Here is a 144,179-nt window from a genome sequence, read left to right as displayed (position 1 = left end):
ATGGGAACAGAAATAGAGAGAAATAAAGAGAATGAAAGAGAGACTCTCCTTCATATAAAGCATAGATATTATTACCAACTTTCTTTTATTTTTGGTGTTTCCCAGAAAGCCATGTTATCATCTATAAAAAAAATATTTTTACTTAAATATAGTCAAGAATAAGGATGTTATCAGCTCTGGAATTTGCTTTGTTTAGTGGTCATGTGCAAAGTACAGGATATGAAAGATAGTTTAGTTCAGTTTAGTAACTGCTAAAACCAGAATAACTTTAATATGAGTTATGCAGAGTTAATCGCATTAAGGGAACTTCTCATAGTACCTGACTTAGGGAAGAATTGAATGGTTATGTGTGCAGTGTTGCTTTGTCTGATATTTGTTTGGACCGTAAGCATTAATTATAAATGAAATTACAGATGTTATATACTATGTTTCAATGGTCAGTCTATGTTTAGCAGAAACAATATTTATAAGAATTGGGTCATTCTTTAATGTGTTGGTTATACCCATGTAAAATTGTGATTCAGAATTTTTATATCATTGTTGTTACCACAAGGAAGAAACATCAATTAATTAAAGAAAAGCATAGAGATAATCACAAAACCACACCCCTTTGCCTTCAGAAAGTAAAAAAAAAAAAAAAAAAAAAAAAAAAAAAAAAAAAAAAAAAAAAAAATCCTGGACTAATTTTATATGGCATTTATAGACAGTATACATTTCATTGATATTTGTAATTTCAGAAATATAGTTCTCATACTTCACCAGTGAACAAAAGAGCGTCTTCTCTTCCTCTTCTGTCTGAGTATTTAGGTAAATTCATGCTTTGAATATGTAAAATTAGAAATTTTCATAGTCTTTCTTGTCATTTCAGTGCTAGATATAAAAATATTAAGAAGAGTTAGCTGTATTTTTAGTTTAACTGCTCTTTGTTTTAATATTTGTAAAATCTCTTTTTCCTTCATACACTTCAAAAAATGCGTAACATATGAATATAAGCTTATGTAAATTTTCTCTGTGCTTTGTTTGGTTTTGTTGGTAGGAAGTGCGGTATCAGCAGAAATGTAGCTCTTTATCCTTTTATGTTTTGTTTCTTTAAATGAACATTTTCTGTAGCCAAGACCTCAGCAGGCTTCTGAGACCATGTTGGTTGAGACTGTTAACTAACACTAGTTAGTTAACTTGAACAGTTAGTCCAGGGTACCTCCACTCAAATTCTGGATCTGTTGCTCTTCCTCTCTGTAACCTTTTGGAAACTGCTTAACTACTCTATACCTTATTTTACTCATTGATAAAATAAAGATCATAATATTATTCCCACTTCATAATGTCATTGTGAGTATTGACTGAGTTAATGTATGTGGAGTGCTTAGGATACATCTTGTAATATAGAAGCATTGCACAAAATGCTAGCTGCTATTACTATTGTCACTTTCCTCCATCTGAGGGGAGAGAAATATGTGGACCTTGTGTCCTACTTCTGTCTTTGAGACCTTGAGTATTGCAAAGACAAGCATAGGAATGAAATTATTGGAATATCAGAGAAGTTGTGAAGATTACATTGGAAAGTACTTAGAAGAGTAACTAAAATATAGAACACATTAAATAAGTGAAATTACCTAACTATATCTTTTTCTTAGTTCTAGAATTTATAGATTGTTTTTGATTCATTTACTTTTTAACAAAAGAGTACAGTGCTGAAAGGGGAATGAGTGGCCAAGACATTTGAGTTTTACTATTGCAGAAAGGAATCTCAGCTTTTATTGAACTAAAACCTTTTAATATATTAAGTGTTTCTATCCAGTCACATCTGAGATGAATGCTACCTCTGCTATTAGTCATGTGATATTAAGAAAGTTACAAAAGCTCTGTGAATTTCAGTTTTTTTATTTGCAAAGTGGAGTCATAATGGCTATCTAAAAAATATTTATTGTGAAGATTTAAAAGACAGATTTAGAAAACTTAGCTTCACGTACACAGCACAGAGTAGTACTAAATAAATGGTATTAAATTCTTTCTAATTTTTTCCTGTCTAAATTTTAATTTACTGTTTGGTTGACCTCAGTTTTTCACTGCTCTTGTGTGGTCATTCCTATTGCCTACCAAGTTAAATGGGGCAACAGGCAAATGAAAATGTTGTTGATGCAGAATACACTATACTCATGTTATAATTTTATAATGAATATTAATAACTTTTCTGCTATGGATTATCAATATTTGATCTCAGACCATCTGTTTTCTTTTAAATGTTCTCTCACTCTCCCTTCTCTTTTGTGATTTCAGCTATCATCTTTCCAGGCCCTTGGGCATGAAATTTCAGTCTTCCCCATCTCCTCCTTCTTTTACTCTTTTCATAATCAGACTGTTGCAAAACATTCCTGTGTATTTCTTTGAGAGAAAATTGATTTCATTTGCCCCCTCTTATTTATCCTATTAGAAGAATTCCTGGTGAAAGTGTTAGTCACATTACAATGTTTTGGCTTTGTTTCTCACATCATGCTCATTTGTCCTTTTATTAAAAATTCTCCACTTAACCTGCATATTCTCTTATACTTGAAATTTGAAATTCATTGCTGAAGACCTGGATGTTCTCAGATTTTTCCTTATCTGTATGACTTTTCTCTTTCTCTCTACTTCAGCATATACCCCTCTTTTTTCTTCAATTTCCTTTTATAAATTGAATAATTTTAAAATTCATCAGGATTATTGATCATTTTGAACAGTAACAAATACTATAATTTTAATTTACATTGAATTAATAATATTGTTTTGAAATAAGGCAATATAATGATCAACAATTTTTTATTTGTTCAAATCTAATAAAGTTCTAATTTAAGAGATATAATAATTATGACATTTAAAATATGTCTTAGAAACTTATCTACTATAATGGTACATAGATATATTTATAGTGATGTAATAACCATAGTTTTAAGCAAACTGATTCACATTTTAATACACATAAAATGCCACATATGCCAAAGGAAAGACATTTTCTAGCTATATATGTACTTATTTAACTTGATGGACGAACAGTGGCTGGGAAAGTGCAGTTTACTCTGTGATTCCTTTAAAGTTGGGATGAATCCAATTTCTTGATGAAACAAGAATGGAGGGTGGAGAAAAAGGAAAGGTTTAAAAAATGTTATTCCACTTGCATTTGTCTTCTTTGCTAATCTCAATTTTTACTATAACAGATCCATAAACTTATGACATTCTGGGTTGGATTGAATTCGGCTGTTTAGAAAAAAGCAATTACAACTATTGTTCCCAAGCCAAGGTAACAACACACCGATTATGACTAGCCAAGAAGCCTGGAATTCACAAACTGCCTTATATTTATTTATTTCTTCGTGTTGGCTGTTTATCAGGAAGTGACTTCAGTAAAAAGGAGCTGTAATTCATTTATTAAGTAAGCTCTCAAAACTCTAAGAAGAATGGTTCATATGCTATATTAAAAAATGACTGAATAATTTTAATGCAAATATTATTGCAGTTGATTTGACTAGCACTTTTTCTAAACCATTTGGGAAAGTAAGGTCATGATGACATGGGTGAATTGGTTTTTAATGTCTTTGCTTTTGTTTCTGAAACGTCTTATTGATCTATGTGCAGTCTCTATGAGCAAAGGAGAGATATGTGTGTGTATGTATTTACACACACATATGTGTAAAGCGTATATATATATATATATATATATATATATATATATATATAATTATCCTCAATAGTAAATCCGATACAAATTACAGTTTTAGGCATCCTAAAATTAGGTTTCAATGTAAAGTTTATATGAATACACAGAAGGCCAGTCTTGGCTGAGATGATTTTGTTAGGTGTAGATTTAAAACTAACTTTCCCAAAAGCTTTTTGTAGCAAATGCTATTACAGAACATTTAAATTATAGATAAATACTCTTTAAATTATACCCTTATCTGTATTTCAAATATTAAACAAAACACTTAGCAACGTTTTAGAGAGTCAATTTTTTAATAAACTTTTATTTTAAAATTCTTTTTGTTTTTAATTTTGGGCTTCAAAAGTACTCTTAATTATTACCTTGGAATTATGGCCTTTCTGATCTCATTGATTGTCTCTCTCCCACCTCCTGCTTTTTAGGACCTTAAACTTTGGGGTGATTATGGGTCCCTTTGGGAATCTGATGAACGTTATTTACTTTCTTCTCATTAAAAAAAAAAAAATTGTGTTTTTAATCCTAGCATTTGGGAAGCTGAGGTGGGTGGATTACTTGAGCTCAGGACTTCGAGACCAGCCTGGGCAACATGGTGAAATTCCATCTCTACAAAAACTATGAAAATTAGTCAGGTATGGTGGTGCACTCCTACATTCCCAGCCACTCGGGAAGCTGATGGGGGAGGATTGCATAAGCCTGGGAGGTTGAGGCTGCAGTGAGCAGTGATGGAGCCACTGCACTCCAGCCTGGGTGACAGTCAGACCCTGTCTCAAAAAAAAAAATAAAATAAAATGTGAATCCTATAGTCTCTCCATAGTACCCACATAAAGAACACTTTTGAACAAATATTCTTCTTTTCTCACCTTTCTACCTAAATACATATTTAGAGTCAAAATAAATCAACCATAGAAACCACAGGATGAAGGGGCGTGATGATCATGTTCATTATAATAGACTTGAAAATTATACTTTTGGTTAACTATTTCTATATTATAGTTCTGGGTGGTATATTTCATATATACTCACATTGTAAGAGAACACATCATTTGGGGGCAAAAAAATTAAGTAAAAGAAATTCCTTTTATTTATACATTTCAAATAAAAGTTTATTGAATTTGTGAAATTTGCCCTTTCTTCCAGATAGACAGTTTCATAGTGGAGTTGCATAAATAATATTTTCCAAATCTCCTCCTATGTACTCTTTAGACATTTTATACTACATTTATTTATTAGCTATTTTACCTACTGAATTCCCTACTTTATTTATTTTTCATGACACTCAGCGTACTGATTTCTTTTTTCATTTAAAACTTACTACCAAAAATCTTTTATGATGTGTTTTTAGTAACACAATGCCTTGAAATTCTGTTGGCCAATAGGAACCTGATGTGAGGGGCAGGTGCAGTGGCTCACACCTGTAATCCCAGCACTTTGGGAAGCTGAGGCGGGCAGATCACCCAAGGTCAGGGGTTTGAGACCAACCTGGCCAACATGGTGAAACCTTGTCTATACTAAAAATACAAAAATTAGCTGGGCTAATTTTGTATTTTGATTACAGCTGGGTGCCTGTAATCCCAGCGACTTGGGAGGCTGAGGCAGGAGAATCGCTTGAGTCTGGGTAGCAGTGGTTACAGTGAGCCAAGATTGTGCCATTGCACTCTAGCCTGGGCGACAGAGTAAGACTCCATCAGAAAGAAAAGAAAGAAAGAATGAAAGAAAGAAAGAGAGAGAGAGAGATAGCGAGAGAGAGAAATAGAGAGAGAGAGAAATAGAAAGAAAGAGAATGAAGGAAGGAAGGCAGGAAGGAAGGAAGGAAGGAAGGAAGGAAGGAAGGAAGGAAGGAAGGAATGAAGGAAGGAAGGAAGGATAAGAGAGAGAAAGCCATAAGAGAGAGATAACTAAAGAATAAAGAATGTAAGGCCTGACGGCATGCAGTAAGGCAGGAATGAAAAATTCCTTAAGTAAATGAACAGGCATAATGCAGTACGACGGCCGATGACGAATGTACACTGGTGTAATGATTGTCTCCTTCTTTGATTGAGGGGGAGGAGGGAGAGAGGGAGGGAGGGAGGGAAGAAACCTGATGTGAGAAGTCTGTAACTGCTGCGATGAGAGGTGCGCCGTGGCCTTTAATCACTGTGAATTACATCTCTTTCAGGACCTTCACAGTATAGATATTGAAAGAGTTTACTCCATTAGCTCAATGAATCAATGAATGAATTAAAGAAAACATGATTACCCAAACCAGGACAAATTTTGCAATTGCTAGAATAGAAGCTGACTATGGTTGTTCGTAGTACACTGGGGTGGAAATTGGAAAGAAAGTAGAGGAGATATTTGAAATGCCCATAATATCCTCAGAAAACTCCATTACTAAAGTCGGATTTTACTAACAGAGGGCAATAGATTCTTCCTTGAGGAATATTTACTTTTTATAACATAATTATCACATACCTTTAATCTTCAAGTCAAATCATATTTAAATATTTAAAAAATACATGGATAGGCCTGTAATTTGTAGACATAGAAATAAAAAGAGAAATCATAACTAATGGCCTACTATGAAGGCCTGCAGCACTTATCTCAAGAAGATCTAGAGTAAGAGATGAAATTTGATTTGATAAACCTTAGCACACTCATGCAAATTATATGATTATTTTTAAAAATAAGTTATTTAAATAAATAATTTATCTTAATTAAAATTACATAGGATTTGCCAGCATTTTGAAATAGTGTAAATCATTATTACATTGATCTCTATAATTTTAAAATGAAAGAAGATATACAATGATTTAAAATTGATTTTTTAATAAAATTCTGACATGTAACATTCATTTATGCTTGTATAAATTCAAATTATTGTGCATTTATTATATTTGGGATGGAGGGGTAGATAAATAAAACAGTACAGTGTAGAAGATTGATATCAAAATCAATTATTATTATCACATGTAACCACTGCTGTAATCACTGTGTGAGTAGGAGTCCTTTGGGAGAAGAAAACAGAACAATTAATTGTCCTAGGGAGTGAGGAAAGGCCATGGATGAGGTACTTTTGAACTGCTGCTGAATAATGAACAATGGTTTCCTTTTTTTTTTTTTTCTTTTTTTTTTTTAATACTTTAAGTTCTAGGGTACATGTGCATAACGTGCAGGTTTGTTACATATGTATACTTGTGCCATGTTGGTGTGCTGCACCCATCAACTCATCAGCACCCATCAACTCGTCATTTACATCAGGTATAACTCCCAATGCAATCCCTCCACCCTCCCCCCAGCCTGTGATAGGCCCCGGTGTGTGATGTTCCCCTTCCCGAGTCCAAGTGATGTCATGGTTCAGTTCCCACCTATGAGTGAGAACATGTGGTGTTTGGTTTTCTGTTCTTGCGATAGTTTGCTGAGAGTGATGGTTTCCAGCTGCATCCATATCCCTACAAAGGACTCAAATTCATCCTTTTTAATGGCTGCATAGTATTCCATGGTGTATATGTGCCACATTTTCTTAATCCAGTCTGTCACTGATGGACATTTGGGTTGATTCCAAGTCTTTGCTATTGTGAATAGTGCCGCAATAAACATACGTGTGCATGTGTCTTTACAGCAGCATGATTTGTAATCCTTTGGGTATATACCCAGTAGTGGGATGGCTGGGTCATATGGTACTTCTAGTTCTAGATCCTTGAGGAAGCGCCATACTGTTTTCCATAATGGTTGAACTAGTTTACAATCCCACCAACAGTGTAAAAGTGTCCCTATTTCTCCACATCCTCTCCAGCACCTGTTGTTTCCTGACTTTTTAATGATTGCCATTCTAACTGGTGTGAGATGGTATCTCATTGTGGTTTTGATTTGCATTTCTCTGATGGCCAGTGATGCTGAGCATGTTTTCATGTGTCTGTTGGCTGTATGAATGTCTTCTTTTGAGAAATGTCTATTCATATCCTTTGCCCACTTTTTGATGGGGTTGTTTGTTTTTTTCTTGTAAATTTGTTTGAGTTCTTTGTAGGTTCTGGATATCAGCCCTTTGTCAGATGAGTAGATTGCAAAAATTTTCTCCCATTCTGTAGGCTGCCTGTTCACTCTGATGGTAGTTTCTTTTGCTGTGCAGAAGCTCTTTAGTTTAATTAGATCCCATTTGTCAATTTTGGCTTTTGTTGCCATTGCTTTTGGTGTTTTAGACATGAAGTCCTTGCCCATGCCTATGTCCTGAATGGTATTCCCTAGGTTTTATTCTAGGGTTTTTATGGTATTAGGTCGAACATTTAAGTCTCTAATCCGTCTTGAATTAATTTTCGTATAAGGAGTAAGGAAAGGATCCAGTTTCAGCTTTCTACTCATGGCTAGCCAATTTTCCCAGCACCATTTATTAAATAGGGAATCCTTTCCCCATTTCCTGTTTTTCTCAGGTTTATCAAAGATCAGATGGCTGTAGATGTGTGGTATTATTTCTGAGGACTCTGTTCTGTTCCATTGGTCTATATCTCTGTTTTGGTACCAGTACCATGCTGTTTTGGTTACTGTAGCCTTGTAGTATAGTTTGAAGTCAGGTAGCGTGATGCCTCCAGCTTTGACTTAGGATTGTCTTGGCAATGCGGGCTCTTTTTTGGTTCCATATGAGCTTTAAAGCAGTTTTTTCTAATTCTGTGAAGAAACTCATTGGTAGCTTGATAGGGATGGTATTGAATCTATAAATTACCTTGGACAGTATGGCCATTTTCACAATATTGATTCTTCCTAACCATGAGCATGGGATGTTCTTCCATTTGTTTGTGTCCTCTTTGATTTCACTGAGCAGTGGTTTGTAGTTCTCCTTGAAGAGGTCCTTGACATCCCTTGTAAGTTGGATTCCTAGGTATTTTATTCTCTTTGAAGGAATTGTGAATGGAAGTTCATTCCTGATTTGGCTCTCTGTTTATCTGTTACTGGTGTATAAGAATGCTTGTGATTTTTGCACATTAATTTTGTATCCTGAGACTTTGCTGAAGTTTCTTACCAGCTTAAGGAGATTTTGGGCTGAGACAATGGGGTTTTCTAAATATACAATCATGTCATCTGCAAACAGGGACAACTTGACTTCTTCTTTTCCTAACTGAATACCCTTGATTTCTTTCTCTTGCCTGATTGCCCTAGCCAGAACTTCCAACACTATGTTGAATAGGAGTGGTGAGAGAGGGCATCCCTGTCTTGTGCCAGTTTTCAAAGGGAATTTTTCCATTTTTTGACCATTCAGTATGATATTGGCTGTGGGTTTGTCATAAATAGCTCTTATTATTTTGAGATACGTTCCATCAATACCGAATTTATTGAGCGTTTTTAGCATGAAGGGCTGTTGAATTTTGTCAAAAGCCTTTTCTGCATCTATTGAGATAATCATGTGGTTTTTGTCTTTGGTTCTGTTCATATGCTGGATTACATTTATTGATTTGCGTATATTGAACCAGCCTTGCATCCCAGGGATGAAGCCCACTTGATCATGGTGGATAAGCTTTTTGATGTGCTGCTGGATCCGGTTTGCCAGTATTTTATTGAGGATTTTTGCATCGATGTTCATCGGGGATTTTGGTCTAAAATTCTCTTTTTTTGTTGTATCTCTGCCAGGCTTTGGTATCAGGATGAAGTTGGCCTCATAAAATGAGTTAGGGAGGATTCCCTCTTTTTCTATTGATTGGAATAGTTTCAGAAGCAATGGTACCAGCTCCTGCTTGTACCTCTGGTAGAATTCAGCTGTGAATCCATCTGGTCCTGGACTTTTTTTGGTTGGTTTTCTATTAATTATTGCCTCAATTTCAGGGCCTGCTCTTGGTCTATTCAGGGATTCAGCTTCTTCCTGGTATAGTCTTAGGAGTGTGTAAGTGTCCAGGAAAGTATCCATTTCTTCTGGATTTTCTAGCTTATTTGTGTAGAGGTGTTTATAGTATTCTCTGATGGTAGTTTGTATTTCTGTGGGGTCGGTGGTGATATCCCCTTTATCATTTTTTATTGCGTCTATTTGATTCTTCTCTCTTTTCTTCTTTATTAGTCTTGCTAGCGGTCAATCAATTTTGTTGATCTTTTCAAAAAACCAACTCCTGGATTCATTGATTTTTTGGAGGGTTTTCTGTGTCTCTATCTACTTCAGTTCTGCTCTGATCCTAGTTATTTCTTGCCTTCTGCTAGCTTTTGAATGTGTTTGCTCTTGCTTCTCTAGTTCTTTTAATTGTGATGTTAGAGTGTCAATTTTAGATCTTTCCTGCTTTCTCTTGTGCGCATTTAGTGCTATAAATTTCCCTCTACACACTGCTTTAAATGTGTCCCAGAGATTCTAGTGTGTTGTATCTTTGTTCTCAGTGGTTTCAAAGAACATCTTTATTTCTGCCTTCATTTTGTTATATACCCAGTAGTCATTCAGAAGCAGGTTATTCAGTTTCCATGTAGTTGAGTGGTTTTGATTGAGTTTCTTAGTCCTGAGTTCTAGTTTGATCGCACTGTGGTCTGAGAGACAGTTTGTTATAATTTCTGTTTTTGTACATTTGCTGAGGAGTGCTTTACTTCCAATTATGTGGTCAATTTTGGAATAAGTGTGATGTGGTGCTGAGAAGAATGTATATTCTTTTGATTTGGGGTGGAGAGTTCTGTAGATGTCTATTAGGTCTGCTTGCTACAGAGATGAGTTCAATTCCTGGATATCCTTGTTAACTTTCTGTCTCGTTGATCTGTCTAATGTTGACAGTGGGGTGTTGATGTCTCCCATTGTTATTGTATGGGAGTCTAAGTCCCTTTGTAAGTCTCTAACGACTTGCTTTATGAATCTGGGTGCTCCTGTATTGGGTCCATATATATTTAGGATAGTTAGCTCTTCCTGTTGAATTGATCCCTTTACCATTATGTAATGGCCTTCTTTGTCTCTTTTGATCTTTGATGGTTTAAAGTCTGTTTTATCAGAGATTAGGACTGCAACCCCTGCTTTTTTTTGTTCTCCATTTGCTTGGTAGATCTTCCTCTATCCCTTTATTTTGAGCCTATGTATGTCTCTGCATGTGAGATGGGTCTCCTGAATAGAGCAGACTGATGGGTCTTGACTGTTGATCCAATTTGCCAGTCTGTGTCTTTTAATTGGAGCATTTAGTCCATTTACATTTAAGGTTAATATTGTTATGTGTGAACTTGATCCTGCCATTATGATATTAACTGGTTATTTTGCTCGTTAGTTGATGCAGTTTCTTCCTAGCCTCGATGGTCTTTACAATTTGGCATGTTTTTGCAATGGCCGGTACCGGTTGTTCCTTTCCATGTTTAGTGCTTCCTTCAGGGTCTCTTGTAAGGCAGGCCTGGTGGTGACAAAATCTCTAAGCATTTGCTTATCTGTAAAGGATTTTATTTCTCCTTCACTTATGAAACTTAGTTTGGCTGGATATGAAATTCTGGGTTGAAAATTCTTTTCTTTAAGAATGTTGAATATTGGCCCCCACTCTCTTCTGGCTTGGAGAGTTTCTGCCGAGAGATCTGCTATTAGTCTGATGGGCTTCCCTTTGTGGGTAACCCGACCTTTCTCTCTGGCTGCCCTTAAGATTTTTTCCTTCATTTCAACTTTGATGAATCTGGCAATTATGTGTCTTGGAGTTGCTCTTCTGGAGGAGTATCTTTGTGGCGCTCTCTGTATTTCCTGAATTTGAATGTTGGCCTGCCCTACTCGATTGGGGAAGTTCTCCTGGATGATATCCTGAAGAGTGTTTTCCGACTTGGTTCCATTTTCCCCCTCACTTTCAGGCACCCCAATCAGAGGTAGATTTGGTCTTTTTACATAATCCCATACTTCTTGCAGGCTTTGTTCATTTCTTTTCCTTCTTTTTTCTTTAGGTTTCTCTTCTCGCTTCATTTCATTCATTTGATCCTCAATCGCTGATACTCTTTCTTCCAGTTGATCGAGTCGGTTACTGAAGGTTGTGCATTTGTCGCGTATTTCTCGTGTCGTGGTTTTCATCTCTGTCAGTTCGTTTATGACCTTCTCTGCATTGATTATTCTGGTTATCAATTCTTCCACTCTTTTTTCAAGATTTTTAGTTTCTTTGCACTGGGTACGTAATTCCTCCTTTAGCTCTGAGAAGTTTGATGGACTGAAGCCTTCTTCCCTCATCTCGTCAAAGTCATTCTCCGTCCAGCTTTGATCCGTTGCTGGCGATAAGCTGCGTTCCTTTGCAGGGGGAGATGCGCTCTTTATTCTTTGAATTTCCAGCTTTTCTGCCCTGCTTTTTCCCCATCTTTGTGGTTTTATCTGCCTCTGGTCGTTGATGATGGTGACGTCCTGATGGGGTTTTGGTGTGGGTGTCCTTCCTGTTTGTTAGTTTTCCTTCTAACAGTCAGGACCCTCAGCTGTAGGTCTGTTGGAGATTGCTTGGGGTCCACTCCAGACCCTGTTTGCCTGGGTGTCAGCAGCAGAGGCTGCAGAAGATAGAATACTGCTGAACAGCGAGTGTACCTGTCTGATTCTTGCTTTGGAAGATTCCTCTCATGGGTGTACTCCACCCTGTGAGGTGTGGGGTGTCAGACTGCCTGTAGTGGGGGATGTCTCCCAGTTAGGCTACTCAGGGGTCAGGGACCCACTTGAGCAGGCAGTCTGTCCGTTCTCAGATCTCAACCTCCTTGTTGGGAGATCCACTGCTGTCTTCAAAGCTGTCAGACAGAGTCGTTTGGGTCTGCAGAGGTTTCTGCTGCTTTTGTTGTTGTGTTGTTGTTGTTGTTGTTATTGTTTAGCTGTGCCTTGTCCCCAGAGGTGGAGTCTACAGAGACAGGCAGGCCTCCTTGAGCTGCTGTGAGCTCCACCCAGTTCGGTCTTCCCAGGGAGACTGGAGACTGGAGCTGTTCCTATTCGGCCATCTTGCTCCGCCCTCCGCCTGAACAATGGTTTCTTAAGAGGAGGAGGTAGATTCCAGGATATCCAAGAGCGGGATATTCTAGGCACTGTATTCTGAAAGGGAGTGGTATGTTCAGAGAACGGCGCAAACGGAGCATTCAGTGTGCTTGGCACAAAATTCTAAAGGGAGAAATGGTGACTAAAGAAGTAAGTCGTGACCAGGTTGCAAAAGACCTAACATTCCAGGCTAAAGATTTCAAGCTTTACACTACAGGTGATGGTGAAGCAGAGAGGTCTTAGGTAGACAAGTGAAATGATCTGGGTAAAGAATATTACATTTAGGGGCAGGCAGCATGTGAGTATCTATATAGGGAGAGGAAACCTCAGCCAGAGGAGTTCAGATAGGAGGGAGAAATAATGCTCTAAGTGAAAGATTTTAAGGAACTGAACTAAGGCAGTTGAAAGGAAGACAGAACAGACATTAGTGAGAACAAATTAATAGTTATAGAGATTAATTGAATATAGATACTCTGGAAAAGGGAGGAATGTAAAAGGATTTCTAAAATTTGGGCTTAAGCAAATACAGAAAACAGTAACACCCATTAAATATCCAAGATCAGTAGAAAAAGTATATAGTTCCATTTTAAACATATTGATAGGGATGATATTGGGATATTAGGTTGGTTTTTCCAACAGCTAATCCTGCTTTTCTTTCTTTTTCTTTCTTACCTTCTTCCCTCTCTCTCCTTCTTCAATATAAGTATGATATTTGATGCCATGACACTGATTTGGATCACGCAGAGAGAGTGACTATAATTGGAGGAGGGGAGCAAGGGAATCCAATAAATAACCTGCATTTAAGAGATGTGTAAAAGAGGAACAGTCGGTAAAGGTGACAGTGATGAAATGATCACAAAAGTAGATGGGGAAACAAAAATTCAGTGATGTCTTAGTAGTTAAAGAGGAGAGTTTCATGAAGTCAGGTCACCAGATTTAGTAAATTCTTCAAAGACCAAAAAGCAAGAAAATATTGGCAACCTTGGCAAAAGCAGTAGAGTGAAAGAGTTGAATTCATCCATTCATTTATTTATTCAATAATCATTTGTGAAAGGTCTTCTATGTACTTGGGCTTGAGACACAAATTTCTGTAATACTTATCATCATGTACATTGCATTGAAATAAGGGTATGTCTATTCTATCAACAGTTTTACTCGCAGAGCAGTTCATTATGGGTAGATGATCTTGGTTACATTCAGGCTTTACACTGCATTCTTCTTTTAAGAAAGATGTTTCTATCAAATATTTGTTTCATTATATGGCACCTATTATTTTCTGGTCTATAACCTCTTAATGAATCAAAGACATGAACCAAATGAGGATCTCTATCAAAGTGATTACTTAATCTTTAGAAACTTGAAATAAAATTTCTACAGAAAATTCTCCCATTCATCTTCACCCCTGTTCCCTCTTGCCCCACCACACACATACCCATTATCAGCAGCCACACATTATCACCTAAAATTCTCAGATAAAATGGAAATTGTACAATTGAACTTTTAAATTTAACAATTAGAAACACAAATGTTTCATTCATATTTTAACTAATAATACTTAAATGATGTATTCAGTCATAATTAATACAAAATTCTGGCCTTAGATAAAATCTCTCACATTCTCACTTATGGCTATATGACTTTTAGACAAATGACTTAAGTTCTCTTAACTCCCACCTAAGTAAACTGGGAATTACAATACATGCTTTGCAAAGTTGTGCATTAACAGGAAATAAACTAATATTTAAGAAATAGCTAAGAAAGAGCTTGGCACATAAAATATTAATAAATGGTGATTATTCATATAACAAAGTGCTTAGTAAAATATATAATACACAGTAGCTGTTTAACAAATCTAATCCTAAAACTATGTTCTTTGAAATGTCCTTCATTACGTAATATCCCACTGATATATATATAAATATATATCTTTATAAATATCTTAACTGATTTAATTCATACAAAATTTATTAAAATGGTTATTTTTTCCTCCTTGCTGAATAACAAAAGAAATGAAACCAGCAAGTTAAGCAACTTGACTAAGTTGGGGGAATGACAGAACTATGATTTGCTTGCTGGCCTTTCTAACTCAAAATCCTGTGTGACCCGGCCTGCTTCTCTTTTAAAACTCCTCACTTTCATTTCTTCCTCTACTTTCTGATTCATTCCATTTTCTTGTAGTTGTTACTTCTCATAAATTGTTACCAGGGATCCAGAAAAGCAGCTAGTTTTCTAAAACTCCTTTAGTGTATGCTTGCTCCACAGTTCAGTTACTTGGGAAACAGCTTACAGTTTGACTATAAGTGATACTGTACTGTAAAATCTTTCCAGGGGTATCAGTAATTTCTATTAGATTTGTTAAGATTTGAAGCCAGGCATGGTGGCTCACACTGGTAATCCCAGCAGTTTGGGAGGCCAAGGGGGAGGATTGCTTGCATCCAGGAGTTGGACACCAACCTAGTCAACATAGTAAGACCTTGTCCCTACCAAAATAAATAAATAAATAATTAAATAAATAATTTAAAAAATAAAAAACCATGAAAATTAGCAGGGCATTAGGGTGTACACCTGTAGTTCCAGCTCCTCCATGGGCCGAGGTGGCAAGATTGCTGAATGCCAGGATGTCGAGGCTATAGTGATCCATGATCTTACCAACCTGCACGACAGAGTGAGATGCTATCCCCAAAAAAATTGATATGTCTAACAGTTTCAGATATTTCCGCCAAGATAAAGATTTTCTTTTCCTTTCCTAACAGATACGCTGACTAATCTTTTGGTGTAACTGAAAGCAATCACTTTAAAAAGTGTTTCCCATGGACAGAAAAATTATAATTAAAGCAAAAGTTAGTAATATAAATTTCAGAGCTATATTTTTTTCTTTTCATGTCATGTGAAAGAGAAAAATATCAAATTAATCAAGTGTTTGGCTATTATAATTTACTACTTAGTATCTGTTCATCCTCCCTTGTACTTGAAAAGGTTAGAAATGACAAAGGTTCTATTAATTCTTTCCACGTGCTTTTTCTCTGAACTAGAATAAATCTTGGAATGTCTTGAAGATCTTGGATGCTGATGAAAGCTTGTATTTATTTTTTAGAAAGGAAACTAAGAAATCACTTTCTTTTATAGTTTAACATCTTTATTTCAGTCATTCTCCCTGCTGCTTCGTCAGTTAAAAAAAAAAAAAAAAAAAAAAAAAGTTTAAAGATGAAATATTCCAGACCTTATCTTTTGAAAAATCAAAGTGGCTTTTTACTCAGTTTGTCAATTCGAAAAGCCTGCTGTCAAATTTGGTAAGATTTACTTACATTTACTAAACCTAGTTGATAGCTGCTTTTCACTTATATTTAGCAACCTAACTCCATTCTGATGTCTGGCAGCTTCCTATCATCCGGGGAAAATTGTTTGAGTATCCAAATGTCCTTTGCTTAAACATGCATTATTAATACCGGGTCCTTGTATTTTTTTTCACTTTTGTGCTATCTATGTTTAGTTCAAATATTATCTTGTCTTTTAATATGTAAGCCAAACATAAATGGAACAGCTGATAGGCAAATAACATGTATACACTGGGTATAGAAAAATGGAATGATGTTAGAATTCTGAGCTGGACGTCAATTTGTAGAATGTAATTGTGTAAAGAAACCATGTATATTGATTCATAGGTACCCTAATTTTTCAAATTTGTGCATGTCTCTTCCTTTTTTTTTTTAGAAAGAGTCATGAATGTATAATCTAATCCATTAACACAAGTATAACTCAGGGGGAATGTGAATTAAAAATCTGTAGTCAAAAGGAAATGAGAGTTTATGACCATAGAACTTCATAAAAATACTTTTGCCTGAGAAGAAATAGACATGCTCAAGAAGAAATGAAAGACCCAGAAGCAGCTAATCTAATTTGGAGCAAGACTAACTGAATTATAAATGCAAAATCAAGCTTTAGAATTTAAATCAATTATAGATGTAAAGATCCTTTCACTATTCAGCAGTTCACATCAAGATCTATGCAATTGAATTTAAAATTTTTCTATCTTTAATAGTTTTCTGAAAAGTATCCTGGGTGGGAATCAGGGAAATAGAATAAGTTATCTATCATTACAATGAATCACTCAGCACTCAAAATGGAGAATTCATGTGCATGGTACACTTAGAGACACTGGTTTTTGAAGCAGGTACACTTAAAAATATCAAAAGACAGATTTCTTCTGTGTTAATTTCTTGAATATAGATAGCATCCTGACTACTTGCAGATTTTTTCTCCTTGATCAATGTAAAAATGAGTTCATTCTTAATAAAGATGCTAGTGTTTTCCATTGATCTGTATTGCTATCATTATGATAGGAGACAAGATTTTAAAGATATAAATCTTCTTACAGTGAACTTGCTACCCTCTGAAAGCAAAAAATAATTTGAGCATTTTTTTAAATGTATATGATCTCCAAGTTCTTTTGAACTATTACTCCCCACCATTCCTTTAATATTTTTTAAACAATTCTAGGCTTTGATTTTAACAGCTGCTATTCTTTCTTTTGAGCAATACTGCTGCAGTCATTTTCAAAGTGTTGACCCTGGACCAGGTGCATCAGCATCAGCATCACCTGGGAACTTGTTTGAAATGCAAGTACTCAGGTTCCCCAGACTAGCTGAATGAGAAACTATGGGGTGGACTCATAACTAGTGTTTTAATAAGATCTCCAGGAGATTCTGGAGCTGCACATTCTCAAAGTTGCATGCTCAAATTTTAGAATCACTGCACTTCTGAACTGAGCTCTTCACTATGTTGTGTATACTGAATCTCTTTGGTAGTAGGGTAAAGCTCACGGATATTTTCTCAGAATAGTGTTTTTAAAAATCCAAAATGAAATACATGGATAACTAAGGAAATAGGCTATACAGAAATTCAGTTATCCAAATATTAAAAAGAAATCTGTTATACAATAATACATGTCCTTCTTTATAAACACATTTAGCTAACAAGGTCTGTGCAGGTCTAATTACTATCATAGCTTTGAAATATTGATGATCAATAAAATTGTTTTTAGATTACTGCAACAATCACAAAGTGATATGACTATATATATGATTTATACTGGTGATATATTCACAGATATTACAATTAATATTGTGGTTTATGGCCACATTTATAATGAAAAGAAAACATAAATTTCAGCCAGCAGTTAATAAAAATAAAGATTTTCTTTTGCATTCAAGTTTATGGTTCCCTTGAATTTTGTCCATAAACTCCTAGGGGAAAAGGACCCTTGCAAGACAGGTCATTCACAATTCATCTGGAAAAAAAAAAATGCTTATCTTGTAACCTGATAAATATGGTACATTGTAAAACATAGGAGACAGGATATGAATCAAATGTGTTCTGGAAACCATAGAATAAATTGTTCTACCCCAGGACACCTCATAACCTAACACCTGTGACAATTAAAGCGGAGCTGATCTAATAGTTTACTGGAAATTACTCACAATGCTCCACATTTTCCTGACTCATCATATATTTGATTCATTATACTTTTAAATTTCTTTCCACATGCTTTGCAACTGTCTACTTGTCATTTTATGTATTAATTGATAACTTTTGATTCTTTAGAACCATTTAGAAACAGTTTTCAGGTCCTCTCTTCATGTTGTTATGCCAACTCCATTTGAGGAAACGGATATTCAAAGATCACAAAAACAAACCAAGGTCATGGAGCACAGTTCAGTGTCATGACTCCCACTCAGTTCCATATTTCTGGTTCTGTCTCCTGGACTTACTGGCCATAGCTGCAAAGAGGCAGGGAGCCAATGAGACCTGACCACCATTTGAGATAGCTGACTGGCAAATCAACTGAATGAAAAGAATTTTTTATAGAAGGATTCCATTTCAATTACTGCAGACAGACTATTCAAACAGGAAGCAGAGTATAAAAGCATGGACTACTTTCATTACGGGACAGAAGAGACAATAGACTTTCAGAAAAGGAAGAGATATATATTTTGTAGATTAGGCTTTGTATAATAGGATTTGTTTTTTTGCCAATTCCTTCTTTCAGAAGCCATTATTTTTAAACCATGTTTTCATCTTGAAGCTTGTTTCATTTGCCAGATTCTTTCCCCAGACCTCGGTTATCAAGGGGCAGTAGGAGGTTCTTTGAAGAGCTTTATTATAATGATTTTACTATGTTGTCTCTTGCTGGGATGTGCAGCCTGATAATCTGATATGAACACTGATTTTCCTAGTCCTAACTTTATAATTTGGTAACAGTGTGACATCGACATAAATTTTCAAATTATCTATTTCATTATTTATGAACTGAGGATTATATTTGCCTTATTTATTCAAATAGAGGGAAGAGAAACAAATATTTATTTACCACCTACTGTGTGTCAAGCTCTCATAATATAGAAGAAGCAAGCAGTGTAAAACAGCAAAGAAAGTAACACAACTAATTCAGCAAACAGAGGTGGAAGAAAGGAGAGTGAACCTCTGTAAATGTTACAGCTATGAGGGGCCAGATTTCAACAGTGAGGAGGTACAGAAACAAAAACACTACGGTACAAGAAGAACCCATGATTGTTTTGTTGGGGTGTAAGTATTTGCAAAATATCAGTGGTAGCAAGAATGAACCACAGTATTTTTGTTATGCAGAGTGCTGAGTTTTCTTCTCTAGCTTTTTCTAGGGCTGTAGAAATGTCTGCAGACAGCTGCCGATGGAAAATGTAAGAAAGATGGAAGGCAAGGAAAATCTGTCTAATGTGGAATAGAACACTCCTTTTTTATGGGACAAAGAGGAGGGAAAGCCACATTTACTGTCAGTTTCTATATTTCATGCATACTATCTACATTTGGAAGACCAGACAAAAGCAGAAAGGAGAATTTCCCAGTTTCTATGTGAAAGGGAGTGGGAGGACCCTTTGAGTGAAGAAACTCTTCGTGAGAACCACTGTCTCCAGAGAAAGAAAAACTGATCCACACACTCTGATGTTTAATTCAATGCTTAGGAATACAGCAGATATTTATTTTTATTTTTATGCCAGGAAATAAAGAATTTGAAATGACCTGTAGAACAACAGTGAAGCCAGACTCAAAGATGTATCTATTAAAGAAGGTTATTATGACTTCTGGAGGAAATTTTTTGCAATTTCACTTAGCAAGTCAAAGATAAAGACTGTTAGTTACTTTCAAGAGTGGACCATGCTTCACAGGACCATGCAGTATAATATTTGGGCTATAATTATTAGAATAACAGGGTAAAATTAGCTATTTTTATGGTTATTACTAAGAATTATTAAGTTGTGTCTTGTTAAAATAGCAGGTAAATGTGAGATTTAGTATGCATAAGAAAAGCATGAAATAGCTCTATGGCAAAAAAAAGAAAAAAGAAAAAAAGGCTTAACTATTTAATATGCAGTTTTCAACTGGGGACAGGAAGGAGTAGCCGAAGTGAATATGGGAACATCTAATTCATTATCCAAACCTGGATACTTTTTTTTCTCTCTTTTTTCTTTTTCTTTCTTTTTCTTTTTTTTTTTTTTTTTTTTTTTTTTTTTTTTTTTTTTTTTTTTATTTGAGATGGAGTCTCACTCTGTCACCCAGATTGGAGTGCAGTGGTGCAATCTCAGCTCACTGCAACCTCCACCTCCTGAGTTCAAGCAGTACTCCTGCCTCAGCCTCCCTAGTAGCTGGGACTGCAGGCATACACTACCACGCCCAGCTAATTTTTGTATTTTTAGTAGAGACGGGGTTTCACCATGTTGGCCAGGATGGTCTCGATCTCTTGACCTTGTTATCTGCCTGCCTCGGCCTCCCAAAGTGCTGGATTACAGGCGTGAGCCACTGTGCCCAGCCGAAACCTGGATACTTTTATTTGGTACAAATGTTCAGGCTCCTCCTTAGTATCTTTGGGGACTGAGGCAAGAGTACAAATGGAAGCTCATATATTTGACGTTTTTCATTCAAGTATATAAAAGAAGTCACATAATCATTAAATAGCTTTCTATTTCTATCTTTACTAATAATTATTCCTAAAACCCAAGAAAATTCACATCAAATTTAGAGTTCCAAGAATCCTCAGAATCCTTGGAGTTTTGTGCAAGAACATGCTGGTGTAGGGTGAGCTGCCCTCTGATCTCTTACCCCTGGCCCCTTACTGTTCAACCCCAGCTCCTTCTTGCACTGGTGAGGCCCCTTGTGTGTATATGAGTCTACACTTCAGCCTGCATATCTAAGTTGTGTGCACTTCTTTGTGTAAACAGCCATCTTATAGCCAATCCTTGAAACTAGGGGTGGATATAGAAGAGGGATCATTCATCATCAGAAAGGGGAATCCAGACAAAACATACATGCACTTTCTGAATATAACATAAGCCATTTGGGTTTTAAGCTCTGGGGTCCCAGGTGCCAAGGATATGGTTATAAGGGTTATAAAGCTTTAGGTGGACAGATTTCCTTAGTTTGAATAGCTTATCCATGGAGTGAGGGCCAGCTAGAGGAAAATCAAGGTGGGATCTCTAAAGTGCACAGACAAAGGCAGGGGTCCTTTCTTCAGGAATCTGAGGCTAGTTACTGCAAATGCTAACCTGGAATTGATGCCAGAACAAGCAACAAACCTAGGCTCTTGGGAAACTGGGATGCACGGTCACCCTAAATTTATGGTGCCCATGCACTATAAACTGCAGTTTGGGTGAGCTTTCTGGACGCAAAATCAGAAGGACAAAAATGAAGCTGACTGCACTTGTTACGTGAACATGAAGAAATACGATTTTAAAGTGCCAAAATGAACTTTAAAGAGAGAGTTTCCAAATTTGTGGAGATAGCTTTGGCTATCTATTTGGGCTCTCTTTTTGTTCCATATGAATTTTAGGATTTTTTTCTAAATCTATGAATAATGACATTGGCATTTTGATAAAGATTGCACTGAATCTGTAGATCTCTTTGAGCAGTATCATCATTTTAATAATTCTTCTAATCCATGAGGCCAGGATGTTTTTCCATTTGTTTATGTCATCTACAATTTCTTTCATCAGCGTTCTTCAGTTTTCCTTGTATTGGATGTCTATGAAGAAAAAGAAAACAGTCATAAACAATTATCCAGAACAGACTTAAGCAAGATGACAACTTTTCCAGAACACTTATTTTGGGAAAGAAAATACTATTTGATTTAGAGGGAGAATGTAAAGTTTGATTGTTCATTATTTTGTTTCATTATGAGGTAATGGGTACACAGAAAATTTCTAATAAAATGATGGAGTGTTATGGATTGAATGTGTACATGCCATCATAATTTATGTGTTGAAGCCTGTCTTAGTTTGTTAGTGCTACTGCAACAAAATATGTGAGACTGGGTAATTTATAAAGAACATAAATTTATATCTCACAGTCGAGAGGCTGAGAAATCTAAGTTCAAGACACTGGCAGGTTCAGTGTTTTGTGAGGGTCAGTCTCTGCTTCTCAGATGCCTTTTTGCCTTGTTGCTATGTCCTCACATGACAGAAAGCAGAAGGCAAAGGGGACTAGCTAGTTCCCTCCAGCCCTTTTTTAAAGTCACTAATACCATTCATGAGAGTTCCATCCTCTGTGTGTGTTTTTTTTTTTTTTTTTTTTTAACACAGGATCTTGCCATATCACCCAGACTGGAGTGCAGTGGTGCAATCACAGCTCAGTGAAGCCTTGGCATCCTGGGCTCAAGGGATCCTCCCTTTTCAACCTTTGTAGCTAAGACTACAGGCAGCATCATCATGATTTAATCACTTCATAAAGGCCCCATATCTTAATAATATTATATTGGATATTAAATTTCAACATGATTTTTGGAGGGGGAAACAAACATTCAAACCATAGCAAAACCCTGACCCCATTGTGGCTTATTTACAGATGAAGTAGATGATGTCTCAAAGGAACTGATTAAGATTTTCTGCTGGAATTTGAGTCTAGTTATAGGTTCAGAAACAGAGAGGATGGTAGGGGTGGTTCCTGAAGAGATGCAGCACTGTCTTACATGTCAGCTGCCACAGGGGATGCCATTACAATTTCCTCAGGGAATGCAGGATTTATTCCCTGCAGGAACTAGAAAAACCAATATTACTTTGGATGGTGAGGCCTTTTAGCTGGGGTAAGAAAGCCACTTTCAGTAAGGGTGGGGAGGCTTCTTCCACTGGCAAAGAATACTTAACAGAATTTAGAGGCTGAATGTCCCCAGCTTCATCAGAGTCTTCTCACAGGTCTCCATCTCTTCTTACAAGATTCCATTCTATCCCAAGAAATGTTGTCACTTTAACAGTAGACATTCTGCAAAACTGGCAGTTTAACTTTTATTGTAATTCGCCCAATTATAGGATGAGGTTCTGTATTTGATTTTCAGCAATTTCAGCCATGTGGCTACAGGAGATAAGACTTTCCCCCAGGATACACATAAAAGCTCTCAGTTCATTTATGCAGCATAGACTGGGAATTTGACTCTCTAAGCTCATTCTTTTCTTTTACTACTTTGTCATAAAATGTAAGGAGCAGCCAACCAATGTTTTTTTTTTTTTTTTTTAGTTTTCCAAAAATGCTTGAAAGTATCATAAAGTCACTTAGTTCCATGCTTCTTATAACTGGTTGATTAGGAATACCCAATGCAGTCATTTTATATATCGCTATAAACATTTCAAGCCATAGACTATCAGTAGTCTCTTCCTTACTGGAAATAGAGTCATAATCTTTAAGAAACTAAAATGTTTTTAAAATGTGTTACCAGGTACTTTATTTTAAAATATGTACTGTTTCTTTGATTAAATAGGTAAACAAATATTGTTTCTCAGGCTCCCATAATAATATCTTAAATGTCCACATTTCCTTTGATATCTTTTTAAAATTTTTGCCTTTCTAAAAATCTGATTTTATGTGTGTATATATATATAGAGAGAGAGAGAGAGAGCAAAATAAAATCTCAAGACATATTTTACACTTAAAACTAGTATTGACATTTGCCAGAGTGCCCTGAAAATTGCAAAATTATATTCTTTCACCTGATAAAAAAGATACAAGAGGCCGGGTACAGTGGTTCATGCCTGTAATCCCAGCAATTTGGGAGGCCGAGGCGGGCAGATCACACGAGGTCAGGGGTTCGAGACTAGCCTGGCCAACATGGCAAAACCCCGTCTCTACTAAAAATACAAAACTTAGCTGGGTGTGGCGGTGCGTGCCTGTAATCCCAGCTACTCAGGAGGCTGAGGCAGGAGAATCACTTGAACCCGGGCGGTGGAGGTTGCAGTGAGCCAAGATTGCGCCACTGCACTCCAACCTAATTGTTTGCTTTATGGCAAGTCCTTAGAAGTTTATCAGTGCACTCCATTTCTGTAATACATTTTAATCGTGGAGGAAACACTGATAAAAAAATTTACCAAGTTTTCGTATAGTTATTACTGTTCTGGCAGTGCTTTGCCTGATGAGATTAGACAACAGTAAAATATTGTCAGTCATAATTTCAGTTATTATTTAAAACATTGCTTGGCTACAGTCTTACTTCTTTAATTTGAATCTAGTGTCACACCAGTGGTCCCCAACCTTTTTGGCACCAGGGATCAGTTTTGTAGAAGACAATTTTTTCAGGGATGGGGCGGGGGATGGTTTCTGGATGAAGGGATGAAACTATTCTACCTTAGATCATCAAGTATTAGTTAGATTCTCATAAGGAACTGACAGCCTAGATCTCTCACATGTGCAGTTCACAATAGGGTTTGAGCTTCTATGAGAATCTAATGTTAGCCGTCTGCTGTCACAGGATCTTTTATTGCTTTTCCAATTGGAAACCTCTGTGGCCAGTGGTACCTTTGCCTGAATTATGCTCATGCCCACTGGGCTTTTTCCGCCCACTCGGCCTGGCAGCTGCGCTTGGTTTGTGCTACCAGCCCAGATCTCACACCTGTCAAGGGCAAGCCAGGTGCAGAGCAGCTCGGGGTATGTGGGTGAGTGAGCACGCAGTCCAGCCACTGCACACAGCCAAGCACACCAGCTGCTGTGGCAGGGCAGGCAACTCTTAAGTGCAGGCATAGATGTCAGCTCCGTGTGAAGCTGTGGCTGGACCAGATGTCCACATGCAGCTTCCGCTGCAGGCACCCACGTCTGGACAAGCGGAACACAATGGAACCCAGAAGCTTGGAGATACCAGAAACTGCAGAGCTCCAAACACGGTTTGACAGCCCTGACTCAGAGAGCCCCTAAGTCTGGGCTTCCCAAAGGGCTACAACTCTTCTCTCCTTCTTGTCAGCCACATCATGGCAAGCAGGGAGGAGGTGGGAGGAGGTGGGAGCGGGGGCAGGCGGCGGCGTGTTTCAGCCCTGTTTGTGTTGCAGCTCTTTCAGTCCTGACATTTGGTGGTTCCTGAGTCCTTGTTCCATATCCAGGAGGAATGAGGTAGGCAGACAACCAGCGGGTGAGCAAGGCAGAGAGGAGCTTCATTGAGCAAAGGAAAAGCTCTCAGGAGAACCAAAGCGGGTAGCTCCTTTCTGCGGGCAGGTGGTCCAGACAAGGATCCAGCTCTCAGCAAAGAGGAGACCTGAAGTGGGTAGCTCCTTTCCACGGGCAGGTCATCCTGATGAGTCCAGGAGACCGGAAGTGGGTAGCTCCTTCCCACAGCTGGTAGTCCTGATGTCTGTCCAAGTCTGGCTGAGTCTGGGGTTTTTCTGAGCTCAGAAGGGAGGAAGGGCATGCCCACTGGTCCGTGGGCAGCCATGGGAGGGTTCGGAAAAAGCACCCTAATTTCTCACTCTGGGCTGTGGACTCCACCCGGAACTGGCAGCCTGGCCCCCAGGCTTTTGAAGGTGGGGTTTCTCCAGGGATGGATACAACCCTTTCTGCCCAGGAGACTGCTTCCTGCCGCCAACAACATGCTGTCCACAGCACCCAGGCTATTCCTACCAAGGGACACCTGGAGGCCCATGTCCAGCCACCCTCAGCCCCACCTCTGCCTCCCTCCCATGCTTGTTGGCACCCAAAATCCAGAGGGGGCAGAGGTGGCAGGCGGCTGGTGTGTCAGCTTTGCTCTGAGTGCATGTACACCCTGCCAGATTGTGACAGCACCCAGGCTTGGCCACAACTCTGCTCCAACTTGGAGTTGGCACTGGCAGTGGGGACAGGCCAGGGAGCGGGAGCAGGCACTTCCAAGCCTGTTGGGGAAGGGGACTTCCCAGGCGCTTGAGAGTTCTGGAGCTGTGGCTGGGCAGCTGCAGCTGTGCCCAGGGGCACAAGAATCCTGCCCTGCATACTCAGTACGGGGCAGGTTTCCTGCCTGTTCCTGGCTGCCATCGCCTTCAAGGATCCTGCAGCCCCAGCTGCAGCCAGCATCTTAGTAGAGGCTACCTAGACAGGCTGCCACTGCCATCACTACTGTGCAGCCAGGGTTCCTAACAGGACATAGACCCGGTTCTAGACCAGTGGTTCTCAACTGAGACAGACTTAGTCATGAAGGTTTAGAAAACTAAAGATAATACTTAGGTCTTATGCCAAACTTACTGCATCACTTTGCTTAATGTTCTTTGTATAAAAATACATCTCAAGATTATTATGTTGTAGCTCAATGTGTATTTCATTGTCTATTTTTTTAAAAATGGATTTGTTGTTTTTCTTCCTACTGGAACAACTACATTTTCTTCTCAGTTGCATTATTATTCTTATTATGATCCTGCATTACAACTTTTACTTTTGAAAATTTTCGCTTATATATTAACCATAGACATTGTGATTTCTGTCATATCTCGTCATTTTATTTTACACTGATGCTTTCCCTGATGCTCTGCTGTAAGTTATAGACGAGAGTTCTGTCTTTAATACTGAAGGATAAACACACAAGCCCTTGGGGAAAAAAAATTTACAAGGCACTTCAAACTGTTGGCTTGTGAAAAAAACAGATGCATGAGTACACACTTGCACTTTCCGTGTAAGTGGAGTGAACCAGGATTTTGAGATAATTTTTTCTCTGGTATCTGGCTTTTTTGGTTGCACAGGAGATGGCTTCATGAGATTGCTAATCTGAGATCCAGCTGAACAGTAATTAATTTCATAAGACTGAAACAATTGACGAGGGCAATTTTATTGTGTTACTTGTGTGAAATGTTGATTTTGTTTTCATATTCTACTTACTGGATATATAGCTCAAACTCTTCTGTCTCAAGATCTCTAACACACAATAATTTTATAAATATTGCTTTTAAAGTGAAATAATACATTTAGAAATAATAGTAGATTCTAACTTAGCCTCAGAATGTTAGGGGAAAAACATATTAAATATTCTTACTTTTCATGATAATATAGTTAATTGCATAAGTCCAGTAAGAATGTACCTTCCTTTCTACCACTATATAATGGGAAAAATGGATTATACACTAAAGGACTTACGTGGAGTGTCATGTATCAGAATAACGGTCATCAAATTAAGCTCATATTGGGGAACAAAGTTTGGCTATTCTATGGAGCCAATGCCTACAATGCTGTCCCAGAAAAACTGGCCTGGTATCTAAATCTCCTGGTAACTGGCTCCATGTTCTAGCTTTATAGGTGAATTATAGGTGAAGGAAGGTCAATTTCAGAAATGCTAGAGATTACAATAAATTTTAGGGACTTTGAGAAAGAGAAATATATTCGAATTTATAGACATGGCAGATGAAGTCTGACTTTTTGTGCATAGTTTATTAATGTCATAGATAGCAAATAATATAGGCTTTCAAAAATCCAATTAAATATTCCATTTTAAAACTTCGAGGCAGAAGTTAAATTTGAAACCATAGTGGTTGCTCAGTACTTTATAGTTAACAAATTAGATAAATTAGATGAAATGGACAAATTTCCAGAAGAAAACAAACTACTGAGACTGGCTCAAGAAGAAATAGACAATCTAAATAGACCTTTATTAAGTAAAGATTAAATGAGTAACTAGAAAACTACCTACATCTGGCTAGGGCCTAGATAGCTTCACCACTGAATTTATTAAAGAAGAATTAATACCAGTTATTCACAAATTCTTGCAAAACTATAAGAGGAGGAGCTACTTTCCAACTTTCTAAGAAGTCAGTATTACTCTAATATCAAAACAGCACAAATCTCAGCACTTTTGGGGGGCAAGGCTGATGGATCAATTGAGGCCAGCAGTTCAAGACCAGCCTTGGCCAACATGGTGAAATCCTGTCTCTACTAAGTATATATTTATATATTTATAAAAATATGTATTTATATTATATATAAATATATAATATATATACTAAGTATATAAAGATATATAATATATATTTATATATACTAAATATATAATGTGTATATTATATATAACAAATATATAATATATATTTATATAAATACTAAATGTATAATTTATATATTATATATACCAAATATGTTATATATTTGTATTATATATTCATATTTATAGTATATATACTATAGTATGTATTTAGTATATTCTACAAGAGATCCAAAATAGCAAAAACAATTGTGAAAAAGAAGAATAAAATAGAAGAATTCATACTTTCGGATTTCAAACTCACTACAAAGCAAAGGTAATAACAACAGTGTGGTTTGAGCACAAGGATAGACATATATATATAAATGAAATAGAATTTTAAAAGAAACCCATATTTTGATCAGATTTGGATAAAATCTATTGATCAATTTGATGATAACTGACATTTTAACAATATTGAGACTTCCAATTCATAAACACAGTATGTTGCTACATATATTTAAGTATTTCTCTAGGGATTTTTGCATATATTTTCCAATGTATGGGTCTTACACGTATGCTTCTATATTTATCCCTAAGTATGTTGTATTTTTAGACACTTTTAACATGGTAATTAAAAAATTTCATCTTTCATTTGTTCATTGTTGTTATATAAAAATAAACTATTTTGATTTGGAAAAAAAAAAAAAAAGAAACCCATGAATCTATGGCTGATTGTTTTTTGATAAGGATACCAAGACCTTTCAATGGGGAAAATGGTCTTTGCAACAAATGATCCTAGAACAAATAGCCACATGCAAAAATATATGAAGCTAGACCCTTACCTCACACCACATACAAAAATTAACTCAAAATGAGTCAATGACCTAAATATATAAGCAAATCTATAAATTCCTTATAAGATTGTATAGGAGTAAATCTTCTTGATTTTGAATTTGGCTAAGGATTCTTAGATGTGACACTAAAAGCATGAGTGACACAGAAAAAAATGTACTTAATAATTGTTACCTTTTATGCATCAAAGGACACAATTGAGAAAGGGACAAGACAATTCACAGAATGGGAGAAAGTATTTGCAAATTATCTGAAAAGAGACCTATAGTGTGTGAGTATATATATAAAAATAAGAAGACAACCAAATTAATAATGGACCAAGAATCTGAATAGATATTCCTCCAAAGAAGGTTACACATGGCCAATAAACATATGAAAAGGTGTTTGACATCTTTAACCATCAGAGAAATGCAAATTTAACTACAAGATACCATTTCACATCCATTAGGATGTCTAAAATAAAAATAACAGGTAATAACAAGTGTTGAGAGAAATAGAGAATTCAGAACCCTTCATACACTGCTGGTGGGAATGTAAAATGATCTGGCTGTTTTGCAAAATTTCTGAAAAGAAATGAAAACTGTGTACAAACAAAAACTTGCCAACAAATGTTTATAGGTATATTATTTATAATAACCAAAAGGTAAAAGCAAAACAAACATCCATCAACAGACAAATTAATAAATAAAATGTGGTATGTTCACCCAATAGAATAAAAGGAAACATTGATACATGCCAAAACATGAAGGAATTTTAAAAACATTATAAGTGAAATCATTTAGTCACAAAAGGTCACATACTATATGATTACATTTATATGAAGGTCTAGGGAAATCTTTTGAGACATAATGTAAATTAGTTGTGTTTATAGCTAGAATGAAAGTGGGGATAGAGGGATAGAGAAGTGATGGCTAAAGGATACACTGTTTCTTCTCAAGGTCATAAAAACATAATGAAATTGACTGGTGATGGTAGCATGTCTCTATGGATGTATTAAAATATACTCTACTAATATACTAAAAACTTCTTTGAATATGAAATATTATATGATATGTGAAGTATATCTCAGTGAAGCTGTTAAAACGTGCAGTATGGTTCTAGATTTGTAAAACCAACTTGAGGAGGTCTATATTGTAATTAACACTCTCATGTACCTGTCTCAACAATAGGCCAAACCTTATGAAACTAGCAATATTTTTAATCAAGAATATTCTTTCTTGCAGATTAGTATAATCACAAGGAGAAGAGATTGTAAGAAAAAAATGTTTTGCCGTGTAATTGACAGTAAATAAAATAATGTGTTCTTAAAAAAGAAAAAAAAGAAAAAAGAAAAAAATGCAAGTGTTTTAAATGGGAGTTTTTTCTGGAAAACAGATAATGATGTACATTATTCTTGACATAAAAATAAAAATTAATTATTGGCCTAAGGATAGAGTGGTTTTGCACTTACTTATAAATTTATTTCAGCATTTTTAATATTCTCATATAAGTGTGATATTTTGAATTCTCCTTTAAATTGTTGTAACATCTTACTTGTTCCTTCATTAATTAATGAGTTAAACAAAATCTTTTTGAAACATTTTTCATTTTATATTTGTGTGAGAGCCATGAATATCCCCTCTTTAAAAATTACCTTTAAATACTTATTTTTCTTTCTAATATTTAAACAAAACTACAAAATGAAATATAGTAGATAAAGGAGATGAATTTCTGAACATCTTCTTATTTTGAGACATCCTTTTTCTTCTTTCAGCATAAGAAGGAGTTTGCATCCATTGTAGTATATTTGGACTTTTCTAGTTTGGAAAACAAATCATGACTTTTTCTTAATTGGTTTATTGAATTCATTTACTGGTTTACTGAAGACTTTAAAGAGGGCAAAAGAGATATTTTGTTAAGAGATTTGTTAATTTTGAGAAGTATCCCATTGATTAATGTAAGAATTATGTTTATAAATTAGATTATTTGGCACTCTAGTAAATATCAATGGAAATAAACTTTAACTCATAACTTTAATATTTTCATACAATCAAAAATAGAGATATACTCTAAGTAGGCATAACATAAATTGTTACAATTAATCCGAATATCTTGAATATATTTTTACAGATAACTAGTGGTTTCTACTAGCAGATTAAAACCAAGAGAAAATTAAAAGTAAGTTCACATTTTAAAAAATTTGTAAGCAATAAATACAGCACTACAGCCACCACTAATTCTATGTACATTGGATTACATTTAAACAAACACTGCATTCAAGAGTGAATATTTTATGAATAAATGCATTGGAAATTAACTTTAGGAAAGAAAATGACAAATTAGAATTTAGAAAATTAAAATATGACTTTCACAAGTAATCACAGTAAAATGACAAATCTACATTTTAGAAGCTAGAAATTCCCCAAATTTATTTTTTGACAGCAAGGAAGTTTGCTTTAAAAAAGTGTCAGATTTACTTTGCTTTATGAGTATGATACAAAGATATTAAGTAGCATTCAGCTTTTGAGGAATCTAACATTTAAAATTATTCTAAAAATATATGGGTACAAAACTAACAGTGATTAAACATGAATGACTGCTACTCCTCAAGACTTTACAACAGATAAACCCTGGCTATAAAATAAATCTGATCTAGAATTAATATTATGAAAGCACAACAAAAATACTTGAAAATTACATGTTCATTTTAATATAATCTCTGATAATTCAACATTTTTTAATGTCTACTGTCAAGATGGTTGACTTGACAGTTTGTCTAGAAGAAGGCTGATATATGTCAACATGGTCAGCAAAGGATTTAATATGGGTCTTTGAATAATAAATAGCTAATAATTGAGTTTATTGAAATGAATTTTTGTATAATGTAGGCAGTTGAAGGTCCAGAACAGCCTGCGTTCCTTTCTATGGCAGCTTGCTATGAAATTCATGTTTGAAACAAAACAATACTTTTTCATGCATAAATTATTAATGTACTGACCAGACCATTCTATATGTTAATTATTACTCATTTAGATAATTTTTCTTAGCAATTTCAAATGAGTTCTGAACTCACCATCTATTGACAGCTTAAGAAACAACTTGTGATGAGTAATTCATTAGTTTCATCCATTTTAAGCAGATTGACACACTTAAAATACAGATACACATGATTTTCCCAAAATTGACTTTTACTAATTGAAGTCATTCTTGTTCTTCAGAGATTTCAGTGGAAAATAACATTAGAGAAACTGAATCCCATATAAATTTCACTTTAGTTCATTAGCAAGGTTTTCTTCTATCTTTATTTAATAAGGTCTGACAATAATTCAATAAGATCTGACAATCATTTTTTCTCAATGATATATTCAAGTATTTTCCTGATTTGTATTATATACAGTAGCTCTATTAAAATATTAAAGCATTGTATATGATATATATTGTGTCCCTCTATTTTTTTATATTTCTTGAATAACCTGGGACATTTCCAAAGCTATGTATCTTCATATAGTGAAAGTCAGTAAAGTAATATTTTAATGGGGTAAAATCTATACAAGTAGCAGATTGGTATTTATCACAGTAGTTGTTTAAAATTTCTGCATTAGAATGTGAGTTCATTGTCAAAATGAAAAAAGAATTATGCCAAACACACCTATTATTAAGGTATGAGTCATCAAAACAAATATATTCAATGAAATAGTGACCTTGTGTTTTTAAAATAAATATATCTTATGATAGATGTTTCTGTTCTCTTAGTTCTCAGACTTCTGATGCTGGCATCTGGTTGTCTTTAAAATAGTTACCAAATATAGAATTCCAGACTCTATTTTATTTAAAAAATCAGCCCAGATACAGTATCAGATATTAAAATGCACACATTGTTGCATTATATATTTGCTTTAAAAATTATCTAGGTTGTATGTATTTGATTTGAGACTGTAAAATAAAATAATGGAGTATTTACACGCTCATTTTCCACAATTTCTTTTTACAAAATTCCAAGAAAATAAGAAATCCTTCATTGATTTTCCTTATATAAAATGATTGCTAATTTGTTTCTACAGTAGAAATGGAAGGGACAAAATGTATATTTACAGGTACGAATTCCCTCCCACAGTGTGGTAAAACAGGAAGAAGTTGACAACGTGTTCTGTAGCATCAACTAAGATGTTTTCTTAATGATATAGAAGTAGGATTACATATTATACATCCTGTTCATCAAATTTCGACAATGGATATGCCACAAGATATAACTGATGTGTCAGCAAATGAGTAGATCATAACAATTGTACTCAGTTGCTTTTCATAGAGAAAAGAAAGCCAGCAGGGATAATTCACTTCTGGTATTGTCCATTTGAGAGGGTCATTACAAAAAGACTACAGCACTCTCTGGGCAAAAAAAAAAAAAAAAAAAAAAAAAAAACATCAACTGCCCCAATCAAGATGGGATAAAGCGTTTTAAAACTAAAAGCTAATTTTCCCTTCATGTCTATAGGCCTTAGCTAGGTCTCTTGGGGCAATAAGGGTAGAATCATGCCCAACATGTATATTTACTTTTACAGTCATTTGTTTGTGAATTCATGCAATGGTGTGCTGGAGCTGGCTTACACCAGCTCAGAAAAGTTGATTGTGCTTTTCTCCAATTCCACACTTGGTGATGTCACCTCAGATATAGTGGGTTAGTAGTGTCACATCAGGCATAGTGGGAGTATTTACTAGCAAACATTACAAACCAGGATTTCTTTTTTCCCACTTACAGCTGGATGCTACACTCTTATCAACACACTACCAATTTCATGGGAGGCTTTTCTTTATGATATTCAAAAAGCCATTTAATATTGAAGTCTTCTGGCTTTAGAGTCATGGATCCAAGTCCTTGAGTTAGGAGAGGCACAAAACAGTCAGACAACCATCCTTCTATTTTCAATTATATAAATTTTCTGGTTTTAAGACAACATTTTCAATATCATGGATGCTTTTCCCATTTAAGTGTTCACTAGGACAGTCATGACTATAACCTGGACCGTCACTGATTGTTGACACTGTGTAAGACGCACTACGAAGAGCTTCTGAGTTGGAAAAGCTGTTTCCAAATTGAATTTTGTATTGATTCCAGTTTCTTCTCAGAATTGCTTGAACCTATCAATCAAAAAGAAACAGAAAGAACAAGAGCAACCCATTAATTGAAATGAAGACACTGTTTTTGAAGCACAATTAAATAGGTCTTGAAGAAGAGCTTTTTTAAAACAAGTTGTGTTAATTAGTGAATAATATAGCTTCATTTTATTTTCTTACTTAATTTAAAAAATTAAGTGTACCATCTTTACATTAGGAAATGTATTACAATTACATCATACTTTATATTCCATTGATATTTTTCATGCCATGTTTTGTCTTCAAAGCTTTTATAATGCGTATGTATTCATTGTTGCCAAACAAATAGGTAATCTGGACCCCCATTTACAAGATTTCATGTACAACATCAAGTTTTATATTAATGTCTTTATTAATAGAATGAGAAGACAATTCGTGACAGGATTAGAGAAAGATATACAAAAGAAAAGAAGTTCGGATACGGAGAATACAAATCATCAGCAGCAGCAGCAGGGCAGTAGCAGCAATGTTTGTTTTTGAGTGATTCCCATATGCCAGAAATTGGGCTACATTCTAAAAAAGGGAGCATGATATTTGTCCTCATGGAGCTTACTACATAGAGGAAAGAAAAGTGTTGAACAAATAATTATAAATCTGGTGAATATTGTGAAAAATAAATGTAACCACTCCACTTTTACATATTTGAATCCTCTTCTGCTGAATGAATTTGCAGTTTAATGACTTCCTTCCCCTCTGTTTGAAGCTAGAGATCAGGGGTAGGTGGGTCCTATACAGTAAAATACTGGTCATAATCGAATGTAAGGCGCGAGAGTGAATTTTCTTCACTGTCAGTCAATGGGCACAAATGAGAATATTTAAAACCATCTCTAGCTCAAGTACCTGGACTTTTTCAGGTCTGATGAGTGGGCACACTGGCTTGGAGCAGCCTGCTTCTAGGTTATGAATGTGTTTGCCAAATCCCTGTGACCCAATCTATATCTGCCCAGAGTGGGTTTGCTTTGAATGGTCTTCCCCAAGCTCTCTATTGTTCTTTGGCTCTTTCAGTGCTTTTCCAAAGGGAACCTGAGCATCTCACAGCAATTTTCTGGTAATTCATTTTCTATGTACTCATGTATAATTGTTTAACTTCCTACTACTTATATAGAATTCCTCAACTTTCTCTTCACTGTATCCATGTACACAAATCAATATTAAATCTTTAGAAAGGCTTTACTTCTTTCTTGTTATTTCCTAGTCTAATGGGTTAAAACACACACACACACACACACACACACACACACACACACACACACACACACAAAACCTCAATTCCTGCAATTACAAACATTCTATAGAAAATAGGTGTTCCAGGATGTCTGCAGCTTTACAGGATACTTCAGAGTTCCTGTTAAAGTATCTTATATTCTGTCACTTAAACCCAAAGTTTATTGTCTCGTTTCGTGTAGAAAAAAAGAAGGAGCAAACATAAAGCCAACAATGTATTTAGGTAAAATTAAACGAGGTATTAAAATTACCAGTTAGTTTCGCTCTACGGTATAGTTCAAAAATTATATAATTAAAATGAAATTACTTCGTACTAAAAGTTACATTATGATGAAGTTCAGTAACTTCAGGACTTTCAAGTTCAATTAAAAAATATATGGTAAACATATCTGAAGAAAATAATTTATATTCATGTAAATGTGCTTTGAAAATAAAAGCATTTATAAGGCAACAAATTTATTTATCTTGCAAAAATTAAACTTTCCTCTCAATTTAGTAATGTAATTCTAAATCCTCCAAATAAAATATCTAAATTAAGATAATTTAAAAGTAACATCTGCTATGTAACCACCTCAAAATCATGAGCAAACTAAAAATTGAATGGCTTCAGACTGTGAATTTTAAATACATATTCAGAGATTCAAAATAAAAATGACCATTGACCAATTATCTATATACATCTGATAATAAATATTTTTTATCCTTATTTTTTGTTTCATAAATTTCTTCTCATTTTGTTACTAAATGCTGAATTGGTTGAGTACATAAACAATATAGTTTCTGGTTGAGGGGAAGTGGCATATAGCTTTGTATAAAAAATTCTGTATAATGGTTGAGAAAAAGCTGACAGAAAATAATATCTTAGCTGTGAGTCTAGTACTTATAGTCTTAAAAAGGAAAGCTTAAATTCAATTTGGAAGGAAAATGGCTATTGAAATATATGACTGTTTGCTCTTAAAATATCTACTTTGATTAAGGTCATCACTCTATTTCTTCCTTGCAACTAAATCATCAGAAAAACCATAGAAAGCCAATTTCCTGAACTGTGGGGTCTTACTATAGTTAAAAATAAACCTAATTAAAGATCCACAGGCCTTGTAGACTTGTTTGTTTATGTTATTTGCTCTAAGGATGTTACATTTTTCTTCTGCTTCCTCTAATACAATATCATACCTGTTAAATACGACATTAAAGCAGTTACTCTTAATTAACTTTTAATGAGAAAAAAATCAATGGGGAAGAGTAACAAGCAAATTTCCATTGTAAGGGAAGATAGCTGGGTGTTGTTAAAGATATGAATGTTTTTATTGTTTATGCATGACCATGATATAAGTAGTAAGGCAAATGTTTAGAATGTGACACTACAACTTTACCTATTAACCCCAATAAGGAACCAACTTTATACTCCTTAATGTGAATCAATACGAAGCTTTTATAAAACGTCTGCCTAGTTCTCATTAAAGGATTTGGGTTTAATTGTTCTCAACAAATCTTTTTTGAACATCTGATGGAATATCTACCCTCAGGTGTTGTTAAATATAACCTTCTGATGACTAGAGTCCTTAGTTTATGATCACAGTGCACATTTTTGTCTGAGGGCACTAGGGATAAAATGAAAGTAATCCAAGCACTTGTTAAGCCACATTTATTTAACTAGTGAGAAATGCTAATAGCAAGATATTGGCTAAAAAGTACATAAAAGGTGGGAGAGAAAAAAACACAAATATTAAACTAAAGGCAGGCATTTGACCTAATATGGAAAACAAGAAGGAAACTAAGCTTGAGCAAATGATTTTAAGAAGTGCATGACATAGTTGGAACAAAATGAATTTGGCAGTTGTTTCTTCATGTTATGAGAGTGGGAAAAAGTAAGAGGCATTGAGACAAAAAGGGAGGGATCATAGTATTTCTTAAGTTGAGAAATGAATCATACTCAAGCAGGGATTTTATCTCCAGAGATGAAGAAAAGGAACAGATATTAGAAATGTTGTGAGGAACCAAAAGATTTGGCAAGAGCCTAGCTCAAAGATTTTGTATTATTGTAATTTTCCAATGTCAAAATTTTCTCAATTTTAGGACATGGCAGAAGATCAAGGTTCTGTGTCCCTTTTGTTTACACAGATCGAGTGTAACAGGAGTGTTAGGCATTACTTTAGATATTCCCTAGGGACTCTTTCTAAATAAAATGGCCAATTTGGGATTTTGATCCAAAATGATTAATGTTCCTGTTTGCACATGTATTTTTGAAAATAAGTGATTTGACAAATCAAATAATGAGTATGCTGAGTAGCTAATGAAGTGGGGCATGGTGCTAAAAACTTCATCTTTATTAGCCTGTATTTATTTTTCTGAGACCTGTGTAGAGAACTTGCTTTAATTTCCCTTTAAGAAAGATAGACACAGGCTCCTGAAGTTTGCCAGCATTTGCCAAAGTATCACAGCCAAGATGAAAAGTAGCATCTTTAGTGTCTAAATGCATTGCTGTGTTTATTCTACACTGCTTCCTATTACAAAATATTTTACTAGTGAGTGTGTTTTGAATATTTAAAAATTACTTTATAGAATTAATATCTGTTTCTGTAGATACAGAGGTCTACCTTTCCTATTTCATGCATGTTCTTTACCATGTTGTCCATATCACTCTCATCTATATTTAATTATTACATCCTATAAAAGTAGCATTTAGGATTGTTTAATTCAGTGTATATAACATTAAATTTATATAGGTATATAATAAAATCTATTAGAATTTTACTATCAAATGATTTATCTATTTTTTGTAACTGCATTCTCTGTCTATGCTTCTCATTGATTTCAGAAAAAGTTGCTCTTGTCTTCTGTATAGCAGAAGAATTATGGAAGTACCACTTAAAGGTGTGAAATATAGTCTACAATGTGTGACAATTCTATACCTTATTACAAATAAATAAATATAGATAAATAAAATAAATAATAATAATATAAATAAATACCCATGTGTTGAACTTGAAATATATTTTAATTAAAAACTAAACATTGAATTTTATTATATGCCAAGATGAGGAAGTAAAAATATTACTTAAGTAAGAGCAAATAACATGTTATAGTTTTTCAATGATGTGTGCATGATTTTCAATGTTCATTTGTTTTATAGGAATGGTTGTCACAGGTTATACCAACTGGTCTCATGTGTTCCCCATCTGAAGCTTTAAGATAAGCTTCACAGTTATCAAGTGTCTGTGTCTCACTCAGCTGCTGTCTGGATTTCTAAACTTTGTTCAATTTTTCCAAAATCCTCCTACAGGTTAAACTGTGTTGAGCAGATTAAAAACATATAAAGAGCTAAGTCATCAGAGCTCAAATTACTGAGCTATAACACATTTGTATGCATAAGAAATATGTTACCAGTTTTCAAAATGCCTGAAACTTCCCAAGTAGGAAACACATGGATAAAAATCTAGAAGTATTGAAGAGTACATGGTCATGTTATGAATTAGAGCATTCTCTTCTCAATTTCCTAACCCACTGAATTTCTTCCCTGTATAACCGAGAGTTTAATTTTTAAAATCCTTTTGTATTGGCCATAAAGTTGTTTCCACAGGCTACATTGTAAGACAGGCAAAAAAGAGATGATCCTATTTCTTATTTCTTATTTCCTATTACAGTGTATGTTCTGTGAGATTTGGGATTTCCTAGCACTGTATCTGGGGAAAAGCTCAGACTTACTGGGATTCAAAAGGTGTCTCAAAAGACTAGATGAATACCTTTTAAAATATTTTTAAGTGAGGTTGACTTTTCCCTAGCTTTGAACTCCAGTATGACCTGAGCATTTGAGAACTAGAGTTAAACTTATGGTAAGAGATTCTATGGTTCTTTCCCTGATGGAAATAGAATTTAATATAGTTGTTCCTGGGGAATTTATAATTTTATCTCATTTAAATACATGGATAGATAGACAGATAGTAAATATAAAATAATAAAAGGAATAAAATCAATTACCATACCTCTCCATTAAAGAAGCAGAAAATGGTAGAGACCAAAAGACCCTGTAAAAGAAAAATAGAATGATCTGAATCCAAATGGAAAGATACATGTATTTGTAACCAAATAGCTGTACAAGTAGGAGTAAAACCAAAGCTATATGTATATTTAATACGAAACTTCTCAAGCTGCCTTCTTAACAAGAATGCCATACCTGGAAGTGCATAAGGATGTGCATGATGTAGTCATATACCTCCTCTGCAATCTTTCCTTCAGGTCGCCATGGAATCAGCACAAATTCAATGCCAAGCAAGGGCACCAAGATAAGAGTAGCTCTCACAGCTTTCATGTAGAGATTGGATTCCGCTTGGTGTGTAACTTTTAACTTGGTGATGAGAACACGTACAATATTTAACAAGAAAAAAAGATTCACCTAAAAACAAAATAAAATGGCATCTGAAAAACATTTCATATTTAATATTAAGAAGCATTATTCAAGTATCTCCAATTATATAAATCTGAAAATATTTTTAATGTACAAGAATATTTTAAAGGGTATTATTGCCTAAGATATTAATTTATATATTTGGAATTGTGATTTATCAATTTAACAAGTATATCAGTTTTATTAAACAAGTTTATAAAAAGTAAAATTAAATTATGGTATAATTACTGTGGAACATATTCAGTTGAGGAATATTTCAGTGTTTTTCTCAGCCCATTTTCACATGCAATTAAAAAAATTCTGTGGTCTAAAATCTAAAGCTTTTGATCATTTTCAAATCAAAGATAATGATTGTTTATAGAAAAATGCTAATTTTTAAAGAATCCCCTCTTTATAATGTCCATATGACATACTTTCTAACTGTATATTATACCATAATAACCATTTCATCTTTCAAACCAAAAACTTTCCTGTTTCTTCTTGTAACAATAATCTTTAAAACACCTCTCCAAAGTGGCACTGTAATCCTCTTTTACTTAGGAGGGAACTTTGAACCAGCGGATATTCAACCCCGGTCATTCTAGAGCTAAAACAATTGACATTCTATAAGGCCTCCTGCAATGACATAATATTCACTATTCTTGTGCCTTAACAACTTTCTCGAAGAGACAGTAGTTTCTTTGGATGGGAGACATAAACCTTTGACACTCTAATGTGACTTAGCAAACAGGGTCCTACTGAAACATATTTATTTCTCTTTCTCTTGCATAATACAAGTTTATCTTTTTCTTATTTTCACCCAAGTTAGAGTTTATCTCTTTCTTATTTTCACCCAAGTTAATATCTTTTACTTTGGTCCATTTTCTCTATGCCCATTCCTTATGCCTTCCATAGAATCATGAATATTAATTTCAGAAGAGCTCCATAGGGGCTAATTGTGATTCACTTTTCTTTTTCCCCACCTTTAGTTTCTGGCATCTGCCCTTTGTTTAATAATCTTAAATTTTCAAACTATTAACCAAATATAATTTATATTCACACAGTTTAAAAATTGCAAAAACTAGTATTTTCCCATTTATTATAGAAAACAAATAACAAAGAACATGCATTTGCTAAATTGACACATGTCTCATAAAAGTAACTGGGCATAAAAATATTCTTCCACTATTTTTAGAAAATGTAATGGAACATATGCTTCAAAAATATACAGTTCACTATAATCCTAATGGAAACACATCTATGAAAAGCAATGTTTGCAGACACAGAAAAGCGATAAAGACAAAAGCAGATTAAGCCATTTCAACAGGTGTGAGAATGAAACATGACAAATGAACACGTCAGCTGTTATTCCATTCATCCTAATATATTCCCTTCCTAAGCATCCATTGCTCTGTAAAAAAAGATAACAATAATCTTTTATCTGCTTAATATAGAATATTTTATAATCTTAATACATTAAATCATAAATTATAAAACAGCAGAAACATTGCAATTTAGATCCCAATTATATGAAAAATTTTAAATGCAAAGTGCTTCTCCAAATGGCAAGTCTGATTTAAAATGTGAGACTAGAAACTAGAGTTGACAATAGAGTTAATTATTCTATTAACTATTTTATAAATAATTATCTTAGAATGAATTCGATGCTATTTTTCCACAAAACATAGTTTTGAGAATTATAATCCCCTCATCTTACTTTATTTTCTGTAAATATTTCCATTTACTTTAAACAAAAATAAAAGAAGAATTTTAAATTTTAGAAGAACTATGTCTGAATTTCTCCCACCCTCAAGCAAAGCTAGTTCAGTAGAAAAGAAGAAACCTTTAACTGCCATACTCATAAAGTTAACATATCTAGTAGGCACATCAGGCTATTTTCGTAACACAATACCACACTTGGGTCATGACAGGAAGCAGGGTAAATCTATACAGTGGCTGTAGGAGAGTTTCTGGAAGTCATTTCGAATCACTTAACTATGCACTGAAGTCACCTAAATATCTGTCACTGAACCCAAATTAAATGTATCATCTCTCAACTTCCCCTCAACAGGATCTCAAAAATGCTGTAGTCACTCCAGTACCACCCTGCTCATGTGGAAATGTGATGGAGGAAATCTGAGTGGAATGACTTGTGATTAAAATATCTTATTTATAAAAGTTGTCCAAAACTATATGATAACCATGAGAGAAATTACTAGGGCTTCTCCCAGGAACTTGGAATTGGCCAGGACCAAAGAGGAGCTCTGGAGCTTAAACAGGACAGAATTATTTATCTGGATAGAAAAATAGGTTCCTAATGTTTTAGGCCAACAAAATGGAAAGTTTTAGGCAAATAATGTGGATTTTCACTTCTTTTCTTATAGCTTGATGGGCTATATTCCTGTATTTCATCCTCACTCTTCTTCCTCAAAGTTTATATGAATAGATGTTTCCAAGGGTTGTGTAGATGATGTTACACTTTGCATTTGCTAGGTGCTTTCACTTCCTGAACCTTACTGATTTAGAAGTCTGAATCATGTATCCCTCTGTGCAGCCAGATCTTTTGTAATAAAATATTGTCTTGCATTTGTTCTGGAATCTCCTGAGTAGCCCAATAATACATTATAATTTATTTGAGCTCTCCTCAAAGTGGAAGCATGGCATCATGCAGAAACTACAAAACTTTGAAGGCATTTTTTCAAGAATTTATAATATTCTATGCACTAACTGTGCCAAATCACTTAACAGAAAATATCTCATTTAATCCTTTTAATACCCTGTGAGGTATATATTCTTATTATTCCATCATTACAAATGAGAAAACAAAGACACAGAGAGGTTAAAAACAAAATAAAACAGAAAACTTGGTCTGAGATGATACACAGGCAGCTGTGATAGAGCCAGGATTCAGTGCTGACTCTTTTGTGCACAGAATGCAAAGCCAGGCAGTCTCGGGGTACAACTTAAACACAGTATGTCACTCATGCCCTTAGAATGTAGGAGAAGGAAGGGAAGCAAGTGCCTCTGCCTTTGAAATTTTCACTATAATCTACATTAAGATATATGAAAAAATTTTATGGAAAGTCATAATAAATTCTACAAGAATGGCTTAACAATGATACATTTTGAGAATGGTTTGAACAGTGATCCAACACAACCACATACTAAACTGCAGCTAGCAAATATAGTTAAATAATAGAATATCTGTATTTTAAAAGATTCTGAAAATAAGAATGAGGAAGCTTTGAATTTTACATGAAAAATATCACATACACCCACAAGCACACATATAGATAACTTAATTGCAGTTGTAAATAAAGGCTATTTGAATAGGAGGGGAGGAAGTCAAATTGTCTTTGTTTGCAGATGACATAACTATATATTTAGAAAACCCCATCGACTCAGCCAAAAAACTCCTTAAGCTGATAAGCAACTTTAGCAAAGTCTCAGGATATGAAATCAATGTGCAAAAATCACAAGCATTCCTATACAACAGTAATAGACAAACAGAGAGCTAAATCATGAGTGAACTCTCATTCACAAATGCTACAAAGAGAATAAAATATCTAGGAATACAACTTATAAGGGAAGTGAAGTACCTCTTCAAGGAGAACTACAAACCACTGCTCAATGAAATAGGAGAGGACACAAACAAATGAAAAAACATTCCATGCTCACGCATAGAATCAATATCGTGAAAATGACCATACTGCCCAAAATAATTTATAGATTCAATGCTATCCCCATCAAGCTACTATTGACTTTCTTCACAGAATTAGAAAAAAACTACTTCATGTTTCATACGGAACCAAAAAAAAAAAGCCTGTATAGCCAAGAATAAGCAATCCTAAACAAAAAGAACAAAGCTGGAGACATCACGCTACCTGACTTCAAACCATACTACAAGGCTACAGTAACCAAAACAGCATGGTACTGGTACCAAAACAGGTATATAAACCAATGCAACAGAACAGAGGCCTCAGAAATAACACCACACTTCTACAACCATCTGATCTTTGACAAACCTGACAAAAACCAGCAATGGGGAAAGGATTCCCTATTAAATAAATGGTGTTGGGAAAACTGGTTAGCCATATGCAGAAAACTGAAACTGGACCCCTTCCTTACACCTTATTCAAAAATTAACTCAAGATGCATGAAAGACATAAAAGTAAGACCTAAAACCATAAAAACCCTAGAAGAAAAATGAGGCAATACCATTCAGGACATAGGCATGGGCAAAGACTTCACAACTAAAACACTAAAAGCAATGGCAACAAAAGCCAAAATTGACAAACGGGATCTATTTAAACTAAAGAACTTCTGCACAGTAAAACGAACTATAACCAGAGTGAACATGCTACCTACAGAACGGGAGAAATTTTTTGCAATCTATCCATCTGACAAAGAGCTAGTATCCAGAATCTACAAAAAACTTAAATTTACAAGAAATAAACAACACCATCAAAAAGTGGGCGAATGATGTGAACAGGAACTTCTCAAAAGAAGACATTTATGCAGCCAACAAACACATGAAAAAAAGCTCATCATCACTGGTCATTAGAGAAATGCCAATCAAAACCACAATGAGATACCATCTCACACCAGTTAGAATGGTGATCATTAAAATGTCAGGAAGCAACAGATGCTGGAGAGGATGTGGAGAAATAGGAACACTTTTACAATGTTTGTGGGAGTGTAAATTAGTTTAACCATTGTGGAAGACAGTTTGGTGATTCCTCAAGGATTTAGAACCAGAAATACCATTTGCCCCAGCAATCCCATTACGGGGTATATACCCAAAGGATTATAAATCATTCTACTATAAAGATACACGTACACATATGTTTTCTTGCAGCACTATTCACAATAACAAAGACTTGGAACCAAACCAAATGCTCATCAATGATAGACTGGATAAAGAAAATGTGGCATATATACACCATGGAATACCATGCAGCCATAAAAAGAATGAATTCATGTCCTATGCAAGGACATGGATGAAGCTAGAAACCATCATTCTCAGCAAACTAACACAGGAAGAGAAAACCAATCATTGCATGTTCTCACTCATAAGTGGGAGTTGAACAATGAGAAAACATGAACACAGGGAGGGGAACATCATACACTGGGGCCTGTCGGGGGATCAGGAGTAAGAAGAGGGATAGGATTAGGAGAAATAAGCATATGGGGCTTAAAACCCAGATGACAGGTTGATGAGTGCAGCAAACCACCGTGGCACATGGATATCTATGTAACAAACCTGCATGTTCTGCACATGTATCCCAGAACTTAAAGTATAACAACAACAAAAAAAATGAATAGCAGCTGTAACTAAAATACCACTCTGAAGGACTGTAATTGCATTATGATCTCTAATACTCTCTGAGACAAAGCATGCTAGATTGCTAGTTTGTATTAATTTACTTTCTCATTCAAATAATGTAATACACTTGTAATCCCAGCAGTTGTGAAGGCCAAGACAGAAGGATCCCTGGAGCCCAAGAGTTTGAGACCAGCCTGGGGAACATAGTGAGATCCCGTCTCTATAAAAATGTTTAAAAAATTTATCCAAGTATAGTAGTGTATACCTATAGTCTTAGCTTCTCAGGAGCCTGAGGTGGGAGGATCCCTTAAACCCAGGAGTTGGGGGCTGCAGTGAGCTATGATCATTCCACTGCACTCTAGTCTGGGCAACAGAGCAAGACCTTTTTTCAATTAAAATAATAAAAAATAATAATAGTGTAATAAAAGCATCAAATGTGACTTCTGTTTTTCTGCAATCACACTAAAATGTCTAATTGGTGCACTGACATTAAATGATAATAATTATAATGTAAAATTTACATAGGTATTTTGTTTTATCTTGTTTGTCACCTCTCACCCCCCTGCTAATTCATCCTCTATTCCTCTCTGTGCCACAGGAGACTGATGTCTGCGAACAGCTTCATCCAGACTTCCTTGCCCTGAGACATTTGCTGCATCTGGCTAATGGGGGGGAAAAAAGATAAGAGTATGGGAATAAAGATAAATTCGAGTCTTTGTTTCTGCTGCTTCTATTCTGCCAGGCTGTGGTTTTGGCAGTGGTTGTTTTTCTCCAATCAAAATCAGATCTCTTACTGGGTGACTCTTCCCAGTGCTCATTTCAGTACACTAACACTTCTCTCTTCAGGTCTACCTGTGATAACAGCATTCCACTGTTGATCCCCAATGGCTCACCATCCCTTACTAATTAGTTCCTTTGCCTTTCCTGCCTATACATCAAATATGATACCTTCACTAAACCCTACTCATTTAAGCACTGTGAACATGCATGTCCATCTGTGTCCACTGGGACTCTGAAGGATATCATAGACCAGATGGTTCAGAAATAAAGTTGAAATGTGAGCAATGATAAGGAAAGGAGAATTTGTTACATACCAGTAAAGCAGCACAAATTGGGCCATGGATAATATAGAGGAGATGGGTATCAGAACTGATCCAGCAACTAGAGAAAACATAAAAACATTATGTTGAAATTTTTTATTTTACGTTGTTCCAGTAGAAATAATAAAAAGAGATTTTCTTACTTGTCATTGTAATATAAGCTTCTAGCAATGGCATGTATACAAGCAGGAATCAGTGGAAATCCTGTAATACCAAAGAAAAAGAAAATAAATAGGATTTTTTTCTACAGATGGTATTTCAAAAATATGTAATTAAATACAAAAATTCGAAGATACTCTAGAAGCAAAAAAAGTAGCCACTGTATATTTGTTGAATAAACATTTGTATAGTCAACAATACACATTATAAAGTATTAGATATTTACATTTTTGTGTTTGTGTGTATATGTGTGTATGTTTTCTTCTACTATAATTCATAGGTCATTTTGAATCAGTGGACTTCACAACTTAACTCTTAACATGTGTTTCCTAAGCCACAAGGATTAGAAGAAATTCAGCATTCATGTACTTTTTGTGAGATGGAATTGGCCAATATTTGGTACATTATCAGATGTGGAAAAAGGTTGAGAATCACAAGAACTTCCACTATGAGAGAGATTACTACTAGTAAGCCATTATTTGAAGAAGAGGAGAATAAAAGAGATTAATTTATGTACCAAAAATCTGTCAGGCTTTGAACATTCTAAATCAGCTCTTCCAAATATAAAATTAAGCAATGCTTTATAAAGTTAATCAGAATACACTAAAATTGTGTATTCTGAGAGAGAGAGAAAGAGAGAGAGAGATAGATTAGATAGATAGATGATAGATAGATAGATAGATAGATAGATAGATAGATAGATAGATAGATAGATAGAGAGATAGTTAGGGTAGATATATGATAATAGATAAGTACAACTTCAGTTTTGTTTCTGGAAACTAGTCCTGTTAAATTCATTTCTGCACTTTATATTTTGTATTATTCTAGTTATTTTTAATATGTCAGAAGTGTATCACTGTTTTCTTTGTGAATAATACCACATCAGGAGATTGTGTGGAAAAAAATAAATCTGTTGCATGCCTTTATTCAATCACTAATCCCTCTACTCTTGTCATAAAATGACAACATTTTAAACAAATATTTTTAGAATGGAACTTAAAAGATGTTTAAATCCAATGCTCTCATTTTACACGTGGCAAAAATGAATATTCAGAATAGTAAAAAGACTAAATCTTTAATTTATCATTCTACTTCTATTGTTTTAGTCACTACATAGTCAAGATACCCTATTCATTGGCATATTCAATATAAAAAAAGACACTATTATATATTGACTTGTGACTACTGAAAACAATGGATGAGTCAGTGATTCTTTGCTTAAAATGTTGCAATTTGCAATAATAGGCAAAAGTTAATCACCTGATATTCTTTAAAAATGATTACCCATTGGTATATTCATATTACAGAGGAACCTGGCATCCTCCAAAGGCTTCTTTAATCCATTGAATCAACAAGTATGTATAATGACACTTACCCCAGCCAAGAAAATAATACCACATTAAGTGTTGCTTCTCTGCAAACACAGCCACCACGATAAGTGTGTGTAGGTAAATGCCTTCACAGAGCATCCAAAAGTAATTACAGCCCATCAGGTAAAGATGAATGAACTGGGACACTTTGCAACTAACCTGTGAGAAGAAAAAAACAATATTTACTTGTTTATGAATTGACATGTAAAGCAATAGTTTTAGCTCAGGAAACATGGAACTTTCTCCCCTCCACACAAAATCCTATACATTAATGATTAGGATTTGTGGAATGCCAGTCTTCGTAGTCATCTAATGATGCCTTTGAAGTTTTTAGCCACAGACTCCAAAGATTTATAATGGTATATCTTCCAGAAAAAAAGCCTAAATTCTAAATCTACTTTATTTAGTGAATGTGTATTTTCTGAATGTATTTTTGTTATTATGTAATTATAAGTATAAAAGTGTCACACGTAAATAACTTTACACTTATTTACATCATCATGAATCCCTTGACTGTTGCATTCTGCTGAAAATAATAGTAGTTTTACAACCAATTCATTAAAAGTGCCCAGATACTTGAAAAGTTTTGCATATTACATGCTCCTCATGCAAATGCTTATTAAATAATAATCTAATATATCCATAGGTTATCCTATCCAAATACGGGGTTTGAGGGCTTTGTGTAAGTAAAAAGAGGACCGGATTATTGTTTCCCTTCTGTTTTTCCTGAGGTCTCCATTTTTGCTTCTCTACTTTAAAAGAGGCAAGGAAGAGAGACATTCAAATTACAGCAAAGAAAACACAAAAGAGTAAGAGTGACAGTTTACTCCCTTAAAGAGGAGAATACAATTAAAGCTTTCCCAAAAATACATGACCTGTTACTCCTATTGGCTCCAGTTTCTAGTCTGAAAATCAATAAATGTTTAGTGGCAATTATCATTATTTTTGAAATAGTTTTTTTAACCAAAAATAAAATTGAAAAGAAAATGCACTGGATTGTTAATATTGGGTTATCACAGAATAGTAATAATGGCATTTGCCCGGGAGTTAGCCTAAAATACTTTTACAAATATTGTTTTATTTAATTCTTACAGTAGTCCTATGAGGTGTACATTATCATTAGGCATATATTTTATACATAAAAAAGCTTAGTACCAGAGAAGTTAAATGATTTGCTAATATTTATACATCAATCAAATCTACAACCTGAACATTCCAATTTTGTTTTCATTATATACAATGCCTCCTAACTAAAGGATATTTGTAAAACCTATTTATTCATTAAATGTATCTGCAGAATACATAACATTAAATTTTAAATAATGTACCTTTATTTAAAACACAGCATTATATTAAAGTTCACTCAAAGGTGAAAATGAGATAGTCTACTATATGGAAAGAAATTACAAATTTCAGCTTCAACTTTTTATCTAAAGAGTTTTTAAATATTTATATTTAATCGGGCTTCTAATTCTTGATTTCATTCAAAAAGTTAATCGATAAACCATTACAATAAAAAAGAATTAAGAACATACTGCAGAAAAATATTTCTATGCAGGGCATTAGTAATATAAAACAAAATATATGACAATTTATAATGTGTTTATTAAACACATCTTTGTGTACAAATACAAGATTTAGAATCTCATGCTCTGCAGCTTCAAGACAAAACTCTGAATCTCCTTGTCTTACAGAAATTCACTCTAAAATGGCAGGACATTAGCCAGATTTTTATGTTGCTAATTATACCCCAGTGTGTTTTCTAATCCAATGACTTTAGAGTGGAGCATATACAAGATTAAGCAATCCGGATGCACATGTGCAAACAATGCAGGGAATTATGGAATTTTGAAAGTTACTCTAAAAACACACATAAAACACACACGAGACTATTTATTGACCCACTTGTTAACAATTCTTTCCCTTCCTGATTTCAGTCACTAATTTTTTTCTTTTAAAAAACACTTTATATAGACACATACACATATACAAAATATAGTAAATATTCCATAAACATTATAAAAGCAGATAATTTTTACAATTTGAATGTATGTTTATGTATGCAGATATTTTAATTTAAACATTTAACGTATGCATATAGCTTACACAAAATGTATACATTTAGATAAGTAAATTTTAAACTATGTTTTAAAAATATGGCCTGTAAGGCAGCAATTTATAAATGTTTATTGAGATCGAACACTGTAGTTCCTTTTAAAACGTTATGCTATGAAGTTTAATCTCAAGTAGGATATGTACGGTTCATTCTTTTCCTGGTTTTATTGACTTTTTAAAGTCAACCCGATACAAAAAATATAATTTATTTAAGTTTTCCATGTGCAGGTACTATTTTTTCGAACTATGCAGAGTTCATTGCTTTGAGTTTTTCATTTGGATTGAATAAATATTATGTAGTGATAAACTATTATGTCTCATAGCAGGAGGACTCTACAGCTATAAAATGAAGTGAAGATATGTGTATATGTATAAATAGCTGAAGCAAATAAATATATTACACTTTTTGATGTTCACTCATATCTTGGGGAATATTGAGAATACTCTGGGGGAATACTCTGTAGAGTAGATGTAGCTCTATTCTAATGTAGAAAGGTAAATATTTCTCAATATTCCCCAAGATATAAAGACTTGAAAATGTACATATATGTCAGACTTGAAAATATACATATATGTGTACTTAATTATACACATTATCCATATATCAGCCATGTTCCCCCTTTCCCATTAGGCCCTTGAACCAAGGGCACAATCTTGGTTTACTTACAGGATTTGTGGCTACTAAGGCCTGGTTGTTGGCCACTGCAGTGAGGTGAATGATTGTTACAACAGAGTTACAAACAAATGAGAAGAACAGATTTTTGTGTAAGGTAATCCTTTGGCAACTTAGGCTCCTAAAAAGCAAGAAAAACAAGTGTGTTCACATCATGAAATGTTTATTTATTAATCATTATTCAAATAAGATACATTCCCAATTCATAGCAGCTGTTCCACTTTTGAAAGAATTATTTTTTCTCCCTAAAATCCACTCATTATAAAATCTTAATTAGGGAAAACCTGTAAGTGCTTAAAACCTAGAGACAAATGAGTTGCTCCAGTAGAGGTAAATATACATAGGGCTAGAAAATTTGCCTGTACAAGGCCTCTACATGACTTTCTCTATTAATTTCTGAACATAATTAATAGTTTAACTCATTTTGCAAACATTGGGATTCAGTAAAGTTAGATAATTGATCAAAACTTATGCAACTAATTAATTTGAACACTTTGTATTTGCTGTCAGATTCTCATGTGGATAACTCTTTTTTCATTATACCATATATATTGTTCTGTTTAAATATAACTGTGTGTTTTGTTGTGATGATGGTCATTACACAGACCAATCTGGAAAAAATAACAAAGTATTCAGAATAGATGAATTGATAAAAATGTAAACGTAGCAACCAATGAGATTTGCTCAGCTTTACTGAATTTTTCTAATTGGTGCAGCCATATGTAAGGTAAAAGTAATACCGCCTTTTACTAGAGTTCCTCTTGTATATAACAAAAGAGAGTTCACTGTGTGGAGTTCACATAGAAGCAGATTTCAACAAAAAGTGCCACTAATGATAAGTGATGTCACTCTTAGATTGAATCCACCTCCTCTCTAAGAAGATTATGCACATATGACTGCCTGCCTATGTTCAAGCACTACCTCCTTTATAATGCATTTACTCAAAGGCTCATTATGATTAAAGTTTCAAAATAATAGCATGGGATCCACTTGTACCTGAATACTTAATGTCAAGTGTGAACTCATATGAAGACCTGAGGAATTATTTCACTAGAGGCATACAATTTCATGATGTGTGTGTGTGTGTGTGCGTGTGTGTGTGTTTTAAATGCCATCAATATGATCAACCTATATAATCCACCATATATAATTCAAGCCAAAGGCTTCTATTTTGGAAACTTTAAGGAGACCTTTACCTAATTTTATCACTACATCTCTTTATCTTAAATAGACTGTGTGCCCAGGATATTAGAATTAGGATGGGATGCCAAGGTTTTCTATATTTAAAAATGCAGTTTACAGTATATTGCCTCTGAAATTGCCTTTCTTCCAGCTACAGGTCTGTGATTCCATATATAGCTCTAGTAATTAAAGAGTCTGGAGGAATATTTGATGCAAATCAATATTTATAAATTGTCAATATATGCCTTCTACAAGACTTCTATGAAAGGATTCATGGGCAAGATGGCTCTTGGAATGACTGCTGAGTGTGTGTAAGACATTCATATGCCAACAAATATGTGAAATCCAGCTGGAATCCATCAAAATAGAAACAGCTGGAACCAGCTAGTATTTTCATATTAAAGAGTGGTTTACTTTGGCCTGACTTTGTAGTGTATAGGAGTAGTGACGCAGGCAGTAATCAGGCCTTATCTACAGATTATTGATTATATTCTATAGAAAAAAAGAATCTTTGAAAGTTTTGAACAGAAGAGTGGCATGATTCCTGCTATTACTTAGGAAAATTCAACACTGAGAGGAAGACAATCCTATTTTTGATAAAATGCCCCAGCAGTGACATAATTACTTTCTGTTCATTGAGCATGAAGAGAGTTAATGAATATCAGAAAAAGTCTAGTAAATAATGTTCTTTTCAAATCAGTTATATTATGTGTGGTTTATTTCTGTAATTCATCAGTGTTCAATGATGAAAGTTATAGACATACAACATTTGTTCATATGGTCTTATTTTAAAATGCCTGCTTTGAGCTTAGCTATGTCTATTGAGTGCCAAGTATTGTTTAGAAAGGAACTGCTTATCTATGCAAATATACATGGTTTTAGTAATACAATATAAGTAACTCAGCTACCATCAAGGGAAAAAAGTAAAGCATTTTTCTTAACTGGGTGATTTTGTCATTTTTCTGCTGAGCACACATATATCTAAGTCCATTGGCTAAGACATACCTATAAATAACAAAATTTCATAGTTTTCAAACTATAACAAAAAGATTGAGAAGGTTTGCTTAAATGGCAAATAAGATATATTCGTAAGAAGTAAGTTGAAATAAAGGAAAGCAAACATTAAAGGAGACTTTCAAAAACAGAACTATTCTACCATAAAAAAAAAAAAATGGACTTCTCTCATTCACTGTGTTACGGATGGAACTGGAGGACAGTACATTAAATGAAATAAGCCAGGAACAGAAAGAAAGCCTGCATGCTCTCACTCATTTGTGGAAGCTTTAAAAAAGTTGGTTGCATAGAAGAAAAAAGTAGAACTAGAGGCTGGAAAGGGTAGGGAGAAGGTGGAGATAGGGAGAGATTTGTTAAAGGATACAAAATTACAACTAGATAAGAGGAATAAATTCTAGTGTTCTGTATCACTGTAGGATGACTATAGTTAACATGTAGTTTTAAATAGCTAGAAGGATTATGTGGTCATATTGCATGATAGTAAAAATTAGAAAAATAATTAAAGATAACTAGAAGAAGGATATTGAATTTTCCCGATACAAAGAAATTATAAATATTTGGGATGATGGATATGCTAATTATCCTGATCTAATCCCTATATATTATAGATTTCTAAACATCACTGTGTACCCCATAAATATGTACAATTATTATATGTCAATTAAAAAGTGAAATAAAATAAATAAGACATGATAGAAGAGCTGAAAGATAGGAGCTAGGAACATAATAAATACATTTATATTTTAACTGTTTATATTAATAATATTCACATGTGAAAAGATTGGAAGGGAGTAAAATAAAATGCTAACTGTAGTTAGTTGACGAAAAAATTTAATCCTCTTGTATACAGTTAAAGTTTAATACTATTTGTATAAAGTTAAACATCCTCTGTGATGTTCTGTATTTCTGTTCCTGTCAGAATTCCCTTTTTTTTTTTTTTTTTTTTGAACCTGCTCCTGCCTAAATTTGTCTTGAAAGGTAAGTACTTAAAAATGAGCTGCCGGTATATATTCTCTTCCAAAAATGTCATTATTGTGAGTCAAACACACACACACACACACACACACACACACGCAAATGACTTCTTATTCTCTTAGTATGGGATAAAAGGATATACCATATTTCCCTTTTTAAGACCCAAACAATATCATTATGGGTAAAGTTTTGAAATAATAGAATGAAATTCCCTTGAAATTTATTGAATATTTAATATCAAGACAAAACAAGTTCTTAAGAAGATGCATTAAATAATTTCATTACAAAGACATTAAAGTTTATTCAGAGTGTTTTACACAATTACCCAAATAACGTGGTCAGACTAGATAATCCACCCTATATAACTCAAACCAAAGACTTCTGCTTTGGAAACTCTGATATCCAGTTTAGCTGCCCAAATTATAGTAAACTGGACCATTGCCACATCATTTCATTTAGTGTTGTGTAAATATGTCCTACTGTCTAAAATACTAACCTTTTGCTTCAGTTTCTTCCATTTCTACCTCCAGGCACTGTGCAACTTGAACAAATGCAGATGCTAAGTAACATATGGTTTCAATGTCTAGTATAAAAATGGCTCAGATTTTTCTGACGATGTATATTGTTTGTTTCTAAACATATTCCTTAACACATGTAAGTAGATTGGTACAAATAGAATCAACTTGTAAGTGAAAACCAAAAACATGTCATTGGTAAACACATGATTTGTTCAAATGAAGCCCTAAAATATTTGTATATTTTTTCAAATATACTAACCTGTAACAAATTTTACTTAACTTAAATTCTTAAATATTTTTATTTTATTCAAAATAGCAAAAGCAATTATCTTAGAGGCTTAGAGAACGTTTACAAAAATCCTTCGCTTTCTTTAAATTTTATCATCTCCCTTTCTATCCCAGCATAACCACGGAACAGAAAATGTGGTTTGTGGGTCCCGATTGTTTCTATTTCGTATTTTTTACATATAATTATTTTAAAATGCTACTTCAATATGCAATTTTGGCAAGCAGAGTTACAGAGGCAGTTGATATTATTGTGTCAACAAAATCATTATACTTTATATGTAATGAAACTGTGTCTTTCAATTCACTTTTGGAACAATTTTAGAAGCAAGTAGCGTCAAGTCAGTATGTGTAGTTCAGACAGTGAATCTGAACTCTGCCATCTATTGACGGCATGACTTTGGGTAAATTATTTAAGATCTTGAATTTTTAATTTTCTGATCTGTAATTTAGGGATAAAAATTGTACTTCATAGGATTGACTTGAAAGTTAGAGGAAGTAAATCACTTAAACTCTTAGCGTAACCATCTAACCCATGATAAACACTCGATGTTAAGTTAGCTGTTGTTTTTTAACATAATTATCATATTGCTGATTTTAATCAAATGCTCTAATGGGTTTTAGGTACAAATAATAAAATAGCATGCAGGTTTACCTCAGTAATGTAAAACTTCCTTTATATTAAAATATGTATATTTTAAGTAACTCAATCAAACAGAAAAATAGTCATTTTTTTCTTACCAAACAGGAATTAGCATTAGACAGAATTTCCATATGATAAAGGGCAATACATAAAGCAATCTAAATTATCTTCCCAAGAAATCTCATTCTTTCTATAGTTGTTGCCAAATTGCCAGGTTCACTATCATGCAGATCCCAAACATTATAGTACTCCATCTTCAAAGTTCTGCCAGTATATGGACAATAACCTTGCCTCTGTTTTCCATTTGCTTTTGACATGAGCTAAAAACTTCCAAACTACTTTTCTCAATACTAATTATGAGCAAAATGAATCATGAAAGGGGAAAGTACAAGCAATATAAGAATAGCACAGTCTGCAAAGTATTTGCTTTCTTATTCTACCTTATCTAATTTAATTTCCAATTTCTCAGATCTTTCCCCCCAAAAAACACTAACAATGTATCCAAAAGGAAACCGTCAATCTGAACACTGCCACAAACAATAGGCAGAAAACAACAAATACATTAAAAGAATCAGTAGTGTGACTATCTTTTGTCTATTCAATGGAACTCTCAAGTTGATAGAATCACATGTTTACATATGAGAAGTCTATAACCTCTTTCAGTAGCTCTCTTTTGGAGGCTGCTGGTGATCCAAATTAGATTAGGCCAGATTAGAAAGAGTGTGAGTATTCCAACCAAGGTGTTCAATGAAGGTCCTAGAGGAGAAATGATTACTCTTCCTCCATTATGCTCCCTCCTCCCATGCCCTTGCATTTCAGGGCTGCTGACTTAATGAAATATAGGAGTATCAGGTTGCATAAGGAACAGCCATGTTCATTTTGTATGGACAACTGATTTTCTATTGTTTGTGAACTGCTTTGGTAAGGCTGCTTTTCCTGGTGTTCTAGTGAGCAGGAAACCAAGAGAAGAACGTCTTTCTGAATCCCTGTGATTCTTGGGCTCCAAAACCAACCAACCAAACAAAAACCTTTTCAGAGGCAAAATTTATAATAATAGCCACGATTTTTGAAACCCTTAGAATATCCTCAGCACAGAGATAAGCACTTGAAAGTCCTTATCGTATTTAACAACTCCTTGAAGCATTATTATCTTTTAATAAAATGGAGGTAAGTTTCTCAAGGTTATACTCTTATTAAGTGATCTATTGAGTTTGAATTTTGAAGTTCTCAAGGAAGCAATAAAGCTTCTGACTTTATTTTCCTGCTAGTCACTTACTATTGGATAGTAATATTTTGGGCACTGTTACTAGAACTGGGGAAACAGTTGTGAATAATACAAAGCAAAACCCTGACCTCCTGTGACTCCTATTATAGCGGAGGGTAAATAGGCACATAAATTAAACAATGTAATCCCAGATAGGAAGACATCCCTGTTTGTCAAAGCCCTGAGCTTAAAGTTTCTGAGGGGCAAGAACAAGCCATGTGACAGAGTACAAGCTAAAAGTCCACGATGGCTTTTTTTCCGTTCTACAGAATGAGTAAATTAAATTCAAAGAACATAACTTACTGAATGGCTTTTTGATTCTGAAGTTCATACTCTTTTATGTTATATAGCTTTTTTAATGATTAATGAAAAATTGTTTACTTTATTCTTTTTAAAAATTATCCCCATCTCTTTCATGTAAGACCTTCTTGGTTTTTGACATCTTAATGTTTCATCAGCAAATGTTAGCAGCATAATATCCAGTCACTCTGTTTTTTTCTTTTTCCTAAATACTAAAAATAAACTACAGTTTTGAGAGTGTGCTTTGACTTTCTTCTCATATATGTCTGTTGGTTTGATCTAGAAAAATAAACTGTCTATAATAATGGAAAACCCAATTGTAAAATATATTATGACTTTTGGGAAAAAATGTTATTTATTTCTATTTTCTATTTCAAATAACAAAATTTTAATCTATTCAAATAATGATATAATTTTCAAAATGTATTGTCATTCTATTGCCATGAAAATTTGGGTATGCTTAAATTAAATAGCACGTATGATGAAATTCACTATTCTGAAGTTGCATATTTATCAAATATATCCCTAGGAATAAAAATATGCATATTTAATGTGGATTTGTAGCTTTATATTTTTTATATCTTAAGTCCAAATTATCTAATTCAGTAACTGTATTTACTTTTTATTTCCATACCTGGGACTCTTCTCCATAAGCCAGTAATAGCAATGACCTTATAGCAGAACAGGTTAATGTTAAAGCATGTCCATTATTCCTTGCACTATTCTGTTCACATTCAAACCGTATACTCTATGTAGAAATGCAATTATTTTCAATTCACTTTTGGAACAACTGGAAATGAGATGCAGCTAAAATAGACATATTTGAAACATTTTGGCACCATCTCACATTATGGAATAAGAATGTTTTCCCCTCTCACAACATTCAGTTTGAGAGGGATGGATTTTTATGTTCACTAATTGATTAGAATTCATTAATTTGGAGATAGACTCAATGAGTATGACCGAATAAAACATTTAAGAAAACCTATAGTTCTCACACCTGTAATCTCAGCATTTTGGGAGACCGAGGCGGGCGGATCACGAATTCAGGAGATCGAGACCATCCTAGCTAACACTGTGAAACCCCGTCTCTACTGAAAATACAAAAAACTAGCCGGGCGCGGTGGCGGGCGACTGTAGTCCCAGCTACTCGGGAGGCTGAGGCAGGAGAATGACGGGAACTCGGGAGGCGGAGCTTGCAGTGAGCGGAGATCCAGCCACTGCACTCCAGCCTGGGCGACAGAGCGAGACTCCGTCTCAAAAAAAAAAAAAAAAAAAAAAAAGTTAAATAAATAGTATCTAATGTTAAGCTGAAGGAAACCTGGGACACAGACCACAGAATAGGCTATATCTCAGGACCATAGTGTATAACAAATTTACAATGAATAAATGAACGTACCGTGAGTTAAGAGAGCAAGCGTTGTGCTGGGTAGGCAGTGAAGGGTGTGCTGTTCAGAGAACACTAGATGACTGCTTTTGAACTCAGTCCTTGTCAAACCTCTGACAGTGCAGTATTGCCAGGTTTTAAATAAATGAAAAGTCAAAGTTCCAATATGTCAAAACAGGTACAACATCAGGGTAATCAGTAGAGCAAACTCTATAGGTTTCCACGTAGGAATTCATTAATAGCTGTGTTTAAATATGGTTTAAAGATTAATGATGTGGGAGGCTGAGGCAGGAGAATCGCTTGAACCGGGGAAGTGGAGGTTGCACTGAGCCAAGATCGCGCCACTGCACTCCAGCCTGGGCGACAGAGCAAGACTCCATTTCAAAAAAAAAAAAAAAAAAAAAAAGATTAATCATGCACAATTTTCAGAGAAAAGTTATAGCTTAAAGAAAAACTATACTTGCTCTAATTGAAAAGAAAATGAAGAAACTGGAAATGAGATAACAGTTCACAATACTGTTTAAATATATTCAGATGTGATCTAAGAAAAAAATGAGAATTTTGGTCATTTGTACTGAGAAGCAGAAATACAAGCAATAACACGTTATTTTAATAAGTTAAATTTGAATGCTTTGGTCTACCAATTGGATAGAGGTTATTTTTCTGAATTTTATTTGGGACCTATGGCAAGTACCTACAGAAGATATCATTGTTTACATAGTTCCAAATACGCAACTTGGCTTTTAAATTGTTTGGGGTCAGTGTCCGAATGTTAGCAAAGATGTTCTTTAAAAAATAAATAAATAAAATAAAATAAAAAACAACAGCATTTTATCTTTTTTTCTGTAAAAGCTGGATAGATGTCATATGCTCTCTTTTCTGTGGAAAAAAAGACGAAGCCTTTTGTCTAGGTTGTAAGAGTAAGATTTGCTCTGCTCTCTGATTTTAAACAGTAATTAAAATATAATTTGTAACTAATTCCAGTAAAGTTTATTTATTTATTTATTTTTTATTTATTTATTTATTTATCTAAAGGGTTCCACTTTGTTTTTCCAAGAATCATTATGAGTAAGAGTCATCGCCTCTCAGGGCTTGGCAAGCCCTAAAGTTATGTCTCTTTCGCTTTTCCCCTCCCTCTCTGTTCCCTTTCTTTTTATCTCCTGCTCTGACTTGTTCCTTTAATTGGCTCTAATATAAAACTGAAGTATATCTGGTGAATACTGTTTTGTGTTCTCTGTTTCTAATTTAAAGAATGGATGAGTGGCAGACTTTTCTCTCTCTAAATAAAAAATAACAAACAGTATCCTAAATCAACTTTTTGTATGGTTCTTGGTTTTTATTAGGGTGGGTCAGTGACCCTCAGTTACCAAAGAAGAGGAAAAAAGTTTCCCATACCAAATAAGCAAGAATAACTACAGTATGAGGAACTGGGTTAAGAAACAGAAAGGATCTGCTAATAGATATTTTTATATTTTTATACACAATGAATAATTTTCTGTGAAACATCAACTCCTCTAGGAATTGTTTTCAGGTTAGTTGGACGAAAGCTAATAATTTCTATTGCCCCTGACTTCACAAGAACATGATTCATGAACCATTCAAATTCAATATTTTCTGAGATGGCCCTATTCTTCCTTGGATCTAGCTGCAGAGTCATCTTGTTTTACACAGATGCTTCTACTGATTTGAATTTTAGAGTCTTAGTCTAATGCCTTTCTTTGTTGATGGAGACAAATAAGGCCAGACAATCTTAAGGGACATGTTGAAGGTTACAGATAAGACATGGGCAAGTCTATCCTATATGTTAGCTTCAAAGTCAGTTCATGTCTTCATTCCTTAAAAATTTACGGAGCGCCTGCTATGTGCAAGATCCTATGCTAAGCCCTGAGATGTATAAAGAAACAAAGCAGAGGTGACTCCTGCTCTCATAAAGCTAACTTTATAAAATTATTTTCATTAATTCTAGTGACATGTCCGGTAGATAATTCTGTGGAATAAATGTTAGAAGTATCTAAATTCAAAGACTAAAAATTCCTTAATATTGATTCAAAAATGGAGTAAGCTACATGTTATCTTCTGGTCATAAAAAAATCTTATTACTTTTGACTGATTTACTTAACCATAGTTTTTTTCTATCGTAATTATATTATTAATTTGGTTATAAAAATGTTCAATGTTTACTTATTTTTTTACATGAATATTTTCTTTATAAACATGGTCCATTTAAAACTAGAACCTGAACTATTTAATTTTGTTTTTAAAGATCTTACTGATATAACATACCTACCAGAGCTAAATATTTATATTCAAACCTTGTAATGGACTAATAAGAAGTAAGAACAATGCCAGTCATAGATAACATTTTTTGAATCAGACACTCCGATTAACACTGCATCTCACTGATAACCCTGCCATTAGCTCAGTCCTGATAGCAAATCTATGATGTAGATACTAATATGATCTGCATTTTTAACACACACAACTGAGGATTAGAAAAATGAAAGGAACATGTTCCATGCTACACAGCAAGTAAGTGACAAAGTGGAATTTCAGACCAACTCTGCCTGTCTAAAGAACACTCTCAGGCTGGGCACAGTGTCTCATGTTTGTAACCCCGACAGTTTGGGAGGCTGAGACAGGAGAATCACTTGAGGTCAGGAGTTTGAGACCAGCCTGGGTAATATAATTAAACCCCATCTCTAAAGAAAAAAATAGTTAAAAAATTATCTGGGTATGGTGGTGTATGCCTGTAGTCCTTGCTACTTGGGAGGCTGAGTTGGGGAGGATTGCTTGAGCTCAGGCGTTTGAAGCTGTAGTGAGCTATGATCGTGCCACTGCACTCCAGCCTGGTGACACAGTGAGAGCCTATCTCTAAAACAAGAAAGAAAGGAAGAACACAGTCTCCTGTAATGACATCTAGACATACAGAAAATATTTAAAATGCTATGCATGAGCTTTACTTGAAGTCGGTTTCTCGTGTTTTACCTAAGGCCTGAGAATTATAATAATAAAGGAAAACTTGAAGTTTTGCTTCTTTCTTTTCAAATTCATTTTTAAAGATTTGTAGAGTCAATTAAAATAATTCAGTGAACTAGAACACAGATCAGGAGAAATCTTGAAAATGTTACTTAATTAGAAAATAAGTAACATTAGGTGTAAGACTAGACAATCACTTCACTGCTTATGGCTTATAATTTCTATCTCTTGAAGTTTTACCCATCATTGAAGCATTTGCTTTAATTAGAGTATCACCTCAGGAATCTTCAGATTCTATGAATTAGAATGGTTCTTTCCTTTCTCAGTGTCCCCCAGGTCTTTTAGCAAATAACAAATGCATGTATTTATTGCACACAGTAATCTTTATTTTTAAAAAATATTATTTTTCTAAAAAATTGGCCTATTTATATGTAAAACATGAGAACAGTATTTGGGAGAACCAAATTTCTGGCCTCTCTTTCGGAATGAGGAATGTGCCTACAGGTTGCATCCTTAAAGTTAATAATTTAGTAAATATATACACACTACCAGTTTTAAAAAAGCACTTCTCCGTAGATGAAATAAACATTCTCTGATTTTAAATTTTAACCCTTCAATTAAAATTTAAAATTAGTTGTGAGTGTCAGTTGAATAGTATTTGTTCTTGAATAAAACATACATAAGACAGATATAAAAATATTGAACATGACTTTATTCCAATTCTTTATCAATAAGAAATACAGTTTACCTGTGTAGATTGCTTTAAGCTTGCAAAATACTTTGACAGATACCAACTTCCCTGATATAGAGATTGTATATTTTGATTAAAAAGATAATTCTTTCATTCTAATCCTCTTTACTAAATTACTGTTTCATTCGTAGATTTTTGGGCCTGGAAAGATCATTAAAGATCCTCAGGTCTAGCTATGAACCCAGGATAGAAAAGCCATCTACTTCAACTTTCCTGATAGGTTAACAGCTAATTTCTGTCTGAAAACCCTGAGTGACAGGAAGGCAGATGGCAAGGTTCATTACATTTTGTTTAGTTATATTCATTTTTTTTATTTTTTAATTGAGCTGATTTTTTTCTGTTTGTTATTATATATATATAAGAATACCAACTGTATTCTTAATTATAGTAATTTGGATTCTTGAAGTCATACATTGTGCCTTATATATTTTGTCTTTTTCTGGCTTAACGCTCCTGGTATGGTACCTTGATGCCCTGATCAGTTGATATTTTCTTCAATTTCTTCACTTGATAAGTTAATTTTTATGATATCTTGCTTTGCTCTCATATAGTGAACCAGGTGAATAAGTGGTCTGATTAGAGATTTAAAATTGAATACTGTACATTTGTTGGTATCATTTGGCTTGCAGTATTGTTTTCACTTGGCAGCTCTACTCTTATCTAATTAGTTCACAGCAAGCATTTTCCATTAAATCTTATATTCTTTCACATGAAGGAACATAATTAATTTTGCATTTGACTTTAGGAAATTGGTGCAGGACTTTACTTACCTTTACTAAATTCTAACTTGCTTGGGACCGTATGACTTAGAATTCTAGAAACTACTGTTCTCCCTGTAGCCACTGGTTTTGACAGGCAAATGTAATTGTTGTACTTCCTACCTTTATCTTCTTCAAAAATTTAATGTGCCTGGATATTTTGACTTATAACATGCAACATAAAAAGAGACCATTTAATCTGAAGACTCTCAGCTGTATTAGTTTTTAATTTGCAGAGATAGTGGTCTTCCAAATGTTAATTAAAATTTTACCCTATGTCTACTATCATTAATTGCAATTCTGGAAATATTACAATGAGTAATTCAGGAAGATTTCACTGAGGAAGTGATGCTAAAATTTAGATCTGAAAGATAAATACATTTAATTAGACTAAGGAGGAGGCAAAGATAACAGGCAGGGCAAGTTAATGATTTTGGTTTTATATGAATTACAATGGAAAATCTAAAAATTTTAAAGCAAAGAGTGGCAAAATCAAATCAATATTTGATCTAAATATTTGAAACTATTATTCTGGCTGCCTTGTTTAGAATTAAATGAAGAGAGAAAGTGAATTTACTGAAGCTAGATAGAACAAGACTGCTGGTGATGGCAGTAGTGATCAGCAAATGGAATAGATTAGAAGGGTTTCAAAAGGTTAAGTTCACCAGGTATAAGGAAAGAGTGACAGAGAAGAAAAATGAGAGAAATGTATCATGGATCACTCTTAAATTTCTGGCCAATGTAATTGGATTTCTGGTAGTGTCATTTGTAAAGATGGGTCACTCTGGAAGAAAACCAACTTGGGTTAGAAGGAGGTAGATACTATGAATTTGTTTTGAACATGTTCATTTTAGATATTTTTGAGATGATGTGTTTCAAGAGCCATAAAAAGATATATACCCTTTGACCAAGAAATCCCAAGATTCTGGGAATGTAGCCTGAGAAAATAGTACAAACTACGGGAAAAGTTATAGTTGATAATGTCCATTGCAGTGCTTTTTAATTGAAAAAAATGAAAGCAATGTTAATACTCAAAAATAGAGAATTTATATAACAACTTTTGTACACTTACTAAATGAAAAATTATTTAGCTGCTCAAATGGTTGTTTAAAAACTGCTTAGTAACATATAAAGTGCTAATTATATAACGCTGTTATAAAAATAGTTCAAATATTTTAAATGCTATAATTAAAACTGTAGAAACGATATGAAATAAAATTAGAAAAATATAAGAAATTGCTTAATAGGATATTAAAATTATATGTTTATATATATATATATATCTTCTTTGTTTAAAATTAGTAGAAGAAGGAAGTTGGAGGAAGGAGGAAGAGTAGGAGGAGGAATAATAAGAAGAGGAGGAGGAGGAAAAAGAAGAACAAGAAGAAGGAGAAGGAGAAGAAGAAAGAAAAAAGAGAAGGAGCAGCGGCGGCGGTAGCAGCCACAGGAGCAGAAGGAGCAGAAGATGACGACAATGCTGATGAAGATACAATGAAACATAGCTACTTACTCTTGTCACACTGAATTCTGTAATTATTACTGATGATCAAAATTATGAAAATCATGTGAAGGCATAAAATAATGCATGCATGACTTAGAATTTAACTTTCTAGAAATTTAAAATTGATTGTTGATTGCTTTGTTCAAAAAATTGGAGCTGACTGTTCCTCCTCAAAAAGGAGTGAATTACAAGTAAAATTGAAAGTACAGTCACACCTTTTTAATGATGACCCTCCAAACCAGGAAAAATCCTAAACAAAGTGTATTTAGATTATATTTTTTATGACATATGTTAAATGCCATTGTTATTATTTGCACAAAATTCCAGTTTCTAAAATGGACACTTATTCTGTTATTAAAATTGGCCAAAAGCTAAACACACAATTAAGAAGGCCTATAATATTTAACAGTTCCCAAAGCAAATATAGTTAGGTTTATATATTAGTTTGGAATCCTTATTATATGTCTTCACTTTTATATGCCTACTAATTTTGTAAAATTCACGTTAAGATATTTCATCAATCTCCTCCACATATTTTACAAAGCTGAGATCAACTTAATTTCAACTTATTTTAAACATTCAACTTATTTCAAACATTATAAATCATCTATATTTGTATATTTTGTCAGACATGACATAAATATGCACATGATGGAGCATTCATCCGACACATCTAGTAATTTTCTTAAAATATTTTAAATTTACTTACTTGAAATAAAAGAATATGCCAAGCGAGATAAGCAGTGATGCAATAGATAATCCATGTCCAATTATGGTCAGGTAAAACAAATTTAGTGCAGTCTGTAATTTGTATAAACAAAAAAAAATGTGGTTCATATCAATACCATAAGTATCTATAATCCTACACATGCAGAAGTTCAAATTCAATTTAATAAACTATATTTTTAGAAATATGTGATCTCATAGCCTTACAGTGATGAGCTTGCAAACCAATAAATACTTGAATGCGTCTGGAATGAAGACTACCTCTCCAGTGAAATTATCAAAATTTATAAGTTGTATGCCTTTTTATTTTTAAATATTTTTTTAAAAAATTAGAAGTCAAATATTAAATCTATAAGGCAATACTTTTATTGATCTAGATTATATACTATATGAAATTAGTATTTTATATTTTGTGCACCTTCAAACAAATGCTACATGATGATTTGTTTTGTTCAGACTTAAACGCCAGATAAAGGTTTCTTTTCCAACTGAGTTTCTTTTTCCCTGGCAAATTTGAAGCTCAGAGGCAAATCTCAATTTGTTAACTTAGAAGATTCTATGATCTGTACAAATGTGTTCTTTCTCATGGTTTTCACTTTTTTATTTTTATTTGTCTGTATTCCATTTATTTGTAACCTACCACTTTATTATGTATTTGTATAATTTTCTTCCAATTCTTATCTGAATAAGCTGGGAATATACTATTTATAAACATAACGATAGCTGGTAGTTATCAAGAGCTTACTATATGCTGATCTTTTAAGTATTTCCCTTATGTTAAATCAATCCCTATGAAAATAATGAGAACGGAATCTATTCTTACCCTCATTTCATATATGAGGGGACTGAAGCAGAGAGATGTAAAATGGCTTTTTTAAGGTCAAACAGCTGGTAAGAAGCAGAAAGAAGAGATCAGGTTTTAGGACTCACAGTTGTAATCACTGAAATAAACTGCCTCTATTACAAACACATGCAAATACATGCAAGCGTTTTCTATCGAAACTATATTATAGTGCCAAAGTGTAATTAACCTTGACTCCCATGTGTAGTGTTTAAGGATGCGATCGTTAATGCGAGTGACCTAAGAGCCAGTCAGAATGAGAGCCCTCTGCTGAGGGAGAGCCAGGACACTTTAAACCCTGCTGGGCTTATCCTGTTTACTTGAGCGCAGTTTCAGAGGTCATTCTAGAAATTCCACTGCAAATGAAAGATTTTCCTTTTCTTACACTTTTAAGGTATGTTTTCTTTGGAAAATTTGAAACCCCAATACTGAAACATTGACTTGTAAATTACACTCTTACCTAACAGGATTGCTTTTTCAGTGTAATGACAAAATCAATAGTAATTTTTTTCCACGGATATATTTCTTCATTATTCTTCTCAAATTATATTATGAAAAGACTTTATAAGGGAATGGAATAATGACTTTATTTTCTTCAATACAATATTGGACAAACAAGCTGTTTAAATAGATAGTGTAAGTTAAATTTCAATTCAGAATTATGACATACCTTCACTTTCTCGTGGGTGTTAACATTACACTGGGTATAATTTGTCCATGTTCTGTTGCTTGCTGGATGTCTAAACCAGTTTCCATCTTGGTCACAGATCTTTGTAACTTTTTCTTTAAAATTAAAAAGAAAAAAAAAGGGAAAACAGTAATTTAATTAACCTAGGGCTTATTAAATAGATGTCAAGGACATATGTAGATACATTTCTGCTTTTACCTGATGGATCAAAGTCCTGAAAGTAATCAGGGCAGAGCTGCATTGATTCAGTTCCTGCTGCAACATTGTTCCAGCAGAGCCATCCATCCCAGGTTCTGTTGCAATAAACACCTTAGTGGGGAAATAAAAATTAGGGATAATTAAATCCCTCTACTTATACATGAAGACATAGTCTTAAAAGTGGTTTCACACTGATGTGGAGTAAAGGCTATCTACTGAAAATGCAGATATTATATAAAAATCTATATATAGAAATTATTTGGCTTCCCACCAAGTAATATTATAATAATTTGTGAATTAAATTCTAAATTAAATTTTAAAATACCTAAATACATAAAGTTTAGATTTAATTCTAATTGTCAAAGATAGCTATTTGTTTAATAAATCAAATGGTCTTTGCTAGTTGTCCTTAGCCATAATGTAGAGATTAATTAGTGTCCCTATGCTTAACATAAGAAAATAATGGGAAATTAGAAACATGATTCATTTTAGAAAGTATATTCTTAGGGCAAGGTGTTAGTATTTTCTGAAGCAAGCAAATCAATATTCCAATATTTCCTATTATACCGTTGTAACCCTGAAAGATACTTATTTAGGCCCCTTCACCAAATTCTGGCTCTTCATTCCTTTTCTTTTCAAATAAAGTAGAATGTTTAATCATCTCACATTTTTCTCCAAAATTAAAGAAGGAACTTCCTACATTAAGATATATAGTTTTTTTTAAGGCATAGGTAAATTAAACGACCAATGTTCAAATGTTGTAACAGTCTATAATCAAGAGTGTAATTTTCTTTTTTGGGGGGGGAGGGGGACGGAGTCTCGTTCTGTCGCCAGCTGGAGTGCAGTGGTGTGATCTCGGATCACTGCAACCTCCACCTCCCAGGTTCAAGTGATTCTCCTGCCTCAGCCTCCCAAGTGACTGGGACTACAGGTACGTGCTACTACACCCAGCTAATTTTTGTATTTTTAGTAGAGACGAGGTTCCACCATGTTGGCCAGGATGGTCTCAATCTCTTGACCTCTTGATTCGCCCACCTCAGCCTCCCAAAGTGCTGAGATTACAGGTGTAAGCCACCACACCTGACCCAAAAGTAATTTTCTAACTTGTCAGGTAGAGATAGAACCTTGATTGCTGCATGAGATGTTTATTGTTTTTAACAGATTTGCAAAGCAATATCGGAATTTGTCTAGCCCTCATGAAAATAGAATAAAATTCTGATGGCCTGTAAGTTCAAGTAAATTGAACTTAAAAACAACAAAATTTTAATGTTTCCCTAGATAATGTTTTCTGCCCTGTCATTTTTTGGACAATTATTTAAATAATTTGAATCCATATATTTCTAGATAAAATACATTTCATGGCCTATTGGAAAAAAAATTCTTGATGTAGTTTTAGAAAGCATCTCAGATATGTCCATATCACAGCTCCAAAAGAATCTATCTAATTCACTACAGCATTGGTAATGTGATAGAGTGCAAGGTGCAGAATTTTTGAAATTGTGTTTTATGGGATTTGAGTGAGATGTAAGTAGGTATTCCATAAAAAAAGTTTCTCTGGTCAAATGGATTTTAGAGACCCAAAGTTGAAATAAAAATAGCTCTTTATTGCAAGACTTTCTACGGTATTTAAAATCACAAAGTATATTATGAAACTTCAAGAAGATGTATTATGCAATGATTCCAAACTTCTTTCACCACAGAATACTTTCATTATGAAACTTTACAAAGATATTCCTATTGTTCAACAATTAAATTTAAAATCTACTTTTACATAATAGATAGCAAGAAGGCTTGGAAGGGTTTCAATGTTAAAAATATCTAAAGAGTCTTTTAAATTTTATTTTACTGTGAGTTTTACATTTGATATTTTGAAAATAACCCTTTCTTTAAGGTTGCCAGGTAAAATATAGGACCTGTTTTTGTTTTGCTTTATCTGGCAACTCTGCTTGTGCTACTCATCTTTTATCTTCAGAATCTAGGCAAACATCTGGTGCTTAGTAGGCTCTCAATAAATGTTACCCAAAAAAGCAAAAGAATGTCTTAATGTAAACAGAAGCACTTGGATTTCGTTAACTTTGCCACCAAATCTACTATGCAAATTGTGTGTATTATGCAAAACAACACTTTTGTATTCATTATATTATTATGCAACCTCCTGTCAAGCAGGTAGTTAAAAAAAAAAAAGAAGAAGAAATACACAATTACATAAACTGAAAAAGTCAACTGTCATTGATTTGTGTTTTTGTGTTAATATTAATACTTATTTTATTTAAATATCTTTGCACCATAAAAAGAATCATACTAAACAGATCACTGTCACATATTTTTATTGTTTTTAAAAAGCAATATAACATGATGTCATAAAATGTTCTTCAAACATAATTAAAACTGCACATATACAAAAAGGTAGCAATTAATCTATTTTTAATAATGGACCTAAGGAACTTATGATGATATAATGGGGGTAGTTTTCTTTTAAAAATATGTCAAATGCATTTACAATTAAGTAGCCATGCTTACCTTCTGCTTGTTGAATGGGGTCTTGCATAATCTTTTGGTAACATTCATATTGAGCTGTCATGATTTTATTTCTAGTAACTCCCAACTGAATTGAGTCCTCAGGACTCTCTTCTAATTCTGCTGTAACAAAAATCTAAGGGATTAAAAAAACAACAACATCAACTTCATGAAAAGGATTATGAAAATGTGTTTGTCAAAGGCAGTCTGTCACAGTGGAAAACAGCAAGTGCAATGATGTACTGGAAGATAAACTGGCTCTCTGGGGAAAAATCCCCAATTTGTAGTGTTTGCTATTTCCATGGTATAAATATCCCCACCATGTCCAATTTCAAAACACCAACAAGAAGTCACCATTGGCAGAGTGGGAAAGCACAGTTGGTTCTCAGAAGCCTGTGACAGCCAGCTCCAGGACATTCCTTAATATGTGTTCTGGAATGTAGAGAGAGATGTCTTCCAATCTGACCCCAGTGTTTTTCCTGGCTCTGTGAATGAAGGCAAGACATGTCTGTCCCCTCTCCCTAAGCCTCTGCTTCCTTATTGTAAAATAGTATAAAATAGCATCAAGATAACAGAGGAGATATATCTGGCACATGGAAATACTTACAATGTATTGCCATTGTTATGATATTTTGATGATCAAAATAATGGCAACGTCATTTATGATGTTGGTAAATAGAAATTTTTCTTGTATGCACATCAGTAATGTTTTTGGACAAGTTATGTATTTATTTTCTTCCAATATAGTAGCACTATTTTAAGCTTCAATTCTACTTTAGTTTCCACATGACTTTTTTTCTGATTTATAATATGAAGCCCAAATAAACCTCTTTTTAACACTTTTAGCAGTAATTATTGCATAATTTATATTAATTATATTCCATAAGCTGTTATCTTCCTATCCTTCCTTTGTCCCCTCATTGTAGTATTTCTTTTTTCTAGCAGGAAGTTGAATTTAGTAAAGTCAAAATGACGTTCCACTCAAGCTCAAGTTTTACCATTGTGTGACCACCATTTAACATTAACTCTTTCATTCCTTTATTGTTTTAATTTCCAAATAAAGATTTATGCCGTGGTAGTGCTACACAAGTAATAAATGGAAATGTGGAACATCAAGAAAATTAACGTATTTGAAAACCACATAAAAGTCCATAAAAGTGCATAAATCTGTATCATTTTTATCCCTACTTGGAACACAGACTCTGATTTATACACTATCTTACATGAATTCAAGAGGAAGAGTCATAATTTCTTAATTACAATAATCAGTTGCTAATCTGTTACAGAATTACCTGCAGGAAAGTAATGTTCTATGCAGCTCGCTCAGTGGAGGGTGGGAGCTGAAGTCAACTTAAAGATATCATCTAAGAAGTGCAGAATTTGGACTGCTCCTAGACTTGAAAATGTTTTCAAATACAAATGCTGACAGGAATATACTCTTGTTTTTTTTGTTTCTTTGTTTCTCATTTAGGTTTTCTGTATTCTCTGTATTGTTTCCATCTTTGTGGCATTTGCTTGGAAACACCTCAAGAAAATTCCTGCTGCCACAGGAGTAGATAAGAGTAGCTCTCTTGGTTTCTAGTGTTTATAATGAGATAAGAGCACGGTCAATATTTTATTTTGAGGTAGAGAAAAATATGGGTGATTCATTACTATAATTAAAAATAAAATTAATGTATGAAGTATATGACTCCTCCAGCAGAGCAATCTAGTTTTTGTCTTATTTGCCTACCTTTGACCTTGGGCACCATATCCCCAGTGTATACATGTACAGGGGCAGATGAGTGTGTACACTTATGCACACACCTGCCCCAAATTTAACATCAATGTCTGCTAATTTGAATGAATGATTGAGGAAATAAATTTAAAACAAAGTGCATGGTTCTAAATTGCCTTGCAATCAAGATATGTCAATCAACTGGCAGAATGGGAGAAACATCAATGGGGAAATCACTTCTTTAATAGATCTAACTCTGAATCTACAATTCTGGCTGAAACTATTTTCTCTACTATGTACAACATGTACTATAGAGTCATTCCATTTCTTTTTCAATCTCTGATTACTTTCCTCTGGTGTCTTATGCATTTGTGTGTATTCATCTTTCCCATTCTGATCCCCTCCACTTCCTTCTCACTTTATGCCTGTTATAGGACTAAAAGCATACACTGAATGAAAACACATTATTGCTCTATCAATTGGATATAAAAATGTAATTAATTTCTGTATCTAGTAACTTCTTTAATATTCTTTATCAATTATAGGTATACTGGAAGCGAAAACAGACATAATCGTATATATTTTTATGCTTACCATAAAAAACGGCAAGAGAACCAGAAAATACAGGGTACAATTTTTCTCCATCATTAAGCCAAAATGAAATATGCTATATAACATAAACTGCAACAGAAGATAAAAGAAGTATAATTCATCAATATTTATGAAATAAATGCAGATGGTTCTTAACAGAAAATTTATTTTAAAACTACACAATAATTCAATAATTTTACTTTAAAGATTTGATTGATCATTTTTTTAAGACAGGGTCTCACTCTGTCAACAAGGCTAGAGTGCAGTGCCACAATCTCAGCTCACTGGAGCCTGAACTTCCCAGGTTCAAGCGATCCTCCCTCCTCAGCCTCCCAAGTAGATGGGTTACAGGTGCGTGCAACCACACCCAGCTAATTTTTGTATTTATAGTAGAGATGGGGTTTCACCATGTTGGCCAGGATTACAGGTATGAGCCACCCTGCCCAGCAGATTAAAATAGATTAAAATTGCAAATGTTTAAAAGCATTATGGTATAAAATGTTAAGGAGCTTACAAGTACATTTTAATTTAATTTAATTAGGCTTACAAACAGAAAAACTTCTTAAAGATGATAGATAGATAGATAGATAGATAGATAGATAGATAGATAGATAGATGATAGATAATTAGAAAACAACTTGCCATTTTTTCCTTTACCAAAATTGGGATCAAATTATAAAGGCATTAAAATAAAGAGTTTTCATGGACATAAAAATTTTTGATAGCACATTTTATTATAAAGCTTACCTCTGGCCGGGCGCGGTGGCTCAAGCCTGTAATCCTAGCACTTTGGGAGGCCGAGACGGGCGGATCACGAGGTCAGGAAATCTAGACCATCCTGGCGAACACAGTGAAACCCCATCTCTACTAAAAAATACAAAAAACTAGCCGGGCGAGGTGGCGGGCGCCTGTAGTCCCAGCTACTCGGGAGGCTGAGGCAGGAGAATGGCAGGAACCCGGGAGGCGGAACTTGCAGTGAGCCCAGATGGCGCCACTGCACTCCAGCCTGGGGGACAGAGCAAGACTCTGCCTCAAAAAAAAAAAAAAAGCTTACCTTTATTTTCTGTAAGTATTCATCTCATTTTCAATTTTCTGACTCCTCAGTAATTTAAGGAAGGAAATTGTTCTGAAACAATTTCTTGAGAATCAACATCTATACATCATAAAAATGTCCTTATAATTTAATAGAAATTATTCTTCACTACTGAAAATCAATTTTTAAAAAAATTAGGAAATAAAAGATTCCCTAAGTCATCTACATTTTGAAATAAGGTTTCAGGGAATTAAGTATATCAAATAAAATATTTGTTTGAACATTTGTAATACTAGATACAATTCTGAGCTAATGAAAAATGGCCTCTAAAATGCTACCCACTGACTTCCTAATTCGAAGAGACAAGAAATGCTGGAGTGTATTTCCAAATGCTTACACCCTGTGAAGTCCGGGAGGAACCTACTCTGACATATTGTCAGGATGTAGCCATATAATATAATATTCATTTAACTAAATGATATGGTTTGGCTCTCTGTCCCCCCCTAAATCTCATCTTGTAGCTCACATAATTCCCACGTGTTGTGGGAGGGACCCGGTGGGAGATAAACGAGTCATGGGGGTGGGTCTTTCCACTGCTGTTCTCCTGATAGTGAATAAGGCTCACAAGATCTGATGGATTTAAAAATGGGAGTTTCCCTGCACATGCTCTCTTCTCTTGTCTGCTGCTGTGATGTGATGTGCCTTTCACCTTCTGCCATGATTGTGAGGCCTTCCCAGCCACGTGAAACTGTAAGTGCATTAAACCGCTTTCTTTTGTAAATTGCCCAGTCTTGGGTATGTGTTTATCAGCAGCATGAAAATAGACTAATACACTGAACATGCAAACACTATTTTTAAAGGAGAGAAAAAATTTCCAATCAACAGATATTTGCCACTAAACTGTGAGCTTAGATTTAATTTTGTTAGGAAACTAGTAATGATTTTTATTAAAGGGCTAATTTGGGAAAAAGAATTATAAAAACCTTTTTTACATGTTCACATGTTTTGCTTATTATTTTTATTATGACATTCAGTGAGAGCACACCATTAATTGTCACACACAATTGGTGCCATTGCTAGCCCTCGCCAATGACTCACCTAGAAGTTGTAGCAATCTTGTTTTATAGCAACCTTGTCAAGTTGTAGTTGACAAATTGAAGTTTGTAGCAGTCTTGTCAAGTTGTAGTAGTTTTCTTTTTAGTGGTAGCAATCTTTCGAATATTGTTTTCCCTTCTATCAGGTAGTCTGGGTTTTTATTATTAGATGATCTTGAGAAAAATATAACCAAAATATCATGAATCATTGTATTAATTTTAATAAAAATAGTGTTGTTATAGACAGAAAACAATGGATCAAAGCTTATTTAATTCAGTAATTAATAAGTTAATATTTTAGTTTATATTACATTTTACCATGAGAAAATTTAATTTCCCAATACTTACATGCACAATTGTCTCCAGACTCAAATCACATTTTCTCTTGGATCATATTTGACATTGTCTTTAAGAATTTCTTAAATTCAGGGGTCAAGATCTGAAATATTGATGAATGTAATAATTTAATATTATGCTAATGACCAAAATTATTTCCATGATACATTAAAAACTTCAAAGAAAATACTGCTACTAAGATCACTTTTATTGATCGATTCCCACTTTTAAAAACCTCTTTTGCTTACAATATATTTGAATTATTATATAGCATTATCAGAATCACAGCACATGATGTTTCAATATGAATTATAGATCTATGTTATGAGAACACACTTGGTCTAGAATGTACGTATTTTCTATGAGTAAATAATTTTTAAAGAGTGATTATGTTGTTTTCACTTGAAAAATTGTTGATTTTAGATATTTACATTTTTTTCATAGAATTACTAAAATATTTTCCTCAGGCATTTATAAGTTAGATAAATATTTCTTTATTTATTGTAGCTATAGTCGTATAATTCCACAATCATTCTAAATTATACTGCCTTTAAAAATAAATTTTGTGTTTTAATCTTCTCAGTGGAGCTTTAATTATTATCAAGTATTAATAGCAAGATGGAAGAAAGGAGGGTTGTTTTGTTTTTGGTTTTTATTTTTGTACACATTTTTGTTGAAGACTTGAAAATAGTAAACAGACACAGTAACTCCTTGAACTCTACTTATCATATTAATGATAATTTACTAGGATTTCTGTTAAAGAACAAAAAATTAAAGCAATTTACAATTCATTATTATATAATACTCACACATGCACATTTCACCTGGAAATGTGATCTATTTCCCTTGTGGATTTGGTTTCATATCTGATTTATCTTTGCATCCTTTGTGACTGACAGTTAATAAATGTTTCCCATATATGTGAATGAGTAAATGAATTAAAACATGAACCAGTAAAGTACTTTAGGATCCTAAAGTCACAATAAAGAACACTGATAATAAGTACTAATTGTAATTTATCTTCTTAGAAAGTTTTAGATAGTGTTTGAATATGTACTGACAATGAAAATTGTGGGGGTGTTTCTTATAGCTTCATGTCTATTTTCTTACAAAATAAAATCCTGAAAACTATTCAGTTTTGAATTTTGTGATTGCTTAGATATTAAATAAACAGTAGTTTTCTGTACTGCATTTGGAAGACATAAAGGTTAAGCCACATTTAAGGCATTGTAGTACATACTTGAGATATTAGTAGTTCATATTTTTCTGTATAAAAGTATATTTAAATATGCTAGTAACAATGTAAATAAATATTATTCTATTTAAAAATCAGATATGTTTTACAAAATAATTTTTTAATGATCTACACATGAGTCAGGATTAAATTTCCTTTAATATGCATGTGTAATCCAAATATTGAGGGGCAAAGTGCTTCAAAAATCATGTTTGAAGGTTTTCCAAACCCCACATATTTGAAAAACATTTCATCCAACATGACCATTATTTTTGTTGCTTACCTAATAGACTTCAAAATCAGAATCCCAAAAAGTATCTTAGTGAAATATCTCTTAGTGGTAACTAAATCATCCTGATATCAGTAAATAAAAAGTATTCAACTCACAAAATATTTATTAATGCAAATATTTCCAATTTTATAGCTTTCCTTCTTTACCCTATTCCCTGATGATCTGGCAATTGTGCTACTAGGAATAAGGTTGTATTTTTCACTGTGTAAACTTGTGTATTCCTAATCAAGGGGGCAGGTATATGGCCCCTGGGTTTGTCAAAGATGGAGCAGCAAGTTTAGGTAGCAGCCATTCAAACACATAGTGGACACCTGTACACTCCATGAGATCTAGTAATGACCAGTTCATTTGGTAGTGCAAGTCACTTGAGTCATCTACTTTGCAAAGGACCTATCAAAGTTTCCTTGCCAGCAGACACATGTGGTGAGTGGCACTTATGGAAGAATCATCTCTTTCACCAAGAGGTCTCAAATTCCATAATAGACGAATCATGGCAAGGCATGTGCAAAATGCCTTGGCAAATATAACTGAAAGTCAACTTAGATAGACTCTCATATTGGGAGATGAAATGATGGCACTGTTCTCAGGAGAAGTATGTTTAACTGTAATCCTTGGTTTTAGTTCATTGGTTCTCTGCATACTGCCTTTAATTGGCTGATTCAGAAAGTACTTCTCTCTATATATTTAGCTTTTTCTAAATATATCTTCACGAAAATACAATTGATGCTAGTTGACCAAAGCTGTTAGGCAAATCATTTTTCATCTCTTTCAGATCTTGTTAAATTATTTACTGATAATTGAACCGCATGTTACATCATGAAATATAATAGTTTCCATTTAATTTTAAGGAGAGATCAGGCAAATAATGAAAAGAAGTCAAGTTAAGTGATTAAGCCTGCCAGAGGATTTTTCCACGTGTTCTAAGGTTTGTTTAGTAGGAAAAGTACTTCAGAGTTGTGAAAGCTCTAATTTATACCGTTAAGTAAATTTGTAATCATATTGGCACCGCTAGTTTGTACAGGCATTTTCTCTTCAAGAGCTGCTAGTTTCATAGTTCCTATAAGTACTATTTTATTTTCCTTTTTCAAAATTAAACAAAGTGTTTTATTACTAGAAATGAAATAATTTTCTTTATCATATGAAAAGAATTTTAAAAGTCCTTTATTTCAAAATGTTTTCCGTGCTTTGGCCCCCAACATCTTCAACATTAAAATAAAAATGATATATTTCATTACAAAAAGAACTCTGAAAAATAAAAATGTCTTAAAATCTGAAATAACTTTTGAAATATTACTGCCTAGTCACTCAAGAATTTATGTAACTTACCATTCTGGTTTTATTTCTTAATATATCATACATCTACAAAGACAATTTTCCCAAATTCCCTCCAAGAAAATTTTCCCAAATACTTAAATTTTAAGAGGGCAATTTTCTTGACATATAATAGTGTAAAAGCATGTTTTATTGTACATAAGCATTAGAAACCAATGTGACTTAATCAATATTTATAAGAACACACAAAAAAAATCCTGAACATGCATACCAGTGCCTTGCAAGCCTATTTCTTATTTTCTAACATTTGTATTGTTCCTATACATACTTTCCATTAATTTACATTTCTTTATAATAATTCTTATTTCCATTGAGTCGCCTAGCACTAATATTGAGTGTATGTTCACTCCAAGATTAAGCAAAATAATAACTTAATCTTCTATTTCAGTATTTTTGAAATACCTTTGATTTTTCAGGCTCTAAACCATACTCTGTTTTTCATTTATGTATCCATTCACTATAAAGTTGGCTAACAGAAGTACTTTCTATACATATTTAATTTGCCATAAGGTTCACCAACCCGAACCGTTGTGTGAGCAAAGTTGAGCTGTGTGCTATATGTTATATTATATGCTTTCCCTTACTTATGGAATATTAGACAAGCTACGTATCTCTTGAATCAAAACAAGGAATAAACACTCTACTCCAATCTCAGTGTTCAACACTTGCATGGCAAATGGAAACTTATTTCAATCATTCTACACAATTTAAGAAATGTCAAAGTGCAAGAGCCTGGTTAACTTATTTTTCTCACTGCTTATTTTTGGAAAAGCTAAGTCTTTGTGCTAGAATTGTTGTTGCAAGTTACTATCTTTACTTCCAATAGAGTCTTTTTAGACAGGATGTCACTCTGCCCCAGCTGAAGTGTAGTGGTATGATCATAGCTTACTGGTGTCTTGAACTTCTAGACTCAAGTAATCCTCCCAATTTGGTTTCCCGAATTGTTGGGATTATAGACATGAGCTCCTGCACCTGGCCTCAAATAAAGTATGTAAAAGAAATTCCAGTGTAAGGTTTTAGTGCCCACTTCAACCTAGCTTGGAATACCACTCACACTTTTAATATGTAAAGCAGCTAGTAAAATAAAACATAAAGAAGCTTCACTTTCCTGAAGACATGTTACTGATATAAGAAACTTAAGCTATATGTCCTCTTTAGGATGTCATTTGAGTCATGCATTTTTTTTTTTTTTTTTTTTTTTTTTTTGAGAGCGGAGTCTCGCTGTGTCTCCCAGGCTGGAGTGCAGTGGCGCGATCTCGGCTCACTGCAAGCTCCGCCTCCCGGGTTCCCGCCATTCTCCAGCCTCAGCCTCCTGAGTAGCTGGGACTACAGGCACCCGCCACCGCGCCCAGCTAGTTTTTTGTATTTTTAGTAGAGACGGGGTTTCACCGTGTTAGCCAGGAGGGTCTCGATCTCCTGACCTCGTGATCCACCCGCCTCGGCCTCCCAAAGTGCTGGGATTACAGGCTTGAGCCACCGCGCCCGGCCGAATCATGCATTATTTTTTAAGCGATTGAGTGAGCAGGTGCCAAATCACTGATGTAGTACACACCACGTCCTCAAAGTGTGAGGTTGTGGGCCACCTGCATCAGAATCACCTCCAAAACTTGCTGAAAATGTTAAAATGGCCAGGGCGCACCAAGCACCCTCTGGAACAGAACCTTTTGGAGAAGAACTTAGGAATCTGCATGTTTAGTAGGCACCGAAGTAAATTATTGGCCTGTTATACTTGGGAAAGCATAATATAAATATTTCATCCTCACTGGGACATGCCAAAACCTGAACACACTTGTATTTCACTGTTTCTAGGTAGTGGTAAGACTATTTTAAAATGAACTATAAAGTATAAATCAAGCAAAATGTTCAGTAGTGTTCCCAGGCATTATTAATGTCACAGAACTCCCAGAGCAAATTATTCAAATATCTATTTTAAAACACACCATGTAACCTTATAATTATTTCTTTGTGTTTCTCTGCCATGAGATTGTGAGCACAGTAAGAATAGGGCAGGCAGCATATTCATCTCCGTGGCTACACACCCTAACAAAGCGATTGCATAAAGAGGGTATACAGAAAGTGTTTTTAAAGTAGATTACTCATAAAATAAATTCAATCATGTTGAAGAAACCTGATGTTTTTAGTTATTCCTAACCCTTTCAAGCCTATTATAATTTTCTGAGTCATAAAAAAAGACCATTGACTCGATTCTACTCCAAAAATTTCTGATTCAGGTCATCTTGCTTGGGACCCAGGAACAAGCATTTTTTCAAGTTTCCCAGGTGATTTTAATATATAGCTGGGGTTGAGGATCCCTGGCATAGACAGAAGAATCACGTGGCAGGCAGAATGACAGGCATACAAACATTTCCTGCCCTATTCACCAGAATCTTTGATTACAGCTATGATTTAGGTTATGAATCTTAAAATAGAATGATTGACCTAGGTTATCTCGAATTATCCAGGTTACTTTCAGATAATAACTTGAGCTCTTAAAAGAAGAAAAGAAAGGGTGAAGGGTCAGAGAGAGCAACACAAGGGGAAGCAGAAAAGATGGAAACATAAGAAAGAGTTGATTCCTTGTTGCTGGCTCTGCTGTGGAGCCCACATGCAAGGACTAGAAAGTGGCCTCAAGCCAGCAAAGAGATGGGGACTTCAGTCCTACAACCACAAGGAATTGAATTGTGCCAACAATCTGAATGAGGCTGGAAGCAGGTTCTCCCCCAGAGTCTACAAAAGGGAATGTAACCCTGCCATTACTTTTATTTTGACCTTGTAACACTTGAAACAAAGAAACCAACCGAGCCAACAGAACTGACCAATAGAACTGTGAGATAGATAGTAAGTGTTGTTTAAAGTTACTAAATTTATGGTCATTTGTTACAGCCAGGATAGAAAACTAATAAAAATCCTTACCTGACAAAAATTACATTTCTTTTCCATCAAACCGAAGTAGTAACTCTGCTTCCCAACTAGCCAGTCATTCCTCTTAACCTTACAATACATTCATCCTCCTGCAAGACAATCCCATTAGCTAGAAGTGGTTCTTCTAAGGTGCTTCTAATTTGCTGTGTAATTTTAAGAAAATCAATTCAACTATTTTCTGCTTGGTTTACTCAACTAGAAAATGAGTGTAAAATTTGATCGTTAATTGAGTTTCCTGTTTTCTGTTGCATACTTATTAGAAGACATACACTAAAGTCAAAGAAATATATCTTTAATGCCAGTTCTTATACACTTAAACTCCCTAAACTGATTTTCTGACCTGAAAATTTGCATAAAAGTAGTGGCTGTTTTTCGAAGGTTAATGTGACTGGTAAATGAGATAATGCCAATCAATGCCTGGCTAAATCAATGTTGCCTATAACTTTTATCATAGCTCACCTTGTCGGATTATTTCAAGTGTTAAATTACATGATTAGATATAAAAAACTTGCTTAATCATAAATACACAAATTCTGTTAGTTATGGCAATAATAATGCTGACTGAACAAACCAGGCAAATCCAGCATGCAAACTGTGACTTGGCCAAAGTCACAAAGATGCTTAGGTCTGACTCCAAGCTCAGAACTCAGGTTTTCTGACCTTAAATTTCTACCGTTTGCCCTGTATCATACTGACTCGGACAATGGAGTTGTTTATTTGCATAAAGTAAAAGACACATTTCTATTTTGCTTATTCAGTTATTTTGCTTAACCACCAGTTTTCTCATTACATGTCACTTGTACTCATCAAACACATTTATACTTTTTCCCAACAAATTCTTCTTTCATTCCTCTTCTTAGCAATGTCATATTCATTTTTTTTTTTTTAAGCTTACATTAATAAGTGGCTTGACAACTCATACCTGCCATTCTGGCAAGGTACCAAAATGAAAACACATATACTGTCTCATTTTCTAGCACTTTAAAAATGCATTTTAAAATGAAGAAAATTTCTTCTAGAAATTAAGTGTGCTATCCTACCCTATTTATTGAGCATCTACTTTTACCTAGTTTGGTACGGTGAAGGAAGTGAGATATAAGTTAAGATTTCTGACCTTGATAAAAGTATTTATCAAGTTGAAGAACAGTATTCTACTGCTTTTGAGGCTTACTTCATTGATTTCAAACACTCTCCGTAGAACTCATTCACGAGGTTCTAGCGAGGGATGATTTTATCAACATTTAAAACCGGAAGTTAATGTCTTCCTCACTCCTACCTCTGTCATTCATTGAACCTGGACAAATTCCATGCCTTCCCAGGTGTTTCCTACTCATCAAACAAAGCATTAGGGTAAAAGGATTAAGTCTTGGGTAAGAGTTCAAAATTTATATGAAAAGAAAAAAATGATTGTTATATAGAAACAGTTTTTACTCCAAGTAACCTAAAGCCAAAATATCCTTAAAACTAAATCTTTCCTGACACTGTTTTGTTTTTGTTTTTGTTTTCCCTGTGGCTCAGGAAGACTTTGTGTATGTCTCCTCTTACCTAATAGCTCAGGGGAAAAAGTGTGTCATTTGGTTAGATAATTTTTCTCTCATTACATGAGAATTCAGGGAAAAGATATCTAGACCAAAAAAAGAAGTAAACAAAAGAAAAAAAAAATCACTTATCTTGCTCTCACCTCTTCGTATACTGCCTCTTTCCAGAGCTATTCTTACTTTTGAAAGGCCATTCGAGAAAAGTCTAGTTCTTTCATCTCCATTGCAAAAAGCCCAAATTAGAAAAGCAAGCACACTTCTTCATTAGTCCCCTTTCCAGATGTCTCAGAATGGAATCTGGTAAGTTCATGTACCCTAAGCTAAACTCATCACCATCATCATTGGAACAGGCTTAATGCTCATAGGACTAGAAATTAACATTTTCTGAATTTTGACTACATTGAGTTTTTATCTTCTTTGCATTTAAGAGAAAGTCACTAAGCCAAGACTTTTAAATATACAGAGTAATTGAAATTATAAGACACATTAAAAAATGATTCAACAATGCCTAAACTCAACAAAGGAATTAAAAAAAAGAAAATTATTACATTTAAGCCATTAAATTCCTATGGATGACCTGGTATAATTTTTAAAAGTCATTAAAAACTCTCATGAAAACTTCTAGAAAGTATTTTATTTTTGAAGAGATGCCTAAAGTTAATTATAACTATTAAAATCCACATTAAAATTCATATATAAGGAAGCATATGCTGTTAATATAGTCTCACTGGTTAATGACACAGTTTTTCTTTATCCAGAGAGATACTGAAATTTTTAAAGTAGTATCCAACTGATATTTAATAATTCACATAATGAAGGGATGATGTCTAATGCCAGTTACAAATAGAAACAGTAGTTGTAGTGGTTATAAATATGAGTTAGACTTCTTGTTTTTAAAATCCAACTCAGTCACACACTAGCAAATTAAACAACTTTTTTAAGAATAGTTTTCTTGTCTGCAAAATAACTCCTAAATAAGAAAGCTATTGCAAAAATAAAATTAGATAATATAAACTTCTTAGACCTCACTAAATATTACTTATTATTATACCACATTAAAATTTTTGTAAATATAAGTAAGTGTATTATACATATTTTCATTTATTTGCTATAATTTCAATAGCACTGTATGTGGAAAACTAACACTATATTTTGAGGTGGTGGTCACATGCATCTTGAGTTTTTTTTATCTTCTGCAGAAATAATATGGTTTTTTCCTTATTCTGTCATTTAAGTAGTTATGAAAATATCAAATAAAGTGAATTATAAGTATATTCCCAGATAGGATGTCAATCTAGTTAATATGACTACACAATTACTAACACTGAGCCTATATATAACCCAAAGCTCTAGCAAATTTTTTATAACATTGTAATCACATATTGACTTCTTAATGAATATAATGCTAAGCCAATTAAAAATAAGACATAGAACCTCCCAAATTTTACTTTAATTTTTTCTTTTTTATTTGTATAAATTTAAGGGGTATGAGTGCACTTGTATTGCATGAATATATTGCGTAGTTGTGAAGTCTGGGCTTTTAGTGTAACCATCACCTGAATAATATACATTGTACCCATTAAATAATTTCATATCTCTCACCCCTGCTACAACCCTCCCACCCTTCTAAACCACCAATGTTTATTATTCCACACTCTGTGTCTTTGTGTATACATTGTTTAGCTCCCACTTATAAGTCAGAACATGCAGTATTTGACTTTTTGAGTTGTTTCACTTATTTTAAATTGGCTATAATGGACTTTTCTAACACTGTACTGGAACAACAAAAGAAAACATTGACTCTATGCTTACTTGCTTATTTAATGAACATTCCAGATTGAACAGTTGAATAACTATTAAAGAGAGATAATTCTGTGATTAAGTTTGGGACTTCACTTTACACTGTAAAGTACTTACTCACGGGACTAATTTTCCCATTGTGGGCATAATTAGCCATTTTCCGGTGATTTTGGTCACCCTCTTTTTATTTGAAAGAGGCAAGCAGCCAAATCTCAGGCCAATTAGTACAAGGTGGAAGGGAGCCTGAAAAAAATGCTTTGTACTTGATGGAACACTCTCCCTCCAGGAGATCTAACATGGAAAGAATTAATTGCTCAAAGAGCACTAAAACAAAACACATCTTTCCAGCTCTTTGGAATAAGAGCTTTATGCCTATTTTCTTTCCACAAAGTCAGGAGTCAAATGCTATGTGAAATCATATTTTGTTTTGTTTTTCCCTCCAACAATAAAATCAGAAAATATACAATTCTGCTATAATTTTAAGTTACATGCCAGTCCATAAGCAAAGTTATGATATTCTTGTTACATTGAGCTTTGCAATCATTCTCAAAATAAAATTTATATGGCACCTACTAGCACATTCCAACTTTTAGGAGGTAGAGGAACTTTGTTGATACTGTCTGCTTAGCACATCTTCTTTATTTTCCTTAATAAAATGAACCTTTTTCCCTATAGAGAATCCATTCTCTCTGGTTCAAGTGAGACCTCCCTCTTGATCACTGAAGTAGGAACTGATTGAAATCTGGTCAGACTAGCACAATCCCCTGGTTAAATTTAGCTTAGTCATGGACATGTGTGGTCCAAGCAACACCACTGGAATTCTCCCTGGGACATTTGTATTGTTGTTATTAGGGAAGCTTTTTCTTTCTGCTGGGGTTGCAAAGCAAGTAGGGTATGAATATCAGACTATTCTCATGCATCTTCCTATCATACAGAGAAAATGTTAAAAAATGCGGTCAAGTGAAGGCAATCAGCTGAGAGCTGAGGATTGGTGGAGAATCCAATAACATTAGAGCCCTTTAATTTGGCCATATTTGAAGGCAGATACAATTCTAGAAATGCTCACAAATTGCCATTAAATTACATTGTGTGCCTAACTGATTTATTTGGAGCAGTGTAGTGGAATAATCACTATGTGTGGAATAAGAAGGCTCCATTTTGCATTCTGACTGTGATTGAATGCCCTGAATATTCTTAAGTTAGTCACTTTGCTGGGTCTTCGTTTCCTGACCTGTAAAATGAGATCACTTCAAGCACCTTTTCATCTTGTAATCTAGATATTTACAGATTGTTTTCTTTTTCACAAAAGAAGAATATCATTGTTTATACCTGAAGCATACTCCATGCCCAGCCAACAGGAGTTCAAATCTGACTTTTTTATCCAAATACATCTATGGAGTAATTTTTTTTTTCTAAATATGAAATAGTCTTAGCAGTATACGCTCTTGGATAATCCACAACTAATATGTACCTATGGCGAGATACTCATATCCAGCTCAAAAAGTAAATGCAACTCTTAGATGAAAACATATGAGTAAATTTTTGTCACCTCTGGTTAGGCACTGGCTTTATAGATATGACATTGAAAGCAAAAGTGACAAAAAACAGGTAAATTAGATGACATCTAAATTATAAACTTTGTGTTTAAACTATCAAGAAAACAAAGAGACAACACACAGAATGGGAGAAAAAAATTGCAAATCACATATTTGGAAGCAACTTATATCTAGAATATAGAAATAAAGCTTTTGGCTCAATAATAAAAAGAAAAACAACCCAATTAAAAAATGGGCAGAGAAGATATTGAGTCAACCTAAGTGTCCATCAACAGATGAATGGATAAAGAAAATATGATATAGACACAAAACAGAATACTATTCAGCCATAAAAAGAATGAAATCTTGTGGCATCATGGATGAGCTGGAAGGACATTATGTTATGTGAAATAAGCCCAGAAAAGAAAGATGAATACTGTATATTCTCACTCATATGCAGAAGCTAAAAAAGTTGATCTCATAGAAGTAGGGTAGAATGGTTATTACTGGAGTCTGGAGTGGGTAACAGGGAGAGAGTGATATGGAGAGGATGGTAAAAGAATACAAAATTACAGCTAGATAGGAGGAATAAGTTCTGGTGTTCTACAGACTGTGGAGTAAATACAGTTTAAAAAATTTATATTTTCAAATAGCTAGAAGGAAAGATTTTAAATGCCTTGAACACGAAAAACAATATAAGTTTGAGGTAATTGATATGCTAACGACTCTAACTTGATCACTACACATTGTATTATTGAAATATCACCCCATAAATAGGTACAATTACTATGTGTCGGTTTTTTTTTTTTTTCAATGATGGGTAGAGGATCTAACAAATACTCAGTAAGCTCATGAAGTTATTATGTGTCAATTTTTTAAAAAAATTGATGGGCAAAGGATCTAACAAATACTCTATCAGCTCCTGAAAAGATGTTCAATATTCTTAGTCATTAGGAAAGTGCAATTCCAAACCATAATAAAATATCACTTCATACCCACTAGGATAGCTATAATAAAAAAGACAGACAATAACAAGTGTAAGAAAGAATATGGGAAATTATAACCATCATATGTTGCTCATAGGGATGTAAAATAGTGTAAACCATTGATAAACACCTTAGTAGTTTTTCTAAATGTTAAACATAGAGTTACTATACGACCCACCAATTCCACTTTTAGGTGTAAACTCAAGAGAAATAAAGACAGATATCCAAACAAACGCTTGCACATGAATATTCTTAGCATCATTTATAATAATTAAAAGTAGAAACAACTCAAACATTCATCAGTTTGTGAATGGATAAACAAAATATGATATGTTCCCTACAATGGAATATTATTTGGCAATAAAAAGAAAGGAGTACTTAATGCATGCTATCTACAGCATGAATAAACCTTGTAAACATTATGCAAAGTGAAAAAAGACAGTAAAAAAAGAAACATATTATATGATTCCCATTTATATGAAATATCCAGAATAGGCAAATCTGTAAAGATGGAGGATGTATTAGGGGCTACCTAGGACTCAGGGAGCATGGCAATGGAGAGTGATTGCTAATGGGTACAGGGATTTTTTTCAGAGTAATGAATGTGTTCTAAAACGATGGTACTATCTTGAGAATAAATAAAAACCACTGAATTGTATTATTTTTTCCTTTATAGTTTAGGCTCAGAGAGTATATGTGCAGGCTTGTTACATGGGTGTATTGTGCAATGCTTAGGATTGGGCTTCTAATGATCCTATTGCCCAAGTAGTGAACATAGTGAATTGTACACTTTAAATGAGTGTACTCATAAAGTGTATGGGTATGTGATTTATAGCTTAGTAAAGCTGTTTCTAAAAAAAGTAAGTGCCAAAAGGGCATATGTATCTAAGGAAAGACTTAACGCTGATCATTTAGTCTTCTCTCTTACCTCTCCTGCCTTCTTTAGTTAAGAGAGAGATGATATTCACATTGTAAAACAGAACACATTGAGCAAAGAACCTGCCTAGCTAACACAGCATATCATGCATGTAAATTCTGAATTGCTCCTTCAGTTGGATACATTATTTCATGTTCAACAACAAATTGATTCTATTTTATATATATAGAACTGCTTTGATTTGAAACACATACATTTTTCTTGAAATTTATTTTCAGCAACCAATTTTTAATTCATGCACAAAATATTGTCTTTCCTTTGATAAGTAAATTTTAGTTTATAAAAATGACCATTGTACATAGTTGAGAGAAAAGATCTATATACATACTTAGAAAATTTCCCTTAATTTTAGATAGGATCCATAATTGTTTATCTTTTTCTCCTGTCAGTGATTTCACTTTACAGATTTTAATTTCTTATAGAAGTGGAGCACTGACAATTTACGTACAAAAATGTAGATATTTTATTATATTTGTGATTTGTGACATTTTAACTGTGTTATTACAAATAGAAACACAAAAAATACAAGAGAAATATTAGCAAGAAAAAATGTTGAACTTCGGTTTATTCTTGGAACTTAACCTAGGTTAGAAATTTTGCATCCTAACTATACTTCTTCTATGGAGCTATTACATGGTGAAAGAAAACTAAACATGGAAAAAAGAAATCAAGTAAAGAAGGAAGGAAGAAAGGAAGAGGGGAGGGAAGGAAGGAAGGAAGGAAGGAAGGAAGGAAGGAAGGAAGGAAGGAAGGAAGGAAGGAAGGAAGGAAGGAAGGAAGGAAGGAGAAAAATCAATATATGTGTCTCAGGTAAATGCACACTTTAAAAAATTGTTATTTTTATTAAAAGCAAATAAAATGTTGATATACTACAATTTGTTTCTCTAGTGTGTCTCAATTTCTTACAAATATTAGATATAACTCCATCTTAGTACCTTTTACTATATTAATATATTCATTCATTCAAACACTTATTTAGAACCTCATATTCTCCAAAAGTTCTATTAAGTTTTAGGGATCCAGAAATGCTAAACTTTCTGTTTTCAGAGATAATTAAAACTTTGTAGCGGGAGAATGATATGTACAAATATGAGTAATAAAGTATTATGGGTACCCAATAAAATTTTATGTGTCTAGCTGATCAGCTGGAATGATGCATTTTACATGGAGGAAGTATGTGTGTGAGTGTGTGTGTGTGTGTGTGTGTATGTGCGTGTCTGAGAGACAGAGAGAGACATCTACGTAGGGAATGTGTGGAGTGTGGACATACCAGGTGCTTGAGAGATACAGGATACATGAGAAATGAGAGATAAGGCTTTCCAATAAGACAGAAAAGCAAATTAATGGTACTTTCTGTTGTATTGAGGAGTTTTGATTTAATGTTCTAGGATAGATAGTTTCGTTTTGAATATCTACTCTGATTTACTGGTAGTGGCAGCCAGAACTGCTACACTGAGAAATGTTAAAATTAGTCTAGTCCAGTGAATCAGAAAGAGTCTCCTGATTCATTAACGATGTCTGCCATGGCAGCCTCCTGAGAACGAATGGTATGTATTCCATATATTTACTAATGCTGTTGCATAAAATGAATAATAATTGTAGGAAAATTACGCAGTAGAGCCATATGACAAGATTTTCATTTAGAAATATGAAATATGATGGTATTTGGAGGTGGGACTTTTGGGAGGTAATTGGGTTTAGACGAAGCGATGGGATTAACACCCTTATAAAGAGAGAAAGAAAGAGATAGGTAATCTCTCTCTGCCTGCATGCATGCACCAAGGAGAGACGATGTGAAGATACAACCCGGAAGTGGGCCCTCACCAAGAATTCAACCATGCTGGCACCCTGATTTCAGACTTCCAGGCTCCAGAAATGTAAGAAATAAATGTTTGTTGTTTTACCCACCAAATCTATGGCAATTTGTTACAGAAGCCTTAAACTGATATGATGCAGAAAAATATTTAAAAATCAGAGTTATTTTAAAAGGTTAATGTATAAGGATGTGAGAGCTTAGCAAGTGCAAGTAATGTAAATGGATTCCTGAAATTCAGTCATGGGTATCTGAGTGGGTTCCGATCACTACTATAGGGAATACCATAGAATAAAAGGGATGGTAGGGAAATATATGAGTGCAGTTCACACATCTTGAAGAAAAAAATTGTCCAGGAGGGTTTTTCTGCACAGTTCTGTGGATCAGCAAAGGAGGGCCTTGAAATAGAAGTTTCACACCCATCGTCATAGGACACGTTTGTAAGAAAGGTGACATTTTGTTTGGAAAGGCAGTGTATGCTAAAACATGTGTATTGCAATTGAATTATAACATATTTCAAAACATTCGTGTTTAAGGAATTCAGAGTGAGTAACAAAGGTGAACTGGATAAAGGGTAGAGTTAGCTGGGGACAAGGAACTAAAAATACAAAGGCATGGGTACAGAAGTGAGCGCAGTTGTATAACTAGAGGTAAAAGGACAGGCCTGTGAGAAGCTTGAGGCCTTTGGGGAAATTAATGAGTGGAAACCTGGAAATGTGACTTCAGACATTTGCTAGACAAAGTACCATGAAGCACTCTATGAACTGCTGTAATTTTACACATCCCAAACACAGCTTATTTTTAATCATTTACTCCTGTGACTAAGTCTGGGTTATAATTTAAAAATAGATCTTCCAGTGCAAAAGAAGTTGCACAGGAAGGAGCTCCTTGCTGAATTAAGCTGTGCTTAAGTGAGAACTGCCGCTTAAGAACAACACGTTCCCTGTGAAAAAAGATGGCAAATCCATTTCAGTGAGCCTAACCTTTACCAAGTGCTATTATCAACTCAATTGTATGTTTTTTCCTGTTTCACAAACATGTTCCCAAAAGACTTTTAAAATAGCTTTCTTTCCTGCTAAATTGTTGTGCCAAGCACTTTTTCTGATTTGCAGCCTTAACTGGACCAGGATGTGTTAAAAAAAAAAAATGCTCTGTCACGCTTGACAGAGTTTAATAGACCTTAATAACAACAGTGAAACATTTTCCTAACGTGACTGTCCCTCCCTCATCGAATCTTAAGACAGTGCATTTTTATCAAAATATGAAATACCCTGAAAAGCCTAAGGAAGCAATAGTATCTTTAAAAGTTACTCTATTAAATCAAAACATCTAGTGAAAAATCTGTCCACCAAAGTAAGATTTTGTTTTCCTAACAAAGAGAAAAATGTCACTAGAGAAAATGAAATTTTTTATAAAAGTTAAAATCATCTAAAAAATTAATCATATGAAATGGTTCCCTAGGTATCTTATAAACGCTTTTATTTTTTTGTAGAAAACACATAACCATAACATCCTGAGGTCTACCTTGGTCATTTCAAAATGAATCCCATGCATTGCTGGAGTATTTTTCTCAAACTGCAACTTGGCTTGTAGTTTACCTTGCGTGTCTGTCTTTGCAGTGAGGAGTTTCCTCACTTAAATTCCTTCTGAGGTGCAATAACAATGGCAATCTCGAAAGAAAAAAAAATGACGAAAGTAGGTAAAAAAGAAACACCATCTGATGGACACTGGTGGAGGCTATGTCTAGAAAACTCACACGAATGAGGCTTTCTGGAGCAGGAGTCAGCATGGGTGTCTGAATAGTATGCTGCTTTAGACAGCAGATAACAGCAATGAAAAATAATAGCAGTAGGGACTTGTACCAGAGAAAAAAAAGAGCAGTAGAAAGAGAGACACGGCCGGGCGCGGTGGCTCAAGCCTGTAATCCCAGCACTTTGGGAGGCCGAGATGGGCGGATCACGAGGTCAGGAGATCGAGACCATCCTGGCTTACACGGTGAAACCCCGTCTCTACTAAAAAGTACAAAAAACTAGCCAGGCGAGGTGGCGGGCGCCTGTAGTCCCAGCTACTCGGGAGGCTGAGGCAGGAGAATGGCGTGAACCCGGGAGGTGGAGCTTGCAGTGAGCTGAGATGCGGCCACTGCACTCCAGCCTGGGCGACAGAGCGAGACTCCCTCTCAAAAAAAAAAAAAAAAAAAAAAAAAAAAAAAAAAAAAAAAAGAAAGAAAGAAAGAGAGACACAAGGCAGAGAGCACAGGTTTCACACGGAACGACTCTGGGTTTGGATACTAGGGTTTGGATACCAGCTGTGGAACTGCAGTGTTTACTAACTGGAAAGTAGGTAGAAACCTAACCTGTAAGCTTTACCTTCTGCAGCTGTAAGATGGGGTAATACATGTCTCATAAGTATATTGTGGGGGTTAAATGTAATAACCCACACAATTCTGTGTCACAAGAACTAGGAAGCGATAACTGCTAAGTAAGTGGTGGTCTCCCCCCTGCAGCAGAAATGGAATGTCTTGGTTTGCTTTAATTGGCCTCAGTTAGAAGACTTATAATTTTGAGTAAAATTGTATGTGAACATTTAACAATGCCAACTTTCCCAGCTTTCTGTAAAGGAGGCTTTGTGAGCTCCTTTACATAATATTGTGGTAGTTAAAATGGGAACATTGTAAACAATTTCAAATGAATTATTGCTTTTAATTCAGAAATAATGCATATTCAAAATTTTAGTAGTGCATTTAGTAGAACACATGGTAGGATTTTAACATATTTTAGCATAAGTAAGGATGGGCACTGTCTCCAAAATCACTTGTTTTCTCACCAATATTAATTGTCTCTGTATGCATAACACTCTGCTCTATTACAGAGTATCTTTTAAATATATATTAACCCTCCCTTTTAAGAGTGGTAATAAACACCAGTGTTAAAGTCTCTCATCTTTTCTCATCATCCAGAGGACAGTATTGTTAAGGAGGTGAAGACATTTATGTCTTGTCACAAACACAGACTCTAAAGTGACTTGCGTATTTGCATTATAACTCTTGATTTGTATTTGTTTAATCAATTCCTAGAGGAAGAGGAAAACCAGTTAAACTGAAGGTGTGGGATTCATTACCTGGAATTAGCCCTAGGTTATTAGTTGGAGATAAATTTGTGCAAGGAGATAAAATGCAAATGGCTGAAACAGAAAGAAAGAAAAGTTTGCAGCCAACAATTAAGCTCAGCAGAAAGTTTAGTAGTTTGGAGGAATGGCTGCTGTGTTCCTGAGATACTTAGCATGCAATAACTAGGGAAATCACTTCAGAAATTTTGTCCTTATGAAGTACTTCCATTGGGCTATTTCAGTCCTGTGTGTGTATACGTGTGTTGTCTATATGTAGAGGTGTGTGTGTGTGTGTGTGTGTGTGCATTTACATGTGCATGTGTTTTAACCATTTGGGACAAGTCAATGTTGTGTCTGCTAGTATAAAATAGTACCAATATGGGGCTCTTAAGCAGCTGGGCTTTATCACCTCACTCAGAATGACTTGTCAAAACTTGACACCAGACCACCCAACCGCCATTCCCAACGAAGACAAAACAAAACAAAACCAACCAACTAAACAGAAACACAAACCTGATATGTGGTATGTGAAAAACATCAGTCCATCATCTAAAATTATTGTTTAAGCAACTCAAATAATGTATTGGCCTGTAATATTGCATATATTTTGTTTTAACTCTATTTTATAAAAATTATTTGTAGGCAAACATGTTCTTTGAAAAAATGGAAGTAAATGTACTAGTGTAAATGTACAGAATATTCAATACATATTTCAAACTTAAATTTCTACAAAATATCGTCATCATAAAACATATCTTAGGTGAATTCTATCTCTACAAGATGTAGAGCACCAGTTGGTGAGAAAAAGGAAAGGCAAATACATAAAGAAAATAAAAGAAAAGGAAGTATTGAGAAATCTAGCTGTATATTTATTTATTTTTTATCTATAGTCTTTGTAACTAACCATTCCTGGTAATGCTGTGGTTGGCACTCAAAATAAAGATCCAATAATTGTTTGAAAAAAAGATGTGGTTTGGTCACTTTTTGCTGTGTATGTATGAGAAAGAGAAAAAGAGACAGAAAGAAAAAGAAGACAGAAGGACAGTCTTACTTGGTTTATTTCCTACTAGAATAGGAGTGATGGAATCAACATTATTAAATACACGCAAATTAACAAACTGAAAAAACTTTTAGATGTATGAGGAGCAGAATTTTGGAAAAAATAGAACTATTTTGTACAGTAATGCTAGTAGTGTTTGTGAAGTCTACTATCTATCTTTTTGGGCCTAAACTATCATTCCCAAAAAACCTTATTTGAAGTCATAACTTCTTTAGTTTCACTCCACCTTATGCCTACAGCACAAATAGGCCGAATACGCCTTTTGTACGAGCCTTCTAACAGCACATTATCACACTAGATAAAGTTAGGTCTGTTGTTGTTTTCTTTTCTTTTTTATCTTCCCCACTAAAGGTAAAAGCTATTTGAGGGCATTGCTTTTTTAATCATTGGGATTCCCCAAGGGATTGTCTGGTATTCATTTATCTTCATTAAGTTTTTTAATGAGTAAATAAATGAAATAATTATCCATTACAAAAATGCATCCATAGTGATGATAATTAACATTGTTTTAATACTTTATGAAGTCTGATCACAGTAAAACCCACATATATTTAGGGAGAATAAAGACTGGTTAAGATAATTTGTTTTGTCCATTTGTAAAGTAAATAAGGAAAAGCACTTGAACTACTCAAAGGAAGTGTTTTCTCCCACTTTTGAAAAAAACAAGCAAAAAATTAGTAGGCAATAATAATATTGTGGTAGTTAAAATGGGAACATTGTAAACAATTTCAAATGAATTATTGCTTTTAATTCAGAAATAATGCATATTCAAAATTTTAGTAGTGCATTTTTGCCTATTAATCTTAGAAATTTGTGCTGACATTGACTTTCATATTATGAGAGAAAGACTTCAATTTTAATAATAAAAGAATGAACAGTCTTTGGGCATAAGGTAAGGACTGCTGTGCAGTGAAAGATAAATATACAAAGCATTGATACTAAATCTTTCTTTAGCAACAAGTACATATTTAGGCAACATACTGCATCTAAAAAATTCAAATAGCACTACATCGAATATGAATAAATCCAGGTTCTAATTTTAACTAAACCTCGGGATTACAGAGGAGACTGAATTGAGGCTGGTTCCAGCAGCAACAGGTGTGATTCTAAGACTTCTTCTGCATGGTGCATTAAGCTTTGCTAATATATAGCAAAGCTTATATATATTAACTTTGTTTCTGTTACTAAGCAAACTCTACATAGTTTGAGCAAAATCACACCATTTATCTTTTGGAGGCCTCGGATTATTTTTATTTAATTTGTAAAATAAGTTACTAGACTAGATTCTCAAGGTCCTTTTTGTTCTTTAATTCTATCATTCTGAGGGAAAAAATGTCATTATTATTACATCCAGGACATATATATTAATGCAAATGCATTAAGTATTGAAAGCCAAAGTTAAAATATAGAAAATCTTTTCTGGTTAATTTACTTCAAATATACATGAAACAAAACATTACAGTTTGCAACACAGTGCTCTTTTCATGTTTATTTATATATTTATGAAACATTTTTGGATTTTGTTTTCAGCTAGGGTGATGGAAGATGGTTTTCAGCTAGGGTGATGGAAGATGGCATATCATGAATAGGATGTCAGTCAGATGTCATTTTTTAGCCAAGATTCACATATATACTTTGAGTTTAGGCACTATTATATTATGAAAAATGAAAGGTTATGTTTTCAGTCTCTTCCAGGCTTGGCAGCTAATAATTACAACTCCTCTTAATGCAAAGTGAATTTTAAATAAAATCAGTATGACATGCTGCTGCCTACATTAAGGAGTGAGTGATGGTTTAAAATGTGGCCATGCATTTATACTTTTTAAATATAAAGTTATTTTTATAATTAAGAATGGAGTAGGGTTGCCTACTATTGAGAAATTCAGAAACCTTCTTAGACAAAAATTTGTAAATTAACTTTCTTAGGCAAATTAACTTTCTAATGACATGACTTTCCCATACTCACATCCTAATAAAACCTGGTAGACAGAAGATTCCAACCTACAAATAAAATATGTACATAAATAAAATATTTGTTATGCTGCTGTCCCAATTTAGATATGATGCTTTCCTTTCCTCCTGTTAGATGACAGGTAATGATATCCAATATGAAATTTTCATTATAGTAATGCCTAACATGTTTTGAGTGTTGTGTGCCAGAAAATGTTCGGAGTTCTCCTCATTCCAATGTTTCAAGTAATAGTCACATATAGGATATAAAATGAAATATAATATTATTATCCACATTTTATTTATGTAGATATTGAGGTTAGAGGAGTCAAATAATTTGCCCAAGTTACATAGATGCAGAGAAAGCCTCAGTTTACATCATAGCTTAACACAATACAGCCTCAATCAATGTCCAGCTCCATAATTAGAAGCAAATTTCCAGTCTTTGCAAATGCCAAATAACTCTCACTTCCCTTAAGATGTAAATGTGACCGAAGCAATTCTGGATTTCCCTCTCTGGTATTTTACATCTACTGAAATACAAATCACAGTTTTTTGTGTGTCAGTCCTTGTGCTGTCAACATACAAGTTATAGTTTAAATAAAGAGGATTATTTCAAGGTCAGGCCACTAACAATTACTTTGCAGAGTTTTTCTATCAGAATTGCCAAATGAAAAATCATTTCTATTTTTTGCAAGGGACTTATCTTCCCCAGGTTTGTCTTTTTGACACGTAAATTACAATGTCTTTTATTATAATCTTATCTCATTCTCTTGCTTTTCTCATATGGGAGGGAAGATGTAATTAAATTAACTGGTAAAATATATAACAGTTATAGGTAGAGCAACAGTCAGGTAAAAAGAGTGATTCACTTACAAAGTTTAAAATATAACAGCTGATAATTATCATATATAATTACATATGATATTAAATAAAACAATGAATGTTTCAGTCTTGTTGAAATTCTCAGATGTAAGTGCTATGCCCATGTGATGTTCACTCTTTTTTTCCCCTGTCTTTTGTCTTTGCCCATGTTACCTCTTCTATCTAGAATTCTCTTTCTCTCCCCCTGTCTCTTTTTCTCCTACTTTTTCTTTAAGGACAAGCTTAGATTTCCCCTCTCCCTGGAACTTCTATTTCGATAACCCGAAGTATTCCAGCTTTCTTTGATAATTCCTTCCCTGAAAATGTAGAAAGATAAATCCTTATACACAAATAAATTGAATGCTTACTATGCTTATTTTGTCTTCCTCACCAAATTGTAGGTTTGCAGAGAACAAAGCATATTTATGATCCATAGCAACTGTAATAGTACTAGTTGAGAGAAAACAATCAACAAAACATATTTATGATCCATAGTAACTATAATAGTACTAGTCGAGAGAAAACAATCAATAAAAACTAATTAGTTATTGATATATGTGGAATTAGTCACCAAAGGACAAATATTTTGAGATGTCCTAGACTTTAAAACCTGAAAGCTATTTACAGTATTTAAATATTCCATTTTGTATTAGACTAAGCCTTAGAGCCTTGAGGCTTGAGTCAAGTCTCACTCTTCACACTTGTATCTTCAACCTGCTATTTTTTTAAAAAGTTTCAAAATAGTGTATCAAACAGAGGCTGCCCTTAGCTTGAATAATTCAGATAATAGTCTATGATTTAAATTCCAGATACAGGCAAATATTTTGTGAAGCTCAGCTTCATACAATAAACATGAGATTTTTTGTGTGAAACCAGAAAGAGTTACAATTAGAGGGAGACAGTAATCATTTCGCTTAAATATTTAACTTCATAGATGGGGAAAGAAAAGAGTCAGAGAGATAAGTGAATTTGCGAATGTTGCCCAAGTCAGATGCCATAGTAAGACTGCTGCTCACGCTCTTGAGTCCCCTTTTCAGTACTCGGTTCCATGTCTACCCTGTGGACCATTTCTATTGTCTTTGGACCACTTCAAGGGAAAAATCATGAACATTCCACACAGACTATGAATTTTAAAAGAAATGACACCCGCTCAAGCTATCCTGACTAGCGGAAATAGGAAACGCAAGAATGTTTCTGAAAATCAGGAAAGATTTAGAGCAGTATCTCACACAGACTGAAACTCAGTTCTAAAACTGGAAGGATACAGGAAGACCTTCTCTCAGTAACTTCACTCTCATTAAACCTGTGCCATTACTGTTCCAGATCCCTGTTCCTCCTCTGCATCTCTGTCCTCAATGCCTCTTGTTAGAAAGGTGCTAATTCTTTCCACTCAGGACGTAATTCTTTACTACACCCCCTACTCCTCTGGCTTATCCTTCTATCTGTTTCTGCCTGTCCTTGTCGCAATACCTCATGATATTTAATGGCCCTAATTCTGTATCCTTTATCCTATGTTTTGACACTGATTCTACATCTTAGCATTTATCTAGGTATCCCATTTCATGATCCATCACTAAATAATTTTTTCCTAATTAAAATTTTGAAAGAGATTTAAACTGGCTCAAGTCATTCTTGTAACACTAAATTATACCATGGGTCATTTGCTACCTTATAGATTGCTGCTGTTGGATAAGTTATCTGTTTGACTAAACAACGATAGTAATGTGTGAGGCTCTTTCACCTAAAAACTCCTCAGGTGTAGCAGATAATGTTATCAACATAGTTAGCACATACAATCATGAACAAGAATCAATGTAATAGTATTTAGAGTAGTGTCTTATTTATAGTTATATAGAGATATTAAGTTATTACCATTTCTTGATAGAGTTTATCTTAATTTTTTGAAGATTACCTCAACTGTCTTTTTTCTCCATGTGCTTTCAGTACATTTCTTTCAGTATTTCTAGGGAGATCTGAATTCAAGAAGTAAAAAGGGTACTGTTTAAAAGAAAGTTTGGTTAGCAAGTTTTCCAACTATTAAAGCTTTCATGAGTAATTGAAGTTGATTTTTATTTCATGCAATTCTTTCTTCTATCACACACTAGACAAAATAATGAATCTTTTATTATTCTCTTTTATGTAAGTTGGAAGGATAATGCACCAGAAAAAAAGTATTTAAATCCCATTAAACCCTGTGGCCCCACGTACTTCCCCCCGCCCTCCCCCCCGCTCACACCAGCACACACACACACACACACACATGCACTTTGAGCTTCTTGAGACTACCTTAACCATGCTCTCATCCCAAAGTACAAAGGTATGGATTATCAAGACCCACATGCACCTCTGTCTTGAGCCATAGTACCTTATGATCCCCTGATCCCACCTTCAACTCTCCTTCATCCTTAACATTCTTCCCCTGTGGGCCATGGAACTGATATTACACCCACCCACCAGCAAACTTTAACTTAGCTCAAACCAGTTTATTCCTTGCAAAGAAATTCTACTTGGTTTAGTCAACACTTTCCTCCATTGTCTAAAACAGTCTTTCAAACCTTCTGTCCTTTCTCCAAAACCTCAACACCCACTTCATTTTTCCTTTCTCTCTCAACAGCCAGTGCTTCAAAACAAAACAGAGGTTTACAGAATATAGCTCCCTCGCTTGCATACTTCGACATCTATAAGCCTATCAGAATCAGTGTTCTTTTTTTTTCTTTCTTTTTCAACTTGTGAAGTAGAGCAGGTATCTCTTCACTTCTGTAAAACAGATTGCCACTGCTGACTTGCACCTCATTTCCTCCAATTTGATAAAACATTGAATATCTGTGATGTCTTTTAATACATTCAAATTCTTCCACTCAAATGGAACCCCCATTAATATTTTAAAATGTTCATGTCACTCTCATTCAAAAACAAAACTCTTCTTTCTACCCTATAGATTCTCCCACATCCACCACTGTACCCTGTTTTCTCACTTTACAAAACCAAAATCTCAAAATAACTCTTTATTCTTGTTTTCACCCTTACTTCTTAACCCATTTCCCTCTGATTTTTGTTGCTCAGTGCTAAACCACATATTTTCTTGTCAGTTACTGAAAATACAGGTTTGCCAGTGTAATAAGACAAAGACCAGAGTCTTTAACAAGTCATCTAACCCTGCTTAGTGTGGCCCCTGCATTTCCACAGCCTCACCTGACACAGCTCTCTCCCTTGCCTTCTGCCCTCCATTCCTTTCCATAGAATGCATTTGCATATGTTTTTCTCATCACTCCAATTCACTCTCCCTGCCCCACCTCCAGTCTTTCCCTAGTCGATTAGGACTCAAATTTCAGATATCAAGTGAGTAAAATACCACTTCATCTGGGGAACCATCCTTAATCCTCCAGATTAGGTCATCTTCTTCCTTCATAGGACTATCTCAACTTGTCATTTTAAATTTGTATGAATATTTGATTAATACCTGTCTCCCCTATTATAATTTCACAAGGGCTTGCAACTAATCTTTTATTCACCATTACTTCCCAACACCCAGCCAAATGTTAGGCACATACCAGTAGCTCAACAAGCATTTGTTGAATGTGTGAATGAAGTTAAACTTTTCTGAGGTACAGGTTGACATTTAATAATTTCACTGCAGATTATGCTTTGGACAGTTGCTGTCTTCAATGGTGTATGCAATCATGGCACTAAACTTATATTTCTATAAAGTCTCATATTTTGTAACAAATTTCTTTTGTGTACAGTTATTTGAGCCTAGTATTTTAGAAAGAAAATATCAAGGCCGGGTGCGGTGGCTCAAGCCTGTAATCTCAGCACTTTGGGAGGCCGAGACGGGCGGATCACGAGGTCAGGAGATCGAGACCATCCTGGCTAACACGGTGAAACCCCGTCTCTACTAAAAAATACAAAAAACTAGCCAGGCGAGGTGGCGGGCGCCTGTAGTCCCAGCTACTCGGGAGGCTGAGGCAGGAGAATGGCGTGAACCCGGGAGGCAGAGTTTGCAGTGAGCTGAGATCCGGCCACTGCACTCCAGCCTGGGCCACAGAGCGAGGCTCCATCTCAAAAAGAAAGAAAGAAAGAAAGAAAATATCAGAAAATAAATATTTCATAAATATCTTCTGACAGATGTTTAGATCTTAATAACGTTTCCTTTATTAATCCAGAGAGAAATCCTGACACCCTACTAAGGTTATTCCCTGAATCAAAGCAAATATATTTGAAAGACTGACCCAGTGGAGGGAGAAAAAAAATGACTTGATGTTGTAAACACTTTCCCAGGGAGACCAAGGCTATTATCCATCATTATTTGGTAAAGGGAGTCAATTAACTGCATTCACATGTAAAAGATTTCTTTACAAAAAGCTCACAAGGACTGTTCCAGTGTTGGAAGAAAGAAAGGGAAGAAGAAGGAAAGACTTCAGACCTCTAACCGAGAGTAGTTGTGAACATTTTATGTGCTCTGAATTAATTTATTCATGCTCTCTTTAAAATGTAATTGCTACTTATTTTTAGAAAAAAGCAAGTTCTATATTTCTACAAAATATTATACGGTACAATGTGACTATAGAGAGCACAGAGAAAAGGAGAATGGAATAAAAATGATAAAAAACTGCATTTATAACAATTATTTTTCTTGGTGTGGATATTTTTTAACTCTGGTTGGAATATAATTATCTCACTCCACTGTACAGTTATTAAATTACTTAATTTATTTCATTAAAATTTTCCTGGTAGCTTTTCTGAGATGTGAGAATTTATACATAAATTACAAAAAAATTAAAATCCTTTCTTAGTTATCCCAAGAGAAAAAACAAAACCAGCCATAGAAGGGGGTTTTATTATTTACTATTAATTTCTGTACAGAGCAGAGGACTCTAGTACAAGGTTAGAGTCAATACATTTATTTATTTCTGCAACAGGCATTTAGGCTTCTGTATCATGGTAATGTTTTAAAGGAAAGATATGTAGTACATAATATAATTTTATGAACATCATATTTCTATGCATCCTACTGGTAAAACTGAGAGCTTCAGGTGATAGGATAAAAGGGATACAGAATATACGAAAAGTCCACACTAAGTAAATGCTTCGACAAATGCTTCCTAAACATTAGGACTTTTGCTAAAAGCTGTGCTTACATGCCTGCTTTTGAACTTCTCACATGAAAAGGGATTTTGAAAGAAGCTTAGCAGATAGTGAGTGTAGCCAAGGCAACTCACAAAATGTGTCTGTGGGCAAGCAGATTTGCCTTCAGACCATGATTAGCAAACAAAATAAAACAAACAGATTTAAAAGGTGGCATGCTTGAAAAATATCAAAACACAAAAGAATCAGAGGAAAAATATACATCTGAAGTGTACTTCATAATACAGAAATGTCATATAAACTTTTGTGGTATCTAACAATGTTTGCAACACGGAATTCTGCCAATGTGTCAGTGGTGGACCTGACCAGCCGTCTGGAAAAACCTGCTAAATATGATGACATCAAAAGGTGGTGAACCAGGCATTGGAGGGCCTCTTCAAGGACATCCTGGGCTACACTGAGCACCAGGCTGTCTCCTCCGACTTCAACAGCAACATCCACTCTTCCACCTTCAATGCTGGGGCTGGCATTGCTCTCAACGACCACTTTGTCAAGCTCATTTCCTGGTATGACAATGAATTTGGCTACACCAACAGGGTGGTGGACCTCATGGTCCACATGGCCTCCAAAAAGTAAGACCCCTGGACCACCAGCCCCAGCAAGAGGACGAGAGGAAGAGAGAGGCCCTCATTGCTGGGGAGTCCCTGCCACACTCAGTCCCCCACCACACTGAGAATCCCCCCTCCTCACAGTTTCCATGAAGACCCCCTGAAGATGGAGGGGCCTAGGGAATCCCACCTCGTCATGTACCATCAATAAAGTCCCTTGTGCTCAGCCAATAATAATAATAATAATAATAATAATATAGGTATAAAGTATTACTGAAAAATGCTAAGAGAGTGGATGTTGTTTGTAGCACAAAATACAACTCTACTAGGTAATGTGTATATTAATTGGCTAGACTTAGTCATTTCACAATCTATAGATACAACCAAACCTTATGTTGTACATAATAAACGTGTATAATTTTATCGGTCAATTAAAAATCATAATAAATTTACTAATGGTAATATAATAAAGTAACATTTAAGCAGGACATTCAGCACTTATAATTTCTGTGTGTAAGTATCTAAAATTTTTCATCTTGAATGATACAGAGTTACCACGTCATACTGAATGACACAGAATATCTTCTGTATTCCTGATTTCCCTGTTATCTTAGTAATAGATCCAAATAGGTACAAGAGTGTCCCTGTTTCTTTCACCTAAATGAAACTTATTAAACACAGATAACATTACATACATGAAAAAAGAGAAAAAATACTAATATTGGGAAATGTAAAGAAGAGCTAGAAATAAGATATTAAAAGACCTTGTATTTTATTAAAAACTCTTGCGAATGAGGGACGGTCTAAAATTTTGAGTCTGATCCTTCTAGTAGATCAAGTTACCAAGTGTATGGTCTGTAGTATGAAACTAACGAATTTCTAGGAAGAAGTGCTAATATACTCTGAACTAACTGCAAAAGATCATGTAGGATTCTCTCAAAGAGAACATTCTGTAATTCAATGTATATGTTTCCCATGTGAATTTCAATAATAAAAAATGTGGCAAGTTGCAAAGGGCTGTTTCTTATGTTCATCAATAAAGACCTATAATCAGGCAAAAAAAAAGTATTCTGTAGCAATTAAATATAATGTGGTCCTTCAATCTGTTGATTTGACTTCACCTAGGAATAAACTTTGAATTATCTGAAAAAGTAAATGCACTAAATATCCTTTGAGTAACCCTGACTGTATACTCTTTCTCTCAGAAGAGATTTTTGGTAAATATATATTTGATAAATACAATTCTTGATGAATAATGAGGGTGAAGCTCTCTTACTGGAACAAGATTGAAAACCTTTTGTCTGAAAATAAAGGCCACTTATTTTCCATACTCAAGTGATTTTTAAAATGTATTCCCAAGACATTTTTGAAAACTAATATATAGATGAAAAAACTAATTGATGTTTCAAAGGTATACTCAGAGTAGCATGGTTAACAACTACAACTATGACAAAAAACAACAAACAAACAAACAAACAAAAAACAAACCCATAAACACACAAAGGAAAGAAAAGAAAAGAAATACTAAAAGCATCAATGGAACCCAGCAAAGCCACTTTTGGAATAGCTTGCCGAATAAACATCTTGTGACGTTTATGCTGGTGAGGTTTATTATTGTATGAGACTTCAATGATTTCAATCCAAATCAAATATAGATTTAAAATATTTGATGAAATATATGCCTATGTTATAGATAATGTCTGCTTATTTATTTTCCAATTTAAGCATAACTATTAATAAATTTTAAAACAATTTTAACATGCCTTTGACCTGTAATGAACAACTACAGAACCTGAAAGATGATTAAAGATTCAGTAGTAGCATGAGTAATATTTGTGGTAAAATACTGACTTAAAAATAATGTAAACTACATTAAAGCTACTTAAATAGGACATGGGAGTCGGGGAAGACACAAGGTCTAAATACTTTTCAATATTTTGTCTTACAGAAATATTTTTATATTGAAATAATTATATTTAAATTTAGATTTTGTGATTAAAGTTAACTTAAAGTTATGAACTATAAAACCACCATAGGAAAGAGGATAATGTTTCGATAGTTACTTGTTAATGTAACAGTTTATAAAACAAAAAGTAACCCACAGTATAGGATTTTTCACATTTACAAAGTGTCAAGTGTTTACTTCTTTATCAATATCGCCTACATTTTCATTATTTAACATCTTTGCCCAGTTCCCACTGTAATCAAGTGTACTTCCATGCAGGCAAGTTAGTGCCCAGCTTAGTTTGAGGTTAAATGTAAAAAGCTTTGACGGTTTCAGTTCTCAGAGTTCTCTTGCAGACGCCTTTGTTCTGACCTTTCACCCACCCACTAAAAATTTGGAATTATCCATGCTAATCCTGGAATTCTGGTCATTAAAAGAAAAAAAATTGTGTATATCATTCTCTGCATCAATTTCAAAAGTTATTCTTCACACCAATATTTAGAGATGCAGTTGAAGCTTAAAAATATTCAATTGGGCATATAATTTTATAAAAATATAACATTCTAAAAGGAATCGAGAATCATGTAAAATGTAACCTATTTTTACAGATCTATAAGCCCATATAAAATATTTAGTTTTCTGTGTACATTCCCTTATCTATTTAATGACACCGTATTGTGCTGATTTTGTCTTTTTCCTTCATTAGCCTATATAGTCTTCATGAGAGTAAATGAAATGAATCATGTCTTAAATATCGACTTCTATTGTTATTTTGAATCTTCCTAAGGGTATAGATCAAGGTTTATTCATTCTTACCTTACCTTCTGTTTTAGCATTTAAGACAGTTCATAGTAGACATTGGAAGATTGGTTAAATTGCTATTTAAATAACCTAGAATACAATTGTTTAAGTAATTTACCAACCTTTGCAAAGCTGAATTATAGTTGTGTATTCTGTCAGTATTACATAATATTAAGGTTCAGATATGTGTTTTTTCTTTATTCAGCTTTTCCTATATTCTAGAAAATTTCACCTTGTTCATAATAATTTCTTAGAAACTCTTGCTTTTTTTTGTTTTTTGTTTTTTGTTTTTTTGTTTTGTTTTAGATGGAGTCTTGCTCTGTCACCGGGCTGGAGTGCAGTGGCGCAATCTCGGCTCACTGCAACCTCTGCCTCCCAGTCTCGAGCTATTCCCCTGCCTCAGCCTCCCGAGTAGCTGGGATTACAGGCATGTGCCACCATACCTGGCAAATTTTTTTTTAAATTTTTTTTATTTTAGTAGAGACGGGGTTTCACCATGTTGGCCAGGATGGTCTCGATCTCCTGACCTCATGATCTGCCTGCCTCGGCCTCCCGAAATGCTGAGATTACAGGCATGAGCCACCAGGCCCAGCTGATATTATGGACTAAATTGTGTCTATCCCCAAATTACATATTTAAGTTCTAACCCTCAATGTGGTTATATTCGGGCATGACACACTTAAAAAGTGATTACGATTAATGAAGTAATAAGTGCATATCCTTAATCTAATATGACTGATGTCTTCATAAGAAGAGGAAGAGATGTCAGGGATATGCAAACACCCCTGTGAAGATGCAATAAGAAGGTGACCGTCTGCAAATAGAGAAGAGAGGCCTGAGGAGAATCCACACCTGCCAACATCTTGATCTTGGACTTCCAGTTTCCAGAACTGTTAGAAAATAAATTTCAGTTGTCTAAGTCTTCTAGTCTACAGCTTTCATTATGGCAGCCCTTGCAAATTAATACAGTTAGTTTGGGCCAGCTCACAGAACTTAACTCTAAAGTGAAAGCTGGCGAAACAATTTCAAAATTTTACAAATGAAATTTTAAAAATTACCTAATTTTACACACTTCCTTATTTTTGAGCAGGCCATTTTTTCAAAGATAAAAGCAAAGAAATATATTTTAATTCACAGAAGAGCAACTTATGTTAACTGAAGAAAATGCTTACTGAATGTGAAGTTAAAGTAAAATGTGTTAAAAGAGACTTCCTTAAATTATTTTAGCTAGAAGCATAAATCTGCCTCTAAACATTCTATGATAGCATAATGAATATAAATAGCATATTATGCCATTATAAATAGCAGTTTTAAATGATATGATTAATAACTGTTAGTTCTGGAGCCATATGTTAATCTTGTGGAAGCAGAAGCTGGCTCATATACTGACAACCTCTGTTTGCCCTACTAATAATTCAACCCCTAGTTGTATTGTCACATTGAACTACAAGTTCCTAACAGAAATTACTCCAGAATCTAGGAAATGAAACAGATGCTAAAATTTCAAGAAAGCCTTCAGAACAAGAACATTTAAAAAATCATTTTCATGTAGTGCTTGGAAGAAATCGAATCTGCTGGTATTTCATGTGCTTAAGCGATCATAGCTTTCCCAGCCAGTGAGTATCTTTAAAAGAGAGGTTTCTGTCTTTCATATTACGTATTATTTTGATTAAAGTAATCATTTAATAAACTAGATCTGGAAGAAGTCAAAGTTCTTTTATAAGATTATGACATAATATTAATAATTAACATCTTAGAAAAATCTCTTATTTACTGAACCACTGTTGTTTTTCAAAGAATAAGGAAAACATTATGATAAACCTCATTAAAGGTATACTTTATATAGTCTAATAGTTATAATTATATTTCTTCTTCTTCTGTATTTTTTTCAAAATAAACTTTTAAGTTTTTTAAAAGAACACATTAAAGCCAGTTATAAATTCTTGTCCACTACTGCCAGGAAAAACAATAAATCAATACGGCCTCATGCAACTTATTTGGAAGTCCAAAATCGATGGTAAATATTATAATATGAATTTACATTTCAGAAAAATATATGTTCAAGTGCATTGTGAGTTAAAAAAAGAATTTTGAAATATGCATGTAAGAGATGTACTCTTCTGAGAGTAGAGGTGTGGGGAAGGCTAGGTTCAGAACAGAGGAAGAAAGTAAATTTTTAATATCTACTCTTGGTTTGTTTACACACAAATACAGTAATAATCCACGTCTAGAGTTTTATTTTCCAATAGATTTAACATATCTGAATATTGGATACTTTGCGTGAGTTTTGTGAAAAGATTGAGTTAAAGATTTCAACGCCATTTGAGAATTTCCTTTAAACACACTAACGGGTATCTGTGAATACTGGCTTATTATATCATGGCTGATTTATAAGAATTTACATGTTGCCTTTCTTAGCTGGAACTGTATGTGGCAGGAATAGGTTAATCTTTAGGGTTACATAGATCAGCAGCAAGACTTCCCATGTGGAAGTAGCTATATTCATCTTTCCCATCTGAAAATAACTTTATTAGAAAATATCACATATCTTCTGACTGCCAGGTGACTCATAGGAAAGTACAAGATACCTGAAATCAGCTACATAATCCTATAGTTCATGCACTATTTTCAAACACTTTGAAACTTACTGTTGGTAAGTAAATGTTTATCTGAATTATATCTAAATCATCTCTTCCATAATTACTCTTGTGATTGAAACTTTGTTAGGCCTCAGAAGCCTCGGGATATCAAAATAACTCATAAATTCCTATACCTCAGAACATCTGCACCTCAGAACATGAGACTTCCAGCATCCTGGAAAGTTCAAGGCGTTTCTTAACCTCTCTAAAGGGATGGTCTGCCAGCCAGTCTCTTTCATAGGACCACCATAGATCATTCTTTCTCTAACATTCTGACTTAATTTGTCCATGACTTCTGCCTTTATAGTCAACTGGAGTGCCTTTACTCTGGCTACTATGTACTATTTTATGTTGACACTATCTCCTGATGCTCTCAAAGTCATCATCTCTTGGGGTGCCAGAGTCCTGCTACATTCTCGGCACAACTGGTGAAAAATGGCCTTCAAGTTTACCCTATGCTGTGCTGCCATCTGGGCCCTATAGCAGCACAATTCCTGTCAAGAGTTTTATTAATTCCCTCATGAAAACACCATTTTCATATTCAGCTCTCTAGAAGCTCCAAACCAGTTCAGTGTCCAGTAAGCATAGACACCATGCCACCCTTTGAGCCTTTACATTCTCATTGTCACAAATTGGGTCTCCCAAACAAAAGAAAACCATCCAACTTTCTTTGTCCTTCTTCAACAAAATTCAAAGCTTCTTGGCACATTATTTCAAGCATACAGATGACAGCAGGAGTGTAGAAGGAAGTGGACAAAAGGAAGGATATTTAGACCAAGTATTTTACCCTGGTTCCACCGTATGAATAATAGGAAAGTAGACATTGTCAGGAATTCACTGATGCAGTGTTAAAAAATCTTTTACCAAAAGATCAAAGGTAGATAGCAGGAAATAAGATAAAGAACTGACACCCAATTGTATCCACAGGTCAAGTGTTTTTATTACCAAAATTCCAATTAAAAAATTAGTGTTTCTAGAAAATAGATATTTATATCTGGGTTCAGGCAGATTAAAAAATCAATGAGTTTTAAAAGTTGCATTTAATGAACAGAGTGCTTTATGTTTTTTTGTTTGCTTTACTAATGTGCCAGTTTGATGTCCCTGATAACAAGTCCAGCTTGATAGCCCTGCTAACAAATCCAGCTTCATCTAGTACAATAGAATATATTTTTTCTCAATTCTTTTCCATTTACTATCTGCTCAGTTTCTTAAGTTAGAAAATGACTTGACTAATTCAATGGACAATGGATTGGATATGAATCTAAAATGAGGCAGTTTCCTGAAGCCCAGACTTAACTGTACGCGACAATTTGCTTTGGGGCATTGTGAAACAGAAGATTTCTCAAATTTGTCTAATAATAGTGAGGCTCTTATAGTAAATATCACAGAATGCTTTGTTAAATTTGAAGTTCAACATATAAGAACATGTAGAACATGTCCAGAAGAACACATTAATGTCCAGAAGACCCTACCTAATCTTGTCTCTTAAAGTTATCAGCAACATGCTGATATCTTTATATATGATATATTTATCAGCATGTTGCTGATAACTTTAAGAGACAAGATTAGGTAGTTTGTGGACATTTTATGGAATAGTCAATACAAATCTATTGAAGAGAAATGGTATAATTCTGGTGTGACACTAGATTACTATTCTGTTTCTTTTAATTTTCTTGCTTCTCAATTTTTAATCTAAAATATGAGGGAGGTGTATTAAAAAGATAAAAGGATCTTTGTAATCCTAAGAAGCTATGAAGATAGTCTATTAGAAGATTTAAATATAGGGATTTTGAAAGCTTGTGTTCAGATATGGCATTAAAGTAATAAAGTTCCAATAGAGAAAAGGAATTACAATTCACATTACAATATTTAGATAGGACTGTAAGAAAAATAAATGGCTCTTCCTTATTTCACAATAAAAATTTCAGACAAATTTGACCTTCAAAGATATAAGTCTGAACAATAATAATAGAATATAATAGAAAAATTGTTCTGACTGCAAAGAAATAGACCTTTCCCAACAGTCACTTCAAAATGCAAACCAGAATGTATGGTCTATATTGTTTTTAATTTAATGTGTCTATGTTAACAAGCATACTTCTTCCTCTTCATTTTCATTGCATAAATTTTTACTTGGAATGCTTTTGAAGTGAAACTAATGTGCTTCAAAGTTACTTGTATGTATGTTTATTTCACCAACTGTACATATGACTGTAATTTCCCACCAAATATGGTATCAAATATGTAAAATCTGAGATGTTATAAAAGCATTCAAAATCATATTTTCCTCATAAAGAAAACACAAAATTGACCTTAATAGGATATTGTTGAGGAATATTTTAATTATCTGGCTATAAAGATAAATTCCAAGGTGTCCTAGGATTTAAAAAACTTACTCTAAAGTATTTTGCATCTGTGTGTGTGTGTGAGACAGTGTTTGAAGTGACAGGGAAACCTATGTCCTATGTGTCAAGGTATTGTTTTCTGGATCATTTATTGACATATCTGAAGGCTTGGGAAAAAATTTAGGATAAATAGAGAATAATGAACTTTTTCAGAAATAACTAAGCTTACTCCATGCAATAGAATCCCAAATGATTTGAAGTTAGACTTTATTATCAGTTATACAGTAAATGTGATAAATAAGTTCACCCTGTGAGATATAAAAAATAAAAAACTTCAGCATGACCATAATTTTTTTTTATAGATAACGGGCTCTCATGCCTAAAGCCTGGTTAACAATAGCCACATCTGATTTCAAAATATAGATATGCCCAGTGAGGTAGTTCTTTACATTGGGAATTGCTGGTTAAGTGTTGGTTACCCAATTTCTCTTATTTAAGGCTTAATAGATATTTGATGCCATACAGACAAAACATTTGGAAGAAGTTTCAAATTCTATCTGGAGATAGGTGTCATATAAAACACCCTAAAAAAAAAAAAAAAAAAAAAAGAATGGTTTAAAAGGCTTGCTCGAGTTAACTAAAGATTGGCAGACCCATTCGCCAGGCTTATTGAAACAAGCTTTACCCTCCTTTAAATGCAGGGTCTGTTTCTCATTGGCAGGAATGTTTTAGATTCAGCATATTAAAAGCTGCAGATATTTGTGTTGGGTTTTCCTTTGTGAGATATCTACAGCAATGTGAGACAGCGAGTACATTTAGCCACAAGAGGAACTTCCCGTAAAATCATAGTAAATGACTGTGCTTTTCTTATAAGCCACACCCTTCCTAGGCATTTCTCAAATACTTTACATAGAAATTTGCTCACTTTAACAAAAATCAATAAATGCAACTAGCATTTCATTTGTTTTCATTAACTAGTAGAAATAGCAGTAATATATTGTTAATTGTATTAGCAGGACCCTATACCTTAATGCGACAAGTCAAAAGGCATCTGGCCATTCACAAGTATTGTGACTGATGGATTAATATCGACAAAAAAAATTGGATAATCTTGGAAAAGCATAAAGATGTGCAGTTTACAAAGAGCTGGCTGAAAATTGAGAAGAACTGGCAGATTTGAAACCGTGACAGGTATAAATGAATTGTGGTATGGCCTAATTAACAATTTTACTTCATCATATTCATACTGGAGTCTACATAATTTGAGAAGAGGAAATATTTTGTCAAAATTGATATATCCCATAAAATATAACTAACATACTTTGCAAGGAAGCTTAAGGAAGGCCTGGGAGACAAAAAGGACAACAAATATAACAATAATAATATTTAAGTGCAATAAAGTTTTTATAATGTCATTTTTCTTAAAGTGGTTTTCTACATAGGGGAAATCAACACTGCATTGACTGTTAGACTTAGTTTGGGGGTCTAATGGACTCTTCCTGAAATTTAGACTGAGGGATCAGATTATTAATGGTAGACCTAAATCTGTCTCAAAGAACAGTATTTGGACTCCAGTAAAACCTCTTCAGATACTCTCTGTTTAACTGATTGCTTGTTTCAAAGGTCGATTCATTTTGGAAAAAGATTATGGATTTTTCTCACATTTTATGACAACACAAATGTTGACAACTTATGTTTTTGTTAATGTATAATATTATTTTTTATCAAAAAAGCAAGCTATTTGCTAATAGTCATGTCACAAATATAATTATTATACATAGAATTATACATAGAATTACCCAGTTTCAATGGACCTTTCTTAACTTCCTGATAATTTATTATCCTTTAAAACACAAGAGAAACCCATTTGGTATCTTCCACCTATAGCTTGAAAGTCTTATATTTATTTGCTTATTAGTAGTACATTTCCATTTGATACATATAATATTAGATTGCATTATTCTAGATCCAATTTTTCCTTCTGTAAGTGAAGTTTATGAGATAAGATTAGTTGTTCTAGTCACAAATGCATTGTACAATGAAAAGCATGACATTATAACTCACCATATTTTCATGGTAAGAAAAAATTGTATGCATATTTATTGATAAACGTATTTTAAGTGTATTCCTTATAGTGGAGGAAATGCAATGATGAATGAAACACTCTAGTAAAGAGCAATGTGCTCCAAGTTTTTCTGTTGACACCTTGTGTAAAATAATTTTGAAAAAACATCACCTATTTCAACTGACAGATCAGTTGCAAAGCATGTAACTTTTGGCACATTTTAAATGTTGACATTCTAAACTATAACTGTTACATCATTTTTAAAAAATTCACAGTAAAACATAAATATAAAAGCAATTCAATATCTACCACATTCATTTAAAATAAATGAATGAGTTCTTCACAGCAGTTGGAAATGATAGATCATTTCTTTCTCTCCTTGAAATCATATCCCAGTCCACTATCCACCCTTCATCTTAAAGAATTTTATTCTATTAAAATGTATTTTTATATTTTAAATTATTTTTAGTGATACCCTGAAAGAGAGCCAGGAAAACTCATTATATAGAAAAAAAAAAGGGAATAAAGGTAGCAAGGAGCAAGAAAGAAGATAAAGTGACATAGAAATAGATCATTAGATGAGCAGGTAACACTTTAAAAGTTGTGATGTTATAGTGTCTGTCTTTTTTTTTTTTTTTTTTTTTTTTGCAGATGTGTGCATTGGTGTGAAGTAAATCTCTTTCAATCTTCTCTCATGAAAATCTTTACCCTGCTCTAAAATTTTTGCAACAAAATTTGTACATAGATTAAAATTTTATTTTAAAAAAATCCTGTCCAAATGGCAGCAAATGAATGCTTTTAAAAAGTTCTTCCAGATTGCATTACCACCATAACTTTTATAAAAACTAATGGCAATAATTATCATGTTGATAATAATAGTAGCTAACACATCTGGAAGGCTTACTAAGTTTCAAGCACTAATCTATACATTACCTATTTATATCTCTACTTGTAGCTATCTATTTATACAGTGTCCACCAAATCTGGAAATACAAATGATATATAATGAATGATTCACTTATATATATTAGATTGTAATACTTTTAAAAAGTAATATTTGATTTTCTAGACTTTACGGTCACCTTACAACAATCATGTAAGGTAGGTACTATGATTAACCCAGCTTTACCAATGAGGGACCTGAAGCTCAGTCAGTTTATTAACTTTAACACATGATTAAAAATTGATTAATTCAAGGGTTGAATCAGGCAGTCTGGCTTTAAAGTTTACACTCAAGATCAAAATGCATTATTATAGACTTTGAGATATAATTTGATTCTTAATCCATCTTAAACACAAGTAAAATTTTATTTGCCCTATATTATTTAATGAGATGAAGAAGGGGGAAGCTGACATGTCCTTTTGAAAGGAGGCTTGGCAAACATCAATGTACCCACCATCCTCGTCCCCTTGTTTGTGGCCTAGGAGATTGTTACGCTTTGCAAAAGTGCTCTCTAGTAAGATTCAGAATGGGTAATACACCACTTGTGTTTTTTGGTATGGGGAGGGAGACGTAGGTAAAAGAGAAGAAGGAAGATTGTGAAGAGAGAAGTGGAAAAGGATAACTAGCTGGAAGCTTGTACCTTCGAAGTTTTCACTGGCAGATCAGTTTTAGGAAGGAGATCAAATCGAGTTTGAGGATTAGGAAATTGATTTCTGTAAAACAAGCTGTTTCTGCCTATGTGGTAAGAGTACGGATAACTCACTTCGTAGATCCTTGGTCTAGGGAAAAGAGTAACAAACACATAGTAAATGGGGAAACTCAATTCTACCAAAAATGAAAATGTTGTTGCATTTGAGAACCATTATGGTGGGCAATGTAGTAAAAAAGATAGACAAGACACTCATCCTAATTTAATGTAAAACAAATTTGTAAAGAAAAAAATGATAACTAAAGAATTTCATGAAGGTATTATCATCACTGCATATAATATGCTTTCTACTAAATTTCAATGGCAGTTTATGTTTACCTACTTACATATTAAATAATTGCTATTACATTGGCATCATAATTCCTCTTATGAGAGGAACTGTTCTTTCTGATAAATTAAAAATCCACTTAGAGTAGAGCAGACTCTTGGTCATAAATGTTATCAGGTGCTCAAATGTCAGGGGAAGAAGTCTCCTCTCCATGAACCAAATTAGGAAATGCGTTACTTTTACTCGTGCAACAGAAGCTGGAAAATGAGTGACAAAAGGAAAGAATGGGTAAAGATAGAATAAAGTCAAAGAGATAGAGAGAGGTCAGAATAGATTATTGGGAGAAATAAGTGACATCTAAAAATGGTCATTTATACTATTGATTTGAAGTTGTTTACATTGGTGGTATGTGAACCTCTCCCATATCTGCTACTGTGTAAATCTTTAATGAAGTCTACTATCTGTGTGAGTGAAATTTTTTACAGAGATCAACAAATTACAGGATCAATGCAAAGCAGAACAACTTTATTCACTAAAGAAGAGTCTGATTAAGGGCAAATTAACAAGGACATTGCAGGGAAGCATATTCATATTCCACCATTTTACAGAAAGAATAATAATATGAAAATCTTTTAGTGATGAAGGAGTTACTGGTAGACTTCCATGACACTTAAGATGAGACCCTCAAGGCACATGATCAAGTACGATTACCAATACTTACTTATTTAAGCCAGTGCCATATTTAGGTCCCAGCTTTATTTTGCTGCGGTACATGTAAGTTAACATAAATGACAAGTCACGCTGACCTCATTTGTTTGAATTTTAACTACTTTAATTGGAAACACTGCTGATTACACAAGAAAATGAGAATAAGTATTTTGTAAACATTCTGTTATAAAAATGAATGTTTTGAATCTTTAATTATGACTTGCAAGTCATTAATTGTGTCTCTCATACACATGGGAGTATACCTAATTTGAACTCTGAGCAATAGGACAGTGTGCTTTAAAATTTTAAAGAGATGATAAAATAATCATTCATAAAATTGATTTATTAAGCACACTTCAAAACACTATATAACTTTTCTGGAGTATTTTCATATAATTTACAAATACATTTTTTAGTTTATATAATATGCTAAATATTGTTTCAATTTTAGCTGGATTAAAATTTAAATGCAAAAATTGAGCTATTAAATGATTACAAATTTATAAGTTAATATCTTTACTATTTTGGAGTCTGAAAGAACTTTCCACAAGATTACTAAACTTTACCGATAACTAGAAATAGATACTTCTGTTGCCAAAATTCAAACTAGCCAGAGACATTTCTCCTTATATTTGTTTATTTCCCACTTCTTACCCATCTGTCAAGTTTCAGTCAGCTGTATGATTATATAAATAAAACCATGCAAAAAAAAAAAAAAAAAAAAAAAAACCCTTGTAGTTAGAGGAATTGAACTATTACAAATCACATAGCTGGTTACAAAGAACTTCAGATATTTTATTTTTAGCTCTTATCTTTAGGTCAGAGAGTTATAGGCAGCTATTTCAGAATCTTAGAGCCGGAATGGACCTGAGAAATCTTAAAGAAAAATCTTCTCATTTTAGAGACACAAATTAGGAGCTCAAGAGGGTTTTGTGATTTGCTTTATATTCCACGGCAGTGGTAGAAGAGCTAAGACTGGGAACCCCCTCTCCTAAGTCTCTGTTCGGTACTTCTTTTATTATGTTAAAATGGAAACATATATAATTCAAACTAATATGATGGCAAACTGCAATCATAGTTCTCATTTACATTTTTAATTTCCATAAAGAAAATTTTTTTCTACCTCTGTCTTGCTGGAATTGAAGTGAATTTACACCTTAAACTGCACCATTAGAACAAAAGGCAACTCAAATGGCAGCCATTAACTTCTCACAGAAAATCTTTCCAATGCTCTACAAGTTCTGTGAGACCAGGCTAATGAAGAGAATGCACCTTTAAACTTGGACCTTTCATTTTCAGTTACTTCCAATGTATCTTCTTCAAACTCTCAAACAGATGTTATAATTTATAAGTTGAAAAACACACTTGGAAAAAATATAGTGTATTCCTCTCAGCATTCACATGAAGACATGACTGATACAGATAGTGGGAGGCCAAATCTAGTTCTTCCCTAGTAAGTGAATTTTCTCCCATTGTGCTCTCTTTCCTATGTTTCTTTATTAAGCAAACTTTGGGCCTTTTGAAAGTTGATCTGGTATTACTTCACATAAAAACCATCAGGAAGAAAAATCCAGCTGTCAGATATAAGTAGGCATTTTGAGCATTCAAACCTTGCTCTAAGGAACAGTGAGTCATGTGAAATGCAATGTGCAAAGGAAGCTGACACATGAAAGGACAGCACAACAATGATGAGTTCCCAAAGACATGCTGTGGGAGAAAGAACAATTATAGAGGATCTATTTTTGGGCCCAGCAGTATGAACTGGGAATTTTAAAATCACAGCTTAAGTACAGAAGGAGGAATGATGTCACCCAGTTTTAAATTTAAGAGAAAATAATTTAGTAGCCTTTAGTTTTAATTTAGGTTATTACCACTTATTATGATGATACATTATTGAATTGTCAAATTTCTGCAGTCTAAAAACAAGTTAATGCAGGACATTTAATTTTGTAGGAAAGGCAACTATGAGGTGTAATATTAATTGCATAATTAATATTTTATTTGCCATGGTACTATAATACCAAACATAAATAACAAGACAAACACATCTGGAACAGTAGTCTTTCTGGAAGCACCAATGCCCCAAAAGCCTGTAGTTAATGCCCAGGATTGAAAATAAGACCTCAGAGTGGCCAGGGAGTTCTAAAAATAATATTTAGAGTCATTTAAAGTTTTTTCCTTTGCTTATAAATAAGATACCATCTTATGTTCCAAATATAAGAAAGTTTTACATCCATTCATAGGAATATAACAGTAACAATGTGAATAGAAAATAAAGAACTCTATAGAGAAAAGGAATTTAGTTCAAATGAGCAATTTAGCCCTATTTTATCATGTTAAACATAATTTTTGGTATATATCCATATAATTATGGTTATAATATGTTTTATATAGTACATATACATATATGATGTCTGTGGCTAATTTTACAAAATAACTAATATTAATAAATCTACTAGGACACATTCAAATTAATTTGACACTCCCAGTAGTCTGGCCAAGAGAACAGCAATGTGGGCACTAAGTCCACTGCCAAGGTCCCAAGGAAATAATTTTGTAAGTGTGACAGATGTCCATAATTCCATCTTTATCAGTATTTTGTTAGATTGACTTTCAAGATTCTCTTTTATTCTAAAGTTAACCATATACCTTTCTGTGAAATATTTCTTACTATTGTTAATATGGTCTTATTATCCTCAACTTTACCAGAAATCCTACATGTACTTTCATTAGGTCATGAATGTTCTTTTGTAATATATGCAATACCTGAAAGTAGGGCCATCCAAAGTTTTGACAGCTGGTAGCACAAGTGGTTGGTGTATCATCGTAGGACCCTAGATGACAAGAGAACATTCCTGTGAATTTGGTAATATTATGAGTGGATAGTGGGATTTCTCAGAATTTAACTTCAAGTTAAATACTAGTGTGTTTCTTTGTTAAAACCATAAACATACATATTTCAAATGATACTTTTCAATGGAAAGTTAGGAAGAGACATACCAGGTATATTGAGGTTGTCACCATGCTAGCCTGAAAGTAATCAGTAACTTTGTTTTTGGCATCGTATGTCCTAAGAATGGGAAATCCAATGGGCACAAACATGGAGGCAGATAGTGCCTGTTGTTTAAGGTCCTGGCCCTAGGAAGATGTGTAATCTGTGTTTGCATGGTTCTGGTCTGTGGGCTGGGGATATGGTAGTCACTGCTCTCATGGAGCTTATATTATAAGGAGAATAAAAGAGAAACAAATAAATATAAAAATGTACAGTGTTGATAAGTGGCATGAAGGACAGTAAAGCAAGCTAAGGGAGAATAGGGAGAAATGTATGATGGTGGTATACCAGATAGAATAGTCATAAAAAGTGTCTGTGAAGAGGTGATATTTGAGCAGTAGACCTGTAGTAAGGGAGCACACTACCCTTAACGTTCGGGAGAACAGTTGCTTTTAGAAGAAAGGATGACTGAGCCAATGGTTCTAAGGCAGGAATAACTTGGCTAGTTTAAAGTACAGAAAAAGAGTCAATACAGTCATAGTGGAGTGAATGAGGGCAAAAAGCATTCAAGAACTTCGTCAAAGAGGGAACCAGAGGCCAGATCTTGTCAGTAATAAGTTTTAACTCTCTATAAACATAGGATGTTGCTAACAAGTTAAATTCATTCCCTGTCAAACAAATATTGAAGTTACATAAATGTAGTTTACATACATCCTTTCAGGCTCAAACTAATGTTGAAAGCAAGACACAGCTAGTTTACCTTGCTTTGCATTTATACACTGTTTGAATTTCAAGAACTTGAAAAATGTCACAATTGCATTTTGTGAATTATTTATCTCAATTAACTCATATTGACATTTGAAAGGCTTTTAATGACCTTGTGCTTATGGAGCATCAATTTTCTACTAGACCTAACAATAATCAGATCTATTGCCAATAATTTATTTAAAGTCAATAGAGACGTTTATGTAAACCCTCAAAAATATTCAGAAAGCTTATTATTAAAAGTAATCTCTGCAATTGAATCTTTTGTAAACCAAAAAACACTTCCAATTATTTTGAAAAATTACCTTGTAAATGTTTACACCTTCATGTGTTTTAATAACATATTATATATCACTAAAAATTGACTACTATAATTAGAATCATGTGGTCGTATTAATTAGATGTCTATTTGTACATTATCAAAAAGTCTGCATATGCAGTTAACACACTGCATAAAGATGTTTCAGTCAAAGACGGTCCACGTATATGACTGTGGTACCATAAGATTTTCATACAGTATTTTTTACTGTACTTTCTATATTTTGGTGTGTTTAAGTACACAAAGACTTACCAGTGTGTCACAGTGGCCTACAATATTTAGTACAATAATATAGATTTGCAGTCTAGGAGCAATAAGCTTCACCACACAGCCCAGGTTTGTAGCAGGCTATCCCATCTAGGTTTCTGTAAGTACCCTCTGTAATGTTCACACAGCGACAAACTCACCTAATGACACACTTCTCAGGACATATCCCAATCCTTAAATGACACCTGACTATATTTAGATTCTAGATTTCCAAAAGCTATTTCAGAAAAAATAAAAGCTCTTATTAGTCTCGACCTTTATTGGCATACATATGGAATTCAGCAGGTTCAAGGTTGAAGTTTACTTTTAGTATTTTCCCAACTTGCCAGAAAATACCACTAGAAGTAGAAATACTCAGAAGCATTATTTTTTTTTCTGCATGGTTCTTTTTTCATCCCAGTCGAAAATGCTATGAAAGAATCTCTCCTGCTTTTTGGTGTTTGGGACATGTAAATGGTCACTTCTGGCTATCAGAAAATTTATTGATGAGTTAATTTTTGTTAATAAACATGTTGCATATATTAATACAATTACAATGTATATGTGAACATATATTTACTACCTCTTTCTTCTGAAAAATATCAGTTATCTGTGATATCAAATTATGTGCTAAAATAGGTTAAAATTCAAGAAGAAAGGGTAAAAACAAAACATTATTAAGCCCCAATGTAAAAGATAAAAATACCTAGAGAAAACTCAAAAGAAAGAGCTAATTTTGTTCAAGTAGCAAAACTGGTGAAATGGTTGGACAATAAAATCCTAATCAACTAAATCTGGAAAACACAGAAAAGTAGTACAGCAAATAGGGATAATACCTAGACTTTCTTGATATGATGTTGCCATGGTGAAATATAACAACTTAGCTGAAGAAAAAAATATATAAACCTAAGTATATTTATGAAGAGAAATCAGAATCTTGAAGAAATATACTAGTTAAATTCAGCTGATGGCTATAAAGGCAATCAAGTGAATTAAAAAATGAGGAATTATGTGAAAAACACAAACTTCAATGCTTTCTATGATGTTTTGATGTGCAAGAAATAATTTTTTACAATAGGTAGAAAGAGACATAATCACTCTCAGGAGATATGCAAGCTTCATAAATTATTGTAAATGTGCAACCAGCTTTTAAAAAAGAACACATAAACACCCCTGAATAGAATTATTCATTTTCCTCCTCTCTTTATTTTTCAAAGGAGATTTTGATAGATATTAGATAGTTTTTGAATAAAGAGAAATAGAAAGTTAGAGCTATGATTCAAGACATTTTCTATCTCTGTTCTTGTTCATGATGAGAAATGTTATTCATACATATCCAATTTTAAAAGCAATAAAACATATTTTTCCTTTCCCTGGACCATCTAACCAAAGAGAGATAGTTAATCCTTCTCTTAAATAGTTAAAAGCAAAAAGTGACTTAATTATAATCCTGCAACATTAAGTCACTGCCATTCAATTAGAAACAAATGTTTCAGAGGAAAATTTTAATTCATTTAGCTTACAAATTCATTGTGACTCATAATAAGGAAAATGCAGATTAAAACCACAATGAGATACTATGCTACACTCAACCGACTAGCAATAATTAAAAAGTTTGACAATAATACACAGCATTAGAAAAGATATGATGCAATGGAAACCTCATATACTCTTGGTGGGAGTATAAATTGGCATAAGCATTTTAAATTGCTAGGATCCTGAAATCTCACTGAAAAATATATCCTCAAAAAAACATGGACATATGTGTACCAGGAGATATGTTAACAAAATGTTCATAGCCTCATTGTTTGTAATGGCAAAACTGTGGAAGCAATCCAGATGTTCCTCAGCAGGAAAAAGGATAAATACATTGTGTTACATTCATACAATGGAACACTGTAATAGTGAAAGGAAAGAGCCACAGCTATACCCATTAACAATGATTTATCTCAAGAACATAATGCCAAATGGAAGAAGCAAGTCTTCAAAGAATGCATTCAAGATAATTCCAGTTTCATTAAAGTAAAAATAAAAACAGAAAAATAACGTAAAAGTTTGCCCAGAAACCATATGTGGTAAAGTCACAAAGTAAAACAAGGAAATGATTAGTACAAGCTTAGGGTAAAGGTTTACTTCTGAGGATGTCCATGTGAGTCAATCAGGGAAGAACATGATGGACAATCTTGGGTCTAAGTATACAGGAGTTTATTTATTTAAACAGTATATGTGTATGAGTTAGACTGTCCTTTATTTTGCTATAAAGAAATATCTGAGGCTGGGTAATTTATAAAGAAAGTAGGTTTAATTGGCTCACGGTTCTGCAGGCTGTATAAGCATGGCTCCAGTGTCTGTTTCTGGTAGAGCCTCAGGAAGTCTACATTCACGACAAAAGGGGAGCTGACATATCCTCATATCTCCTGGAGACAGAGGGAGCAAGAGAGGGAGCAGAAAGGTCCTATACTCTTTTAAACAACCAGACTTTGTGTGAACTAACATAGCGAGAACTCACTTATTACCAAGGGGAAGGTGCTAGGTCATTCATGATTCAATCTCCTTCCACCAGGCCCCACCTCCAACACTGGGAATCACATTTCAACATTCAACCTTCATACAAGATTTGGAGGGGACAAACATCCAGACTATATCAGTATGGTATACATAACATTCTACATACGAAACTACATTCTACATTCTACATCTAACATTTCTACATAAGAAAATTAAGAAAATTTCTTAATTATAAAGGTTTTTGTAGAAAAGTATGCAGAGCAGAATTCCCTCCTACTGAATGATGTATTTGTTATGAATCTACGGATCAGCATATATGAAATGCAATTTATTAGGGAAAGGTCAAGGGATCTGGGTGGGAGATGGAGCTGCCTTATACAGTACTGATCCTATCTGAAAGTTTATTATGTGATTTAAATGTACAAATTCTATTTGATTTCAAGTTAAATTCTTATATATACAAAGGAATTTTGGAACAGCAATGATTTCTAACCCTTAAATCAAGGTGTGTGTGTGTGTGTGTGTGTGTGTGTGTGTGTGTGTGTATTTACCCCTGAATCTGATGAAGGTGAAAAGGGTCTACAAATTTGTAATTTGGATTATTACCAAGTTCCTAAGATTTTTAAGTTAGAATGATTCAGACAGGAAAAATGTGCCACCAAGTCACAGAACTAATCATTCTCAGCCCAGAATTAAAATGGGAAGTATTACATACTTCTTGTTATTTATGGGTAGTTCAGTATACATTTATAGTTATTGTTTAGTTATTTGTGAAGACAACCACTTGATTTAAACATGTGTCCTATTTACTGACTTATTTTGTTATTGTTAAGTTTGACTCTATCATGTTATTATGCCTTATTCACACAACATCCAAAATACAGAAAAGAGAACACTATCTCAGGGCACACATGCATCACTTAAGCATCATGTCCATCTGTCTGTTGAGCCATCCCAGACTAATTTGGTAGGTTCAGAATAAGCAGAGAGATTTTCACTTTACCAAACAGCACTGCTGCTTTAAATGTGGTATGACCAATGTAGCCCAACATGTTGAGGTCCTGAGAGACTGAGACAGATTTTATGACCCCTCCACTTAAAAGCAGAGTAATTATCTTGACCAATTGGGTTCAATCCTGAAACGCAAGTCAGTTATTACCACCCAGGAGGTGGTATTTACTTTTCACAATTTTTAAAATAAATACTTTTCAGCTCTTATCAGAAGTAATAACCCTGAGGCTTAACACTCACCATGCCCCAATCGAAAAGGCAGATTAAAGGTTTACCATCCAAAATTTTAGACTAAGCATCTGGAAGATATTTGCATGTCAACTAAAAATGGTACCCACTGAAGTGCCCATTGTCCATGGCCATGTAGACAAAGCATCTCATCTTAATTTATGTGATTCGGCACTGGATTTTTATAATGTAACAAATTACAAATCTAGCTAAACAAATGTCTTATTGGACTAATTTATCTTCTTTTACAGCCTCTCCTTTTATCTTCTCTTTCTTTTCCTGTCTTTATTCTATTTGCTCCCCTTTTCTTTTAAGGTTTCTCTTGCTTTCAAATTTCAAACCTCCCTCTGATCTTTTAACTTGGTGAGCAATAATTACTAAGTTAATATTGTTTTTACAGTCATATATTTCTATTCTTTAGATGCGAAGTTTTTTGGTTACACTCTGTTCTGGTTGGCTTTTCACTCTTTATTCTTGTTCCTTTCATTTCAAATTTCACCAGCTTTTGGGTCAATCTCCCAAGACTTCATACTGCCATTTGTAAAAGCCACTGTCACCAGACCTGAAACAAAATGCATTGCTCTGGATTTACTCAAAAAGAACGAAGTTTAGGATGTGCAACATTTTAAAATGTTAAATTCAATTTTAAATACATATTCAAAACTGAGATACATATAGGCTGGGCACCGTGGCTCACACCTGTAATCTGAGCACTTTGGGATGCCAAGGTGGGCGGATCACGAGGTCAGGAGATCAAGACCATCCTGGCTAATACAGTGTAACCCAGTCTCTACTAAAAATACAAAAAATTAGCTGGGCGTGGTGACGGGTGCCTGTAGTCCCAGCTACTCAGGAGGCTGAGGCAGGAGAAGGGCGTGAACCTGGGAGGCGGAGCTTGCAGACTGCACTCCAGCCTGGGTGACAGAGCGAGACTCCGTCTCAAAAATCAAAAATCAACAACAAAAAACACTGGGATACATATAAACCTGGAGAGCACATCTACTTTAGAAATATCTGAAGTGACTAATTAGTTAGCAATAGGAATTAATTAAAACGGGATTTATCAGAGAAGTCTTAATAACATTTGTTTGTAAACATCATGAATTATAAAATTGTTTTAAGGTTATATTTCATGCTGTAGACTAGCTGGTTATGTCACTGGTGTTACCATCAATCTCTGGAATAGACATACTTAACACAGTCAAGGCAATCCAACATACAGAGAGCTAAAAAAAAAAAAAAAAGCTACTAAAAAAGTTTGATTTTTATACATACCCTAAAATCCACTCTGCAATACAGAGTACATTGTAATAATTAGCAAAACTATTTAAAATGTATAGAAATGTTTTTATATCTAATTTAGGATCAAACAATTATTCAGACTTCTAAATAACCTTAATTCAATCTACAAGTAGTATTTCGTCAGAAAAGGCTCTCAAGGATATTTGGTGTCCCCACTGAATCTAGATGAGAGTGAACAAGTATTTTGGCACAGCCTTTTTCTAAACAAGAATGTTGGGAGTAACCATTTGTTATTGCAGGGACTGGTACTAGCTTGAGAAAGGGTGACATGTCTGCTTACTGTGAAAAATTAGTCATCTTTGCACTCAAACTTTAAGAGCAAAGTATACAAATTCAAATTTCTTTCAAGGCTTTTATTTATGTAGAGTTTATCTTAAATGCCTTTTACATTATTTCATCAAGCCTATTCAGATTAGAAATTTCCACTGTCTTGTCTTTTTAAAGACAGCCCTGTTTATTTATTTATTTATTTATTTATTTATTCTATTTTAAGCTCCTTAGGATAAAGAATATGTGTTGTAGAATACTGAGTTATCTTGCCATATATAAACTTACCAGAAACAAACTGACTAATTTTAAAAACAAAATATAGCTTTTTAAAGGACATGCTTATCTGTATGTTTTGTAATAATAACTTTATCAAAAATATGCTGTTTGATAATGACTATATCAAATCAAGTCAGAAAGTTTAGGGATAAGAGTTAAGAAACAGGAAAGGTTGGTTGTAAGAAGAAGCAATCTGACAATTTTAAAAAATGTTTTGTGTGATAGTTCATCTAAGACAGAGAGTTATTTAATCCAAACCAGTGTGTTGCTTATGGTTTAAAATCCAGTCAGTAGTGTGATAAGAGAATATGTAGAAGCACAGTAAAATTACAACTTTGACACATTTTATATACATATTTTATCTGAATACTATGGATGTATGTTGACAATTAGTATTTTTCTCAAAGTAAAGTTATTGTTTTACTGAATGACATATATATTTGAACTCAGAAGAAAGAAAACCTTAATAGTGGTATTTCTAGGTAAATGAATAAATTAGAATTCTGCTTTAAAAGAAAACAATAAAGTTAACACTGAATCTCAAACAAATGGGGAATCTAAATGAGAAAATAAAAGATGTATTCTTATAATATGAGTTGTGTCCATTCAGAAGATAACTTGTGGAAAGATTCATAATGAGGCTTTCAAATAAATTATGATTTCTTTAATCACAAATATGTATTTCAATTTATAAAATAGTCCTTTGGCTGTAAGTTTAGAAAACTTCCGTAACCATACAATGATGTAAGGTCATTGACAGTTGGCATTGTTTTTGAGTTATCTGTATTTATACATCAACACTGAAAAGCTTAATAAATTACAGACTAACAAACATGTAACTCACTGTTTACCAAACAGATGTAAAACTTTATGGCAATTAAACAGAATTTGCATTATGCTATAGATGTTTTCAGAAAAGATTACTTTTCTTTCCTTCAATTTCATTGCTAAGTTTTTTTGTGTGTGTTTTTTGTTTGTTTGTTTGTTTTTTCCCTCCTTGTATAGGCTCTTTAGTGCTATTGTCCAGAAAGGCAGTAAGTAACGGAATAAGGCTTTTGTTGGGAGGCAAGAGTTGGCAAATCAGCCAGTTTCAACAAGAATTCTGCCAGTTTTAGCCATTGTGTGGCCATTTGGGGAAAGGCTTCAACATTTTATGTTAAAATACTGAGTTATCTTCTCATTTACCCTAATTTGAAAGGTCATTCCCTGGAATTTAGTAAAATCTGAACATTAAGTATATTACAGGAAGCATCTTCTAACTTTTTTCCTTTCAAAGTCAGTGAAGGAATACATATTAGGTTGAAGTAAGAATAAAAAATGAAAATTAATTTTTGAATATTTTCTTTTTGGAAATATACAGTGATTCTAACACCTTCAGTATTTTTACTCCAGCATCTCTTGAATAATATATAAACTCACATGAAGCCAATATCCAGTTTTCTGTGAATTAGACTCTAGCATAAAGAAACATTCATTAATTTATTCATTTATTCATTTAAATATTTAGTAAACAGTTTTGGGGCACCTAATATACAGCACTTATCTAGGTGCTTCATATATATTAGTGAAATGAAAATCAGGCAGAAATCCTTGCACTGCAGCTTACACGTTAGTGGGTGGATGGAAAATAAAAAATAACAGCAAGGTTGGGTATGGTGGCTCACGCCTGTAATCCCAGCACTTTGGGAGGTCAAGGTGGGCGGATCACTTGAGGCCAGAAATTTGAGACCAGCCTGGCCAACATGGCGAAACCCCGCCTCTACTAAAAAATACAAAAATTAGCTGGATGTGGTAATGCTGAGGTAGGAGAATCGCTCAAACCTGGGAGGCAGAGGTTGCAGTGAGCCAAGATCATACCCCTGCACTCCAGCCTGGGCAAGAGAGCAAGACTATTCAAATAACTAAATAAATACAAAACAAAACAAAACAAAAAAACAGTAAATATGTAAATTATAGTAGATTGGTGCAAGATGATTAGTATTACAAGAAAAAAGGACAAACTAAACTAGATGAAGAAGAAAAGAAGTCTGTGGTGGTATAGATGTAGGTTGATTTTAAATAATTATCGATGTAAGCTCTTTAGAAGAGTTCACATTGGAGCAAGATTGCAGGGTGGTGAGGGACTTCGGTATATGGATATCTGAGAGAAGAACATTTTATGCTAATTGAAAGAAACCCACAAGTAATTCTTGATTCTTCTTTAGAAAATGTGTATGTCTTTCTTTAAATCTGTGCCAATTGAAATCAGAAGTACTGGCAATAAGTAAACTTGTCTAGAGGTGAAGGACTTGATAAATGGAAGAAGAGACATTTAAATCTGGAATACAAGATCTATAGGTCCATAAGTAAGGAAGATAGCACTCTTTTCATATTCAGATGCTAATGTGATGCTTACGTAATGTAGAGCAAAAGACAAATAAACTTAGAAATTATTAAAATAAATACTCCTTCATACTATTATGAGATTATTGTATTACTATTATAATCTTATATCAATGAAATTATATGATGTACAATGATCTTTATTCCTTACCAAAAATTTAATTTCATTGCAAATAGTTGTTAAACTGGAATGGATGTACTGTTATAACTGATGTCCCTATACATATTAGGTTGAACTAAAATGTCCAGACGAATAAAAAAACATGTCTGTTATAAAGACTATTTCCCTTCCATGATGATAATATCATGCAACTATTTCTGTAAGGAAAATGTAGACCAGAATGTAGGACAAGCCTTTAAGTCTAAACTATTTTGAGTAATTAGGGGTAGAACGTTGTCAGAGTGTAAACATCTAACATCTTCTATTTCTTTTAAAAAAGCACATGCCATTTCAAGACCTACACCATAGTTAGATTTAATGAAACATTGAGATGGAGTCTCTCTTTTCTAAGTTAGGAATCCATTAACTAAATTTATTTAACTTATCCAGGCCTCTAGCTTAGGAAGCCACATGTCATATTTAAGGTTTTGAACATATGCAGTCTTTTACGGTACTGGAGTCAGGACAGTTGAGAACTTACTGAACGAACTTAGCTTTCAGGATTAGTATGAAAAGTTACACATTTAATGGATGTTTTTGAAGAATGCTTGTGTTATATCTAAACTCAAATATAAAGTCTTTGTTAATTTTGGTGTGTATTTACTTTGAAGGAAGTAGACTGGAATTTGGTTCATTAAATATAAACATATATTAATTTTATGATCAAAATGACTTTCACACTGATAACATGGAACATAGAACAGGAAATCCTTTTGGAAAGTGCATAATTAAGGAAGTTAGCTATTGTGAGAAATTCAATTAATTAAAAAATTAAACAATATTTAGGAAAATCATTATATGAATTTCACTCCTGCCAGGTTGTTCCAGGCCTTAATATTTGCTCATATCTCATTTGAAGGCCTTCCTATTCAAATTAATGAAGACAAATATTCATCAAATCTTTATTCTTAGGAATATCACTTTCTTTAACCATGGTATTTGCAATGGAATTAGACATAAGAATTTTTTTTTTTTTTTTTTGCTGGGCGCGGTGGCTCAAGCCTGTAATCCCAGCACTTTGGGAGGCCGAGACGGGCGGATCACGAGGTCAGGAGATCGAGACCATCTTGGCTAACACGGTGAAACCCCGTCTCTACTAAAAAATACAAAAAACTAGCCGGGTGAGGTGGCAGGCACCTGTAGTCCCAGCTACTAGGGAGGCTGAGGCAGGAGAATGGCGTGAACCCGGCAGGTGGAGCTTGCAGTGAGCTGAGATGCGGCCACTGCACTCCAGCCTGGGCGACAGAGCGAGACTCCGTCTCAAAAAAAAAAAAAAAAAAATTTTTTTCAAAGTAGGAAATGTAAAAATTGTATTAGAAGCAATTGAAAGGGAGATATTTCAGAATATCTTAACCAAAGAAAACATAAAATTGCAAACACAGTGAATCTAGTTGTTGTTTATTTCAGGTTTTTTGATGTTTTGTCAATAACTGAAGGTTTGCTATGATAATAAATAGATACATATTTATTATATGTATTTGATTTATCTGATTTATCAGACATTAAAAGATCTGATTTATCAGGTTTTGTCATTTTAGAAAACACTCTAGTTAAGACATTGAGTCTTGATCTTGTGACAAGATGAAAAATAGAGTGACAGCCAGCAGTATGGATTAAGACTTTACACTTTGATTGGAACTGTCTTTACATAACATGGAAGTGGTGGTGTTGTTGTCCAGAGTAGGAGACCTGTCTTGCTGGCCTTTGACACCTAGCATAGGGCCAGGCACCTCATAAGTACTTCTTATAAGGTACTTTTATGGACCATATTGTTTAATCCTAGTATCCCCTAATAGAAATAAATGTATAGTCATATGCGTTAAAATATAAATATTCTTTGACAGAAATAAACTCTGGGATGAAAAAGCAGTCTGCTTTCTTCTCCCAAATGAAATATACTGCAATATTACCAGATTTCAATTTGTTTAGAGAAAGAGCAATTTTGGTATACAGGAAAATATGTTACTCTTGACCACCTGAGGCCAGAATGTAGCTATTGGGCATATGGTTTGGAAAAAAGTGAATGTTAGACAGGCTAAGTGAGAAAACTTAGTGGAAGGAGAGGGATACCAAAAGGGAGATGGAAAATTGCCAACTGCAGATTGTACTTACTGTATAGTTTTTCCTAAAGCCCTGCAAGTCATGCCTTCTGTTTGCTGGGAAAACTCTTGGCCATTTGTTTCTGATGTCCATGTCTGTCTTTTGAATTCTGTCCCTTACTCCCTGATCTATAAAAGTATCTGAGGTGGCTTAAAAACATTACACACACACACACACACACACACATATATATGCACACACATATACATACACACGTGTATATACACACATATATACACATACATATATATTTTTTACCTTATTTTATAAGAGTAACTGTCACGTGAATTACCTGAAACACGGGTTTTTAAACTGAGAGTTGAAGAACTCTTAACATAGCTATCAAAAAAGAGATCCTATGAAACTCATGCAACTGTATGCAAAACGTGAGTCCCTTTGAATGTAGTTTGTTTGTTATTTATGGAAAAAAAGTTTTTGGTTTCATTACATTCTCAATGTGGGTCTTAATTTATAAAATATTGAATGATAAATTCTTAAAATGAATTATGTTAAACCAAAACCTAATTTTTTTTTTTTTTTTTTTTGCCCTCCTGTTGCACAGGCACTCTATTTTTGAAATATAATAAATAAGAAAATACAAGTGTCTTCCATTAGGTGGCAGTAATAAGTTCCTATAATAAGAACTTTAAAAAAAAATAGTCAAAAACAACTTGGAATCCTAAAAACTGAATTTATTGAATCCTTCTTAATGTTCTCATTTTGAGATCGTGGAGCTGCTATAATAGTCAAAACTAAAATTTTCTGACAGATGTCTACATTTATCTCTACTGTAGTATAGTCACACAAGTAGCAAATAAATTTGTATAAATAAGTTTACTTTTATTATCCTGTGTTAGAATAGATTCAGTTTGGATTTGGTGAATCATATCACTATTAAACTTTGCACAACTTTGGTAATGAGAATTCTAATAATAGATAATACACAATAGCATAATGAAATATTTAGGATTTAGATTCATAATATATTGAGGATAAAACCAGAGTTTTGTCAATGAGGATTGTGCAACTTTGGGTTTCATTGAGTTTCATGTGTAAAGAAACACAACAATTTTTGTTTAATATACCTTTTTAAATTGTTCATATGCAGGTATTTTTAAGTGCTCAAGTTCTATGGAGATAGTAATTATCAATATAAATTTTATTAGGTTCTGGCATGTATTGTACGATAGCAAAAGGATGATCTAATACTGTAATTATAAATCACACTTGTTCACTCTTCCTGTCTTACAGATAGATTGCATTCTGTCTATCCATATGGATGTTGATTGTTTGGAATGAATTTTCGCATAGAAACAAATTATGTCCTCAGTCTCATTCACAACAGACTTAAGGTGAACATGAAAATTTATTAAATATGTACCAAATGCCAAGTGCTAAAAAATTTCCACGTGTTAACTCATGGATTACTTACAAAACCTTATAAAGCAGTATGATTATCACTTACACTTTATAGATGAGAAAGAGGAACTGATAAGTGGTAAATTTTGGGTTCATATGTGGATGGTCTAAATCCAAAGTGCATCACAGTGTACTTCTGTAAATACCATATACCTACATTTCTAAAATAAATGCAGAATTTTTTTCTTAATTTATAAAGTATATTTGTAGAAAAGACAGAAACAAATATATCATTAAAAGTAATATTTTAAAGACATATTCAGATTGACTAATAAAACACTAAACATGTTACTCTAATATTAAGTTTCCATTACTAAGTACAAAATAAAAATCACTGTTTTGTATTGATGACATTCTTTTCCCATGGTTTTAACCCTCTTTTTCTATTATAATGTTATTTATTGCTCTCTGATACTTACCAAAATTTCTATTTTTCCTTCAAATTATCCTTGGAAGAAAGGCAAAATCGAGGTGCATGTGCAAAATATCTGCATAATCATTGGTCTCAGGTTAATTAGCAAACACCGTTCAAATTAACACTCATTTGTAAAATTTATGAATTCGGTAGTTGGATACAAGAAAAATTTATCTTCATTTTGGTTAATAAAACCAAACCTGTGTGCTCATGAATATGTATTGATCCTCCGTGTGACTAGGCTGTAAGGAGATGGGCACTTATAAACCATCTAGTTGCTATGTAACTAAATCATTGCAATTTAATATACCAAATGATATGCTCAAAATTTTCTATAATTATATGAGAAACATAAATGAGCTTAAGTTAGCCTAAGTCTGAATAGAGAAATAACTACAGTTTTATGCAAAAGTTTGTGGCATATTAACATTTTTTAATTCAAAAAGATATGTTCTGTGTTAAGGGAAATAAGATTTGTCTGAAAATTGGGCTTCATTCAGCAATGTTAATAAAATATAAAACTATAGCCTCAATACCATAGCGGTTATTTATGTATTCATTTTGGCTTATGCTAGGTTGAACTGGGTTGGGATTTTTGTCTTTTTAATTTTTAGTAATGGAAAAAGTGTATAACACATTTAATTTGAACCATGAAAAAATTAAAAAATAAAACTTTTTTAACATTTCAAAAGTAAATACACTAGTTGGGCCATCTTTGCAAACAATAATATTTTGGTGTGTTAGTTTTGAATAATACTGTCTCTTAAGTAAACAAATGAATTGAAGCAAAAATGGAAGAATTGTATTTTAGGAAAATATTTGCAACTTATTACCTGATAATAATTCTAGTAACCTAGGAAACAGAGACCCTAACTCAGTTCACAGGCAGTGATACTATTTTATATTTTTGTAAGAAGTAAGACCTTATTGTGTCCTTAAAAATGGACACATTTCTTCTCTTTTTTGTAATATAGCTTATTACAATTAAATTAATTTGATTTTAAGATTATTCAAATAAGGAAAAATGCAGAGATTAATTGACTTAATCTAATTCACATGGTCCATGTGAATAAATGGGAAAAGGATAGATCCATCTGGTTTGAATGCGGAGTTTATCTTGTATTTCTGGTAAGTTTTTATTTTCCACCTATTTGCATCATAATATTTTTGTATATTAAATGAGAAGATGTCTTGAAATAATTTGTAATCTAGTATGGTACATGTACTTTGTCAGAAAAATAGAACATACCTGAGAAATTGTGAATGTTTATAGTTTACCCATGGATTTGAAAACCAGATACAGATAAATGTTTTAAATAGCTGTGTACCATTTCTCTATCTTAAGCGTATTCTCCAAAATTCTGAGTAAGTCAAAACTAAGATACGTTACACACTTGACTCTCATAAGAGTGTCTTTCATTAACACCATTGCAATGATAGAGCTTGTGTTTATGGTTTAATAGCTTCTCTGAATGCCAAGCATAAGCTACGCAGTAAAGCAAAAGATTTTAAATAATGTTTCTTGAACATATTTGTATTCTGAAAAGTTGGTACTGTAATCATGATATCTCCAAAACCAGAATTATTTGTTAAAGCTGTATTCAAGGTCATATGTAGAGTATGAAATAAATTTTGTTTACTGAATACATTTTTGATCCTTTAAAGATTATTATTTTTTTCTATAAAGATCTAGAACAATCTTTTAAAATTAAGTTACTATCAAACTTCTGCCATGTAGATAAAATTAGTAACAAAATATTTTTACAATATTTCCAAATATGATCTAGTTAGAAATATGTAGTGATGCTATTAACTGAAATTCAGTTAGTCTTTATGTGTTTATCAAATAATTTGTCCACATTAATTTGTAAAGCAAATAAGGTAATCATTTTACCTTTATATTATTTTCAATATTTTTTAATTAAATTTTATTTCTGTTATGCATGAAAAAATAGTATAATATGTGCAGGTGAATGTAAATGTTCTTACAAATATGCTAAGTATTGACTTCACTTAAAATTCATACATGTTCGGAGTTACCAGTGAGAAAAGCATATACATCTTGCCCATTCATTTAAAACAATTTTCAAAGTTACAGACCCAGTATTATTTTTAAAAAGGTTTTTGTTATTCCAGTTTTTCAAAGTGAATGAACAGTTTCATATATTATAAAAATCTACATATTTTAACTTTTAGTATAATGCTTTGGTATGTAAGATAGAAAAAATCTTGTAACAATAACCGAAAACATTATCTCTTTAAGAAATAGAATATTTCAGGTAAAACATATTTTAGCTCACGTTATTCACATAATATTTCAATTCTGTGTTTAATTTTACTTATGTAGAATTGACTGTAGGCTCAATGCATTGATTTTATGATGCTACAAGGAAACATCATCTAGCAAAGTAAACTCATTTCTTTATGGCTAAAAGCATGCATTGATACTCTGACATTCTCTTATTAAAGAAAGCACATTTTGAACACAATAATATGAATTTTTATTTCAAACTTCCAGTTATGTCCTCAAAGATTTCCTTTGGCGAATGACCTTCAATGTTCATCGTCTAGTGTTTTTCAAAAGTATTTTTGGAAAACAAAGATTATAAACCAGACTGTTAGTAAACTCATAAACATTTAATCAAATTATACAAGAAAATTATGGGTTTGGGGCTGGCAATTAAACAAAAATTAAGGAAGTTTGGGAGTTTCTCATTATAAAATATGATCATAATATAATACCTCCTAAGAAAATAATCTGAATTTAAAATAATGTTGTTTTAATTTTTGTTACTAACCTATCGCATTGGGTTAGTAAATGTGTTGTTTCCACTTTCTCCTCCATTTACATAATGGCTAAAGTCACATTCTAAAAACACTCTTCCCATTTCTACACATATGTCAGGGAACTCAGTACAATTGAAGATTGAAAAGAGAGAGAAATCAGCCATGATACTTTTAAAGAATCACAAACCTAAGAATTAATTTAAATCTTCATTATGTTGAGGAATTTGTGGAAAAATTGAGTTGTAAATTACTGAGGAGTTACTCAGGATGTTTGTAGCCTACTATTAATGTGCCAGATATGAGTGATTAAGTACAGGATGCTTCCAATGCAGGACATCTTGGAAAGTATAATTTCATTTAGGTAAGAAAATGTATAACTTAAAAATTATATCTATCAATGTCATTTAAAATTTGACATCAAACTTTCTCCAGCAACAAATTTGTGATATATCTATACAAACAATTTGTTAAGCAGACACTAGTTTCTTAAATTGTTCAGGACAGTCTGTACCATTGGAATGAGCATTAACAGATGTTTTATCTCAACATTTCAGTAAGTTCCATCCTGGAAATTCTTTTTTAATAAGTACTTTAATTTCTTCATTTAATCATCTAATATACTTGTTTAGGAAAGCTGTCACATTTCTTTATCCACAGATATCTTGGTATCACACCCTCCTCCAAAAGCTTGCAGAGGGGAACCAGTCAAGTTGAAGTATTCTCTTAAAGATTTCAAAATTAAGAATTGTTTTAACAATCTACATTTCCTAAACTCTAGGTCTTTTCTTTGTAGCCGACACCATGATCCAAATAAAGAGGAAACAGTTCAGGGTTAGTAGAAGACAGATTTAAACACATCTGGTAACAATGAACAACAAAAATTAGTTCAGTAGTTACAGATGTATGTGTAAATAAAGGTGAAAGGCAAATAAAAGCAAATGTAATTAAATGCAAAGTGATTACTTTTCAAAACTCTGCATTGTGTTCAACCACAGAGTAAGTGAGACTCCGAAACCCATTAAGTAGCTATTCTTTCACCTCTTTCTTAGAGCTGATAACATGGAAAGTTTAAAGACCCTTCCTGGAGGAAAAATGTTTTCCAGCTGTCAAGATTCAAGCTTAGCTAATAGTAGAGCTAATTTTAAAAGGCATTGTTCTCTGATTAAAGTATTTGTTCAGAAATATGTCTTTTAATCCATTTAGATTTTTAATACTTGCTAAATTTATTTTCTAGAATACCATGGTAAACAATATTATCCAGTAGTATTAGATTTTGTATTAACTTTGGGGTAATAGGCTGTATTTTCTCTAGCATGTGAAATAAGTGAGAATATGTTTCAACATTATTTCAATGCTATCTACTAAATTCTATAATAGAAACATTGTCAAACTATATGAGAATGCTACTTAGAATAAATATATTTATTTTGAATGTGCACTTACCCAGTCCAGCTCTTAAGGAAATTCTTTGTGAAATATTCTTAGGATGAAACTTTACTTTCTGAGATTCCGCAGAAGAGATTTACCCACAGGCAAGGTGGGAAAGAGTGAAAGCTTTGCAATGTGATCCTGCAATCAGGATGAGATTCAGTTAGCAGAGCTTGATGGTCCTAAAGTAGGAGGTGACACTCTGCTGGAGAGAGAGAGGTTGTTCTGAGTAGATTGTAAGTGTTGTCAGATTGTAAGTGATCAGCAGCAGAAGGGAAACATCAGAGCTTCCTGTTACATCACTCTGACCCCGCCTGCAGTTAGTGTTAGGTTACTTTCTTTCTCAAATAGCATACCCCAGGAAAGCAGCACTCCTTTCTTATTGTGAGACAAGAGCAAGAAGCAGCCTGAACAGGGAGAGATCATAGTCTGTGTGAATGCATTGTTACCAGTAAAAAGCTGGCTGGCTTTCACCTTGACTGAGTTCTGTTAGAACTTGCCAAACAAGCTACTTGTGATTTGAAGGAAATCTGAATATAGTATTCTGCTCAAAGAATCAAAGAGTTAGGCGTGTGTGTGTGTGTGTGTGCGTGTGTGTGTGCGTGTGTGTGTGTGTGTGTGTGTGTGTTGAATTATAGCTTACAAAGTATCCAGGAAAAAAATATCTAACAAATCTGTGTTCATAGCACAACACAGAAAAAAAATTAACTGCATTCATCATAATTGGTTTTGTGATTTGGCTCTTAACTAATTTGGAGCTCTGCTAATTGGGTGCTATTCCTCCATCAGTTCCTAAGTGCAGTTCCTAATCAGTTACTTAGATCAAGAAACTTTATCCTGCAGTTTTTAAATCTTTTATTTTTTCCTTTACCTTCTTCATAACATAAGAACATGAGTGTATGTGTTATAAATTCAACTTGTGTATGTGTGTGTATAGAGTGTTTCTTTTATAATATATAATATATAAGTATTATATTTGTCAAAATAGCCTTTTGAATAATTCATAATTTTAAAATTATTGCACACATTTACAAATATTTGGTATGATTATGTTATTTATAATATAAAAATAATTTATACCACAATATTTTTAAATCAATACAATCTTAAAGAAAATGTAGATATGTTATAATATTATAAAATAATATAAATACAAAGCATACTTTATTTCTTAGACAAAATTTCATCTCAAAGCATAATTTTTCCTGAATATGTTTAATACATCATTGGATATGATCAGGGGAAAATGTTATAAATTTGAAATGCTTTTGTCATTTTTATAATTTGGTAAATGTATGATATGAAACAATAATTATAACCCCTGTAACCTAAACGGCACTAAAAGTCACTTAATTTATCAGGGCATAAATTTTCTCATCTATAAACTAGAAGAGATAGCTTTTATCTCTAAAGCTTTGAATTGACAAATTTCATAACATTTAGAAATAGATAAGATATGGTGAGGATCATTCAATTCTTAGTAAATTGTTAGTGTAATTCCAGGATAAAATGAGGTGCCCATACACCTTGTAGGCAAACAAAGAAGGTAAAGGCAAAATAGATTCAGGAATATCATGTTTTTAAAGCAGGGTGCTCATGTTCATATTTTTATTGTCTGAATTAGTGGAAGGAAATGTGTATACACTCTTTGATTTTAAGACCAATAAGATCAATATTGATAAAAAATTGCAGACATATAAAAATAGGATATACCTTAATCTCTGTAATTATGGTTAATAGAAAAGACTTGTAAGATCTTGAGTGACACCGGTGAACTGGTTCTGATACTGTCTGGTGCGATCCTTACAAAGCTTTTTGGGCTTGGTGTTCCCATCTTGAAATTCAGCACAAAACAAATACTAGATTTAATATGAAAGTAATAATGGGTCATGTCTTCTCATATTCCATGCTAAGTATAATATATGAATCCTATAAAGATATTAATATATAGTTTTTGAATTTAATTAAATCATTGAAAGCTAAAACTTTTCCCAATATGTTTATAAAAGCATCAATATTTTTGTCTTTCCAAAGATTCCTTCCTTCCTCCCTCTTTCTTTCTTTCTCTCTCTCTCTCTTTCTTTCCTTCTCTCTTTCTTTCCTTCTCTCTTTCTTTCCTTCTTTCTTTCTTTCCTTCTTTCTTTCTTTCTTCTCTTTCTTCTCTTTCTTCTCTTTCTTTCTTGATGGAGTTTTTGCTCTTGTTGCATAGGCTGGAGTGCAATGATGCAATCTCAGCTCACTGCAATCTCCGCTTCCAGGGTTCAAGCAATTCTCCTGCCTCAGCCTCCCGGGTAGCTGGGATTACAGGCGCCCGCCACCACACCCCGCTAACTTTTTGTATTTTTTTTGTAGAGACGGGGTTTCACCGTGTTGGCCAGACTGGTCTCAAACTCCTGACCTCAGGTGATTCACCCACCTTAGCCTCCCAAAGTGCTGGGATTACAGACATGAGCCACTGCATCCGGCTAGATTCATTGATTTCATTTGCCCAATACTAGTAAGGTCTACTGAACGAAAAAGATTCATGTTTTGAGCTCATAAGACCTTAATCCAATGCTCTTTCTCTTCTACTCTATATCAAGTGCTATACTTTATGGGGTGTCTTAATGGAAGTTGTATTATTTATATTTAAGTTGATGGACACATGGGCCCACGGTTGTAGTCCATGAAGACTCCTTGGTAAATTTTATTAATATCATCTTTAATTATTATTTAGACATAACAGGAAAATTGCATCCTAGTAATCCTTAAGAGCTGCCATTTTATAAACTTCAGAAAAAATAAATGGTACAAGGACTTCCAGGAAAGCATTCAGGGTATTCTAAGTTATGAAGGAGCAAGTGATAAGATAGATCATAAAAACTTCTCTAATACCTACTGAAACATGAAGGCAAATGTTTGGAAAATTGTAGCAGAACTAAATGAAAACATTTCAATAATCAATGAAGCCATTTTGAGCCAACATGGCATTATATGGATTTATGTATTATAATCTTTTTTTCAGAAGACATTAAAACCACTTGCAATAATTTAATTAGTACTGACCAATTTGTATTTTGACCAATTTGTATTTAGGTAATGTGCTAACTGTGTTTTAGTGAGATAAGTAAAAATAGAATGTTCCCTGCTATCTAGTCCTTTAATGAACAGATTGACTAGCACCTGATAAGTCAAGGGCCAAATTCTGTGAATTTAGCAACTGATGCTGCTAACATAGAGTCTAGATGTAATGATCCAGAGCACTGCAATAAGGTTTTCTGTAGAAGTGAGGAATGGTGTATAAGTGTAGAAATATATGCATATAATGTTGGACAGTCACACATTTTCATTTTAGAATCCTACATGCAGTATTTGTGCTTTTATTTATGCTCACACATAAGGCTCACAAGCACCATTTTCTTCCAATAGGGGGTGCTGGTTACCACGTGAAATGCACGTTGACTCAAAATTAGGAGGAGGCTAACTCCAAGTTTCTGGGCTACTGTTTATATTGAATATGTTAGTTAAACCGGTCCAAAATGTGGTTTGGCAAATTTAGTTTTCTACTGACTGAACTGACCACTTATTTTGAATTTGTATGGATACTGCCTTGGAGCATACTTCTGCCGCAAGAACGAACAAAATAAAACAGAGCACTTTTACAGGAAATATATTAAGGACAGACTTTCCGTAGTGGGACTGCAAGAATAAGTCAAAAGAAAGACTTTTTAAATAATTATTATGAAGTTTTAAAAGTGATTACTTTATGTTAATAATTCTTCTGTGTTCTTGTCTGAAAGTAATTACTTATACTTGGTGATAATTTATGCAGTCAGCAATATTATATATAACTTGCCTTATGATAAATGCACCAATAATTTGAGGAGAAATACAAAAACTTTACATCAGAAGCCTATGTGTTTACAAGCTTTGCATTAAAAAACTACTTCTAGCAAGGAAACAAGTTGACCCGACCTTTTATTATTTTACCTAGCAGTTGCTGTTAGCATTTTTCAAGCTGCTTTCCAAAACAAAAATAAATTGCATTTAGTAAAAGAATCTGAATACAATGTCTGGGACATGAGAGTGAATATGCTATTATCTATTACTAAAACCAAAGGGCTGTTTTTCACTTTAATTGCGCACATAGCTATCATTTTAAAGAAGATTACAATATTCTTTTAAAAATAGGTACTATGAATAAGAATTTGGAAGATGAGGAAAACTATGTTTGAAATGAACAGTATATACATCAGGTCAGATATGCAGAAATGTACAACAGGTTAATACACAGATAAATAAAACTATTTTATAGCCTATATATAGAGTTTCTTTTAGTATTTAATAATGTATTTTCTCAAGAAAGCCAAGTAACATAAAAAATAATTGGCAAAACATTTGCCTATTTAAAAATTCTTATACCCTGATGGATTTAGATCTTCTGGGGAACTTAGTATTTTCTTACGGATATTTATGAGTGTTGGGGGGGTGGCTATTGCTAGAATAAAGTGCTAGTACTGGCTAGTGATTTATGTCATGGACTAATTCAATGGATTTTCAAATACAACAGAATTATAAATGCTTACTTTAAATGGGAGTATACAATGAACTTTCTGAGGGGAAATACCTTCAATAGGGTAATCATATGTCCTCATTTTCTGGGGCAGTCCCAATTCATAATTTCGGGCTCAAAAATGCTCTGGTTTGAAGAAAAAAATATTATACGGTATATGGTGAACCTAGCCATACTTATCAATAGAGCAGTGACAAGTAGCACATAAATAAATTGTGTGAGTAATTTATTTGGGAAACCCAAATCTTCTTTCCCAGAAGATTTTAAAATAGTTCTTACTATTTCTAGGATGGTTTTAGTTGGCGTCAAAAAAGATGCCCTTTTTAATTCTGGATATGCATTTCATGTGGATTTATTCCAAAATGCCTCTTATTTGCCAAATATCAATCTTGACTGTGAAAATAAAAGGTTTATTTATATTTGTATTCAGGCATTTTGACTTAAGTAGTATTTGATTAAATGACCAATCCTTATATTTTACATAAATAATTTAATCATTAATTTCTAAAGATGCCAAATAGTATTCATATCTTTCCAGTATTAACAAACTATTTTCTTCAGCTATCATCATATTTATATAACTTATAAAAACATTAACAACTTATATTTTTGTTTATTTTCTTTAAAAGCTTATTCATATTTAATATCAGTCAATAATGTACAGTGAGACTTTAAATATTAATGACTCTGGAACTGTATGTAATGTATATATTGAAATATATGATGGATTTGCCTAGGAACTCTTAATACCTTTGAGAAAATGTCACATCTTCCTTTTTACAGTTTTGCAGAATCTATAGTGTCATCCTGCCATCTAGTGTTAGACACTCTCAAATTACAAAAAGTTCTGTGACCAGAATAAAAATGAAATTCCATTGCTTTTTCTCTAAGGAAAAAAATCTCAATAACTAGGAAAGATTTCTAAGAAAATATCCTAATGTACTTGATAAATATAGTTACAAGGGGCGGGTACTTAATGTAGACTATACAAATTAAAGCCCATATAGTCGATGGAGAATATGTATTTCATCAAATTTTAAGTGCAGAGGAAAACAATGATGTAATAGGTATTTTAAAATTACAAAATAAGATGTCATACCTTCTTTCGTCTTTCTATGTAGTTATCACTCCATCTGTTTTCATGATTCAAAGCTAGAGATGGCTAGGCAAAAGAAGACTAACTCCTACGTATCTTATTAGGAATACAAATCAAATCACTGAAAACTAACAACAGAGTGATAAATGTCTCTCACGTCTGATAAACAAGGCTCTCGCTATGTTAAAGCATGGAAAGCATTTGTTCTACCACTATCTGTTGGAAACAAAATCAGTCACTAATTCACTATGATCCTGCTCTGGCTTAATGACTCCCACCCTGCTAACATCGCCATAGCAAGTACCAACTTGCATTTGCCACCCGGGAGCATGGGAACTGGCCCACCTAGTATGATGTAGCCCCTGCTAACACCAATGCATACTATTCTGAAGCCTAAGGGTTGTCTCACTACTGCTACTGCCATTGCCCATGCCACACATGATTCCCAGGGGACTAAAAGCCCACCCACTTGCCTTGCCCAATATTGTCTCTGCCAGTACCTGAGCAAGTTGCTTGAAAGCCCCCAAATTAGCCTGTTTGCACCTGCTAACATTGATGTCCATGTACGCTAACCAGAGACCCAAGGACAGGAACACTTGGCCCACCACTGCATCCATTGGGTCCTGAGGACTGGCCCAAGTAGAGTCCCTGTTCCCAGAAAAATCTCACCACAACCTGCAATAACAACTGCAGCCTAAACCATTGAGGAAATCACAAACACCACTGATGTTATTTGTAGCTGAAGATATTACACAGAGACTACATTCTCAAAATCAAAGCTAAAGTGTCCTATCCAACCAATACCATAGATGTGTCTTCAGGAAAAAGTCTTCCCCTCTGAAAGCCAGTTCAATGGACAAAAATAGAGAACCCAGAAATATATTTACATATTAAGCTACCATCTGGTTTTCAACCAAGGCACCAAGCACCTACATTGGGAGTGGACAACCAGTTCAGTAAATAGTACCAGTATCCAGAAAACTGGATAACCATATGCAGAAGAATGAAACTAGACCCCTATCTCACATCATATACAAAAGTCAACTCAAAATGGATTAGAGACCAAAATATAAGTCTCAAAACTGTAAAACTACCAGAAAAAAATATAGGAGACACATTGATCTAGTTAAAGATTTTATGTCTAAGAAGGCACAGGCAATAAAACAAAAATAAGCAAATGATACTACACTAAATAAAAAAAACTTCTGTATAGCAAAGGAAACAATCAACAGAATAAAGAAATAACCTGTTGAATGGGAGAAAATATTTGCTACCTTTTCATCTGACAAGGGAATAATAAAACAACTCAACAGCAAAAATAATAATTCAATTAACAAGTAGGCAAAGAACATGAATAGACATTTTTCAATAGATGACATACAAATAGTCAACAGATATATTTTTTAAATGCTTATTATCACTAATCATCAGGGAAATGAAAATCAAAACCACAATGGGATATCATCTTACTCCAGTTAGAATGGTACTATGAGAAAGACAAAACACAATAGATGTCGGTGAGAATATGGAGGAGAGAAAAGCTTATATATTGTTGGTGGGAATGTAAATTAGCATAGCCATGAGAAAAAACAGTATGGACATTTATCAAAAAACTTAAAAACAGAACTACCATATGATCCAGCCATCCCACAGTATTCACAGGAACAGAAATTAGTATATCAAAGAGATACCTGCACCCTATGTTTATTGCAGCACAATTCATAATAGCCAAGATATTTAATCATCGTAAGTGTCCATCAGTGGGTGACTAGATAAAGAAAGTTTGTTTTACCTACACAATGGAATACTACTTGGCCATAAAAAGAATGAAATCTTGTCACTTGTAGCAACATCAATGGAACCGGAAATCATTATGTTAAGTAAAATAAGCCAGGCACAAAAAGTCAAATATTGCCTGTTCTCTCTCATATGTGAAAGGTTAAAAATTTGATTTCCTGGTGATAGAGACTAGAATGATAGTTACCAGAATCTGGGAAGGGTAGGTGGGGGATTAAAAAAAAAAAAAAGGGTTGGGTAAGGATTACAAACATACACTTAAATAGAAGGAATAGGTTCCACTGTTCAAGGGCAAAGTAGAGAGACAAGAGTTAAGAACAATGTGTCATATCTTTTTAAATGGCTAGAAGAGAGGACTTGAAATGTTCCCAACATAGGAAAATGGTAACTACTCAGGTGATAGATACTTTAAATACCCTGATTTGATTGTTACACATTCTGTGCGTGTAACAGAAGACCACATGTACCCCATAAAATGTGGGACTATTATATATCAATATTTTAACTATGTGGGAGAGGCATCAAAAGAGTCTGCTAAGAGGCTATTGCAGGTAGACAAAACTTGCTCAGGTGCTATACTTGGATTGCTCCTGGAGCTTGGAGACCAGTGAGCAGGAAGAGAGACACAAGTATATACATGAGGACACAGAATGTAGGGTCATGTTGATTGGGGTAAGGAATTCGCATTTTACTCCACGTGTGAGGGATCATATAATACAAAGCATGTTTTAGGAACATGCTGGTGGGTCTGGATGAGGTTTGGGTAAGGAGAAAAATACAAAAACTTTTTTTAGAAATTTTTTGTGACTTTCTACAAAGTATTACTTGAAGTTAATATCCTCAGTTTTAATCATAGTCCCTTATATATGATACTCTTACAATTCATTTCTCATGGCATTTTTAGATTCAGAAAATAAAAATGCTACAATTAAAAATACTCTCTTTTTTGGATTAATTGTAAGGAAGCATAAAAATAAATTTGATTTTGGATTAAGTCAACTATTCTACAGTCATATGTCACTAAATAATCAGGACACATTTTGAGAAATGGGTTGTTAGGGGAATTCGTTGTGTGAACCTCATAGTGTGTACTTACACAAACCTAGACGGTATAGCCTACTACACACCTAGGCTATATGGGGTAGCCTATTGCTTCAAGGCTACAAACCTGTACAGCATGTTGCTGTACTGAATACTGAATACTGTATAGGGCACTTATCACAAATGAAGCTTGCAGGAATAGAAGCTGCTCTGAGTGAGTGGAGAGTGAATGTGAAGGCCTAGGACATTGCTCCATACTACTGTAGACTTTATGAACAGTGTTCTCTCAGGCAACAATAAATTTGTAAAATATATATATATATTTTTTGAAACAATAAGCTAAACTTAGCTTATTGTATGTCTTTTACTCAATGTACTTTTTAATTTATAAAAAATTGAATTTGATTTTAAAAGTTTTAATTTAAATTTTTTGAACTCTTTTTTAAAACACTTAGCTTAACACAACTTAGCAAAACACAAACTTAGCAAAACACAACTTAGCAAAACACAAACACGTACAGCTATACAAAATATTTTTTCTCCATCAGCTTTTTTCTGTTTTTAAAATTTATTTGTTTTTACTTTTTAAAGTTTTTGTTAAGAATGGAGACACTAACACATGTATTAGCCTAGGTCTACACAGGGTCAGGATCATCAGTATCACTTTCTTCTGTCTCCACATCCTGTCCTACTGGAAGGTCTTCAGGGGCAATAATATACATGGAGCTGTCATCTCTGATGATAAACAATTCCTTCTTCCGAACTGTCCTTCTTCTGAACAGCCTGAGGAGTTTTTACCCTTAACTTATTTTTTAATAAGTAGAAGGAAGACACTCTAAAATAATAATAAGCTGGGATTTAGTGACTTACCCCTATAATCCTAGCACTTTGGAAGACTGAGGCAGAAGGATTGCTTGAGGCCTGGAGTTCAAGGCAATAGTGGGACTCTGTCTCTACATAAAATTTTTTAAAAATTGATGGTGCACATCTGTAGTCCCAGCTACTCGGAAGGCTGAAGTGGGAGGATTGCTTGAGTCCAGGAGTTCGAAGTTGCCGTGAGTCATGATTGTACCACTGCACTACAGCCTGGGAAACAGAGCAAGACTCTGTCTCAAAAAGACTCCAAATTGAATAAGTAAAATTGAAATACAATAACAGTAAAATGTATAGTATAGTAAATATATAAACCCATAATTTAATTTTATTACCATTATCAAGTATTGTGTACTGTACAAAATTGTGTGTACTATTCCTTTATGCGACTGGCAGCACAGCAGGTTTAATCAGCTTCACCACAAACACAGGAGTAATCTGTCATGCTATGACATTACAACAGCTAGGAAATCATTAGGGGATAGGAATTTTTTAGCTCCATTATAAACTTATGGGCCCACTGTCATATGTGTGGTTCATCATTGACTGAAATGCAGCTCATGGCAATATTTTCAAGTATTTAATATTTAGTAACACTGATAGGTTTCTGCTTTATTTTAGGGAAAGTTGGGACAGGAAAGTAGCACTGTTGAAAATGAGGATTGTTTCCAAAAATATGCTATACTTTTTAGATATTTTCTTTAATTCTGTGGAGATTTTATTTCCACTTTTTAGGTGAGGGGATGGAATCTTAGTAGTTAACTGGAAATTGGCAGAACTGAAACTTGACACTCTAGGTGTTGCGTTATTGAATGTGTCTTCCTTCTTTACAGCATGTTACCACCAATTTTTCATTATTTGAAAAATATCTAATTTGGTAAACTATTTCACATATTTTGGAAGATAATTATATAAACTATATGACAAATTATATGGGTTATTGGGTCTTCAGTTAGATAATTCCACACTGAGAAAAAGAAAATAGTGAACATTAGCAAAATAGAAAAACATAACAGTTTTCAGCAAGTTCACATTCAAACATTAACAACTAACTTGGCCATTTTTCTATTTTTAATTCTGATGTCTATTCAGATCATACATTTCCACTATTATTCACATAGGAATAATGATGTAGGTTCTGAATATTTGGGAGGATGACACAAGCAATAGTGATGATCATTTTATAAACTTTTAAAACTTCTTAGAAACATAAGACATATGCAAATATTTTAAGATGAGTTTTATATAAATTTGTAAATAAAAAGAACAATTTACCGATTTTTGCCCTTTTAAAATCCATGTTAGAAAAATTTTCATATTAAAAATCTGTTAGCA

At 33.8% G+C, this 144,179-nt stretch overlaps 1 protein-coding gene and 1 pseudogene across 3 annotated transcripts; one reads left to right on the top strand and one right to left on the bottom strand.

The window, feature by feature from the left end:
- Positions 1-29,215: 29,215 nt before the first annotated feature.
- On the bottom strand, positions 29,216-133,754 carry CALCRL (calcitonin receptor like receptor). Of its 3 annotated transcripts, XM_010370308.2 has the most exons (16): positions 133,501-133,736; positions 115,644-115,711; positions 73,406-73,496; positions 73,062-73,231; positions 70,934-71,020; positions 68,626-68,758; positions 66,106-66,216; positions 65,890-66,002; positions 64,362-64,453; positions 50,093-50,219; positions 47,316-47,469; positions 45,925-45,985; positions 45,776-45,842; positions 39,146-39,364; positions 38,955-38,996; positions 29,216-33,732 (listed from the first exon to the last, which is right to left on the bottom strand). In XM_010370308.2, exons 5-16 carry the CDS (start codon positions 71,015-71,017, stop codon positions 33,517-33,519), a joined length of 1,419 nt encoding a protein of 472 aa, XP_010368610.2. In that variant the 5' UTR covers positions 71,018-71,020; positions 73,062-73,231; positions 73,406-73,496; positions 115,644-115,711; positions 133,501-133,736; the 3' UTR covers positions 29,216-33,516. The 3 variants fall into 3 exon arrangements, with proteins under 3 accessions (XP_010368610.2, XP_030772320.1, XP_030772321.1); XM_030916460.1 differs by lacking the exon at positions 115,644-115,711 and having other exon boundaries at positions 133,501-133,754; XM_030916461.1 differs by lacking the exons at positions 115,644-115,711; positions 133,501-133,736 and adding an exon at positions 96,674-96,698.
- LOC104667758 lies at positions 100,166-100,482 on the top strand (annotated as a pseudogene).
- Positions 133,755-144,179: the final 10,425 nt, after the last annotated feature.

Source organism: Rhinopithecus roxellana, chromosome 14 (genome assembly GCF_007565055.1).
Source record: "Rhinopithecus roxellana isolate Shanxi Qingling chromosome 14, ASM756505v1, whole genome shotgun sequence".
NCBI lineage: Eukaryota > Metazoa > Chordata > Mammalia > Primates > Cercopithecidae > Rhinopithecus > Rhinopithecus roxellana.
Note: the sequence above shows the minus strand (reverse complement) of the source record. Positions and strands in the feature narration are given on the sequence as shown.

Coding starts and splice junctions, on each gene's coding strand:
- CALCRL (XM_030916460.1), bottom strand. CDS start 71,017: ATGTTATATAGCATATTTCATTTTGGCTTAATGATGGAGAAAAATTGT. Junction 47,470..50,092: donor CCTTAGTAGCCACAAATCCT/GTAAGTAAACCA, acceptor TTCTTCTCACAG/GTTAGTTGCAAAGTGTCCCA. Junction 45,986..47,315: donor GTATTATTTTCTTGGCTGGG/GTAAGTGTCATT, acceptor TTGGTATTACAG/GATTTCCACTGATTCCTGCT.